General features: G+C 40.0%; 9 protein-coding genes across 17 annotated transcripts; 4 read left to right on the top strand and 5 right to left on the bottom strand.

The window, feature by feature from the left end:
• Window positions 1–2,021: 2,021 nt before the first annotated feature.
• On the top strand, window positions 2,022–6,667 carry LOC113148426 (fucosyltransferase 7 (alpha (1,3) fucosyltransferase)). Its single transcript, XM_026340133.1, has 3 exons — window positions 2,022–2,452; window positions 3,682–3,795; window positions 4,629–6,667. The coding sequence occupies exons 2-3, from the start codon at window positions 3,793–3,795 to the stop codon at window positions 5,709–5,711; spliced, it is 1,086 nt and encodes a 361-aa protein (XP_026195918.1). The 5' UTR covers window positions 2,022–2,452; window positions 3,682–3,792; the 3' UTR covers window positions 5,712–6,667.
• An 86-nt stretch (window positions 6,668–6,753) lies between these two features.
• On the bottom strand, window positions 6,754–10,704 carry pou5f3 (POU domain, class 5, transcription factor 3). Of its 2 annotated transcripts, none has more exons than XM_026340132.1 (6): window positions 10,674–10,704; window positions 9,631–10,427; window positions 9,353–9,464; window positions 8,843–8,973; window positions 8,470–8,634; window positions 6,754–8,381 (listed from the first exon to the last, which is right to left on the bottom strand). In XM_026340132.1, the coding sequence occupies exons 2-6, from the start codon at window positions 10,387–10,389 to the stop codon at window positions 8,121–8,123; spliced, it is 1,428 nt and encodes a 475-aa protein (XP_026195917.1). In that variant the 5' UTR covers window positions 10,390–10,427; window positions 10,674–10,704; the 3' UTR covers window positions 6,754–8,120. The 2 variants fall into 2 exon arrangements, with proteins under 2 accessions (XP_026195917.1, XP_026195916.1); XM_026340131.1 differs by having other exon boundaries at window positions 10,669–10,702.
• A 3,533-nt stretch (window positions 10,705–14,237) lies between these two features.
• On the bottom strand, window positions 14,238–31,097 carry npdc1a (neural proliferation, differentiation and control, 1a). 2 transcript variants are annotated; one of them, XM_026339218.1, is made up of 9 exons: window positions 30,830–31,097; window positions 23,256–23,405; window positions 16,999–17,112; window positions 16,675–16,899; window positions 16,317–16,383; window positions 16,038–16,128; window positions 15,782–15,861; window positions 15,553–15,652; window positions 14,238–15,451 (listed from the first exon to the last, which is right to left on the bottom strand). In XM_026339218.1, the coding sequence occupies exons 1-9, from the start codon at window positions 30,957–30,959 to the stop codon at window positions 15,380–15,382; spliced, it is 1,029 nt and encodes a 342-aa protein (XP_026195003.1). In that variant the 5' UTR covers window positions 30,960–31,097; the 3' UTR covers window positions 14,238–15,379. The 2 variants fall into 2 exon arrangements, with proteins under 2 accessions (XP_026195003.1, XP_026195004.1); XM_026339219.1 differs by having other exon boundaries at window positions 16,675–16,896.
• A 1,627-nt stretch (window positions 31,098–32,724) lies between these two features.
• On the bottom strand, window positions 32,725–44,887 carry si:ch211-282j22.3 (ER degradation-enhancing alpha-mannosidase-like protein 3). 2 transcript variants are annotated; one of them, XM_026339216.1, is made up of 21 exons: window positions 44,585–44,887; window positions 43,967–44,480; window positions 43,770–43,815; window positions 42,743–42,843; window positions 42,188–42,227; window positions 41,919–42,031; window positions 39,655–39,808; window positions 39,350–39,484; window positions 39,024–39,129; window positions 38,773–38,870; window positions 38,547–38,672; window positions 37,841–37,924; window positions 37,354–37,437; window positions 37,098–37,222; window positions 36,760–36,925; window positions 36,364–36,521; window positions 36,147–36,264; window positions 35,702–35,869; window positions 35,222–35,387; window positions 34,896–35,087; window positions 32,725–34,621 (listed from the first exon to the last, which is right to left on the bottom strand). In XM_026339216.1, the coding sequence occupies exons 2-21, from the start codon at window positions 44,059–44,061 to the stop codon at window positions 34,347–34,349; spliced, it is 2,550 nt and encodes an 849-aa protein (XP_026195001.1). In that variant the 5' UTR covers window positions 44,062–44,480; window positions 44,585–44,887; the 3' UTR covers window positions 32,725–34,346. The 2 variants fall into 2 exon arrangements, with proteins under 2 accessions (XP_026195001.1, XP_026195000.1); XM_026339215.1 differs by having other exon boundaries at window positions 43,967–44,887.
• Window positions 44,888–45,976: 1,089 nt separating this feature from the next.
• Window positions 45,977–50,105, top strand: anxa3b (annexin A3b). Its single transcript, XM_026340330.1, has 14 exons — window positions 45,977–46,237; window positions 46,556–46,591; window positions 46,683–46,730; window positions 46,912–46,999; window positions 47,114–47,208; window positions 47,329–47,442; window positions 47,627–47,717; window positions 47,845–47,924; window positions 48,138–48,194; window positions 48,399–48,492; window positions 48,713–48,808; window positions 48,931–48,989; window positions 49,331–49,453; window positions 49,603–50,105. Exons 2-14 carry the CDS (start codon window positions 46,580–46,582, stop codon window positions 49,660–49,662), a joined length of 1,017 nt encoding a protein of 338 aa, XP_026196115.1. The 5' UTR covers window positions 45,977–46,237; window positions 46,556–46,579; the 3' UTR covers window positions 49,663–50,105.
• On the bottom strand, window positions 50,024–58,927 carry rcl1 (RNA terminal phosphate cyclase-like 1). The gene is made up of 9 exons (XM_026340328.1): window positions 58,479–58,927; window positions 57,917–57,988; window positions 57,372–57,547; window positions 56,002–56,076; window positions 55,756–55,880; window positions 55,188–55,313; window positions 54,910–55,066; window positions 51,205–51,308; window positions 50,024–50,251 (listed from the first exon to the last, which is right to left on the bottom strand). Exons 1-9 carry the CDS (start codon window positions 58,606–58,608, stop codon window positions 50,098–50,100), a joined length of 1,119 nt encoding a protein of 372 aa, XP_026196113.1. The 5' UTR covers window positions 58,609–58,927; the 3' UTR covers window positions 50,024–50,097.
• A 600-nt stretch (window positions 58,928–59,527) lies between these two features.
• On the top strand, window positions 59,528–67,391 carry ak3 (adenylate kinase 3). Its single transcript, XM_026340331.1, has 5 exons — window positions 59,528–59,675; window positions 60,971–61,090; window positions 61,209–61,381; window positions 63,197–63,315; window positions 66,161–67,391. Exons 1-5 carry the CDS (start codon window positions 59,528–59,530, stop codon window positions 66,267–66,269), a joined length of 669 nt encoding a protein of 222 aa, XP_026196116.1. The 3' UTR covers window positions 66,270–67,391.
• A 421-nt stretch (window positions 67,392–67,812) lies between these two features.
• On the bottom strand, window positions 67,813–75,502 carry cdc37l1 (cell division cycle 37-like 1). The gene is made up of 7 exons (XM_026340329.1): window positions 75,183–75,502; window positions 73,877–74,176; window positions 73,657–73,750; window positions 72,649–72,764; window positions 72,121–72,243; window positions 71,752–71,925; window positions 67,813–70,440 (listed from the first exon to the last, which is right to left on the bottom strand). Exons 1-7 carry the CDS (start codon window positions 75,285–75,287, stop codon window positions 70,324–70,326), a joined length of 1,029 nt encoding a protein of 342 aa, XP_026196114.1. The 5' UTR covers window positions 75,288–75,502; the 3' UTR covers window positions 67,813–70,323.
• Window positions 75,503–77,056: 1,554 nt separating this feature from the next.
• Window positions 77,057–113,396, top strand: exd3 (exonuclease 3'-5' domain containing 3). 6 transcript variants are annotated; one of them, XM_026339747.1, is made up of 21 exons: window positions 77,057–77,172; window positions 78,121–78,195; window positions 81,356–81,420; window positions 82,198–82,359; window positions 82,747–82,932; window positions 83,046–83,099; window positions 83,911–84,050; window positions 84,142–84,248; window positions 84,334–84,407; window positions 85,581–85,619; window positions 86,217–86,383; window positions 86,667–86,820; window positions 86,927–87,125; window positions 87,209–87,318; window positions 88,004–88,187; window positions 88,357–88,532; window positions 89,156–89,374; window positions 89,544–89,597; window positions 89,740–89,871; window positions 112,168–112,234; window positions 112,357–113,396. In XM_026339747.1, exons 2-21 carry the CDS (start codon window positions 78,153–78,155, stop codon window positions 112,695–112,697), a joined length of 2,673 nt encoding a protein of 890 aa, XP_026195532.1. In that variant the 5' UTR covers window positions 77,057–77,172; window positions 78,121–78,152; the 3' UTR covers window positions 112,698–113,396. The 6 variants fall into 6 exon arrangements, with proteins under 6 accessions (XP_026195532.1, XP_026195533.1, XP_026195534.1 ...); XM_026339749.1 differs by having other exon boundaries at window positions 77,085–77,172; window positions 78,121–78,807; XM_026339750.1 differs by lacking the exon at window positions 77,057–77,172 and adding an exon at window positions 78,745–78,807.
• The last annotated feature ends 2,477 nt before the right edge of the window (window positions 113,397–115,873 follow it).

Here is a 115,873-nt window from a genome sequence, read left to right as displayed (position 1 = left end):
GAACAGGCCTGTTCAACACCAAACACAGAAAACTACAGTATTTCTTTATGGCTCTTGCTCCGTGTATGAGGCATGACCATGTTCAAAGAGCAAAGGACCTTTCCAATTATGCATATTGTATTAGACACATTTGAAGCTTGTGAGTTTATGTCATCAGTCCAATTAAAGATTCACTTTCATCTCAGTACAACTACAATACCTGCCCTCACCTCACTCCCTCTCTTCTGTCTATGGAGTGCCCTCTACCAGTTCCCTGTGTTAACCTCAGTTTGATGTGTTTATTTTTACTGTGTTCAACATGTATGACGTGTGCCAAAAGAAGCAGTTTTACAGTGAACAATGCTATTTCTGTATTTGGACAGAGAAGGGACAAACCCTCCAAGTCAAGGTTGACATCCGGAGAAAGATTGAAACCACCCAGATCAGTGTCATTCTGAACGAGGAAGCATAGCAGAGGATACTATAAGGGTGTGATTGTCAGTTAAAAATGACTTTGTGCTGTGGAATCCACAAGGTTAATTAAAATAATTTAGCATTTATTAGTACACTAAACGCTGGAATGTGTTCCTCTCTCTATGATTGCCCTTGCCCCACAAGAAACAGGCAGTGGTTCCTAACCTGTTTTAACTTATCCTTAACTTAACCTAACCAGAGAAAAACCAAATGCTAGTGGTTTTAACAATTTGGAAAAGAACGAGATAAAAAAATATTAGATTAAATATGTCCATTGGGTGTGTACTGGAGAAAGTACAATGATAACTAAGTCATTATGATAACTCTGAGTGAGTGAGTGAGTGAGTGAGTGAATGAGTGAGGGAGGGAGTGAATGAGTGAGGGAGGGAGTGAGTAATAACTATGAGTAAAATTCAGAATAAAGAAAATAGAGAGAGATTTTGTGTTTAAGACATTCAATTTACTGTACATAGTAAATTAACAATTGCACAGTATATATATATATATATATATATATATATATATATATATATATATATATATATATATATATATATATATATGACGTGTAATAAAATAAAATACTGCCCTAGACATAACCCACTTTTGCCAAACCACAAGCTAGAAACTCCAAGTTCAGTCTTATTCTATAGGAGGCTGCCCTCTTGTGGTCTTTTAGTACAATTCACATCAGATCACACTACAAAGAAAACACTCAGGTTCAAACAGCTGTAATCAGTGGAACAAACACATTTAAAGGCATAAAAAGCCCCTTTAAAAATTGATGTTTAATGTGGTTTCAGAGATATTCAAAAAAACAACACCATCGTCATTACAAGTTTCCACAGAGCAAAAACCTCATGTGGAGTCATTTTAAACCTGCAGCATAATCCTTCATCTAAAGAAACGGTTTTGTTTGCCACTTTCCACTGCTGATAAATCTGCATATTCTTTCTTTAGGTTTAACAAGGCTGACACCAATGGCACCTGCCTGTTGGGAGTAAAATGTGATAATTAAACACAAGCATATGATATTTTAACACAAATATACACCAAAACGTAGTTTGGAGAATTTTCCCCTTTGTGGACAGACTTCTAATTCAAGTTGAAGTACTTGGTACACGACCTAAGATTTACATTGCAGAATATTTCCCTGGCCATCAACAGCTCAACTGAGTTTCTTATTCACTAAACTCTGTTTTTCAGCAATTTCTTAGTTAGTAGCAGTGACCAATAGCAAATGTTGTAGGCTACACACGAGTGAAACAGAACTTTTTAAAGGTGAAAAACATTTATCACAAACTCATTTCACATTTGTGCTGTAAATGATGCAAAGTAACTTTGAACTGTGAAAAATCTAATGTCTAATCGTTTATTTCTAGTAATTTGTAAAAAGTAAAAGGACCCCTGGTACTGATTTTTTTGCTGTGTGTCAGAAATAGCACTGCAGTCATGTGTGAGAAATGAGAATTTGTAAATATGAGATTTACTACGGGCGTCAAAGAATTAACATAGTGTAGAAATACACTATGGTCATTTCTCAAAACCATTAACCTGAAAAACGCCTGGTCAGTGTATATACCACATTACTATTTTAGATCTTGTAACTACTGAGGACTCACTGGTGTGTGATCACCCTTGTGTAATCCCATCTTCTTTTTAGAACATACTCAGCACTTCCTCTTTTTTTTTTGCTATTGCACACATGTAGTAAACATCTCATTATTCTCTGTTCTGCTTGCAGAGTGTTGAAATCTAGATAAACAAGCCAAATAAGTGTTGCATTTACAAAAAAAAGCAGGAATTGAAAAGGGTGTGACTGATAGAGAAGGTGGGAGCGCATAACACACACTCGACTATCTTTCGGGCAGTCTCTATAAAAGGAGATGCATCTTTGGTTTTCAAGTTAACCATCGCGTTTCTACGAGCAGCGACCGAAATCAGTATCAGTATCAGTGGTGACCGAGGATGGAGCACAGACCACTTAACTCATGAACAGGTTAGAGGAGGAAGCTTGAGGTTTTCTCTGTTTATTTTTTTTTTCTCTCTAGTCGTTGTGGTGTAACTTCTTTTCACAATTTACTTTTGGATTTTTGATTCCTTTAAGTCAAAGCCGATAGCTTCTGCTGTGATTAAGTTATTTTATTCATTCTAGGTTGTAAGTAATTTGTTGTGACCTTAGCACATTCTAACGTTCTGCAACAGCCAGTAAGAAGAACGGCACCTCTGCCAACATAAATCTTTCACCACATCCTGTTCAGCATCTTATCTTCAAGTCTCAGCTTTTCATGCACACTTAAAAATGATAGTTTGTTTGCAGATGCTACTTTTTAATTTATAGTAAATTACTGAATGTTGCTGTTAGAAGAAAAGATTGAAGCCTCAAAACAAGCAGAATGGAAATTTCATTTCATGCTGCAGTCTGCTCTTTGTGTGTGCCCATCGTTCAGATAGCATGCATGACAGCAGCAGGCTGTATCATGCCTGAGAGCGCACAAGTGTGGTATCGATGCAAATGCGGACATCAATGACAGCTTGCAATCTTATGGAAGATTTGTTCAGCTTCTTAGCTTGCTGCCACATGTGTAGGGCAGCAAATCAGTAATTTATTAGGAAAAAATGCAACTGAAACTGAATTTGCATCTCGATATCACTCAGTGATTTTACACAGGAAAAGGGCATACCTGAATGCACAGCAACATGTTTCCCTTCAACCTGACTGAACACTTGGATAAAAGTGAGTTAAGTTCAAGTGAGACTAGAAGGTCCTATTAAAACAAAAGACACACACAGGGTTCATTTTGACATGACAATAAAGGGTTGTTTACTGCTCATTTTCTGGGATTTTCTCACAACCTAGAGCAGAAGAAGTAGAAAATATGTGCAATTCATATTTGTAATTGTATTTTTTGTAAGGTGTGCTCACTTTTCCTCTTTCAGGTTTTGTAGTGCCCTCAGCTTCAGGCCATTTTGGCTTCTCAGATCCCGCATGAGGTTTTATTAGTTCCTTATTCCGATTCCTTTGTCTTACACAAAGTGAAACCTGATGATTTCAAGTCTCTTTTACAATTGTGTTTCCTGTAGAAGCACTATTTCATGTTTCATACCGTAATTTACCAAGAGACAAGCTTGTTAAGCAAACAACTGTAAAACAAGAGAGAGATTTTGTTCTGTGCTTTAACTGCATGATATTCATCAATTCTTTTCTTTCTTTTTTTTTCCTTATAGAAAAAAAAAGGCTGAGTTCCTCTTAAGTTGTTGTGAAGCACAGACATGCCACTGATTTGACTGGGCAGTGGTGACACCTCTTTACACTGACAGGCTGCGTTGAACTTGCTGATGGTGAGTCCTTTGTGAACGAGTAGTGTGTTTTTCTTTTTTAATAACATTTATAACATCCCTTAGTGTGTATGAACTGCATGTAAAATCAATTCCATGTGTACTTTAAGTGATTCTCTTGCTTTTCTAGTGTCTTTTCTCTTGTTTATCTGTTAATCTATAGCTGGTTGACCAAATAGGAGGCAGGAAGAAAACAAGCTTAAAAAAATGTTCTCAGTAACACTGAAATTGATTTGGCTACTGTATCTGCTTCACACACACAAGCAAAAATAACCACACCCCATGAGTCCCCATTTAAAGCATCATTTTACTTTTCCTGTTTACTGTATGTATGTCGGAAACAGGTCGTGCTCATCAGCTGTGCTGTTACTGCCTGTGCACACCTTTAATATTAGTATTAGCATTTTGGAGGAGGAGTAGGTGGCAAAGAAGAATCTTTGGACATTATTATGTTTCATAAGAGACAAGATAGTAACAGATCCACAGCCCATACTCAAAATTCTAATTTAAATTATGTAAATGTAAATGTGTAAAATGAAAAGCAATTAGTAGTTTTGGAGGACAAATAATCCCTGTGTGTAGACAGATCAGAAAATGATGGGGGAGAGACATACAATAAAGATCTGTTTAAAGGCTGGACTGAGCCTGGAGATTTCAGGAGACAGGGTTATGGTCGGCTACAAAGTCGGGGCATACATAGAGTAGTTTGATATAAAAGGTTTTTGCACTGCTGTTCAAGCAAAAACATTAATATGGTTATTTAACATCTGCTTAAGAGAAAAGCTAACGGCACAAATCCCTTCATGATTCTACTTCTTAATTCTCATTTGTGACAGGGGGGTAATAATACTAAAAAGTCTGCAGTCCGTTCAGTGAAGAAGTTCTTCCTCCTCTCCTTTCTCTGTGTTTTACCGCTGTGTCTTCTCAGTGAATGGTTAAGAGGATTCCCGGCAGCCATTCATTTCTCCACCTTTAGTAACAACTGTCGCAGTAGAAACGTGACCATCCTGCTGTGGTACTGGCCCTTCAACAGGCCATACAGCCTGCAGGGTGATGTGTGCTGGAACCTCTACCGCATCGCTCACTGTAGATTGGTGGACCAACGCTCCTTATTTTCCTCAGCCGACGTGGTCGTGTTCCACAACAAAGAGCTGATAATGGGCCGCCAGAAGTTGCCCTTGGATCTTCCAAGGCCACAGGGCCAGAGGTGGGCTTGGATGTCTTTGGAGGCCCCTGCTTACAGTGGGAACTTGGGGCGGTATGCAAATGTCTTCAACATGACCATAACCTACAGGAAGGATGCCGATATCACTGTACCCTACGGTGAGCTGCTATTGAAGGAGGCCAAAGGTCAACTGCTGGAAGATGTTTCTGTGAATAAGGAGTCTCTGGCCTGTTGGGTGGTCAGTAACTACAGGAGCCAGCATAAGAGAAGCCAAGTGTACAAAGAGCTCAATGCTACAGTCCCTGTAGAGGTTTACGGGCGCTGGACTAAGAAACCGCTCCCCTCTAGCGCGCTCTTACGTACTATATCACGCTGCTACTTCTATTTGGCTTTTGAGAATTCAGTTGCTAGAGAGTATATCACAGAGAAGCTGTGGAGGAATGCTTACCAAGGTGGGGCTGTGCCCGTTGTCTTGGGACCACCGTTGAGCGATTACAAAGCTGTAGCTCCACCTAATTCTTTCATCCATGTCGATGAATTTGCATCAGTAAACGAGTTAGGAAAGTATCTACAGCAATTGGCACAGGATAAGAAACGCTACACTGAATACTTTACCTGGACGCAAAAGTGGAAAGTGAAACTGTATACTGACTGGAGAGAGAGACTATGCAAGATCTGCTTACAGTACAACACTTTACCTCAGCAGAAGGTTTACTCAGACCTAAACGCCTGGGTCAATGCCAATAACACTTGAGCTTGCAGTTATGTTTAATCATTAACAAACTACGTTTAACATGAGAACATTTAACTCATTTTTTAATTAACCATTCATGTTGTTGCTACTGTGTCAAAAGAAAATGTCGATATGATCAAGAAGATGAAAAGATGTTAGGTAATGAGAGAGAAACCTGGTTTTACTGAAGAAGATTTAATGAATTGCTTCAATGAGAGTCTGGGAAACTTTGTCCAAAAAAGCGGTTGAAACATGAATATGCATACAACTATTACATGTTTATATAGGTTTTGAGGAGTGAACCCATAGCACTTTATCAAACACCCAATCTACAGGGTTAAAAGACTGTTGTGACACTTTGGTAAATACACTTGAGTTAAATGAGAAAGTTGATCCCACTCCCATACATACATCTAACTGAACACTGTAGCTTTCCAGCAGCCGGGGGCCAGATTGCGATACCTTTGGACAAAGCCTACTCGAGCTTTATGCCAACATAGTCTAAACAGCTGCCTCTTGTGTAGCTTCACGAGGACAGATTTAAGAGTGGCATCAATCCTAGAATATAAGATTGCATTTGCAAATTATTTCCTTTAAACTCAGGGTTAGTCCACAAAGTACTGATACACACAGACCCATAATGTGATATGAGTTCAAGTCTTGAACAGATGTACTGTAAACAGGGCAACAAGTCTTTCAACTTGAATGCCCCATAAAAGGTTTTGTCACTACCCTCTCATACAAGGCACAGGAAATAGCACATCGTATGATAGCTGACGTCTTTTTTTGTAAGGCTGTACTGTTTTGAAATGTAGATACTGATGCAATGATATTAAAAACGTGCATTTAAAATGTATTTTCTGTACTGTTTAACTTTGAGGATCTGCAGATTATTACACATTTGTTTTGTTACACTGAGTCTTAATTTGTGTCTTCTTATCAAACTAATAAAATTGTTTACTTCAGAAAACGATTGTCAGTATCACTGCAAGGATTACCATTAACATGTAAACAAATCAACATACTAGTATGTAAAACACAGGGACCAGATACTACGGTCTGCGTGGTTTAATCACGTTTAGTTGTAAATCAACATTGGCCAGGTGTAGCACTACAAATACATGACCACAGAAATTATTTTTACTTTGGGTGAGACATGTGCAAACCTTTACTGGGGGAAGCCAGTAGTTTGCATATACAAAGCGCGGGTGGGGGGAGTCAGGTATACTTGATAAAAAAGGTACACAATAAACGGTTTAGGTTCAATGTAACCACCTCTTCAATAAATTATAATTCATTTACAGTCTGTTCAGAAAACACGTTGAGGTTGAGTAACAGTTGTGGCTGCTCTCTTACACAAAAACAAGTCAGTGATTTCATTTAAGGCAAAACAAACTTTCCATTAATACTGAAATAACCAATTTGGCTCCTGCTATTAATTTCACAGTCACTTGGGACTTTCTTCACAACCCTTCAAATGACTTATGGTCATCAAAGTAAGAAAATTACTAAAATGAGAACTCCAATTTTACTTAGTGTTATTCAACAAAATCATTTACAATAAAAATCATAAAGGAGGTATTGGAATACAGTTTGCCTGTTGCTGCATCAACTATAGTTGATAAAGTCAGCAGACACTTCACCTGAGACATTAGAAAATAGTGTGCAATAGGCAGCTAAGACACTCGAGTAAAAACTTAAGTCACATCCCCTCACAAATATTTGAATCTCAACATCCCCGTCAACACTAAAAACATGCCCATGTTGCCTGTCAGTGTTGGATCCACAACTATAGGACAACATTTGAGTTCTGTATACAAATGTAACAAAAAAGAAACACTACAAAAGCAACTTTGTGCAAAGACAATAGAAGACTCGTCCTACATCGATTTGCATTTTTCACCTGAGTGACATTGCAGACAAATTTTGAAACTGCTCTTATCAGATGGGACACAGAGGTATTGCACAAATGCTGACCCAGCTGTTGAAGATGAATTCTGCTGACTCATTCCTGTTACCACACAGAAGTGAAAATCTACCCACACAACATTTAGCGTAAACTGAAGCAATACACATATTTACACCATCATTTCATGACTGCACTATACTGTAGCACCAAGTCTTACTTTGTTGTTAATCTCAATGACTAAAGACTATGGAATAACTTACTATTTATGATATAAAAAAAAAAAAAAAAAAAAATGGAAAGGCACATTTAAGACAAAGTTTGTGGTTAGAGAATGAAAATCACAGTTTGCTTAGTTTCACCACCAGGACAAGAAACCACTTCTTCGCCGCTAAAGTCACCAAAAGAGCCTGCTCACCCTGGATTGTCTTTTCTGGGACCAATTAAAAATGGTGGTTGACTGGGTTTAGAGGCTCGACTCCAGCTCGAGTTGGGTGGGTCTGGTAGGGACTACCCGAGCATGTTCATCCAGTCAGGTGACCAACCAGCCCGGGGTGCAGGGCTTGTTTCAGGACATCAGGCCGATGAAGCGGGGGCATGTACAGTGTTGGAGGAGGGGCTCCAGGGTAGCTGGAGGCTGGGTAGCCCTGACTGGGAATAGGGGAGGGGGCCATGTTCAGAGGTGAAGGACTCTGCTCGTAGTACTGGCCTTCACACTCCTCATCCAATGGCAAGGCAAGGCGCTTTCCTTTCTGTCTTCGGTTGCAGAACCAAACACGCACCACCTGCCAAGTACAGAATGCGTTTACTCAAAATACAACCAGACCCAATTAAAAAAGCCAAACAAACTCCCCTTTAAGAATTTACGCTTACATCTCTCTCCAAGCCGAGGTCGTCTGAGATGTGTGTGATCTCCTGGGTGTTGGGCTTGGGACATTTGATAAAGTAGGACTCCAGAGCAGAGCGCACTGCTCCCTCCAAGCTGGTCCTCCTCTTCCTCTTTCTGGTGTCAACAAATACTCGCTCAATCTTGTACATCTGGAAAAAGAAAAGCATCATGCAAGCAGTGAAGATTATCAGTCATCCAGGTGGAGTTATCTGGAGGTTGAGTCACAGCAGCTGGTCTTTCTTCTTTTTAGGTCCCAACAGGAAGGACGTCCATTTGCCATCACTCAACTTTCAGTTATTAGTAAGAGTTTGTGTGGTTTTTAAAGTAGATGGTAGATGTTATGAGTTGCATACTTACATCCTGGGGATTTTCTGAGGTCTCTGCTTCATTCAGCCATCTCTGAAGAAGGGGCTTCAGCTTACACATGTTCTTGAAGCTCAGCTGCAGGGCCTCAAAGCGGCAAATTGTTGTCTGGCTGAACATTTTACCTACATGCACAAAAATAATAATAAGTACAGTAATAAGTAAGTAATCATGAGGCAATAAACGCAATCAATGAAAGATTGATTCAGAGAGTTGATACAAAGTGTTTGTTCTAAGTTTAAATAGGATACCTGCCAAACATGGGTAGACGTTATAGGCCTGATTAGTAGCTTTTCATTAGTGCTGATCTACTCACTTCCACATAGAAAGTCTACTTTGACTCCCATACAGTGTTTACACTGTAGCTCCCAGAGTGATCATGACAACACAGCAATCCAGATGACTACGAGGACTCTAGATGCCATCGGTGTTAAATCCACATTATTTAACAAGACTGAAAACAATCTATATCAGCCAGTATCCCTCAATGGGAAACCAACTTACCATATAGGTTACCCAGGGCAAGACCAACATCAGCTTGAGTAAAACCCAAGGTGATGCGTTTGTGTTTCAGCTCCTTTGCAAACTGCTCCAGTTCTTCAGTAGAAAGGTTCTCCTGCAGGAGAGGAAAACTGGTCAGACTAAAGATCAACACTAAAACTAAACTTTAGAGTGCCTTTAGTGTGCATCCTTGGACAGATTGCCAACTTGCAATGGCAAATCTATTCACAAGAGGAAAAACTATTCTGTTCAAAGTGCAGGTCAGGTTGAGTGAGTCTCACCTCCTCAGAGTCGCTGCACCCACCGCTGGATGACCCGCTGCTCCGCGTGGATGAGGCCGGATTCTGCGCCTGGGGCCCGGTGGGAGGCTGGATTGTGTTCACGCTGAAAAACGCATTCCCTGGAAGGCCATTGCTTGGCGGGGAAGGAGACATAGACGGTGAAGATGCAGAGGGTGTTGAGGGATTTTGATTATTGCTGCCAGGCGGGGTGATATGGCTGATCCCGGGCCAGAAAGACTGGTTCCAGGCCGCAGAGTAAAAGACTCCTTGGGGCATGGCGGCGGAGGTCGGTGGTGTCGTGTACTGTTGGACCTTAATCTCCGTTGAGTAGTCATCTGCGGTGTCCTTTTCAGTCTTTATATCGGGCAGTTTTATTTGCTCTCGGGTCTCAGCTATAGGGGGACTAAGGTTTGTAGGCTGGGTAGCTGCTGTTACTCCAGGTACCTGGCCGGTGTACTCAGGCGCAGCGAAAGGATACCAGTGCTTGGGCTGCCCAAAGTCTCCAGCCTGCAGGTCACATCCTCTGTAGTCACTGGTGACGGGTGGGAAAGGGAAAAATGTCTGCGCAGAGGCTGATGTGATGCCGCCATACGCGGCTTTGTTGTAGAGGAGAGTCGGGTCTGGCAGGACGCCGTGAGGAAGCTGGAGTGACGCAGCGCTGCCCAGACCTTCCTGACCCAAAAGCTGGGTGCACGGATTGGCACGGCTGAAGTCATAAGGCCTGCTCTGGCACTCTGGACTCTGAGATCTTTCAGACATCTTCCAAACGACGAGATGGCCTCTTAACAAGCGCGCATCTAAAATTGAAAGTTAAAAAAAGTGGTCAGTGACTGCTCATCCGTTTCAAGTTTACGCACAAACCAAGGATGTAGAACCGAGAAGAGGTTCCCAAAAATTAAACCAGAGCGTGTCCAAGAAAAGTCCGTTTTGGGAAATCGGTGCACGATTGTAAGCATAGAGCCTCTTTGGTGCAGCATAACCACGGATACACTCACGGCCTAGTCCATAAGACCTGTCTTCTACTGCAACTCCACTCACCTTACCTTGAAGCTCAAATGCTCCTGTACTGTCCGATCTCCACAGGTTTTCCTAATCACAACTGAGGGTGTTGCGGAGCACCTTATCTCTTCGGCCATTGGCTGGCGCAGACAATTGCGCACAGCTGATGGTGAGTTTGTGAATGACCTTGATTCTTCCAAAGCTGTGGGCGTGTTTTCGTTTCAACTTTCAGGCATTTTGCTGCGGAACAACTATGTTTTCTGCGTTTAAAGTAGATTAAAACCCCATTATGTGCAATGCAAATCATTAATTAGGAACATATTCATAATTTAACGGGTAAAAAAACATTTTTACATTGCTAAATAGGCACGAGTCACCACTCCTGTAAATACATATTGTAACACTATAATCTGATCACCTAGTGGAGCTGGCTTTGTTTAAACTATTCCCCCTTTAAGAAGATGTCTTTGCTTTGCTTTGAATTTAAAATTCCTGAAAGACCTGAAGGAACTTTAACCAATAACATGTAAACTAAATCAAATAAATGTACATTATAAGATTGAATGGCCCAATAACCTGAATGTATCACGACACATTTCATTTGAAACAAACATAGGAGAATTTATAGCAGATTTGACATCTTCTAATTAGGTTGTGGTGATTTTAGGGTTAGATAACATGATGTACGCAGAAAGAACTGTACATGATGGATGGTGGCAGATAAAGATGTTTAAGGCTTAATGAACTGCCTTGAATTTGTGCATCATGTCTTTATAGCTGACCAGTTTTAGTTTTCAATATAAAAAAGAGTTGTTGAATAAGAATCTGCACATACTGGTGATGCTCAGATTCTTTTACATTACATTATAGTTGTTTTCACTTTTTAAAAGTAAAACTATGTTTAGTTCCTCGTGCTATTAGTGGTGTATAACAATATAAAAGTAGATTTCATGTCAGTGTTCCAAATGATTCAGTGTAAATGTCACTACACTTTTGGACTGAACATCATTCAGGTGAACGTCTCCCATTCAGCCTTGATCGGTGTTCAAAAGCCTGGATGGCCGGAGCGTCAGTACAGATGCGCTCCCCCAGCGCGAGTCGTTGGCCACAGATTGCGGCAGGAAGACGCACTGCGGGAAGGGAGAGGGGGTGCCATTGTACGACGTGGCCCCGGGGCACCCCGTGGATTTCAGATCCCGAGTTGCGATGGTCGACCATTAGCTCCTTTTCAGATTGGAACAATAAGTCTCAACCCTTTGATTCCGCCCCACACCCACCTCCTCCTCCTCCTGTCCGCAGCGATAAACACTAGGCTGAAACTCTGGTCTGCAGCTCCAGAGGTTCACTGATACCATGTCATTCAGTCTGATATGACCTAAATCAACCAGTGTCTGGTCTGCAGTTCGACTATTTCTTGTATGGATTTAATTCTCCCTATAGCTTGAATAAAGTTAGTGCTCCCCTTTGGCATCTTGAAGTGGTGCCTGACTGGTCTACTGGAAATTTCTGGATGCAGCCTGAAGGTTTCTGTCAGGCAGGAGTTATATGTCTCTCCCGCTCTTTGTGCCCTACTAGATGCATAGTCATGTAGGTCTAGAACTAGAGGGAGACCCCAAGAGCCCGGTCAATAGCTTAAAAGACACCAGTCCCCAGCTACACAAGCATTGTCCTGGGCCATGGACTTGGGAGGATCATTGTCATGCAAAAGACAGACAGCAAGACAGATAGTTGACTTTTAGGTATGGCTTCAGAGAGAAAGGGACAGCAGAGCACAGAGCTCTCAGGGTGTCCAAAGAAAGAAGGGAGGGGGGTCAGTGTTGAATAGCTCGATACAGTGAGGAGGAGATGTGTGAGGGGAGTATCTAGGGATTTAGTTGAACCCCCCCCCCCCCCATGACTCAGATCTTGTCTTTGGTTCCTTTTAAGTGGCCTCTTTCAGACACTTCAGAAGTCTGCTCGCTGCTTGCAGAGCAGGTTCAGTCAAAAAGAGGAAAGGAGAAAGTTACAAAGACAAGAGCCTGTTGATACAGCACAGTGTGAATGTGTTGCACATTGCATCCTGAATAAAGCATGTCTCTGTTATCAACTTGAAGAAACCACAAAGAGGTTTTAGGTTTTAATTCAGCCTATATTTATCCACCTGTCCACCCGAGTTTCTTCATCTAAACATGTTAACAAAAGTGTAGTGTGTGAAATGCTAAATTGAAGGGGGTTGCTGTTGTCATTATTGCGTCTGTTCCTGTTTTATGAAAGCTGTATCTGCTCTGATTAATAAGCATATTGGAGCTTTTCGTGATAACATTGCTGTGACTTTGTGATAAAGATGGTTCAAACTATTACATGTTTACAGAACCTCCATCTCCTGTTCCACCCAGTTTTGCATCTCTCTCTCTCTCTTTTTCTTGACATTATGTATACCACACTGTAAATCTTCATTTGAGGATTGTATAGGTTTACTCATGTCTATACACAGAAATTACACATTGAACTAGCTGCACTCATCACCTCAAGACGAAACAGTGTCAGTTTCCCAGTAGTTCATGACGTTGCAAAATAACTTCTGAGAAGTTCTATTCAAATGACTAAGTGCAAATCTAAAACTAAGTGTAAATCTAAAACTTTAAGACAAGTTGAAAAGACCTTTTTACCACATTATAATTTAGTGTTGTGTCTCTTAGAACACAACTAGATGTCATTGTATTTCTTAATTGTTATGACTTTTAAGTGGACAAAATGATGGATGAACTTCAAATATGATGGACATAAATCTCGGTCAGTAGTCACTGACTGAGATCAAGTTATAATGCTTGAATTTAAATACTGCCCCACCTGTTGAGCAGCACAATCGTCTCCCACAAACAAGTCTGATGGCTTTTTGATTTTCTTCCTTAACGGCTCTGCCATTGACACCCACCTCCACAGACCCTCCACCCACCCAGGTCTTCATCTGAGGGCCAATGGCTGCCTTCCTCCCTCTGTACACCAGCACAAAGGACTTTAATGGCCCTTGGTGGAGACAAGTTTCTCAATGGGGACAGAATACTACCCATCCCCTCCCCAACACACACAGACATACTCTCACATACACAAAACCCACATGGAGGTACACGGAGGCTTTCTATCTGACCCTACCCCCAGCACACACACGTTCTGGGTTTAGTCATTTATATCCTGAAAGTCTGTGGCAGTTGAGATGCAGAGAGATGGCACCAAATGTGTAAAACTGCAAGATGAAAGACGCATGTGCTATGACAAAGGTCATCAGCAGGGAAATACAGTTTCTTTTACTTACCCAGTAAGACGAAATACAGAATATATTTCAAGGCATTTAATGTCCTGTAGATGTTCAGTATCCCCTTTTATAATATCATATATTGTGCTTCAGCTGTTCATTTGAACTGCACTGTTTACACCAAGTATATGTGCACCAAATTGACTTCCAGCAACTACCATGAATATAATTTCTATGTATCAACACCATCTTTTGCAGTTCTGCAGTAGTATAATGCAACCTAGATAAGCACTAACATCAGTCTTTGACCATTTTTATTCTTAGGTCTTATTCTTATTGAGCACAATAGTAACTGTACACAGAAAAGACAAAACAATTTTCACATGTGGTAAAAAGTTTTAATTCCACTCATTGCTCTGCATGTACAAATATATATATAAAAAGTGAACACTTTCACTCTTAGTACATTTTGCAGCACAAGGACAGAGGACAGAGGGACAATACAATAGACAGTTACATTTACCACCTACACATCCATCAATATAGTTTGTCTCCAAAAAATCATTCAAGTGCTCACAAGTCACTTTTTGCTGTAATCTCTCCTCCAGGATGCATACATACAGGAGGAAGAATAACTGATCAAAGCATTGCCATGATTCACACACAATATAGTCAAACCATGCAAATAGACATGATCAAGTACTTCATTTTCATACATATATATTAATATTCTATAATCTATTCTTCTTATTTGCAGCTTATATGACAAGAAATAAAATTAGCAACATCAATGCTAAACGTGTGTTAAAGATGTTTTACAGAGGTATAACATATATATGATTTGAAATATTTCCTGGGTATCTGTTAGGAATGTGGGAGGATGCCTGTTTTTCCAACTTGTATGATTGAATTGCTGTGTTGCACACATGGTTACTAATGTATCACATTCTTTGGAAATAGCTGCAGAAATGTAGGAAAATACCAAAGGTACATGAGGAGAAAAACGTAATAAAGGGAGAAATTCTAGCAACCTTATGTTAAAAGAGAGCATTGCTCCAAAACAGGAACAGAAATAAATTAACGAGGAACCCAACATACATTTGTAGTATTAAAAGCTCTACGGTGGCAGCTATGATAAAGGGTATACAAGAAAACAATCACTTTAATCACCTTGTCCTCTGCCAGGATCCTCCATTTCTACACATGCAGTGTGAGAGTAAGTGGTTTCTTCTAGAGGAAGGGATTGTATGCCTCTGTGTGTGTGTCTTTCTATAGTTGTGTGGACAAATTTTAGTTCAAACCATCTTAGTGAAGGCAATTTGGGCACTTCTTACAGCTTCAAAGAGCGGTTTGAGGACTAAGACTTGATTTAAGGTTAAAGGGTAAGGTTGGAGTTAGACATTTAGTTTAGGATATGATAGGAGAAGGGACTATTGTCCTCACAGCTACTGAAAGACCAGTGTGTGTGTGTGTGTGCGCATGTGTGTGTGTGTGTGTGTGTGTGTGTGTGTGGAGGATTCACTTCTGATTCCCTTGATAATGTACAGTCGAGTCATCAAAGAGAGGGTTCTTCACTTCCATCTCCCCCGTCTGTCAAGGAGGGAAAAAATGAATCTCACTTAAATACACACATCAAAAATTAGTTTTGTATGTGTGTGTTTGTGAATGTGTGTGTGTGTGTGTCTACCAACCGGTGCAAGTCCAGGGCACTCGTATACTGTGAAGTCTCCTCCTACTTCTTCCTCATCTGATGTGACCTCGGAGTCGAGGACTTTCTGTTCAGGTTTGTGACTGAAGAAGAAGAAACAAGGCGGAGGTGGTAACATGGACAGAGGATGTGGTTAAAAAAGTGCTGCATATAGACGGGAGTGGTTGGCAAAGGGTAAAGGAAGTGAGTGGAGTTAGAAAAAAACGACATACTTTCCCATTGAAAGCATCTGCTGTTTCTGATGCTGATAGTGATACATTTGAGCGCTTTGGGCCAAAGTCTTATCTCCCATCTGAGGATGAAACAGAGAAAGAAAGTGTGAACTAAAAAAAAAAACCAAAAAAAAAACAAAACAAAATTGCTTGTTGGTCCATGCACCAAGAGATGAGAATTATCTTGTGGTTAAGACAGAAAGGTTAAAAAAAGAACAGAGCTAGTGGTTAGGTAAATAAAGAGGTGTGAGCTTACTGAGCTCCCAGTGGTTGTGGCAGCGGGCGCACTCGCCCCGCCAAAAGCAGGGTAGTCAACCTTCTGAGCCAGGCGCGATTCTCTCTGCAACCTGTAAAGAACATATGAATACTTTTTTTAACCTCTGGTAGTAACACATCTTTAACTGAAGCTCACGGCCTGTGATATATGAACAGAAAATGGACGTGTCACTGTGTTTTTGTATATCCAACGTCCAAATACATTTGATAATAAACTTAAAATTAATTTAAAACGATCTCAAACTCTTTTATGACTTACTTGACGTAACAGACAGTTGCCACGATAACTGCCACAGTGCCCACCGCAACACACAGTGAGATCAGAACTGTAGAGTGATAAAAAAAGACAGGGCAACAGCATGTTGAGAGGTAAATACTGTAATGAGTGATTACCCCTACATGGACATTTATTATGGGTGCAGAACAGAATTATATTTCCATTTTCTTGGTCGTTATAAATTAATTAGTTATGGCATGGATAAAATGATGTGAAACATAAAATCTACAGACACACCTTACAAGAAATGATATCATTAGTATCATGTATCCACACCCTGGGTTCCCTATTATCAACTTTCACATTCTGTGTGCAGCAAAGCCCTAGTGGTAACACTCACTGACGATAATTCTGTCATTTTTGGGTATCGGGATTCCTATAGGACCCGCTTTGCCATCAACCCCCGTGGTCCTGGCCTTTGGAGTCGGTGTAGGGAGGGCTGACACCTCAGGCTGGGACACTGTAGTGGTGGCACGCAGGGAATCAGATGAGGAACGATCCTGGCTTTTCTGTTTGGGTTTGGAGACACCTGTCTTGCTTTGTGTAATAGAGGTGATGTCCACTGCTGGAGAGCGAGAAAGACATGAAGAAATAACAGTCAATAAGAGAACATGTAGTGACACAAAAATATGATTTTAACACGCTTGAAGTAGTCGTTTCTTACCCTGAGATTTGGATTGCTTTGGTCCTGAATTGATCTCTGACACTTCCTGTTTTTCGATGACAGAGTGAAGATAATCTATCTCTGCGTCCAGGTCGGTGTACAGTGTTCCTCTACCTAAAAGACAAATGAGATTTAAAGTTTCACCAATTATCTGGCTCCAAAAGTGAAAGTAGAAAAGTGTAAGCTCAAAATCATCATCAAAATAAGGACGCAGCAGGAACATGCACTACAGTTGCATAACTGTTGCCATGTGGGACTATTGTGTGTAATTGAGAATGCTTCCTTATAGCTTAGCATGAACGCCTGCTGTCCCCATCACAGGTCTTTTTCAGAGCCTCCCCTCTGAAGTGATGACAGGGAGTGTGCCCATGTGTCTTGTTTGTTTGTGAACTGGTTAAAAAAGGAGACAATACTAAACTGTTACTAACAGCCCTTAAGGCCAGACAGTGAGTCACATTCCTGCCATACACCCGTGGTCTCCAGGACGACCAGAGTCGATAGTGTGTGTGTGTGTGTGTGTGGCCGGAGGAGGAAGCACTGCAGGGGGCAGCAGCAATCAGCCTAACCTTTGCTTTGCTGGGCTTGAGTTGCTACCTTCACAATAGATCTCATAGCTCACTGCTAATGGAAGGTAATCAAAGTGCTGTTTCCCTCTATAAAGTATAAAGTTACCCTGCAATATATCAAATATCAAATTATAGATAACTGCACTCATAACTGGAGGAGGCAACGAGCCACAGGGAAAGCAGGTGAGATTACTAAAAGTGCCAAAAAGCTGAATTTGGTTGCTATTTTACAAGCTCACAGCTGAGAGCATGACATCATCTATCATTCTGGACCAGAACTTACTCGGTGTCGCTTTGTGTGACACAGATATAAAAAAAATGAAAATTACGCCAGTGAACCTTTCTAAACAAACATGTTATTACACATTATTATAACCGCCTATATCGCATTAATGATTACGGTGCCACTTTCACTCCAGAAGGCCGGCCATCTGGCTGAGCTAATGCGTGTGATGTGACATGCCAGCACTTTCACTGCCTGCTTTGTTGCTTTCTTACCCCCCTCCACTAATGGCCATTTAGTGCCCCCCATGGCAGGTGTCTGTGGAGGCGGGATGCACCATCTGTACTTTGCAGGTGGTTCAGAGCTCATGCGCTGAGCGGGAACGTGTGGTAATACAGGCCTACATTTTTTTACTGAAGACTAGATTCAAAATGAGAATGATCTGCAAAGAATTGTTGGGAATGGATGCATTTATTTACTTATAGGGAATTCCTCGTCTAGGCCACAGTTGATAATCTATCTAAAAAGTGGCCACTGTGTGTATGTGTGTGGTTTCTCACACACTGACTAAGCACGCACACCTCTCCTTGTGTAAGAGAGTGTTGACACCGGCTTGATAATGACCCATAACCTCTTGAGAGGCTCCCGGGGGGCAGTCGGGTACAACAAACAAACACTAAAAAACTCAACAGGGATTGTGGGTCACACACATTTGTGCTGTTCTCTTTCCCCCCTTAAAAACCAATCATGTTTCTTCTTCCTCCAAACAAGGAACACACAGGAACACACAGATTACTTTCCTGCCCCCGTTTTGTCTTGTTTAGAAACTCTAAATCTAACTGATTTCACCAATTCAGACCTCAGGTCTAAACAAGCCTAACGCTTTCACACAGGACTTCCTGACAGAACGAACCCATTAAGGTAAAAATACTGGACATTACAAGGCAAAGAGATCCTTAGCTGCATCTGTCTAAAGTTATGAAAATAGGACTGAAACTCTTTTACATTTTGTATAATCCATTAATTAGTCTGTGAAATATATGGAAATTCAATTTCAATTTTTTATCAGTCTGTTATATGACTGATAGTCTTTTAAAGTAAGATAATATTAAGCAAAGTACTTTCCAATATCCTCCGTCTCTCAGTTATCATTTCCTCATTCCTGTTCATAGATTGATTTACACTGAGTGTGTCCTGCTGCCCTCAAGTGGTCATACACAGGGAGACGAGGAGGTGGGAGGAGCAGATGGTGGGTTTACAGGTTCAATCTGAATCATTCATTATCAAATTCCCAGAAAGTCTCTTGGCTGACTTGACAGCTAACAAAATGCAAAAAAGGGCCCTGCTAGATTCAGCTCTTTCATGAGCTCTTTCCTGCGCATTTGTCTTCCTGACAGTAAAGAAGCAGAAAGGTCACTTTAATATTTAGTATGGTCATAGACTGACGGAGTGGCAAACAGTTAAAATGTATTTTTGCACATAAATCGTAAAGTTGGAAAGGTAGTGTGCCTTATAATTCTGTCAGTGAGTCACCGTCTGACCTGCTATAAAAGTGACTGAGTAGCTTTGGGTAAATATGGGAAAACTGACCTGCAGTGTCCCAACCCTCAATAAACCATGGCACCTCTCTTAACCATTGTTTTAAACATGAATGCACCTATTGATGGAAACAACATTTGATAGTCTGAATCTTTTTTTAGCTAATAGAAATAGTCAGTAGCCACCATCAGTTTCTGCTAATAAACAGACAACAGCTTCTTAGTTTCTAGAAATGTTATCCAATTCATCCAGTAATTAAAATATACCTATAATATTAATAAGCATACCGATACAAGAAACTGCAATTTCCTGGTTTTATTTCATTAATCATCTTTCTTTCTGTCTTTTGCTCATTTTCACTTACTCATTTAAGGAAAGAAACGCAGCTGTAACAGTGTCAGACAGCAGATACAGATACTGTAAACGTCAAGTGTGATACTCTAGGCCAATGCCTACTAAAGTATCACGGACAACAACCTAAATGTTCAACAGCTAGATGGAGCAGCTGGAGAGTTACAATATGTGACTGTTTCTAAAACTCTGTCTATAATACACAGTATGCTAGGACTATTTCACTTATTTGTTTTGATATGGTTAGTGGGAAATGGTGTGACTGTCGTCAACAACCATACACATACACTAATATGAATAGATGACAACATATGCCTCATTAGCAGTTCATTCTGGGACTGAACATGTTCATTCTATGATTGCTGAACTAAAATATGTCTCACGTTAGTGATCTAGTCTCATGTTACCAAAGTAAACTGCTGCAGGATATTTGTTCATGTTGCGTGTCACCCTAACTTCAAAGAAACAACAGTCAAATTGTCTTGGTCTTTTTGCTGTTGATAGTTTGTTGATTGCTCTATTATACACTAAATATAATGGAAACATAATGGATACATAAGCATATTCAGTTAGAAGAATAGAATCATACACAGTCAAATACAGTTATATGTTTGAATTTAAGAGAGAGAGCTTCTGAAGGACAGAACGACGGTCCAGGTAAAGCCCAGGGTTACATGGACAGTGCCCTACCTTTAGCACATATACAATTTACCTGCATATTTAGTACAGAACGCATACCATTCACAGACTCTTTGTGCTTCTTCTGAACAAATGACAAGGCTTCAGGGCATATTGTATGTTTACCAATGGCAGCACACGCCTCTATGTCAAATATAAGCTAGGCCTGCTTACAATAAAAAAGCGGTGTCTGTGTCACCGCTTCACCTGCTGCACACTCTCATTTCAGTAAAACGATAGTCGTATGATTTCTCTGATAATCAATTGTTTGCTTAAAATAAAAATTATCAACGGGATGAAAAATGTAGTGGTCATCCAAACCTTGATATTTGATTAGTCCTAGTAAACAGAGACCCAAACCCGAACCAAACCATGTACCCCAATAGTAGTGGGGAAAGCAGCAGCTGTACACACTGCTACTTCCAGGATTCGGAGGATTACTGCAGTATCCTGGATCAACTCGACAGCTCAGCTTCAATCTTTTCTGCTCCAAGGCCACACTGTGACGCAGGTGCGTCCTGTCATTCTTGTACAAACAGCGTTATGGTGTGTCAAAATCCGAGCGGCTTATCTAAATTACTGTCAGTATCTAGAGCTGCTAATTCTTTCAAAAAACATGTACTGTGAAAAAAAAAAAAAAAAATGACGCATTACACCGTTGTGATTATTCAGTGGAGAAGGAAAAAGCTGAACATTCAAACCTAGTGCAGAAGCAGTGAGTCAGCTTGATGAGGTGGAGATTTGCTTTTGTACAAATAAACTTAGAGAATGAATTGAAGAGCAGATGGGTACGTTTTCTTTATGTGTATTAGACAGATTAAAAACAATAAGAGAGATGCAAAACAGACTGATAATGGATAATTTAGTTGTTGCTGGTGTAAAATTCAACACAATTTCAGTTTTACAAATGTGCATCTTTCAGAAAAGAAATCTAACTCTTTTGGTCAGGAGGCTAAAAGTGACTATCTGGAAATATCCTGTACCGCATGTCAGTTGGAAAGAAGAAGAAACAGACTCTCTGTCAAGATTTTCAAGTTTTAGTGAGTGTGTGGACCCTTTACCCAGTTTGTCGAGAGAATGAATTTCCTATTTGTGTAATCTGGTTGATCCTCTTTAGTATACTAGTTTAAGCGTTGCTGCTGCTCTATTACTTTACCTGTTGGACTGGAGTTATAGGCTGACTTTCTATATTATTATTATTATTATTGATGTCTAGGGTCAGGTGATGATATGTGTCCTGTTCTTGTTTTATTGCTTGTTATAAATACATTCTTATTTTTTGACTAAACTGAAACTGAGTGATTCTTTAAGTGTAATTTGCTGCCAAACTACCACGCTGCAGCTCTTTGTTGTGTTCTCATGCACTAAGAGATGGTGCATTGACCCCGACAAACCAACTCAACTAAATTTGGTATATTTATGTAAGTGAAATTGGAGTAATTTCATCAGTTCATTTCAGCAGAGCGTGTGTGAGTGTGTACACGCATGTGAGCATGTCAGTGTGAAAAAGAGACAATCTGTCTCCTGTGCAGATCAGCGTGTTGCGTGGTCTCTCAGGGGTTTATGTAATAGGGAGCTTAGCCGAGGCCTTCAATGTGCTAGATTCACAACACTATATACACACACAGAGAATCAGTCAAATGAGTGTACTGCAAATGTAGATGTGTCCATACAGCTCTTCAATATCACACTCATCTGTTTCTCATGTTTACTTCTGTCTCTGATGCTGTCACCAAGTCTTTGAGGTACATTTGTACTGAATCCTCCCCTCTGCCAGACCCATCTAAATTATTAATTCTGCAGAGAACACACACATGCCAACCAACAGATGTAAATGCACACACACACACACACACACACACACACACACACACACACACACACACACACACACACACACACACACGTGGAGGCAGAGGCAAACCAGCGCAAGAGAGGTAGAAAGAGCGAGCTAGAGATGCATGTTATCAAAGTGATTAAAGCTAGCAGTGTGCAGGGGTGGTGTGTGTGTGTGTGTGTGTGTGTGTGTGTGTGTGTGTGTGTGTGTGTGCATGTGTTGCAGACACAGCAGTAGCAGGGACAGATTAAAAACACAGACATTCGGACAGCGCCACAGCTGTAGCGATAAGAATGGTAGAAAGATGGAGAGTGAGGACCACGGTAGAAACTGGAGGAGATCAAGCAAAGATTGATAAGCTGAAGAAGGCAAAAGACCAAATCAATAGGTATTTCAGAAATATTGAAATATTAACTAAAAGAGAGGAATGTGGATTGAACGTGTGGTGAAGGAAAACACAGAACTGACTGTGACACATAAACTTTGCTGATTCAAAAACAACCAGGGAGAAGCAATTGTTGCTGCTTTCATTTAAACTTTATGCAGGTTGTCTAACGAGACCTGAGGGTACGATCAGAAGTGCCATAGCCTGGTTTTTCATCCGTCTTTAATTTGCTCTCGTGTTTTAACTATGCAAGCAACAACTGTTATAAAGTATTAACAGTTAGAAGACAGACGTGTGTCCAGGACTTAAATAACCTCTCTCTGCAAAAGGAAACATATTTTGAATCATATAAAAGTGTTTTCCAAATCTAAATTCATTCATGTTTGGAAAACACAAAAACCAGGCACTAAAACACTGGAATGAAATTATCATGTGGTGAAGAATAAAACAATCCATCTATCCATCCATTTTTTAAATCAACTGTCCACTCAAGGGTCACGGGAGTGCTGGAGAATATCCCAGCTGTCATTGGGCGAGAGTCGCAGTACATGCTGGACAATATACGACTAATACGGTGCTAATATCAAACATATTTTATGCATAAATATTATCCTCACATGCTCTAACGAAGACAGAGAGCTTATAGGTATGGGTTTGTGTGTGCATCATTCTTCCTACCATTTGAATTGTGCCTTTTCCTTGCCACGCAGCGTCCTTCCTCATTCTCCTCCAGTCGGGGGAAGCAGGGGCCACAGTGAGAGGAGCCAGGGTAGCAGAAGTGCCGCCCCTCTTTGGCACAGTCAATAGGGAGAGGGCACCTACTGGCAGCTAAGGAGAGAGTGTAACAACACTTTCATTAGTATCTTAACATTTGTGGCGTAAAGTAGAAATCCTTCTTTTAATAACACACTTAAAAACCAGTCTTTGTGTGGAATGAAGAATAAAAAAGTGACACTTCCTTCTACAGTGGCTCAATTCAAAAATAAGAAAAGAATGACACCACAGCTTGAGTCACTTGTAGAAAATGTTTTTAAGCTTCAACCTCATTAAACCTTTTATAAGGGTGAGGTGTGAAAGATATGACAGGAATGCGTGAACTGTAAAAAAGGTACATTTTGAATCATTTTCGGTATTTTGCAATGTAGTGAGCTCCACCTGTTTGTCAAACCACGTCAGGTTAAACCAAAGTAAAGAGTAATCTCCAGCTGCTCTCTCACAGATCTGCCTGCAATCAGGTTAGATAATCACCTGACCTCATTTCTGCTGGTTTAACAGAACAGCAGCGCCCAAACTCTGTAGTTAGATATATAGACTACCACACACACACACACACAAACACACACACACACACACACACACACAAACACACACACACACACACTGCTTGACATACACACAAAGGAAGAAGTGGGTCACTGATCCACAGCAGGTGTGTTTGGTAGCTGAGGGCTGGTGGAGCACCGGGACGCTATCAGAGCGCATAATGAGCCCAGCAGTGCTGCACGGAGGGCCGGCTAAAGGTGAACAGCACGGTGGGTGATGATTCTGGCAAATCAGACATGGGGAGATTTAAATGGGGAAGAAAGTGAATGAGCCCAGTGTTTTTTGTGATATAATGGATCTCAAAGGTCACGGATGTTCAAGTCTAAGAGGTGACAGAACAGTGTATGATGCAGATGAAGCAGCCAATGAGATAGCAGATTTTTAACTACACTTTATTTTCTATTCTGTGTGCTTATTTTCTAATCTTTATATATAGACTTGGTTTCTTTTGAGTCATTTCAATATGAAAATGCAGATTTCACTTTTTACATACACAACAACACAATCAGTTACAATAAAAGCATCCCAACAGGAATATTGAAAGCTCAGTTAAAAAAAACCAAACAATAACAACACATCAGTGTGTGAACCCCATAGACCAACACACACACATTGCACACACTGTAAATCCACACAAACACACACAAGTCTACACGTCCTCACTACTGCAGTACAGGGAGATGGATACATACATTCCACATCCACAAAATGACGCACGTGCAACCTGAGAAGCTTTGTTTTTCTCTCTGTTCGTGTCGAAAATGCATAAAGAGCAGGAGGCTGGTGATGGGAAATAATGAGCATTTGAAATTTGGGTTCAACCATCTACATCTCAGAGCAGATGGTTTATTCACTGATTTGTCTCTGAGGAGAAAAACTGATATTTTACTTAGTGCCACAAAACTAACGTGCTTGTACACAATCGCCTGTGTGTGTTTGCTGGTTGTTTAAGGTCACGCAGCTTGGAAACAGCTCTGTCACCTCTCGCTGCCTTATTATTCCACATTCCTGCAAGTGCAACCTGCTCATGTGCCGAGCACCCCTCTCTTTCATGATTACATTCAAGATTGTTCTCCCCCTTAATTGTTTTCTCTCCACCTGCCACGTGGCGTCTTTGTCATCTCCTTCCAGATATCAAACCTTGGTCTGCTGTTTTCGTACTTTCTCATTGATTTCCATCAACCACTTGACATTGGAGAAAAACTAGGCATCATTGGATACCTTGATGTGTCCTTGACTATGCACAGTTTTCGAATTATTTTTCAGGCACGTGTCCAACTGCACAAAACTTCATCCAGAAAGAAGCCTTTTTTAACTGTCCCTTTAGTTAGACACACGGCTGTAATTACATACACTGGTTTATTATAATGCACTATGTAATGGTTGTTTTATTGATTTGTGCCCAAACACTTGGACAAATCATCTCAGTCAGGGGCATCACAAGAGCTTTTAATCAATTATTTGAACAGCTGAGTCCAAAACCTACTGTTTCTAACTGCTCTCATTAATGTTTATACCTATCTCGTACCTTTTTACTCTGCTTTTTACTTTTACACTCTTTGTCAGGGTGGGCAGGGTTACGCAGGTGTATATGTAATCACTGTCTCATAAAGCGCTTTCATTTCCATAGACATTTACGAACAAATGAGATGAGAAAATGCTCAAATGTGCTATCACATCATTCATTGAACACATTATGTTTATAAAATATTACATATAGGAATATAGCTGCACTCTCTATTATAATAATGCAGCCAACAACTCAACACCTCTGCTCAGTACTTCATCTGTTATTCGTCACATGGAAAGTTAATGGGTGGAAGCTCTTGCAATCATGTGAATTGCAGATAATTATTCTCCTCACACACAAGTAGCCATGCATACACAAATACACACCCAGAAGAAAATCGGTATGTGTTTCATTATCAATGTGTGAAGCAGGGCAACGGTGAGAAAAAGCAAAACGAGTGTGAAAACCTGGGGAAAGCTTCCACCAGCTGTTGTCAGAGAAAAAAATGGCAGAATTAGAGTGCCCAACTCGTGCATCGTTTGTTTTTGATGCACTAGTTGGTCAAAAACAAGTAGACTTAATGGCACCTTTTCTGTAAAGAGCTAAACAAACAGAAAAGACATGATGATGACCTTTTTACCCACATGACCTAACATCAGCAGCTCAATCGAAAAGATACAAAACAAGAGAAGGGCAGGGATTCTCAAAAAACCACAGGGGGACACCCAAAAGAGCAGACATGTTCCCACACTACATCGGGTCGCCCGATACTGGTGACGATAGTCGTGGTGTGAAAAAAACCATTATATAACTCAGGGACTAAGAAACTCGTTTTCGTTAAAATGACTTCGCTAACCATCTGCTGCTGCTGTTGCCAGGCTGTGCTCAGCAGCAGCAGCGGCGCTGCCGGGAAGAACCGGGAGAGGCAAACAGAGGCATTTTCACACAACCTGTTAAACACCTACACCCCCACACACGCACATATACACACTTGTGGGCAAGTGCATAGTTTTGTGTCACTTGTGCTCCTTCAGGCTGTTCTACAAATACGACAAATGCCACTTAATGTGCAATCGCGTGTGTGTGTGTCTGTGTGGGAGTCTTAGAAAGGAAACAGGAAATGGGTAGACCAGGAGGGTCATGCTCTCCCATTGTGTGAGTTTCCTGACCATCTGATAGCAGGAAGTAAGCACAAACACTCCAAGTCAAGTGGAAACATTAAAGAGCTCTGCTGAGCGCTCTTCACTTGATATATAACTACAGCGTTTATTTCCACACGGACAAAGTGCACACATCTGCTCCTGCGTGTTTGTACATCCATATCTGTGTGTAACTACGTTGTTATGCTCTTGTTTATCCATCATGCCTCACTCTCAAATCACAAAAACAAACAAGTGCGCACAGTCTCTTCCCGTCGCTGTACCACACCCACTGGCAACAGCTGGGATGTGATGATATCCTACAGTATATAAGGCACGGCTGATGTTAATTAGTCGTAGTAAGAGACCTTTTTCCCCACACTATTCAATCAGGGGTCTCATTCTAACTGGACTCTGAACCAGACTCAAATACCAGAAAGAAAAAGAAAAGAGCAGAAGGAAACTACTATTTGTCTTTAACCACTCAGTGGAAGCAGTTGCCAGATCAACCTAAAAAAAAAAGACATAGTCAGAAAGTCGTGAGACTGAATCAGTTGAGTAAATACATGGAAAGTGTCTACTTATCAGTTTCAGGTCGCTGCTACGTTTCCCACCACTATCTGACACGTTGACTTTTACATGAAACCTTTTCTTTTTTTATACGATCAGTGGAAAATGGAGCATGACTCTGCACCTGTTTGGCAGGTTCATTAGCACATGTGCAAGAACTCACACACACAGAGTCACATCTTAATGCTAAGGCAGGAAATATACTGGTAGAGTAAGATGAAGGTAAAAGGAAGTGAACCAAAAAAAAACGACAGACAGAATATCTTTCTCAAGAACAGGTTTTTGTTTCTCTCCCTGTCTCTCTCTCGTTGTACTAACCTCTGTCATGTCAGACCATGATGAGTCTAACCCACTGCACAGGGGATAATTACTGGGTCATTTTCATTAGACTGGAGCAGAGCAGCACACCCACAGCAAACAGAACAAAGGTTAAATGGATTTATACAATGGCAGCATGTGCTGTTGGTGGCAAATGAAAGCTCTTTGATTTTGTGTTCTCTCTCCTTTTATTATGGTTATCAGGCTTGCTGGCCTTTAGATGAGTCTGTTAGAACGGTCTGTGATGTCACAATTCAGATTTTTAGGTAAGGTAAGTGGAAAGGGGGTCTTGCTTAAGGACCTTACTGGACGGCAGGGCGCCAGTCTTACAACTACACTATCCAGCCGACAGACATCATTAGCAAATAATGTTTTGAACTATGTCATCAAAATCCCCTGCTTACTGTATATATAAAAAATAAGATTTCCATAAAAGCATTTCGGAAGATGTGTCAGCACTGATACTCGTATGACGAAATATTATTACCATATTGTTGGTGTTTCTATTTAAATCAGGTAACGTGGGAGCTGTCAGACTTGGTGAGGATGTGGCTTCACACCCCCCACTTTGTGCATCCAAAACTGCTGAAACAGTAAATGAGCTATATCATATTTTGCCGCTTTTTCAGCACAAAATAGGTTTGAAAAAAAAAAACAACGGGACTAAAACTGAAAGAGCAGAGTGTGATTCATTGCTGCTGAAACTGCGCTGACTCTGGTTTGCTTAGATGTCTGTAACTGAAATGTAACTTGATTAACTGTGGCCTTCTCATTTCCTGCAGAGGTCTGTTTGCCAACAGCACCCAACCATTTCTCAGACCTCCAAGTCCAGACCACAATGGGGAAGATCAATAATATCAATAATTACTACCAGCGGTTGCATAATATCATGATGTTTACTAGTATAAACGGTAATGGGTGGTAATGTCCCCTTCCTCTCAGTGGTGAATCACTTGCATGTCAAATCCCATTGAGGACCACAGAAGACATACGCCAGGTTCATCTGAAACAAGACCGTTTGTCAGCCTTAAACTGTGATTATGCATGTGAACGTGCATATGAACTTATGTTACTAATGTAATGTGTCCCTGTGTACTGCAAGTAGCAGTAAACTAACCCTACAATCTGCATCAGAAAATTAAAGCTTCAGTGAAACAATTTCCTTGTTCCTCATTCCAAGCTGATTTCTGCTGCTGATGTTTCCTGAAATCTGCTCTTAAGCACAAAGCTCATCAACTTGATTCACTCTATTGAAATGTATTGATTTCCCATCCAAGCCTTTTGGAAATAATATATATTAACTGAAAACTAATATACTTAAGCAACACTTAATCTCCAGTCATAAGAGGAAATAGATTATTACGTATGAACTCAGTCATCAACTCAGTGGTGTGGAAGAAGTTAAGGTTAGGAGCCAGGGAATTAACCTCGTCAGTGTCATCACAACTACAGAAAGCCCGTTGTATGTGTGTGAAAGAGAGAGTGTGACACCAAAGACACAAATCGTTAAAGCTTATTCCGGATGGCAGAGAAGGCCAGAGGCACAGGCCCTCTGAATAATAGTCACACCAATTCTATGTGGGCTCGGTGAATGACAAACCTGGCATTTAAACGTGGCAGCACAACAATGATCAGGCTGGATTACACAATTGGGAACATGTTTCTACAGTGACATGCTAAAATTAGAGAAGAAAGAACCAAGTGTTGCTGTAAAGGCACAGTGCCCCGCTGATTCTTAACTGTACAACAAATCCTGTATATTAGGGTCATTAATTCTGTATCTCGGCCTGCTGACTAGACGTTCAATTAGACAGGAGCGTTTTTTTGGATTTCATCCATTCAAAGATGTTCTGTGAAAGCTCGCCGGCATATTTACGTATGACGATGTGTCGACGTTTGCTGAATCGACCACCTGATGTCACATTCCAGCCAAATCACCCTGAAAACTGACCCACTGCAACGTGGTTCTGTAGACGTCTCCAATATATTTAACAATCTTCTATGAGGTGGAGTGAATTTGACTCCTACAATGGTCCTGAGCAGCGTAATTGTTTTGTGTTATCCATAGAAAGACAAATATGGCTCATGCACTGACACATATTGTTATAAACAAGCTGCATTCGATTGTAAGAGGTGTCGCATCATCACGCATCACACCAGTGAAGTTGTTTGACTGCCGATGACAGCCAACATGTTATTCTTCACTTAAACTTTACTTTAGTTAAACAAGAGACACACTGGACGCTTGAGACAGCTTTATCTCCACCTCGTCCAAAAGGAAATAAATCACCTCTGACTGTGGAAACTTTTCTACAGAACATCTGATGATATTTACTTCGGTAGAACTTAGACACCTATAAAGAGTACAGGGGGAAATTACTGGGCTATTTTAATTTATTCTGCGGGGGGGTGGGATGTATCACATCCTCTTTGTTGTGCATGAGCAAGATGAAGTCACACACACCTACAGTGTCACACATTTACTTCAGTGGGTCAGAATGAGCTGTGGGACGACTGTGCAGAGCGTGGCAGTAAGATTTCGGCGTGCAGGGGTGCTTGTCGTGTGTGTCCCTCAGACAAAGTCTACAGATTACATGGCAGAGTCCAGCTGGTGCTTCTCCCAAAGCATTTCAGCGTTAAATGCAGAGAAGCAGATTATCTCCCCTGCACACAACAACAGCAACCATGACCGTGTTGAGCTCCATCTCACACACACACACACACACACACACACACACAGAGACAGACAGGCATCACACTGCACACAAATATGTTTCCAATAATCAAACAGTGCTCAAAACAATTCCCAGAATATTATTGGATTATTTCCTGGTGGCATAAATGTTTGTCACAGCTTACATAAGTTACGTTTAAAGCAAACATCTGCTCGCTTTACTCCATTTTCTATTTGGATTATGGGTCTGCTGCCCACATAGAGAACCAACATAGGTAGACTACTGTTTTTAAAAATGTAAGAAGCAGCCAAGATTTAAAGTCTGCCTTGTCAATTATTTTGTTTTTAAACACTTTTTAACAGGCTGGTTTGTGTTTAACCTGTCTGCAAACAGTCCCCTGACCTAATCTCAGGTTCAAAAACTAACCAGCTGCTTTGTCAGTAACAGAAAAAACAACAGCAAGGGTCAAATACAAAAAAAACATGCGTGTCTCTGTTTTTCAAATCTTCCCTCATGACATAAAAGTCTCCATCCTCTGTTTGTCAGGAGCTCAGCAGTTGTTAAAGACGCCCCAGGAACAGTCACTGATCCTGACATACCTGAAAATGAGCTTAGGATCATTTGTCTGCTGTTGTCTGCTCTGTGCGTGCGCGTGTGCGTGTGTGTGTGTGTGTGTGTGTGTGTGTGCGTGTGTGCGTGTGCGCGGAGCCTGTTTACCTGGGAAGCCAGCACTGACGGGGACGACGTAGAGCACAACCGCGGCGAGCAGCAGCGGCATCGGCGGAGAAGAGGCCCGGCGCTCGCTTCGGTGCCGCGGGCCACGCAGCAGCAGCAGCAGCAGCAGCATCCTTGGGGTCTTCTAGGCTTTTGTCATTCCCCCATCACTTTTCTTTTTCTTTTTTCTTTCAGCGCCAGAGACACGCAGCGGTCGAGTAGAGCGGACAGGTAGCGCCACGGTGCAGCGTGTGCACACTGCGCACTGTAATCCGTGGCAGAGCTAAAGATAGCGGCGCTTCACAGGAGAGCGCCGCTGCCTTCACGGTCCCCTCGTAAACTCGAAAACGACCCACTCCGACTCAACAACCTAGCAGACAGATGTGCGCCCCTGCAGTGACACGGTTTAGACTCTTTCTTTATTTATTTCTACTTCCACTATTATTTACCACCTAAAGGGCTGTGCTATGCTTTTCTATTATATGCTACACTTTGTTATGGAGCTGCAATAAGATAAATATATTCAAAATACGCATATTGTATCTTTTTTTGTATTTCTACCACTAGAATAAAACAAAATAAAGAATACAATTTGTGGGAAAAAAAAGTCAGAATCTTTTTTTTTTTTTACATTACTTTACTCTTTGTCTTTTAATTTTGATTTACCATTTCTTGTTTCCCCATCATAACAAACTTTTATTCATTTTTTTTCTTTTTTGTTGTCTTCTATAGTAATCATCAAGAAACCAACATTTCTAGTTGTTCTGTGTAACGGCACTTTTTCCCCACGGCACCTGAAGGCACCGGTTTACTTTCAGATTAGAAACGGGACACAACCCCAACCACAGGAGGACGTGATGACGCGGGAAGCCAGTTTATATTGGATCATATGATGTGTTCAGTTACATGGAGAAATTGATTTGATACTGATGAGTTTAGCCTTGTCAACCACTAATTCTTTTATTTTCTATATAGCGTGTCTAATACACTAATGGACATAATGATTGAGAGAAAAATAAAGGATTTGTCTAATTTGTATCAGAATGTGCAGTAAATCTGGAATCACTTGAAGGGGTATGAATGCCCTGCAGATTATTTGTTTCCACTGTAGTACATTTCACCAATTAACTCCACTCCATGTCCAACAAGAGCGACATTCAGTGACCAGCACACAAACAAAAGCTTTGGCTGACAACAGATACGATTTAAGTTAATTTGATTGTCAGTTGTCTATTGATGACTAACAATAGCACACTTGTGCTTACAAATAACACAGTGTAGCACATTGTGTCATGTTATGATGAAATTTAAAGGACTTTTCTAGTGTGATGTTTTGCCATTGCTATTGTCAGTCTCACCAACGTCATCATCCTTGTCATTGTGCTGTGCTTGTTCCCATCCTGTACAAAAGGTTTCAAGGTCTGTCTCGTCACTTACAGGCCATTTTATTAGGTACACCTGTACAATTGAGTGCAATCGAGTGCAGCAGCTCAGTTCTTGTGTTTTTGAGTGTGTGTCTTTGATAATGTTGAATTGAAATATGTAAACTAATTACTAAGTCATATTCTAAAATAGCATGCAGTAAAATAAAGCTTTGAGTGACTAATAACTAAGGAAATTATTTTCATCTTTCATAGACTCTAGTCATTATGCAGAATTAAGACTGTCCTGTTGTATACAATGAGTCACATTTCCAGAAACAAAAGAGGAAAAGGGGTTTGTATTTACTGATACGACTGCGTCATCTCACAGTCAGGAGGAGAGAGCGCATGTGAAACAGAAACAGGAGCCATGTCATGCACCTCTTTTGGCACATTTTGAGTTTCAGCCACTGGTCAACAATAATCTTTAAAAAAATAAAAAAAATTAAAAATTAAAAAAAAAAGATGACCACAAAATTAAATAGAATGAACAATAATAAGATATCTGTACTATTTGTCCATGGTCCTTCTCTGTGTGTGAACAGTAACATACACAATCCTGAGGTATACAGGTTGGCAGCGCCTCTTGCAAAGGCTAAATAAACATACCATTATAACAATAATGTCATGTGTGATTAAGAATCAGCAGCAAAAAGCTCACATTATGTGTGTGACAAACACAAAAACATGCAATTATTAATAGTAAGAAGTGAATAAACAGATTCATGAGTTATGCATCCTTCTGAATCTTTGTGTGTAATAATTAAAAATAATGATCAGGATAAAATGGGCCTCTTTTAGTAGGTTACTGTAGTTGTGTGTATATTCTAACAAAACTTTTGACCATCACTAAATAATACACTATTTTCTGTTTTGAAACCAGCCCCGTAATTTGTCATTGTACATTGTATAAACAATAAACATAGGATGGTTAAGGACTTTTGCAATTAAAAATACTTGTTGCAACACACAAATATACAAATGCAAATAAAGCCTAAATGGTTATTTGTGTATTAATCTGCCATGGACGAACATACCCGTGTTACAAAGTGCATAGCAGTCTGGGACTACAGACCACCCTGTGATGCTGCATCTGGAAATAATCACTGTTACTGTAGAGTTAGGCTGCAAGAAAACCAGCTTTGGTCATTTTTGCAATGATTAGGCTGTATGAAACTATAAATAACTGTGTGATTGATTTCAGTTTGTAATTAAATAATCCCAACTGAAGTTCTAATGCTTCATATTGTTAATCCTACAGATGTGTTATGCTTGCAAGCATGCAGTTCACTGCATGGCTTTGAAAAGACTAATATGAAAGCAGTGGTGTTTGAGTTGGAAATATTATCATCATTACACATCTTGCAAACACACAGATATTGTAGCAAAAAATGAAATGCAGAACACACACAAAAATTTCATTAAATGAGTCAAAACGCATTCACTCTTGAAATTCCCTGAAGTTGAGTATTAGTTCAAAATAAAATAAACTTTCCACATTGGCCCATAGCTCGTCTCCTTCATCGACCTATGTTGCATCACTGAAAAGTCATGGTATCGAACATTAGCTACTGGCCAGGTGATCTTTTATTCACCATAACTAAAAATTAAACAGTACTTACTGACGTGGAAAGGTGCAATACAGACTAAAAACAAACTGCATTGCAGAAAAACATAGCTGAACAAAATTGTTTTCTTATTTATTCCTCCTAAAATGTCACTAAAATGATCACCTTCTACATGCCTACAACAGCAACACTATAGGCTAGGTTTAGGAAGCACCTGTCCAGCCAGCTCACCCTACAGTTTTTAGCATTACACGACCTAGTTGAGTCTAATGAGATCACAAACTCCCCATTTCTAGCACTAAGATCTCCACTTTGACTGTCTGTCCTATTAATATAGAATCGTTTAGGTTTGCAAGTGAAAACAGTTCGTGAGTGTGAACATCACAATGCTTCACTCTCCCATCCCAGGTGTACACATGCAGGCTGGGTCAGTTAGGGCTCCATGTAGGGCAGTGAGGAGCTCTGAGGCACATGCCATTCAGAACATGATGAGGGATCAGTGTCTGGAAGCTGGGGAGCTTCAGGATCAGGTCAAGGATTTGTGTCTGGTCCACGGTTAGAGTTTGGGGTTTGAGATGAATCTGCTGAACACAGTTTAGTTCTTTCATTTTCTGTTGCCTTCCTGCACGACTGCTGCTGTGATTTTTCCTCTCGTCTGAGCTCTTCCTCCTCCTCTTCCTTAAGAAGCACTTGATCTTTCTCTAAGACAAACTCCAGAGTGGGTCCTCTAGGTGCTCCTTCATCCAGCCCCCCCTCTTCTGACAAGCGCAGTTTAATGTTCACGCCAACAGTGTTTTCAGTTTTATCTGGAAAGACAATAAAATACAACATCAGAAACATGTATGAATCTCATTAAAATGTCAAAGGCACTGTATAAAAGACATTGACATTTTCAAGAAGTCTTACAAAAGGAACAAGGAAATGTCACATGCCACCATCGGGATCAGTTAATCCACAGACTCAATTTTCTTGAATCTTTTGAGCCTTGGCTCATGGACAATGTGTCATCTGGTTTTGTTGTTTGAAAGCACCACAACATTACCAGTGTTAGCCTTTCATCTATCTTTCCATTGTCCTCACCATGTCCCAGCTGCCTCTCTTTGGGTAGCAGCAGCACATCCACATTGTGATGTTCCTCCAGGGCAGCAGTGAGTACAGCACCCTCACGGCTGAATAGGAAAACCAAAGGCAGGGTGATGTCCTCAGTGGAGTCGCCATCTCCAACCATTTGGAATAGAGGAGTTTCCTCACTGTTACTGCCTTCACGGTGGTCTGCCAAAGAGAATAAAGGAGGAGTTAGAACTGTTTACTCTTTGTCAACTTCAGCATTGATATTATTTGGCATTTTTTCCAAACTTAGCACACTGACCGTTGCATTGTACTTCAGCAAAAATAATAATCCTCACCTATAAAGATGGCTCCTATGGCTCCAGCCTCTTGCAGCTGACGAGCCTTTACAGCAAACATACAGTCACCACGCAGTGCCAGGGCGATATGGCCTTTAAGCTCCACTGTATTATCGATCGGCCCACAGGCAGTATAGGGCAAAGCCTTCACAATGCTTCCCTTCACCTGTGGCAGAAGAGTTTAAGGGTATTTTAAGATTTTGTGTTACTTGGAATTAAAGACAAGCACAAGTGAAGTGAAACAGGTAACATTTGAACATCCATCCATCCCTTTTTTATTTAACCGCTTGTCAACTCAAGGGTCACAGGAGTGATGGAGCCTATCCCAGCTGTCATCGGGCAAGAGGCATGTATGTCTGCCCTGGACAGGTCAACAGTCCGTCACAGGGCAGACATACAGAGACAGACAACCTTTCGCACTCACATTCACACCTATGTGCAAGTTAGAGTCACTGCATTACTGTCACATTAGAGGCTCACCCCATGCTCCTGTTTGGAGAGGTCCATTCCAAACTTGGCAGGTCCCGCAGTGAGCACGGTCCTACCCAGAAATGGGGGGGATATGAGCTGCACAACATGAGGCACTACCTCCTCCTCCGGTGTCTGGCTTACCTCTGCCACAAGTTTCACACGGTACACTCCATGTTCCTAAACAAATTAATATTTAGAAAACATGATTCAAACAATGCTTATTAATCATTTCAATTTATTTTACCCATCTACCTTCATAATAACATGTATATCCTGATATATATTGATCTTTGTAATTATATACAGTTCTATGATTGCTAATTTGAATGACTGGATAGTATATACTACTTAAACCTGCTAAAAAGGTATTGAAAGATCAGTTTTATGTGTTAACTCAATTTTTATAGGATGTGGGACAATGTTGGAGCCTAGTGTAAATAAGTAACTAAAATACCTTCTGACTTCCAGATTCTCCCGCAATGATCTCATTCAGTGGCGTGAGAGAAATGCCCATGCTTTTCAAAAACTCCACTGGTTCCATGCCATTATCATGGAGCGGTAGTTCAATCTCCCTTTAAAGGACAAACACAATCAAATTACAAGTTAAAATAATCACTGCTAACGTGTTTCATCAATGATTTCATTCTAAAGTTCTAAGTGACTGGACACACCTGATAGGTAAGGGGTGGAAGGCTCGTCCCACCCCTGTGAGGTACTTGTAGCTGTCCCGGATGGTTTTGGCAAATGAAGGGTTGTTGGGGAACAGTGTCTCTGTACTGGGGCAAGAGTGCGTGAACAAATCTTCTTGTTGAGCAACAGGAACTGCCTCCTGAAGCAAATGACCCAAAATATTATTTTATGTATTATACATTATTGTCATTTCACATTTTAAAGCATCAATTTAGATTTGGAATTTTTTTAATTGTGTAAATACACAACTTTGTGAATATATATAATAATAATATGTAATTTATATAATAATATAAATTATGTCAACTTTATGTAGCTTATATTTGGCATACTTGTTTGAAGCATCAGCTTGTATCAGACAAAGCCACAGAACTCACTGTATTGTTGCCTTGACACGGCAGCTGGGTGGTGGAAAGAGAGACAGGGAGAAGGTGAGCCTCTGTGGTGAAGATGTAATCGTCGATATCAATCGGCACCTGGCTCTTCTCGGAAAATAGCAGGTACAGGTATTTAAACATCTCTGCCAGAAAGAAAGAGTCCATCCTACGCAAATTAACACATACAGAGACACAAAAGAGGTTATCACACATCTATAAGAAAGGCTTTGATGTTCCATTATACTAGTCCTTCCATAAATAAAGACAGACTGCAGACCACACCTTCACTGGAAACCAGGGGTAAACATGTTTGCATCACTATTTCTGCGGCACAGTACCTGTCTTCATGTGTCCCAGTGCGGACATCTTGCACAGCAGCAAACCCACAAGGCACCCTGGCATAGGCATTGAGCTTGTCCACAATAGACTGTCCCACTCTGAGGTAGTATGGGTCGCCAGTGGCCTGCACAGGTCAAAATATAACTTAGTTTGTGTATCTTTGTGAATATGGTACAAAGGTGGAGTAGTTAGATGGTTTAGAATTTAACCTTCCAGTCTTAAAAGAATGTTTTCGTTATTCTCCTACTGTCAGACCTTATAGAGGTAGTAGGTGCTTTCTGCAAACTCTGGTCTCAGTAAATGTTGGCCCCAGTGAACTCTGAACTCTGTAGTAAAAGCCTGCAGGGAAAGCAAGAAAATAAAGTGACAATGGCTTATTGAGTCCTTTCATTATAAAATTTAATATATTATATTATTTTTATCTACATGGGATTTGATACAGCTGGTGCATATCTACAGTACATTTTATAGTGATATACTACACACCAACTTCGGTATACATATGTCCATATTGTGACTGAGAGATATGACATAAAGAAAATACACACTTCTGTCTTTGTTGTATTTGACTTTCAAATCAGATTAATCATTTGGTTTCCTCAAATGTTCAAAAAATAATGTGTAGCAAATATTCTTTCAAAAATTTCTGCTAAACATGATATAAGATTTTATATTATTATATTATAGATTTTCTTCCAACTAAATGTGTTTGAAAGGGAAAAAAAGAACAGAGATCGTTTACCTCTGGAAGAAACTTGTGCTGTTTGGTGACTTGGTAAAGCATCTCATGTGTCTCAATAGCTGGTTTCAGATCTCCTCTTAAAACCTGTGTAAAAACAAAAAAACAGCAATTTCTATAATTAAATAAAACCACTAGCTCTTGTTAAGGCATCTTTGTTATCATCTTCTGATGGTCGTAAATGTGATTAGGGATGCACCAATCTGATATTAATATCAGATACCTGCCCCAACCTTGCCTAAATATCAAGATCGGGTATTGGATAATAGGGTTGCTATTATAACTCCAAATCTACATTAGTGAGGTGTCCCATATCATGCATTAGCAGCATGTGCAGTATGCTGGTAGACTCGACTGATGAAGATGACATATTTTACACTTGCTACCCTGACAAGTTTGACAGCTACTTGCAATATCTGCTAAGGAAATAGTGGTGGTAGCTCCAAGTTGTCGCCAATGCACAATTATGTATAATTTCAATAATAAATACTATTCAGTACATTTTTCTATGTGCTAATTTGTTAGATTTTGTGTTACAAAGTTAAGAAAGCAATGTTTAAGTCAAAGCCTTCAGTGTCTTCCACAAGGCAAGATATACAGTTTATTAATTCAACAATCATACTGGATCGGTATAAAGACTGAGAAAGTCAGATTGATGCATCCTTAAATATGATAAATGAAATGTAAATCTTAAGACAGGCTCCCTGACCTGTAAGCCAGGAAAAAAAGCCAGGAGAGAGTCCATCCAACTCCGCACGCTCACAGTGGGGTTGTGCATGTGGACGTTGAGCAACAGTGGTGGCTGACTGATGTACTTCATAATGGCACTGTAGTGCTGTGACGAACATCATGAAAAATAGATTCACACTAACAGTTACTGTATCTAAACAGTACACTTCCATAATATGATGTGGATACAATGATGAAGGACTTACAATGTTGAACCTCTCCAGAAAAACATTATCGCCTAAAAGAATGTAAGCCTTCATCAGATATTCATAGTAGGAGTCGATACCAGCACCAACACCACTGTCTGCAAACACAGAGGTAAGAATTCAATTCAGTCAAATTCTATACACATTTCTGAAATATCACTTTTTTTTTTATGTGAGAACATGTGGTTCTAGTGTTCATCTTTTATCTAGAACAAAGTTTTGATGACTTTGCAGTATTATAACTGCTTTACCCCTGCGGATCCATTCTCCATTATGGATATTGATGACAGTCCCCACCAGGTCACTTCCTCTCTGTCTCCGTTCCCAGAGGACATCCAAAGCCTTCCTAGCATGTTCCTGTGAAACAATAAATATTACATTCTTATAATGTTTCTGGTAGAAAAAGTATATTAAAATGTATGCATATTTTAATCGTTTTAATCAATGACATCAGCCTTAGCCAGCTATAATTTATGAAACAAATACTGTAGAGTATTCTTATATATTACTGCAGTAACTTCACATTAAGTGTACATTAAAAGAAGCCTAAAAGGCTAAAGTCAAAGGGGTGCAATACCTCAAATATAGAATCTCCTGACAGTCTGCTGAGAGCAGCAAACTCCAGGATCATTGTTCCTGCACAGGCTGTGCAGGTGTCTGATTCAGTGCCTGTGCGTGAAAGTGGGTTCAGAACTCCATACCGCAGGTTTACCTGTCAAACCAAAAAAAGAGAAATGTATCTCAGCAGTTCACCAAGCTATAATTATTTTTAATTTATTACTAAAATCAGAAATGCTTATTGTTCTTGATTATTTCTTATATAATCCATATTATGGATTTAACATATGATCCTTTGACATTTAACAATGCAATACACAGTACCTTAGGATAGGGAAGGCCACTTGTGGTGTTGAAGGCAGGTAGTAAGCGATGGCCCAGGTCTTTAGCCATGTGTAGGAGCTCATCGCGATACCACTGCATCCTGTCCCCACGCTGACGGAGCAAGTCAGCCATCACATGGGCCCCCAAAAGTCCTCTGGGGATAATTAGAGAGAGGAAGAATGAATGATTTTCATTTAAAAATACATAAGTTTAATCATTTTATACAGCAGGATATTGTGGTGTAGTAACAGTAATTACTTTACAAAACAAATCCAATAATAATAATTTATTTCTTTTATGAACAACACCAGCTTTTTTTTTTTTTTTTTTTTAGAAAAATATGAATCTGTTTTTTGTTACTTTTATAGCACTGAAACTGCACTTATTTAAGTGACCAATGATTTGTTCCTCTCTGCCAACCCTAGTCACAGTTCTGTTTTAATCCTACTTCATATAGGTTCTAAGTTTGACACTGGTGACCAATCAAAGTCAAACATCAGAATCAAGGAAACAGTTTACAAAAATGTCTGTACAGCATCGCTGGTCTCACCACCCTCTTGAATACCTTTTACTTTCATTCTCATTGATACTCTTTTATTACACATCACTCCTGACACTTTTCTCCACCCATTCCATCCTGCTGGCACACACCTCTTCACCTCTTTTTCACACTCTCCATTGCTCTAAAACATTGAAGTCCAACACCTTCTTTACCTCTGCTCCCTGTAACCTCACCGTTCCACTTGGTTACCTCTCATTCACACACATTTATTCTGTCTTCCTGCGGCTAATCTTCATTCTTCTGCTTTCCAGAGCACACCTTCACCTCTCTAGATTTTCCTCTACCTGCTTCCTGCTCTCGCCACAGATCACAATGTCATCTGTGAACATCATAGTTTGTGGAGATTCCCGTCTAACCTCAATTGTCACCCTGTCCATCACCAGAGCAAACAAGAAGGGGCTTAGAGCCGATCCTTGATGCAGACCCACCTTGAACTGCCCTGTCACACCTCATCACTGTCTTACAGCTCTCATACATGTCCAGCACTACTCTAACATACTTTTCTGCTACTCCAGACTTTCTCATCAATACCCCAGCTCCTTTCTTGGCACCCTGTCATACACTGGACCTAGATCTACAAAGACGCAATGCAGCTTCCTTTGTATCTCTGTACTTCTCCATCACAATCGTCAGAGCAAATACTGCAGCTGTTGTACTGTTTCTAGGCATGAAACCATATTGCTGCTCACAAATGCTCACCTCTGCCCTTAGCCTAGCTTGCACTATTCTTTTCCACAACTTCACTAGATGGCTTATCAGCTTTATTCCTCTGTAGCTCCCTTGTTCTTACAAATTGGCACCAGTACACTTCCATTCCTTAGGCATCCTTTTACTCTCCAAGATCTTGTTAAACAAACTAGTCAGAAACTCCACTGCCATCTCTCCTAGATACTTCCAGACCAACTGCCTTTCCACTCTTCATCCTCTTTAATCAACCTCTTCAATTTTGCTAATCTTTGCTACTTCCTGCTTCACAACAGTAACCTCTACTACATTTAGTTTCCTTTTATTTTCCTCATTCATCAACTCTTCAAAGTACTCCTTCAAACTTCCCATCACACTCCTGACACCTGTCAATACATTTCCATCTCTATCTTTAATCACTCTAACCTGCTCCACAACCTTCCTATCGCCATCTCTTTGCCTCGCCAACCCATACAAATCTTTCTTCCCATCCACACCATGGTAAAAACAACTTGAAGCCTGAGCCTAAGCTTTTATCCTTGCTACTTTTCCATTACTGCTACTTTTTTTCATTACTTTTAGTCTTCTGAACACACAGTATGTCCACCCTCCTTCTCTGCATCATGTCAACCAACTCTCTATCCTTCCCTGTCATAGTGCTAACATTCAAAGTCCCCTCTGTTAGTCCTTCACTCTTGCCTTTCCTCTTCTCTCTGTACCTACGAACACGCCTTCCTCCTCTCCTTTCGAACAACAGTTTCCACCAGCACCCTGTAGGTCAACAGCACTGGTGGCATTCATTGTTAACCCAGGCTGCGAACGAACAAGTATGGATATCGTGTTGATGATTTGCATGTTGGGGTTGGCAAATGTTTCACCTTAGATGCCCTTCCTGACACAACCCTCTGTATTTATTTAGACTTGGGACTGGCACAAGATGACACTGCATTGTGCCCCCTTGTGGTTGCATTATATACTATATACAAACATAAATAAATAAATGACAGATCTTTCATACCCTAAAACTCTTATGTTGGTCTCAAACACAGACACCACCACATCGTTGTCCAAACGTACATCCCTCACAGCCCTCCTCACCCCGTCCTCAAATTCATCAAGCTTGTTCAGGACCTGCTCATGCACAAACAAACAGGATCAAATTAATCTTTTTCTATCTAGAGAGAATTTCCAAAACCAATGCATAATGGTGAGAAAAAAGACTTATATATATATATATATAAAAAAAATATTTTAATTCTTGCAAACAGTACAAATGTAAGTACTCACCACCAGAGTATCAAGAGTGTCAATCAGTGTAAGAGAAAACCTGAAGAGAGGAAGAGAAGGTGAGAGAAATATTGTGATAAAAGCCTCTGTGGAGAGCACAGTGGAGCTGCCCCACTTTGCCACCAATGCAGTTCTATTTGCAATGTATTCAACCGTAACAACCACGTACACAAATTGATGTATTGTATATTGTTGATTTAGTGCCTTCTTGTAAAATGCATTTATTTATATGGTCATACAATATACAGTGTTTCTGAAAATCTAGGAGAGATTGCAGTGGAGTTTCTGACTAGTTTGTTTAACAAGATCTTGGAGAGTAAGAGGATGCCTAAGGAATGGAAGTGTACTGGTGCCAATTTGTAAGAACAAGGGAACTACAGAATAATAAAGCTATATATTATGGATATTAGATTTTAAAAAGACACATATCACTGATGCCAACTAATGGATTCAAAACACATGGTTTGTTTGCCTGAGGGAATTAAACTGCTGTGGCTGTATTCATCTCACGGGATCGTGAGAGGAGCTTCATATATTAGTAAATAATGATCTTACTTCCCCAAGGAGTCATCTATGTCGCCTCTGTTGGGCTCCTGGCCACGGATTCGCCCTCTGCAACTTAGAGGCATCAGCTCATCTGCTGGATAGGCATATTTCTGCAATAAAAACAACAGTGACTATCTTCTGGCTTGATTTAACATTATATGATTACTGTATGATTAGCATTAGCAAGAACAGCTTGATTTCCCACTCACTATTATATTTTCAAATTTTACTACTAGCTATTCTAACTATTCTGGGATTAATAGATAGGGTAGATTTCAATTTCATGTCCAAGATTTCAATTAGTAACTACTGGCTTACATGAATTACTTAGGACTCTGGATGTTGAGGACAACAACTGACAACTGACTAACATACAAAAAAGTTACATAAATAAAAAAAACAAAAAAAACATGTAAATTCAAACTAATGATAATACATAGTTATTAGATGATTACTAGATGCACTACTTGACTAATATTGGGATAATCTCACTTCTGTGTCTACTCTGTGCAGCCAACACTTGTGACTGTTACAAGCACTTCCATCTGCCATACTCTGTCTTCCTAACATTTGTTCCTAACTGCAATCATCGTTTTTCCACTACACTTGTCTGTGCAAGCCTAAATGAGCCCAAATCTTAGAGAAATGTATTACAGTTTCCACTTATGCCATTATTGTCATTTTATCCTCCCAGTCAAGTCCACTTATGTACTTATACAGACAGAGTTTACATTTAAAATTCTGAATAACTATAATTGTATAATTGATTAAATGTCTCACTCATGGTAGACATCTTTATTATCACTCAAAACAATACTTATTACTCTCAAAACCAGGCTAACAGTGCAGCAGTAATCTAAACCTTGTATGTTTGCTTTGCAACACTGCCATATCAGATCCAAATGCACTGAGGATTCAGCATTAATGCTGACGAAGTGCTCCCGAGTTTTGACTTTTTCACATTTTCTTTACTTTCCCCTATACTAATGTAAATGTAGAGGTAATAACAATTCTTACGTCAAAGTTCAAACCTTACCATGTAACTCCCATATGCGTGATCAAACATCTCAATAATCTGGTCCCTGCAAAACAAAAAAAAAAAAAAAAAAAAACAACCAAAGCAAAAATTCATTAAACATCTAAAATTTCTCATAATTGTTTTCACTTCACAAAACTTCACAATTACCAATTCAAAAACACATAAATAGTGTTTATATGTCTGCCATTCATCACCTGATTACAGTCTTCTCCTCTGGTGTCATGTTGTGACTCTCCTGGCATTGTACCCAGCCAAGAAGACTGGTGATAAATATGGTCTTAAGCATCATCCCAGCGTCCGAAACGTACACCAGCTCCCAGCAAACTTTATTTCTTCTTCTTCATATGTACTCTTGCTTCGGGTTAAGTTTTAAAAAGGACAAACAAACTCCTGTCCTTTGTCCAGCGTCCACAGAAAATCAAACAGTCCAACAGACACAGCTGTTGTCCTTCAAAGCCCCATTATTCCTCATTTTGATAGAGAGTCGGCTACAGAGTTCTGGCTAACGTCGACATATGTTAGCTACCTCCCAGTCCCATTTCCATATTTTCACAGTGATTATCCTGTAGTTGATCCAGTCTTGTTAGGAGCGCCACATAGGCTACCTACAGAGCCCGTCAGCTGACCACTATCCATGTACATCCATGTAAACAGTTGAGATAGCAGGCTACAGCTGAGCCGCGATTAACAATAACAGCTGGCGATATCCTCAAATGAAATTAGAGACTTCAGTGAAAAGCTGGGTAACTCAGGGCAACTTCAGATTAATAATTAAAATGTGAAGAAATATGAAAAAACGTTAAGGTAGTTACCAGATATATGGCAAAGTGAAATGATGCGGCTAATCGTCGTCAGTGCTGGGAGAACCCGGTTGCTAGCCGGCTAATAAGTTGCTATTTCGCCGTTAAGCTAACCTTAGTTAACTAGTTAGTTAGCTAGCAAGTGTACCTACGTCCAACGTTAGCTACACAAGGTTAGCTAACGTTTAGCCCAAACAACAACTTCGTCTAAAAACGAACGGTTCACTTGAGATGTAAACTGTCTGCCATACAGTTAAATGATCGATGACACGTCCCCAGACATGAGTACGACCAAACGAGCCCCTGTCGTCGAGAGCGGAGCTGTCAAAGTAGAGCCGCGGTGGCATCTGTGCCCTAACTTTAGCATTTCAGGTAAGGGTACGGTAACATCGAGTCTCAGCTTTATCAAGTCACTAGCTTAAAATGGTTATCTGTAGGATTATAGAAGCTTTTGTAATATCATATTGTGTTTAGGGTGACAGTAGGACATAGATATTTATCCAGGCAGGGCGAAAGACATCCTTGCAGCTCACACTGAGGGCAAATCATGCCTCACCACTGAGACCGACGTGCGTCAGGAGGTGGGTGGAGTCGATGAGGTGTAGTTTGTGTACATCATCCTTTAAACCACATTTATTACTACTATGAACTGTTCTTCTCTCCGATGATGGAAAAAACACAAACTGGCCTTTAATTCCGTGGTATTTCACATGGGTAACTAAGGCACGATGAGCATTTTAAAGTTTAGAATATATTTCGACCAATTCATATAAACACTGATTGATTGTAGTTGAAGATATACTTGCAAGTTCAGATGGGCAAGATTTATTTGTCTACATCTTTACACCCAATATTATATTGTATATTCAACAAGAGCGCAGAGAAACCAAAACATTTGATTGCCCATAAAAAATATATGCAGGTATGAAACAAGATAACAATGATCTCATAAGTCACATGAACTGTTTCTGGTTCTTTGCGCACTTTAGGTCCAGTCAGCCACAAGATGTCGCAATCGCCTCTTTCCCGTTAGTTCACTTTCCTATCTCATGAATCTGGATTTTATGTATTTAAAATGAACATATGGACACTTAACCTCATCAGAAGTCTGTTACCCTGTGCAGTCCAGATGTGTAATACACTCCTTTTATCTTAAATAATCCCTGAATCGTTTGCGTAATTGCAGAATGTCCTATAATAATGTCCCTACAATGCATTGATGATTCAAGTTTAGTTCTGGGTTTAGCCTAAGCAGCCCTATGTTGATCAAGGAACTGAAGTTACTTAAAACGATGAGATAAGTCGTATTGCAAACAAACATTTATCTATTTATCCTGCATCCTGTTTTCCTCTGACTCATAGTTTGTGCCCCAGCCCACAGAGTCTCATGATGTTTAATCTGTTGAGAAATACTCTACAGCGGATGACGTGACTCTGTAGTGATGAATAGCAATATAATATAAAACCCAACTTGCAAGTCAAAGCCTATAGTCTAGCAGTATTGCTACTATGTCCAAATGAGGAAGGGTTTAGAAAATCGTCTCCATGATTCAGCTTCCCGCAGCTATTAATGGGCGTTGCCTTTTCAACTTCTCTGAAAAGGTGTGGCGATTTTAGCGTTTTGTGAAATTCCTCCTCTGACATCAAACCTGTCCCTTCTCTCAGGTAAGAAAACACAATATTCAGATGCGCGATCGCTGTTTTTTTTGTGTGTGTGTGTGTGTGTGTGTTTTGTGCCATCATTTGTTTGGTGCCGTGCTGATCGGGGAAAACAGGCCTGTAGTACGAACTACAGCCGCCCATGAAGTGAAGTGTTACTGGTTTCCATCTCTGAAGCTCTGTTCTGTTACAGCCTACGTGTCCACTCGACTTATTTACTCAGCCTGTTATGAGAGAAGTTATTGTGTCAGAGCCATTCAGATGAAGTGGTGTAGGGGATTAGTTGTGAACAAGTTGATCATTTGTGTTTTGTCTCTGTAACAGGCTGTTTTTATTCTCTATACGACCATGTCTGCTTGGGTGAGTAGTGCAAGCCGTGACTGAAAACATCAACTGGATTTATTCTTTACATATGACAAATTGTAAGTGTGTTTGTTGACTCCTGTTGTAGACTGACCTAGAGCTGCTCTTAGACACTGCGTCTTCATCCACTGTGGCAGTAAGTTGGACATATTGTTACTTTTTAGTGTGCAGGATCAGAGATCATTATTATTATTATTACTATTATTATTATTATTATTATTATTATTATTATTATTATTATCTACTGGGTAAATGGATAGTGATAGTTTACAGTGTAAAATGTTTAACAGTGAAGCATGTCTCTCTATTTTCATCAGTCCAACACAAGAGGATCTGTGAAGGACAAGGCCAATTTCAAAGTGGACGAAGATGTGTCTGCACTAAGGAAGGCCATAGAGGGCATTGGTAAGCTAATAAATGACCATCACCGGAGCACACGTTTGCCATGTACCCAAATTATGCAAATAGCACATGTGGTGGAGTGTAAATACTAAGCTTGCGCTGTCTTCTCCTTCACAGGTACAACAGAAAAGACAATAATTGAGGTGTTGACCCAAAGAAGTAATGCTCAACGCCAGCTCATTGCTAAGGCTTATGAGAAAGCCACAGGAAGGGTAACATACATTTTCAATAAGAACTCTGAGTATCGGAACACATTTGTGGACCAACGTTAGACAGATGATGATGGGGACAGATCAGCTTGTACTAATCACTTCTATTAACTCTCACTTCAGACATTAGTAGCCGACCTGGAGGGCGACACCCATGGAGATTTTGAGGACCTATTAGTAGCCTTGGTAACACCTCCTGGAGTTTACGACTGTCGTGAAGTCATCAAAGCCATTAAAGTGAGATTGTGTCCAGTTCACTTCAAGATGTATGCATGACGCTGATAGTTTCACAGAGCATATAGTATAGTAATTGTTAAATACTCTTTTACAAACTAATTGTACAATGCTATTTGTTATCTTTATTTTGTCTGTTTGCACACACCTTTTTTCACCTGTGTATATGATAATCTGTGTCATTCAGGGTGCAGGGACCACAGAGAGCACCCTAACAGAAATATTCGCCTCAAGATCCAACAAACAGATGAAAGCAATGTCTGAAGCATACCTGGCAGGTTAGTATTTACCACAGTATATTTGTAATTTCATTTAATAAATAGTAACTCACATGGTGGTGAAACATTTAGCAGATGTTCTTGATACAACACGCCTGATGATTTTGAAATTCTTTGTTCATCCCAGAAACGGGAAGATCGATGATTTATGATTTGAAGTCAGAGGTATCTGGAGATTATGGCAAAGCGCTGCTCATCTTGGCTGAGGTAGTGTATGTTGTGCCATCAGAAAGCATTTTCAACATATGTGATTGAAATGCAAAGTCTGAAGATCTGGTAATCTCTGGAAAAGATATAAACTGTTAGGTTGGATGATAAATTGTGACAAAGATTATAAAACGGCATTTGAATGACAGCCACAATTCTAAGCAATCACAATATGACTTTATTATCACAAAGTTCTTCTGTTTGTTCTCACAGGGGAAGAGAGATGAGAACACCAATGTGGATGCTGCCAAAGCTAAAGTAGATGCTAAGGTATATTGACACTAGGATTTAGTTTTCATATGTCACATTTTTAGCATGACCTCACACATTCAAGAGCGTTGATGCATCAATCACGTCACCTGCAAGTCAGCACCTGCTCACTCTTCCCACGTTAAATTGTAAAAATCCTCCTTTGTATCATCTTTTTTTTTAATGCCCATGTTAATTTTGATCCTACGTTTTTATTCCATCAAGGCTCTGTATGAAGCAGGAGAGAACAAGTGGGGTACAGACGAGGACAAATTTATTGACATCTTGTGCCACAGGAGTATTCCCCAGCTTCGCCAGAGTGGGTTGCCAGTTTCAATTTCTGTAGATACTAATGTAATAAGAAACAAGATTAAGAGTCTAGTAAAAATTCATAAAAAGTAAAAAAGCAGTAACAGAACCCTAAATGTCACATTATCATACTCAGAGTAATTCTGCTTGTGTGGTTATATACAAGTTCATAAAAAAAATCTATGTTATGGCTTCAACACGTTGTATTGAAGTCTGTGTTGTTTTTTCAGCTCTGATAGAATACAAGAACATCTGCAAGAAGACTCTGCAGGAGAGCATAGAGAGTGAGATGTCTGGAAACCTGGAGAAGCTACTTGTTGCAGTTGGTGAGGAAAACACACCATCACCTGACTTTCACTTTTTCGCCCTAGATAAGTTCTTCACTTTAGATCTGAGATTGACATATTTGGCTGAAAACCTACATTTGTTAATATGTGTTTCTGTTCAGTTAAGTGTGTGAAGAGCACTCCTGTGTACTTCGCCGAGAGGCTTTATGAGAGCATGAAGGTAAGCGGTCGAGTCATCATCTCTAGTGTGACTGCTATTCAAACTCAAAGCCTGCGTGTAGTCCAGCAGCTCCACAACAAATATCCACATATTGTTTGGATACACGTGCCCTTTTACAGTCAAAGCAGACAACTATATTGTCAGCAGTGGTGTGGAAAGGAATGTCAAGCCACTGTTTCATTGTTGCTGCTTTGGCTAAATGTTTAACACTGGCTGCAAACTGTCAGTGGGCTACAAAGCAAATCACCAAAAATGTGCAACCATAGACGTAGAAGCTTCCAATATTGCAGGATAATGTATGTGGACAAGCAATCAGTGTTTTTTTTTCTAACTTTATCCAGGGTTTGGGGACCACAGAGTCTGTTGTGACCAGGATCCTGGTCTGTCGCTCTGAGATTGATCTGATGGACATCAGAGCTGAATATAAAAAGCTGTATGGATGTTCCCTCTACTCCTACTTAGAGGTCAGGACACACACTCACAGACATGTCATTGTTCAACAGTTTACATGTTTTGATATGTTGAACATCAGTTTTGTTAGATTAATAGGTTTTGTTTTACATATTAAGACACAGATCTAAACTTCTGCTTTTCTCTCTTTATATTGATGTAGTCTGATGTGTCTGGTAGTTACGGTAACGCCCTCAAGCATCTCTGTGGCCAAGATGACTAACTCCTCCCAACTCCAGTGATGATAAACGCATTGTCAACTGCAGCTCAACCAATAGCAGAGGGAAGGAACCGTATCTGAAGATTATTAGTCACTGAGCTTTTCGTAAACATATATTTGCTTGAACTTAACCCTAACAACAACTCTGATCATGTAGAAAACTGTGGATGATGAAGTTTGATACTCACGTGTATGTTTCTGTTTAGTCTCTAGATACATAAAATGATATAGCTTGATAAAAAATGTGTTATTAACTGCTACTATTAAGTGCACATTTCAAGTATTTATTGTATATTGTAACACAAATAGCCTGTATCTTGGCAACAAACACCAGAAACATAACTTTCACATTTCATAAAAAAAGTTGTATTCAATTTTTTATTACTAGAGAGTAACGACTTACAAAATGACACCATGACATTTAAATAAAAAAAATATTTATTTAAGGGTTTTGTTTATGTTGCTGTAACCGACTCCTACGCAGGTCATCAGGACCTTGTCTCCCCCTTTCCTTTCATCTTCAGACGGCTTCTGAACCTCAATCTTGAATAGGATCTGGAAGAAATCTCTTATGTGTCTGAGGAACTCGATCCTGGAGGGTCACCAGCGGGAGAGAGGGGAGAAAGTTAAAATTGGAGAAAATAAAATAAAATAAAAACAAGTACACATCACTGAGGTGGAAAGACTGTTGTCATCAAGAAAGTGTATTGTGATGGCACTGCCAATCTTCAGTTATCATAGTACTGTACTTGAGAGGGACACAGCACCGGTACCATGATAACTGAAAATGGACAGTTCATAGTTCTCTTCACCGCTGAAGATGCTGAAATTAACTTTGTGTTCCACTGTTTTATGTTTTTTTTTTCTCTCCTTTCCCGTTAAACATTTAAAACAGTTAATATTTTTGTAGTTAAGACATTTTTACTGTAAATACCTCCTTTCATTACACATTCACCAAGAACGTGAACCCACAACAGGCCATTAGTGAAAATGTACATGAATAAATACCTAAAATAGCCTTTATCAAAGTAATATACAATAATAAAAATATATTAAACTGAAAATAAGTCATCACTTAATACATGCTTCATAGGCACTGTAACTACAGCTTGTTATTTACTGCCTGCTGCATTTGAATTTTATCTTGTTTTTCCATATGCACAATAATTCTGATGCATAATCAGCAGCTCATTTGCATTTTCTCCTGACTTTGTCCAACAGTCTTTATCAACTGTGCTTATGGCAAGAGCCTCTTGTTCAGCCTACTTTGCTTGTCCAGGTATTTTTCACTGTGTGTAACAAACTGCTGCCGGCAGTATCACCTATGTCGTTATTTGTCCAGTGTTTGTCCTACAGCGGGCAGGAAGCTGGGATTTTTAGTCACTTGAGGGAGAACAGCAGAAGAGAGGTGGACTAGTAGAACAATAACTACATTTAAAGTCAGTGTGGTGAAAGTTCATCTGGATATTAACTGATGAATAAGCCAAGGCTCTGTTTGTAAAGGTTACCTATGTGTGTGTGACTTATTGAATGACAGTGGCTTACGTGTATGGAGAGAGGGGTCCGAGCAGGACCTTTGACACGTCCTGTTGGCCAAGGGTCATGAAGAGCAGCGCCAAGCTCTGATTGGATGAATCCACAGAACCACCCTGAAACACAGAAAGAGGAGGGGCGATGCGTTTCAGCAACAAAAAACACACAGAATTACGTCATAAAGGTGGGGATGTTTAGACAGAACTGTGCAACCCTTTAACAGAGGTATTGATTGTTTCAGGTCCAGAGACCTCTGCACCTGACCACGAGAGGCGGCTGTGGGTTACACGTGTTTCATCTGGACACAAATTTAGGGCATGATGTCTCAAATGCAAACCTAGATCATCTTATCAAATTAAATAAAATAGTTTTGTCATGGTTTACAGTCCGGTTGGAAGATTATAATACTTTGCTGTAAATTAAATTAAGTACATGAGTTTTATTTTACTCTCTTTGGTTATAGGGCGCAGCTCAGGCTTTACTTGTTTCTCTTCTTTTCCATGTTTCTCCTGATTTTTCTGACCCTCCTGGCCTCTTGAATGTTTCCCTTTTTCTCCTAAGTATGGGATATTTAGATTACAGACAGCCCACAATCTGTATCCAAGTGAACACATGCCATCGCAATTACTCAACAGTTAAGTGCATCCCAACACGTATGACATGGCCCATACAAGACCAGACACAACCAAAGCCACTTTTTTTAAAAACTAAATTGTTTTAAAATAGGTGCTTACATACAATTTTAGTAAGACTATGACCATTTAAGATTCTGTAACAAGACGATGTAGAAATGTGCATCAGTTTAGCCGCTGCAACACAGGATCAGTTTCTTGTACTGTGCGTCCATTTCCAAGTTGCATTGAGCTCGGTCATGCAGCATTATGGCATCGTGACAGCCTGTCAGCAGGAATATGGTTTAGTTAGATAATCATATCACTGGGACCACAGCAAAACATTGGCGACATTGTCTCACTGTTGATGAGGCAGAGATTTTGCTAACTGCATTCCAAGTGGATCAGATTAAAAGGTCAAACTTGGAATAGTATGAAAATTAATTCAAACAAATACCTAATGAATTTAACACAACTATCTCCTGTTTAAATAAACCATTAGAACACCAATGTGTAACCTTATAGAGAAAACTTTGAGTTTCCCCTGTTCCAACATAGTACACTGAAGGTTGTAACATTGTACTAATCATGCTTAATATGCCTTCTGTAAAAACAGTGATCATTAAAAGCTATTAAATTAATCAATTTTAAAATTATTAATTAGAAGTTTCATTAAGCTCTGTTGCATTTGTGTAAAACTTTATATAATAATAAAAACCATAATATCATCATTATCAACAACAATAATAAAGCGTCATATTTTTGCACGCTACCTTTTTTGTGTTGCTGCTCCTGCTCATCTTCCATTTATCGAGAACATACTTTTCTACTTTTAATAAGCAGCCTCTTTCCATTACAAACTAACGAGCATAACACATTAGCACCATTTTTAACAGCTAGTATCAGGCTCTGTCATCCAGAGGAAGCAGAAACTTCAGATGTCCCAAAAGGCCAGCCACCACCAGCAAGCCACAAGGCTTTATGGAAAAGTCCCTTGAATTCTTCGAGCAAATGGCAAACCCCTTTTTCAACAGTCAAATAAAAATATGTGGAGGCAGACACAGTCAAGCGGGTTCTAGAGTCAACTTCCAAATGTTGCCACATGTTTTCCATTTGTTAACTCAACAGTAAAACAATAAAACGACACAAAACATACAAAAACAGCAACAGGTTAAGTTCAACACAATTTGTAGGAGGTCAACAGTCTGACAGGTTCTAGATTTAGTGAGAACACTAATACTTGTTTAACTAATTCTTTAGTTTAAAAAAGAAAAAATCAAGTTTTAGCTACTGAAAGATTTTGTTTTTCATTGGGCCTCTGTAGCAGATTCTAAAAAACTCTCACAACCACAGTGTAACTTCTAGTATGGCCTACTTCATACTAATTTACTAAATTAAATAATAATAAAAGATAGCGGACACTACCGTGGAAAGATTCTGCAGATGACAAACTCCTTCTCTGAACACAATCCCACACACAGCCAGGTTAGTCGTTTCACAAAAAACACAAGTTGATTTAATGTCAAAAACTGGCATTTCTAAGGGTTCACCACTTACATCAGCTCCTGCCCGATGATGCTTCCAAAAACAAAATGTCCATCGTGTAGCTTTGATTTACTACAAGAACTACTGATTAACCATAAAACAAATAGAAGCACACATACAGAGCACCTCTGCCCGTTAGTGTGAATTCAGCACATTTATTTTCCTTTCTCCATTTTCAAAAATTAACTACTCTGACAAAAGAGTCACACATCCACTCCAGTGTTATCCTTTCTCCTCTCAGCTGTAGAGATCATCTTGTCCTGCTACAGTCCGGTATTAAAATGAGCAATTATTCAAATGTTACATTTTCAAAAATGGCCGGTGAATCTACCTGCTCCAGAAGCTCTTTTTAAAAAAGAAACATTTTCAGTGGGTTTAAACGCGTTGGTTACTCCACCACCCTGCAAGGCTGCTAAACAGAAACGTTAGCTGTGCTCTATTGCTTGAGGTTAAGAGGGTGGATCCAACAATATTGTCCTTTCAGTGTTAATCATCACTACCCTGAACAGATAACTGGACTCACATGGGACTCAATGAGAGGCAGAGCCATCTGGAAGCAAACTGAAGTCACGAAGTCACTGGATCGACAGTGTAGAAATTGTGATGAAGTGGGTTCTTTTTCCTGTCATTGTGTAAGTTTATAGTCACAGCTAAGTTATTTGCCTGGCAGCTACAATAAGAAGTCACACACTAACAGGTAGAAAGACAGGCATACATTAAATGTGACTGTGATAATGTAGTGCTGCTACTAAAAGGTACTGTGTATTTATTCATTTGTTATTTTTAGCTATTAATTTTGCTGAATAAAGAAAACACATACACACACACAAACAAGAAATGTAGCAGGAACAGGCAAAATATCTAAACATCTCCACTGAATTCCAGACTGGGGTTGAAGGTGATTATCCGAGAAGGTCGGTAAACAAGGGCCGTGAATGTCATTGTTACAAGAAGAGATAGGGATGTGTTCGGACTGTGTATGTCAGGTATTCCCCAAGAATACTGAATTGGGCAGTGTTCATTCTCCAGCTGCTGTGTGAAAGGTAACCACCACCTGATATCCAATTTCAATAATAATTGAGATTGTCCACCGCAGTTATCAATTCACAAAAAACAAAAACCTGCTTTAGAATAATATAATATTGCTTGTTTTCAGCATATAATGCCTTCTCGGCACACAAGACTACTAAAGAAATACATCCCTACATAACTATTAATACATTACTATGGGAATCTATTCTGTAAACCATTATCAGACATGTTGGAAAGATAGCCACTATACCAACTTGAATTATGCAAATTAAACAGGACGTTTCGTATTTTGAATGGCAGTTACTTTCTAGATCAGTTAGGTGATGAATGAACCCTTAATTGCAAACTCAGACCAAATGAAGGAGAAAATCCTGTATACATTTTACACAGTGTACTCGCTGAACCTCTGCAGGCACTGTCAAAACACTAACTAGGTTATACTTCTAATTTACTAATCAAATTTCCCAAATTGATCAGTATGTGTGATAAATGTATACATTCTATATGTGCGGGTCTTGGCAACGCTTACCCGATGTATCTCCTCCAAGAGCAGCTGGGCACAATTCCTACCGAGGTCCTCTGGCAGGACAGGATCTCCCTGCCCCTGGGGCGTGGACGACATCTCAGCACCAAGAAAGCAGCCATTCAGTGTCTCAGCCACCAGAGTCAGACCAAAACCCGGAGACCTGTAGTTAATCAACATAAATTATGATGAGTCTCTGACTGAATAATCAGTAATAGACACAGAGAAACATACACAAAATGGGTAAAACATACTACTTAATAAATGAATGTTGAGATACTCACTTGCCCGAATTGGCTCCTTTCATGTGATCAGTGTGGATGTAGATATCTGGAAGAAAATGGTTGAGGACACCCCTGGCTGACTCCACTAGCCTGTTGGTCATCTGAGGAGAAACTCGCACCGAATAACTGGATTTAAACTGTCAAGGACCTCTCATGTGGAATTCTGTGGTTTTATTGTGTTGTCGAGAAAATGGATCATCGACACTCACAAATGATAGATAGATAGATACAGATAGACAGACAGGCAGATACTTCATTAATCCCAGAAGGGAAGTTCTGTTGTTGCAGTAGTCACTACACAGTGAAACATATATTACACACACAGAAGACAATACATGACAAAAATAACACAATAAAAAAATACAGATCTAAACACATGTAACATAACAAGACAGGAACATGTGTTAAACTAAGATGTAACAACACAAAAAAATATATTCAGCAACTACATAAATATTTAGTAAAAATGAATGAAATGTGTCCTGTTCCAGTGAAGATTTCTTTGTACTTAAACAACTGTATAACTTCTACCACAGTGTAAAAAGGCCATAAACGTAAACAAGGATACGCCACTCCTCTGATCCGCTTGATCTTTCCTGGGTCAGTCAACTGCACTGGCATCATGGTCCTGCGGACAGGACATGTGAAGACTACCTCTCCTCCTCCGCCAGGTGCCATTCCCCTCTTAACCACCTGAGGGCACAGCAGAAACATGATAATGAACTGCTGTCAAGTAGCAGCAACACATCAGAAAGAGCCCCACATCACCACAAATTATAACATGCTTTTTGAAAGGCCACCATTATATCTTCACCTTGAGATCAAAGCCTTCTCCATCAATGCCGAACTTCCTCGTCAGCGGGAGGGCTGTGGACTTCAGCAGGTCAACCTGCAGAAGTCAAACAGTTTTAAATTATGAAACAGGTGTGTGTGTGTGTGTGTGTGTGTGTGTGTGTGTGTGTATGTATATATATATATATATATATATATATATATATATAAAGGGCTGAAATTGTAAAACTATGTCATGGCAACAACATTTTACGGACCATTTCATATCACAGCGGCAAGCAGAGACGCTGCTTAGTTTCCATGACAACACCTCTCTCCAATATCTCCAGTCTTCACATTTGTTACTGTTTCCTTGTTTTTGGTTTGTTGACGTTATACACGCGTTATTAAATGACACAGGGCACAGAGTAAAAAGAAGAAGCTGCTATTACAATCAGTCAAACTAAAGCCGTATTCAAACATGGCCTTTTCTACATTACCCAGAGGAGCTGTATGTGAGAACGGAAATGTCCGAGTCAGTCGGCCTAGACGTTAGACATTAACCAACCAGCTCCGTAGTAAAGTCCATTTAAACCTATGTGTGAATACGCCAGGTAACTGTCCAGAAAATTCACAGAGAGTGAGTGGGTGTTCTCTTCCAGTCAATCTGCTCAGCACAACATCAGAAAGTAAAGGTAATATTTACCATGCTTTCTGGTTTTGTATCACGCTGGGAATGTCTACATCGTGTATTGTGTCTAATCATGTGGCTGGCTCTGCTTCGATGTGCTGTAAACAAAACACTGAGACTTCGGCTGTGCACCTTTTGTTTCATGTTGCGCTTCCTGCACACACTCTACCCAGGGAATCTACCCACTACCAACCCCTTGCTGAGGCCAAACAGACCATTTCTATAAGTGAGAATGCATCCGACACAGACTATCTCCTGTTGTGTGTTACACTTCGAAACTGCGAAAAAACACACAACATTGTATGTTTCAACGCTTTGTTAAAAACCAAGCTTGGTTGAGCATCTTTGGGAAACTGTTGTTTGAACAGCCTGAGTACATAACAGCGCTACAGCGGGGTTTTGCTGTCTGGTTGAAGGACACCTCGACATGTGGCCAGCAGGAACTGAAAGTCGAACCACAGACCCTGGGGTTCACAGACCTCCAGCTGTGCTCTTCTCTGCAACACTGTAGATGTATGATGTCTGCACTAGAGGGCAGTGTCTGTCTCTGCACTTAACCACAAAACATAGTTCACATATTTCCTTGCACACGCATGCTTCAGCTCCACCCAGTGCGTTCATGAGCTGGGGGAGTTAAAAAAGACTGAATGTCAAAAAAAACAGAAAAGGGAGCTATTAAAAAGCATGTTAGAGCATGATCAAACTCATGTGTGTGCCCTCACCGTGGGGTCTACAGGGTCGTTCGTGACTCCTCTCAGCGTGGCTTTCAGAGAGGTCTTCATGAATGGAGCCAACATGAGCAAGGCCTCCAGATAGTATCCAACTGAGCGCTGTGTGTTACAGTCATGCTCTACCACGCCTCCACATAACAAGCCAGGCTGGTAGAATAACACCGTACCTTGTAAAAACAGAAACAGTGAGCAAGTTTGGAAATTGTTAGCTGTAATTACATAATACCAAAGTTTACAGTGAGTTTACAGCAATTCCATTTATCCCAAATAGTCCAGACAGAAAGAAAAGCTTAATTTAGTTTAAGTATTTAAAGTAACATCAGCAAGGCAAAGCACAAGAACAAAAATAATGTGCAAAAAGACTTAATATGTTCTGAATTCTCATTATCCCAGTGCATATCAAGGCCGGTCTGTTGGTGCTGCACAGTCAGAAATGCCAGCTCTCTGTTATCCCCTGACAGTAAACAGTTATTATACAAACCACAAAGTCTGTGACAAAGCCAACTCTGCAATCACACGCTTATTTCAACACTCACCTGTTTGGTTAATCTCTATTCGGGAGCCATTGGTCACTTTGTCTAGGAGTCTGATGAAGCTGGCTTCGCAATCTGGAGAGGCCACAGAAATAAATAAATTAATAAATATAAGAAATCATGAATCATTCTTAAAAAGACCCAGTTGTTTGCATAAAATAACTCTAATCTACCAAAACTTTTTAATATGCCAACAAGTGGGGTAAAGTAAATAAAAGCATTTGTTGTATATTTTCCACACAGGACCATAGAATACAGTGTTAATCAAGTAGAATACTTCAGGATCCTCTGATATCACATATACCCAGTGTTCACTTAAATAATAATGTGACGTTAAGACAGATCTCTAAGCACTTGTTCTTTTTTTTAGTTTTGACAGCTAAAATAACGGCATCAATTTGCGCAGTAAGATCACACTGCATTTATCTCACTTTTACATTACTATCCCATCTATTCCCCCACCTCTGACGCCTTGTGTTTAATCTCACTCCCAACTGCGTAACAGCTAGCTCGTTAGCCACCGAGCTAACTGCGACGCCACATGCACAGTGAAGCTGCAACTCACCGCGGAGCCCCGGGTTGTCATCTTTGGACCGTATGTTTTTGATTTTAACACGCTTCCCACTGAGTGTGGCTAAAACCAACCGCTGTCTGAAGAAATTGCAGCCGTCATATACGAGTCCGTGGCTTGCCATGTTATTGTTTCTGCTTGGCGTCAGTGGAAATCCACGTGTGTTTGTCCAGGAAGACGCTGGTAGGAGGTGACGTTACGGCGAAGCTGGAGGGTCAAAAAGGCTTGTGTAAGCGTAGATGGCAGCGGTGTGCCACTAGATGCCACCCATGGATTTATGAAAAGATTCCTGATAATACATGATCCCAGCACACCATCATCCACTAAAACGACACGGGCACGGCAGGTAAATAGCATTGCACCTTAAAGGCACAAAACGTGTGCAAATATAGGGAACTAGCTAAATGCGCACGCTTATCTCGATTATACGTGCTTATTAAAACTGAAAAACCTAAATTCAATCCAGTAATATCATGCAAACATGATTCATTTCCCCACTGCTGGTGCTTATACGGCACAGCCTGCCAATCTGCAGGTCTGTTAGCTGCAGGGATCTAGGCTCGGACGGGATTAATCACCACAACATTGCCAACAAGCTTTTTTTTCCCTGCCTGTAGACCAATTACATAACATTGTTATAAATAAATACATATCCGCTGAGCCGAAACCAGACACAGATGATGAAGTTTCCCCGACACGCTGCAGAGACGAGCTCACTTTGCTCAGTGGATGTCGTGTCCTCAGATGACCCCGCGGGGTCGCGTTTCTCGTCTGCGTCTTCGTCTTCCTCCTCCTCCTCCTCCTCCTCCTCCGTCTCCTCCTCTTCCTTCTGTTTTTCTGCTCTGATCGGGGAAATAAAAACCAAAGGTCCAGTCAGAGACTAGAGTGGCTTTTGAAGACGCGCCCACTCTTGGTTACGTTTTACTTCTTGGGAAAGAAAGTATACCTGCTCCGACCCAGTTAGGACTGAGCATCCAGGGCGGGTTTCATGGGAAGCAAAGGACACATCGGTGGCTAGAAACTCTGTTTTTATTCGTCTAGAGATGGTTCTCCAAAGGATTTTCCGTGCTGTTATTATGGGACCTCCGGGTTCTGGGAAAGGAACTGTATCGGGGCGCATAACCAAAACTTTTGGACTGAAACACATTTCAAGTGGGGACATTTTGAGATCCAACATCGACGCTAAAACCGGTAAGACACCAGCTCCCGATCGAAAATCCACACTCTGTATATCTAACTGTGATCTACAAACTGCTCTGGGTGGTTTTAAAAGCCAGTAGGCTGCAGATCCTGATCATTTCAAGTGTGCGTAAACCTGTTAAAAACGAGTTGGATCGTGGTTCTCTGCAGGATAGCCACTGATAAAAGCATCTTCGCCATCAAAAAGATCAGTTAACGTTACAGTGTGACCAACAAAAAAAAAAAAAAAAACGCTGCAACTAACGTTTGTTTTCTGCACCACCGTGATAAGAGCACCACTCCTGGCAGCTCCACTTCTTATCTAGCTGCCACATGCCACAGAGGAGCAGGACAGAGCAGGCGACTTGGTGACGAGTTGAGCAAAAGGCAAACTGGTCAGCAAGGTTACAGAGCAGGTTCTTCTCTGTTTATACTAGAAACACTTGAACCGACTTCACCTGAGCTTTGGAAAGCAGCCAGCACTCCTCAATATCACCTTGGATGATGTTAATGAGATGTGCAAAGGAAAGTAGAGCTAGGCGCCTTTCTCCACTGGGAGGGGGATTACAGGTGAAGAGGTGTGTTTTTACAGCTGGATGACAGCAGTAATTCAGGGTTAAAGTCAGGCGTGGAGTCTCCTGCACTAACGACTACTATCTTATTTGTTATACATGCACACGTTTTTCCTTTTCACACCTTTTCATACCTTCATACTTTATACATACATGTTCCAAGTTGCTCAGTTTAATAAACTCCTTGTATTGTTGGCAGCTCTACTGCAGCAGCTGGCAGTCAGAGCAGTTTTTCTTATCGACTTTCCATGTAGGCTTAACAGTCCTTGGGTTTGAAACGGTGACCTTCCACGTCCTGTGACTCCTTTAATAACCTCATTATCCCTGTTAAAAAAAAATGTTTTATTTTACTGTGAGCAACTATAAACTATATCACAGTATCAGTGTTAAAATAATTTGTCTACTATTAAGCAAATCTATTGTCCTCAATAAACGTGAAGTTATGACACCATGTTGTGGTGTCTACTACTGTACTTTCCTTTTTCACGTCTATTGAAAAATGCTTGGCAGCACATTTGTTTTTATTATTATGGAGACAATGTGCAAGTAACTAAAAATGCAAACGCTAATATTTCTGTAGAGCAAACCCACCTGCTAATGTTTTACTAATGTTTGTAAGAACCACTGATTTTCCTAATGTAATTACGTTAGCCTTCAAAAAAGCGAGATTATGAAAGGAGGAGATAAACTGATTAGCATCCTGTCTCTGTGTTCTTTTTTATGTGTTTGTGTCAGAGCTCGGTCTGTTGATGAAAGCCTGTATTGATCAGGGTCAGCTGGTACCTGACGGCGTCATGTCTCGTCTTATCCTGAGTGATCTGAGAGCACTGGGCCCGAACAGCTGGCTGCTTGATGGTAAGAGCACTACTCATTTCTGCTGCGACACGATTATGCCATTTGATCTGCATCCTGTTCACGACATTTATTGTTCCTCGTGACTGTATCTCTCTCCACCTATCTGTGTCTCTATCAGGTTTCCCTCGCACCATATCCCAGGCAGAGTCTTTGGATGATGCCTATAATGTGGATACAGCCATCAACCTCAATGTACCCCTTGAAATTATCAAACAGAGACTGACGTCTCGCTGGACTCACCTTCCCAGCGGCAGAGTCTACAACATAGATTTCAACCCTCCTAAAGTCCCTGTAAATATGCATCCTTTTCTTACTATTCCACCTTTCCCCTCCCTATTAATGGTTCAGAGATACTGTGTGTCTGCTGAGAGTGACTGCATAGTCACTGTTGTCCTTGACGTTGACCACATTCTGTACTCTGTACTTGTGGGAAAATCTGCTGCTCAGCCGCTGTTTGTCTGAGATTACTGAATAGCTTCAGGTGTTTCCAAAGCCCTTGTTAGAAGCTCTAAGGTGCAAAAGCCTGTATGAGGTTAACATAAACAATCTGAGGGAAAGGAGAGAATTACATGTAGGATAAGAGGATGTTTAGACACCATGCTAATGAGAAAAACATTATCATGCAGCGTAAACAAGGAGAGAGAAAATAAAGTGGGCAGAAATGAGATGCGAACAAGCAAACTGCAAAAACGGGAAAGACAGGAGCGTAAAACAACAGGCCCCTTGTGTGCTGTAAAAAGCCAAGAAGGGATCTTTGCTCTAATGCTCTGCAGTTACCCACTAGTAAACAGAGATGCTGGTAGATAGTCGTGATCTTGCAAAATTTTCTGTAAAGACGCAGGAAGATTGGGAGAAATGCAAAAGGAACTCACAAGTTGACAAAGTAACGTTTTGGTCATGTAGATGGATTTTATTTTATCAGCATGGTTTTTGTGCATGTTGCATCTGTTTCCATGACTACACACAGAGCTCTCAGACAACTGTTGGAAAATACAGTAAAGAAATTGTTCTTCATTGACTCAATAGCTCAATTATATATGATAGAGCAATGCTGTTCAGTGTATTGATTACAACGGCAATAATGAGATTTTATATCGTTAATTTCAGTTTTGTGTAAAGTTACATTTGTGCACAAATGTAGTTAGATCATTCATAGCTAACGTGCCCGTGGTCAGGTGTTCTTTGTCTGGAAGTGATTTGCAGCACATTCCTGCCCAGTTCGGAGGAGCAACAACACATTTTCAGTTAATCATTGGCCGTTCGAAGTGCTGTTTGAAACAGGACAATGTCACAGACATAAAAACTGCAATAAAATCAATCAGGTCAATGGTTTGTGTGCCAACGCCAATAGCACTTCTGTTTTCTAGTTGTTTGAACACAACAGTGTTTTAATGCTACTCCCCCTCAGCACAGAAGTGCTCTTAAGGTATTATTGTGTATTCTCTCAAGCAAGATGAAGATACAGTGATATTCCAGGAACACTGAATGCACATTTTATAACTCGTAGGGGTGTAAGAATATTAATACACTTGAGTATGGTTCATTTTCAGTTGTGTTTAAACCCCCAATCCACTACATGGCAGTGTTGTACATGATGTGAGTTTGTGTTTTTTTTCACTTATAAATGATGCATATAGTGTATTAAAAGAAAATCCCTTTGCTTACACCATCACAGTATATGAGTTTAAATTGTAACCCCTGCATCACGATGCATATTGTATCGCCAGATTCTTGCCAATACACAGCCCTTACATCTTGATGAAATGTTTAAGAAGTAGACTGATGCTCTGTGGGGATGCAGCTATTCAGTGCTTACCTTGGGGTTCAAAAGATCACAATGTGCGTGCACCTTACAGCTTGTGGTGCATGTTTCTGCTAAGTGAGTGTCAAGATATTTAGACAAAAGCCTAAATGACTTGAGTGCCATTATGGGGTTAATATGTTTGGTTCTTAGTAAATGTTTGTCTTTTATAAAAGTCTAGATGGCAAAGTAGCTGCAAAAGTAGTGATATACTAATAAGTATAAATACCTAAAGTACTGTAACAGCTTGATGTATAGTTTTTATTAAGCAGCATATTCAGTGTTTCATTATGTGTTTTCTGCAGGGTTTCGATGATGTGACAGGTGAGCCTCTGGTCCAGAGGGACGATGACACACCAGAGACAGTTACACGGAGACTGAATGCATATAAAACCCAGACAGAGCCTGTCTTAGAGTACTACAGGTAATTTAGAGCATCTCACATTAAGTGCAGTATTTGCCCACCTGCTTATATGTGTCAATTTATTACATCACTAGAACTCAGCTCATTACAGTTATCTATTTTGCATCAGAGATATTAGCAACAGCTTCAACAGTTTCTTAAATTGGTAAGTTTGGGGCTTACTTGTATCACTAAAGGACAGTCAGAGACCATACAAAATAAAACTGTATACAGAATTATATACTGTAGAAAACCCCACTTGAGCGGCACTAGGCGACAGTGGAGAGGAAAAATTCCCTTTAGAGGAAAAAACCTTCCAGCAGAACAAGTATCAGGGTGGGCGGCCATCTGCCTCGACTAGTTAGGGTGAGTGGAAAGAGGAGAGAGAAAAGAACAGCAGGCAACAAAAAACAACAAGTAGTAAGAACACTGGGCAAGTTGGTAGGACCAGTAACTGCATTCTGATCTGTAGAAAAGTACAGAGAGGGAGACAGAGAGGAGGAAGCACAACTCAGGAGAGAGAAGACAAAGTTATTGACGTGCAATGGTAGCATTTGAATGGATAGAGAAGAGAAGAGGAGCCCAGTGTGTCAGTTGAGGTCCCCCAGCAGACTAATCTATTGCAGAACAACTAAGAGATGGTTCAGAGTCACCTGAGCCAACTCTAACTATAAACTTTATAATAAAGGAAGGTTTTAACTCTAGTCTTAAATGTGGAGAGGGTGTCTGCCTCCTGAACCTGAACTGATAGCTCGTTCCACAGGGGAGGAGCAGTCAGAACCCTGGCTGCAGAAATTTGGATTAACTGGAGGCTTTTTAAAGAAGTTATTGGGACATCCTATTAATAATGAATTACAATAGTCCAGTCTGGAAGTAACAAATGCATGGATTGGTTTTTCAGCATCACTTTGAGACAACATGCTCCTAATTTATCCAATATTCCTCAGGTGAAAGAAGGCAGTTCTAGAGATTTCTTTTATATATGATATAAAGGAGATATCCTGGTAAAAGATAACTCAGAGATTCCTCACACTATTACTTGAGGTCAATGTTATGTAATCTAGGGTAAGAATATGTTTAGACATCATGTCTTTAAGTTTTTTAAGTCCAAAATAAATATCGTCTGTCTTGTCTGAATTTAGGAGTAGAAAATTAGAGGACATCCAGGACTTGATGTCTTTTAAGCATGCTTTTGATTAATGGTTTCTTTTGGTTTCATAGATAAATATAGCTGGGTATCATCTGCATAGCGGATCTACGGGGAAGAAGCAGTGTGGTCTTACAAATGATTTTAGAGCTGTTGTACATGCAAAACCATCGATGGAAGTTGTAGGGAGGATCTGATCATTTTTTTTCTCTAATAGTTATGAATTTATTAGTAAAGAAATTTATGAAGTCATTATCACTGAGAGTTAAGGGGATACTAGGCTCAACAGAGCTATGACTCTTTGTCAGCCTGTCTACAGTGCTGAAAAAAAACCTGGGGTTGTTCTTATTTGCCTTTATTAATAAGGAATAATATATGGTTAATTTAAATTAGTGGAAGGCCACCTCCTTTCATATTTCTACAGATTAGATTAGTCTGCTTTGAACTACGAATTTGCTTTCTAGAGAGTAGAGGTGCACCATCCAAAGAGCAGCAGGAGCGTCACAAACCTTCATGTCACTCAGAAGCAGGTTTTCTTCAAGAATATCTTCTCTTCTCTCCTTGGCTACATTCATTCTTCCTTCACTTCTAACCAGTCCCCTTGTCCCTCATGTTGAGCAGAAGCCCAGCATGATGCCGTCACCCCCATTGTGACCCTAGTTATGAGCAGTGCCTAGTGTTCACAACACATGTGCTGTGCTTGGAGCTATGCCCAAAGCTGCTCCATGCAGACTGTCACATGCTTTTTACTCAAGAGTCTAGCTACTCTACTGTTGAGGAAATACTTCAAAATAATCTCTTAATCTTTTTTTTAGCATACAGCATTTTGTTTTGTAGAACGAAAAACGCTGTGCAATATGCTGCTCCATCGCTTTTTCTGTCAGGAAGTGAGCAAATCCATATAGAAAGGATATCTCCATGGCATAGGTTCCTGTAGTACTTCACATCTTATACAAACAAGTAATCTCGGCAGGTCCTCAGCTCCCTGTCTTTGTCCTAGAATCACAGAGGTGTAGAAATGTAAATTAGCAGTTTAAACAAAAGGCAGCAGTACAAAGGTTTATAGTACAGCAGAACACAATAGAGCCTCTTCATCAAGGCTACAACAAAAGGAAAGAAAACAAAGTAATGTTTAAGTAAATCCTTCACTCTACCACAAAGGCCCGACTGATGAACTTTTAGTGATGGTGGTCGTCATTCGACTAGGTTCCCTCATCCCTGCAGAGGACTTCTTAAGCTCTGTTAATTAGACTGTTGGCTTCTTAATCACCTCCCTGATCAAAGCCCCTCTTGCTCAGTTTCTGAATCTGTCCTGACATCTAATGTCTCGGTCAGATGAGTTCTTAGTGAAACTTCTTCTATGAGACAATCATTAAAGCCACCATGCAGCTTCAGAAATGGCTTTATACCCCCTGTGTATTGCCACAGTTTACAGAGTGCACACGGAGAGTTGGTTGTTATTGACCTGATGTGCAGTATGAACTGTGGGAACATGCAGAGAGGCATACAGCTTTCTAAAAACTTTAAATCTTAAATAAATCTACTAGTTGCCTGCATGTCTGGCGTATTGCTTAAAAAGTACATTCCAAGAGGACAAGTTGCGTGAAAACGGCAGTCTGTGTTTATCAGAATAATACCCTAACATAAAACAAAGACATAGCAATAACAGTTGAAATAGCAGCTACAAAAACTGATTTCTCTATTTCTTTGTCCCTCCAGGAGTAAAGGTATACTAGAGACATTCTCTGGGACAGAAACCAACAAGATCTGGCCGCACATCGAGGCTTTCCTCCATAGAAGACTCTCTGTCAACCAGAAAGTTGCATAGGAAGCCCGAACAGAAGGACAAAGGAAGGGTTTAAGTTTACCAGCAGAAACCACTCTACACATCATCCAATCAAAGTGCCACTTGAAGTGAAAGAAGAGCCCTCCATGTGGTATTATATTCTAAATGTTCAAAATGAGGAGCAGGAGCTATAGTTTATGATGGGCAGCAATAGTAGGACTACAGATGTTGGGAAAACTCCCTCTTTGTCCACTTATTGCACTAGTGCTGCACTGATTCCACAAAGCTGCAGGATTTAGCGTGGTAAACTCTCAGGATGTGCACATAAAGTCCTTCAAATGTTAACGTACCTCTTATACAGCGTGCCTTTAGAAAGCCAGGGGACACCACTGAATCAAGCTCTTTAACAGTGAATATCAAGGTTGCGTTCACAAGACATGATATATAGTTAAGACATGAAGATAGGAATAGTTGTTATGGCATGTCCAACCAACAAACCAACAATAGAAGCATAAGAGTTACATAGAAATTTTAACTTTTAGCTTTTCTAATTGCTAATCATGAATTTTTAACTTATTATGACTGGTTTTTATGCAGTGGCTAACTGCCCTAAAGGGAAATTTTCTACAAATGACTGTAAATTCACTTTTCCACACAAGTGCCTTTTACCACTATAAAGACGCCACCAATACGATAGCTCAGTGAATGTAGTTTTAAAATTAAAACCGTTTAAACTGTTGTTGTGTACGAGCCACCTGCAATCCTACTAGTGTTGCCTCTTATATATGCCACATTGTTTCCATTTTAACCATGTATCCTGTAACGTTACCGAAAAAACCTGATTGAAAAATGTTTTAACTTAAAATATTTCATGCACAGTGTGTACTTTGTTCATTTTGTTAGATGTGACAGCATTCGTTTGAGGTTGATTTGCAGTTCTTTTGTTTTAGCACTTTGGTCATGAGCATGTTTCACTGTGTTAAAAGCCACACAAGTGCTAACGTCACCCGCAATGTATTGTAGATTTAGGCAGTGAATGTTTCCTGCATTGTACATCTAAGCTGTTCTTTCTCATCAATAGCGCCTACATCACCTGCAATGAGACTTGACAATCTGATTTTCTTTTTCCTTTAATTGATAAAATCAGCTCATTTTCAAATGTCAGTGGGGTCAATTTGTTCATTTACAACAGGTCTACAAAGATTTGTAGCAGTTCACACTGAGACACAAACATTAAGCATTTGAGTTGCTTATAGCAGCAAGAGAAGACACATCCTACTATAGCCTACTGCAATTGAGGAAGTGTGACTTAATACGTTCTTAAAGCATACTGAAAAAAACATTTGCACCACCTCTTGCACTGTAAACTGTTATGGTTAGTTTCAGAAACACATGATTTATGGCAGGAAGTCATGACACCAGAGACACTGGTCACAGGTTCAAATCAGTTTAAGTTCAACAGTTACTTTGCATAGTACTCACCGTAGATGAAAAACAAACAAACAAAAGAAACCCAGACATTTAGTAAATTCTAGATCTTCACTGCAGACAAAACATGTTCCTATTTCTGTTTACATTATTTTAACATCTGTGTAGAGCAGATGTAAATCTGTGAAATAGTGAGTGAAAGGTGAGGAGATGGTAGTAGCACTGCAGATTCAATGATGTGTCACACAGCAGATTTAAGTTACAGACACACGAACAAGAAGGGGACAGTTAATTAAAAGTCTAATGAATCCGGCAGAGCTCCCTTCCACACTAACAAAAAAGGAAGAACACAGTAAAATGGCAAGTGTGACACGGGAATAATCGCAGTTTGACCCACAAACAAATCTAAAGCGTACGTGCATGAAGTTTTAAACATTCCACCTTTAATTGTTCTGTTTTGAAAAGAGGAAGATAAAGTGCAGGACACATTCAGATGCAGAGAGCTCAATTCTGCCTACAAATATAAAGTAAAAGAACAACTGTGAAGAGCTCAGCCCTTATTTGCTCCCCTCTATAGTGGTGCCATGCACAGGAGTAGATCCCAGAGTGGAGACCTTTAATCACACACAGAATTTACATAAGGAAAATGGTTTAGGATACTGAATAAAAAAAAAGTAAGCTGGTTTTACCCAAGCTTACCCCTGAAGCAGAGAGGAGTAAACTCAATCTTTATTCAGACCAATCAGGTCTTCTAGAAATTAAAATTTGAACAAGGAATATGAATCACCTATTACTCAAGGCTGAGCTATACCATCTGTGCTCTGGTTAATACGTGTGTACATGTGATGAAATAAACACCAAGGTAATATTATTTAACTGATGAGTAATTACATCTTGTATTACCATGCCTCTTGCTCCAAGACAGTATCCGAAATTGGATAATTAACATCTTGAATGAAACAAAAATGTTCCTTAGTGTATTTCTGGGCATCAATAGTGTCTTTTCATGCATTATTCTAATTACATTGCCTCAAACATAATCCTGCAGACACATCCTATAAAGCATGCACCATTGTCTTTATTTGTTTTTGCCTTTTATCAAGCAGCTTAAACAAATAAGCAACATTTTCTTTTAGTGAATGACAATACGAGCCAATACATAAGTGCACAAGAACACTCACTTTTCAGAATACAATATATTATTATTTTCTGTTGCTGTAATTGTAAAATTGTTGTAGTTGGAAATTAAAGTTATTTTGGAGCTGTTCTGTACTATGATTCACTGTAGACACATATATATATATATAGAAGGCCAGTTCACACTAAGTTTGTCTGCACAGTTAAACTACCTAGATATAATCTGTATGCCAAAGGTGCATGTTAATTGCAGATAGACACTACTTAGACATGACTTCTGAAGCCTCACCAGACAGCACAAGGAATACTTTTCAGAAAACCTTAAACCATTCTCGTCTTACCTTTCCACCTGTGAAGCTGTAACATGCTGACCTTTATGTAGTTCCTGTTGTGCATCTGAAAATACAGTGCTTGCGAGATAACCTCAACCTCACAACAAAGCAGGAGCTCATCATTGCCTGCATGAACTGCAACAATGACTCAACGACACAAAAGTAAAAAAAATCGTCAAAAATCTTTTTCATTTATTTATGTGGAGACAGCTACTGAACCTGAGGGGACTATAAGCCTGAATGCTGCAAGAGCCAAGGCCCACAGGATAAATTTGACCCAAGCACGTAAGCACTTTTAATTCTGGATTGTAATTTTATTCTCACCCCTCAAATCAAAGCCTGCCGGAGCACAAACCTGGGTGACCCAAATGTCACACTCAGTCCATTTACCACATTCAAAGTGCTCTTTGCAGAGTAGCATAAAGCTAGCATTTTCACCTGTAGTGACAAATTTCATAGCGAAAAAAAGTACCAGTCATCACAGCCTCACCTGCAGATAACCTATTCAAAAACATGATCTGAAATTCCTTACCAGGTTTATTTTATTTATTTTTTTGTATTAATTGACAGATCACACCTTAAGAGCTGTCACCATACCGTATCACTTTTACAGTAGTTACTGTATACTAGACATGCAGCAACATGATCAGAAATGTAACCTGGAAACACGCAGTCTCAAATTCTGTAAACCTTTCAGCATTGCCTAACCTTATTGTACCACAGGAGATACAATGCACATGATCCGTCAGTCTCACTTCTCTCAATCTCAACATAATTCAACAATTAAAAATACTTCTTAAATGTTTACTAATCCACCATACGATTCACCTGCCCTTTGCTCTGTAAATGTATAGGTTTAGAATTCTTTGTGTTGTCTGGATTTCATTTCATTTTCAGACCCCCACCGCCCCAGTTCGGTTTGCTAGTCAGTGAAGATGATTTGTTGCAGGATGAATAAAAACAACCAGAATGAAGGATAATGAGCGATCTGTAAAACCAGTGTTATGGCATGACGCATTTAGCTGGCAAAGGCACTGCAGGAAACAACTCGCCAGAGGCCAACTACAGTGACATACTGACAGCAGGCGGATAATGTCTGTTTATTCCTGCCCTGCATTGGCTTGAAACTCTGATTCTTCCTAAATGGTGAGATGATGGGACTGAAGAGCGAGTGGGTAAGGGTGGGGATCCTGTATTGCCTACGTGGTCTCCATCATGCGTATATCATCGGTTTCTGTAGTGTCCTCCTTTGTCCAACTCCCTGTGCTTGTCCACAACCCAGCTTCTAAACAACGCATCATAGGGTATTCTGCCACCTGGTGGAGGGAGACAAAGACAGAATAAGAAACAATCTCAAGTAAAATTCTAAATCGTTACAAATAAATAGAGCTACAAAGACAGACACTGGGGTATTAACCAACCACTGCCTAGTTAGAAGATTATAATGGTTATTTACTAAATTGTGCTTCTTCAACATTCAAGTACAAATCTGAGCCAATACAAAAATTCATATGTTGTATTCTCAAATCTTCCTTTGCTGAGATTTTTCCAGGAAAGGAAACAAGTCTATTCTTGTAAACAGCATGTCATGCACATATGCTCCTCTAATCACTTGTCAGAGGCGGACTGTGAGGTGAAGAGAGAGGGGAAGAAAAGAGCCCCTGTTGAAACTGCCTCAGTTTCAACAGGCTTGATCACAATCTGGGGTAGTCGATATTTCTCTGTGCAAGGGGTGGGGGAGATTGGGTTTATTTCCTCTTCCCTTTTGAGCAGACATTTGGCAGCTAGTCAAGCTGTGGGGCCAACTAAGGGGAGGAGAGGCCTCCATTCTCTCTCACTTACAAAAGGTTTTCAAGCCACAAAGATCTGGTTTAGTAAGAAAGCCAGTGTAATATGCAATTTGGTTTACAATGTCATATATAAAGAATCTTCATTTGTATGAAGCAGGGTTTTGGCTGAGTTGGTAGAGCAAAATAATTAATTCAGAAGAGGGATTTTCGTGATACCCGAGCTGTTGACCTGAATATTAAGGGTGAATGACAAAGAAATCCGAGGTGATGGCATTTGATTTGAGACAGTAAGTCTACATATATCTTGACTAGAGTATAAGAGTCACTGGAGGATCTCAATGGCAATTACCTGCCTAATATGGTCAGTAATCATTTTCCAAAGGATAAAACAAAATGACCAAAATCCAAGAAACTGATCTGAATGGGCAACATGTTTGTTTCAAATTAAGGTCGATAACAAAAAGTCTATCTGCAAATACAGTACTTTAATCAAGTCTGGTCTCACTAATACCATCAGGAACAGGATGAACTCCACATCTTGGATCTTTTTTAAAGTCACCTAGTTACTGTTGCCACAAGTGCTAACTTGCAGTGTTTTATTCGGTTTTCCTGATTCTCATGAATCAAGAACAGGAATAAAAACAGCTGAGATAGCATGTCTTGAAAATTAGTGAAAACAGCTAGTTGCATATTACGTGACAGTGATTCACTAAAAATTGAACAGTAGTGCTGACATGAGCTTTTACCAGTTGAGAGGACTTATAACCATCAGCAAAATTATGCCACCTGCAGTAGCCTGTGTATTCTGCTGCACTGGGAAAAGAGAGGGAAACTTACTGGAGGTAAGGAGTCCAGGGCTTCTTTGGGCTCAAGTCTGCATTTTGTATCAGTGTTCTGTTGTTCAACGTTATTGGATGTATTATGTCTACACCTGTCTGAGTATTCTCTGACTCTATGTTTGAAGGCCTCAAGCTCCGTATAGAAGACTTCCAAGTAGACCTGTTGTCCCTCCTACAAAGCAACAACAACAATGATGAGAAAACACACCAAAAAAGAAAAAAAAGCAGCTTCATGCATGAGTAAAACAAATTCTACACACACACACCACATTTATGCACCCTTGATCACACTGTGTTGAAATTACTTAAAGATGGTGGTAGGTGTACATGTGGTACATAAAGTACTGATCAGATGTGTGCATCTCACTTTGGCTTTATGGAAGAACTGTCTGAAGCAGCCTCTGGGATCTTCCTGTGAGTTTGATGCCATCTCCAGGATGAACTGCATCACTACAGCTTGGTGCGCCACCTGCTCCATCAGCGCTTCTTTCTGTAGGACACATACAGCAGCAAGAGACTGATATCAAAGTTTCTGCATGTCATAACAATGCATCAATTTAAACCGTTTGAGCAGCAAACTTTACCCAAATATACATTCCAAATCAATTGCTTTATGATTACTCACTTCTAGTATTGATGCATTATGTACATTATTTATGTTAAAGCATGCTGCATCATGTTTACACTGATCCCTAGCTTGATGAAGTGAGAGAAATGAACTATACACTGGCCACAATAATAATTTGGGAAATTAGCTCATTAAGCTGCGCATATGCAGACAGCACTGTTAGCAGGATAAATTATTTGTTGATTTTGGTTTATTGAAGTATTGTTAATGGGTTTTTTAATAATAAAAATACAAAATAATACAAGCCTCATCTTATCAGTACGTTACCCCTTCTTGCTGTAGTCTTATACACCACAGAATTAAGTAATTAGCCGTTTCCTCACTAATGAGCTGAGGCATATCTGCAAGAAATCGCTGACTGTCGTCCCATCTCCGCAGCATACCTGGAAAACAGAAATAAAAACTTTTAGTTTATAAAAAAATGAATAAATAATGCCTGTGTGTCTACTGTTGCACAAACTTCAATTTCAGACTACAGTAGCTACATCTGCAATTTGCAAATGTTTTGAGAGACTGTTGCTGACTGTATTTACTGAGAGAACACTTTATTAGAACACCTGTATAGCTGCTTAGTTATGCAATTAACCAATCAGCTAATCCTCTAGCAACAGATACAGGTAAGATACAGGTTAATGTTAACTGCAAACACCACAATGAGGAAAGCATCCAAGAAAATTACTTTAACTGTGGCATGACTGCTGGTGTCAGGCAGGCATATTTCAGAAACTGCTGTTCTTCTGGGACTTTCATGTACAACTGTCTCTAGAGTTTGTTTAGAACACCAGACAGTAAGGAGTGGTTACTGGCCAGTAAAAGGCTTGCTGAGACTTGCTATATATAGTTGGTCATGACTATGTGCAGCACAACAAAACACCTGCCTGTAACACTAGAATAATCAATATACATCAAATAATACAATAATCAAATTTATTTTTGGTATTTACATTGTTGTAATTATGGACAGAAGGTGAAAAGGCTGACAACTGCTGCATGTTGTAAATTTCAAGATTTCCTCCACCTCAAATTTAAACAATTCTAAAATTGACAAGAACAATAAAGTTGCTGAAAACTGTGAGTAACCTGGCTTTTCTTAATTCAAGTGTAGTTGGAAAAGAAATCCTGCCTGTCAATCAACAGTCTTCAAGCAACAACATGCAATTGATATTTTGCTTACCATACATTGTATGAAAACTATTTGGTCACAGCCTGTTATGATATAAATCATGATTGTTAAATAATTCTAATTAGAGGTTTCAGATCTAGTGTGTCACTTACCAAAATGCCTGAGCTCTTGCTCATACTTCTGTAGAAATGTCTTGCATTTGTCCTGATCCATTTCGACATGTTGATTCTGGACATTAATGATACTCTGCAGAAGACATTGCTTAGTTGATTTTACATGGTCCACAGACAGTTTCACAGTCAAATGTGAAAGACAATAAAACAATGCAACTGTTTTCTTAAAATCTTCTAATGATAACGGGAGGTATGGCACCTTATCAAAAACATCCCAACTTCCGACAGCTCCGGGCAAGGGGCTGCGACTGGGTTCCTGACCTCCGAGCATGCTCTCCTTGCGTCGCCACTCTTCCTCAGTGTTTGTGAGTTCTGTGGGACAGGCCATACTGCGAGCACGTTCCTGCTCGAGGGACTCTGAGCTGTGAACCCCCAGTGAACAAAGCTGGTCCTGCGCTTCAGCCAGTCTCCAGCTGGAGACAATCGAGGCCTTCACACAACGCTGCTGGCTCTGGCATAGTGATGACATGGCACAGTCACAAAGCTGAGATGATGGTGACTGGCGTAAGGCAAATGGAGAGAAATTAGAGGAGTGCTTGATAAAAAAAAAAAGAAATGTTGCCAATATCACCACATTTGTATATGATCTGGTGGTGCTGCTTTGATTTGTTTAAAGACAATCCATCTACACTAAGATTTTATGAAACATACAACAAGGTTACAACAACTTCCAGAGGAGAAAGGGATAATTTTTAGTGGAGTAAGAGCAGCAATTTGTCTTACAGATAGTAGTCAATAGTAAGGGATTACATTTACATATTGTGTTACAAGGTAGCTTGACTTGACATTTTAATTGGAATGAGTGGAACCCACATTTTCTATTTTGGTCAAATAGATCCCATAAAATAGTTGTCTTTGCTGTCGCTACTCACTGTCAAGCACAAAGTAAATGTATTGGCTTTTAAGCCTTGACTACAACAACTGTGGTGTATCTGGTAAAGGGTGGGTGAGAGGGATAAAAATAAATGAATGCTTGTTTCCATCTTGTCCATGGATACCAAAACAGCCAAATGCCATTCTATTCCACAACAGGCATCACACACAGCTGTTAGTGTAATAGGGCCGATGTGTTTAGTTAATAGGAAAGTGAACTGCTGCTTCATGTCCTCTTGTGGCCTGTGATCTCACCACCCATCCCACACATGGTTGATCTCTTTCCGACGCTGGTTTCAGCAGCGTGCTTAGAAGATGATGACACTGGCAGTGAGCTGGGTACATTATAGCCACACGCTAAAGAAGGGCAGTGCCATCTTAATCTAGATTCAAAATACGTCTAACGCTAGTATACATCCCCAGCACTAGTGTTTTGCGGTAGAGACACGGAATAAAAATGTAAAGCCGTTCAAAAATAATCACTAGCCGATGTAGGTTGAACTCCAACGATCCCCAAACAGGCTTAACGCTAGCTAGTTAGCCTCCTCTTAATACCGTTAAGTTACCTCTGTGTTGCTAAATAGAGAAGACGTCTTCCAGCAACTACCCGGCCACTAGCTTGAACTAATTACCTGCTGTAGAGTATGAACTCCACTGTAGCCGGTGCCTGTAGAAGCGCTGTCACTGCGAGACTCTGGTTCGGGGTAAACTGGAGCTCCGGTGCCCCGCCACTCCATCACTGCTAAGCAACTAGCGTCAGCTGCTAGCTCTGCTGTGGGATCCGCTAGCTAATGCTAGCTGCGTCTGAATAATCAGATGTCTGTCAGAAATATAGATAATTAAAAAAAAAACACGCTGGGAAGTAAGCAGAACCGATTTGAGAACAAAATGCACCCGAGAAGCAACTTTAGCTCCTGCGCCCAACGTTAGCTCCAATAACAACATCCGCTGATTGTCGAGTGACCCGGTTCCACCTTTATAAGGTGACATGAAGAGCACGTGGTAAACAACTCTGACCACGTGACAGTGTCGCCAAACACCTCATCGGTCGGGGGTTCGATCCCCAGCTCATCCATACCCCCACCTCCAATACACACACAAACAAATACAGACATACACTGAAGGGACATCTGACTGGTTAATTATGATTAAGTAAAATAAATAATACAGTGTGACTGTTGGGTAATTAACACTTCCTACTTCCCCCAAAACTCTTCAAAATAAAAGCATAAAACGCTTAAATACCTATATTATATTTGGAGATTTTTGCTTGTGACTGCTTTGTTGATATTAGTTAATTAAAATATAAATAATAGAGACATTTTGACTGTTCAGTAATTATTACACATACTTCCTATAAATTATTTCAAAATAAAAGCATGAAACTAATTTACTTGCTTGAATTGCTAAATGAAATATTGAGATTTCTGCTTCTGTCTGGTTAATTAAGATTAGTTAATAAGATTATTTGACGGTTAAAGTAAATCATGCCTCCTTCCGCCAAATCCCTTCAAGATAAAAGAATTAAATGATGACCTAGTTGTTTAAGTAGCTAACCTTTCTGCAGATTGAGTGTCAGACAGCCATGGAGGCTACATTTGTAGTGTATGCTATTTTGTCATGTCTTGATACAGATTTTCTAAATAAGTCTACATTTACTAACACAGCTATGATGACGATGTTATTACGCCATTTATATTAATATGAGCTCACATTAATGGCCTTGCAACTTTCAAAAAGTCCTCATAACAACAAGAGTCCTGTCCTCACAATAAACCCTCATACCTAAAATCGAAAAGAAAAGCTTAAAGTGGCTTGATTATTCAAAGTATTAGCACCAGTAAGCAAAATGATAGTATATGACAGTGTGAAGTACGCTAGATTCTCAAACTAAAGCATATGAAATGTTAAAATTCCTGTTACTTTAATCATTGTTATTTGTCCTTCTTCTGTCACGTAGGGCTACTCCTACTTTTTGTTTTTCACTATCTCTACTTTTTTTTTTATTTCACCCTGCCTTTCTTTATTTCTCCTTCATTTTTCTTTTCACCTTCCTTGCACTTTATTTTCCTCTTTTTCTGCCATGTACATTTGGCCTCACCTCTGTCCATCAGTTTTATTTTTTGACAACTTTTTCTTATGGTCAACTTTTTGTCTTTGTGAACTTTTTTCACTTTTACAACTTTTTCCTCTTGTCAACTTTTTCTTTTTATCAACTTTGTTCGTCTGCTCCGCGTTAGTCGTCCAGCAGATGGCGGTAGTTCGTTGTGAACGTACATGAACGCGTCTCCTGAAAACGAAGCTCAGGAACTGGTTGCTGCTTATTTTGCCCTTCGTTTGGCATCACAGGCAGAATTATGCGTGAGTGAACATCTCGCTATAAATGCCACCATCCCCTGTCTGAGTCTATCTGTGAATATTTGTGTTCTCCGCTAAGAACTTTGACATTGCTCAGTAGCTACGGTTGGTAAATTATAACCGGATTCTAGTACAGATTGAGAGCAGGCGTGCCTGAAAGGTGTAACGCAGGGTAGGTTTTTCCCAATACACAGAGCCACACAACTTGAAGTAACTAGCTAGGTACTAACACTGGTGACAGTTACTGGAAGAAAGTAGTAAACGGTGAGTCCGGTCGCATTCATAACATAAAGTTACAACAGTGTAAAAAGTACCACCTGCTTTTACAGTAAAAAGAAAAATTAGTGAAGTGTGTATTGAAGAGCAACATGGGAACTTGACGCTGAGGTTTACGAGCTAGCTAGCTAGCTTAAAGAAAATTGACAGCCAGCTAACGCTAGTGTAATGGCTAAACTACAAACACATGTTGAGTCGTTTAGTTTGGCCTTACACCAGAAAGACTAAAGCAAATATTACAACAACAGGTACACAGACGTCATTGGAGTATTTGTTCGCTTTGACGGGACCAGGCAAGCTAGTGTTTGCTAATACCGTGTGAAATCAAGCAATGAGGAAGTGGCTTGTACCTCAGTTACCGCTAGATGGAGTTAGGGGTTAATAAAAACTCCTACCAGTTCATACTGTTGTATTTGTTCTCCATCCTCTGAAAATCTGCTGTTGCCGGGATAGTGTTGAATGCCAAAGTTTGCATCAAGAGCCTGCAGACATTCAGACAGGGAGAAACAACCAGACTTCAGGCCTAAGAAAACATCCTCAGCCTCAAATCAAGTCTACAGCTGGCTTCTTGGCCTTTCTCAGGCTGTTTTTCCCACAGATTTCTCTTTTTGAGTGCTTGAATGATATTAACAGCCAACACTGGATAATAATCGTTGGGTGCTGAACAGTTTTACTTTATGTGTGAACTGATTTTAGACCACTCTGTCATCATCACTTTTGACAACAAATGCATATGTTAACAAAGGGTATGGGTGTATGTTAGTTTAGTGCAGGGATTTGCCAACACCACTGTTCGCTTTCTTTAATTACATATGTTAATAGATATTAAATAAATCAAAATAACACTGGTTTTAGGTTGTGACAAAAATATATTTTGGTTGTTGTTTAGACTTCCCATTTCTAACACTGTGCATTTCTGTGGTGCTTAATCTATAGAGCAACAGCAGCACACCTTCCTGTGGACAGAAATGAACCATACTCCAGAGGCAGCGGGATTGTATAACAGTCTAAGTATAAAGTTTTCCTTCAGTTTTAATTGTCAAAACATAAATAACGGTTTAATCTTAGGTTGAGATGCAAACACTAAACGTACTTAAAAGGTCATTGACATATAATATCCGTAATATGTTATGTAAGTTTGAATTATACATTTCCCCAAATGTTATTGATTATTAATTAAGCTAATTTAGTGTAGCTGAAATGTACATGTATTCACATACATTTTATCTTTAACAGTATTATATCTTGGGACAAAACAATTCAGGGGAAAAGAAAATTTGCTAATTCTTATTATGATAAGATCAATATGTGATTATTTTAAGTTGAAACGGCTGCCAGACCTGATTTGGACTGTATTATTAATGTTGTCATTTAACAATTCAAATATACTTGGAAATTATCTCTCTTTCTTTTCTTTAAATTTTAAAGCCCAACTAGCCGTTTTCAGTGTCTGTGTGTTCCTATCTAACTACTAACATTGTAGCATCACTAATTTGTTAACATGTTTCTTGATAACGTTAGTTTGATCATGGGGTTCACAGCTTTTTTTTTGTGCTGTAGAGTAAATCTAGGTATGTTTCAGTTCACACTGGCATAGAGCTCTACTGGGTCAATTCTGGAGAGGTAATTAACATGCAAACACTGCTTTAATAAGAGTCTGATTTTGCAAGTGCTGGTAGCCTAGTACTCTCCTGACTTTCAAGATTCTGTAATGGCACCTGTTGAAAGGTTTTTTTCCCCCAGCACCTACAATAAGTTACAAAAGACAAGAAGTACTTGTAGAATAATGTGGCATCCTTCCAGTGGAGTTGAGCCACTTACACAACCTCTGCCAAGTTACACTGAAGTTGTTCTGGTGGCTGTAGTGACACCAAATGCCCCATTTAGACACTTGATCTTTGTGCTTCCTTTATTTTGGCAGCTGCCTGGCAACAGGCAGTTAGACCTGCCTGTGGATTTAATCTCTGTATAATTTTACTGAAATTTAAGTGTGACCTTTATTGTTTTGTAAGAGTGCGAGACTACAATAGTATCAGATTGCTTTAAAATCCACTTAATACAAATTCTGTGTTTTCTCAAATTTCAAATACTCAAACAGATAAAGAAAAGATAAAAAAAAAAAAACATTCCCACAGGTGAATGAGTTCATGTACTGTATGTGTGTCCATGTATTTATATGAAGTAATGGGGTTATTATGTTGTAATGAATGGTGAGCCTCCTGCTCTGTCGTTCATCTGCCATCCAAGACTATAAAGAAGCTCCATGCACCACATTCCTGAGACTGAAGTGAAGTGGGTTGTGCTGTTTATGTGAGTCCTTGTGCATGTGCTCATGTTCGTTAGTTGGATGAACGTACTGGAGTGGGCTTTATGACAGCAGAGAACCAAAGGGAATAGCAAAAGAAACTCAGATTTTTTAAATTAAGAACCTTTCAGTGGACAAGCTTTTACACTACAAATCCAGTCTGAATGATTGTTCACCGTTTTCTATAACATGCTGTCATGTTGCCGTCAAAGCTGTGGCATCATGGTGAGACAAGTGAAGGTTAATTTGTTGTGTGGAAATGTCGCACAAGTTTTTAAATGTGGCATCTTTTACAACAGTAAAACAGTGGAATGCATTTACAACGTTTAAAACTATTTTATAATTTAGAAAGTAACTCATGTTCATGTATACATGTGATTTGTACTAAATTAACCCAAACATGCAAAAGCATGGTATGACACATGGCATTTTAAGATTAAAAACACTAAACCAGGTCACAGTAAAAATAATTGTGTTTTGTTTTCGCAACATTATTAGGTTAGAATATTAGAAACAGACCAGAGGAACTTGCAAAAAAGAAGGGAAACAAAGAAATTTTTGATAAAAAGTGAGTGATTATCTTAAGTGTGAATTGAATGGGGACTGTGAGTTTGGTAAAGATAAGTTAAGGAATCAAAGAGAAGTGTAGTGCCTGAAAAAACAAGCTGAAGTAGAGACAGTGCAGCTGGGAGATTATATTAAGAAAGATTATCAGGCAGGTTAAGTTAATGTTTTCAGTATAATGTAATGAGGCAATGTGAAAGACACAAAGTGTCAGGCCAGGAGAGGTACAGTTGAGAAAGAGGCCAACATACAGAGAGGGAGAGACCTTATGGTGTGCTTTCCCAGGCTGTGCATCAGGAAGACTGTATTTTTTACACCATGACCACTGCAAAGCCTTTTCCTGGGGAAATCCGAGACAAAATCGAGAGAGGCTGCTGCAGGGAGGGAAAGGAGAACAGGAAAACTAGCCCTGGGAAGGAGGGAGGGTGGTAGGGTATAGTGAAGCCCACACAGCATGAGTGACAGAGAAAGAAGCTGAAGCGTTTTGGGACTCGCACAGATACATAGACACAAAACATGCAACACACATCTCGTCTTGTTTCTGAGCCCTTTTACCCACTGTGGCCTTACAAAAAATGCACCCCAAGACTTTCCTCTGGAGCATTTTGGCTGTAGATTCAACTGGAATGCAGAGCTAAAGCTAGTTCCTCTTCTATCCAACTAGCCTCAGCTGTTAATCTGATGTTATGGTGGATCTGCTTTGCTTGTTAATGAAAAAATATTTGACGTTATGGCTGCTCAGTTATGCACTTTTAACAAACAATATTTCCAGTGTATTGCTTTACCTATTAGCTAATATTTAGGATGGACACAAAACAAGGCATTATAAGACAGTTTGGCCTTAAATCTACTGTTCATTTACATGAGAAGTTCTAAAGAGCATGGAAAATTGTAGTTTTCAGAATACTTTTCATGACCTACACAAAATTTGCATTTACACAGTAAGAGCTAATGGCCGTAAGTAGTGTGGAAGCTAGGTTTTGGGGAAGTTGATGTGCAACATTAATCATTAGAATGGGACAAAGTCAATTTCAGTAGAAATGTAAATAGTAAATATTGATTTTGATTTATCATAAAAAAGATTTATAAATTATGTATTTCAAGGTGTCAAGATTTAGACATGGAGGATGTGTATCTTTCAAATCTTATGTTTCCAAAATCGTATTTTTTTAATGTTCAGAAGCCTCAGAGTCAAAAACAAGTACTAAAAAAACAAATAGGTTTTAATGCTTGACAGTTTGAAAGAGGTCGAAGGTCACAGTGAAGCCCCACCTCATCTATGCATGTATTTGATCCCTCAAGGTCTTGACCCTGCTGTACTGAGAGACCAACTCTTTGAGCTATGGAACAGGAAAGATCTGCAGACGGTAAGAGTCACTTTCACAGCGTGTGTCAATTCCACGCACACAATATAGAGTGAGTGTGCTTACAAAGGTAGAGATGGAGTCTCTGTGTGTCTACAAGAAGCACTTGCACAGGAAGGAACATGAGAGAGAGCGCACTTGGATACCAGCATGTTTAAATGAAGTGTGTGTGTGTGTGTGTGTGTGTGTGTGTGTGTGTGTTGTGAGTGTGTGTTAATGAGGAAACCAGAGTGTCTGTCAGTAGGAAGGAAGGAATTTGTGTTGCACTGAATGAACTTGAGATCTGTGTGAGGAGGATATTGAGTGGATGACATCTGTTTTTCAAATTAAGATACAGTGCAAAGCATTCTCACACAGATCTTATTTTCTTGTGTAGGTCCCTACTAATGCCAGAGATTGCATTCTTTATCTTGGATCTAAATGCCCTAACTCTGTTTAAAAAAAACTCATTTGCCCTTTAGTCTGTGTTATCAGAAACTTTGACTCATCCACAGGTGAAGAATTAGTAGATAAAGGAAAACATAGCATTTAGATATTTGGATTCTTTACTCTAACATGACATTTTGAGAAATTTATTTCTTTATTTCATGTTATTTGAACTAGTGCAGGACATTCATTTTTATAGGCAAATTGCAAGTTTCTGTTCATGCTTAAGTAAATACTACGTGGCTGAAATGTGAACTGTTCACATACAATAGGTTTTGTATTTGAGTGAAGCCATCTTAAAAAAGTTTATAAAGATGATAAGGCTGTCAAGTTTTCCTCACTGTCTCCCTGCAGCTACATCTGGCATTCCTCCAGGGATTTTCAAAGCTATCTGAGCCGCTGGAGGGCTTATTAACAATCCTGGAGAGCTGTCCGGGCAAACAGAAGGGTCGGAGCCACACCCTTGGCCATCACATTCTCATGGAATACCAGACATGGATAAAGGAACATCCAAAGGTAGATGAGTTTCATTAAAGAAATATTTTTAAACTAAATAATGTACCACAGAGGTGTACACTTGCACTTCTCCAGCTACAGTCCAAAGTGCTTTACCTTTAACAGTTTAGTGCACACATCAAAATGCAACATTGAGAGGTCTAAACTAGAGGTTGGCAGATTGCCACAACCATATTAGGTAATACATATTATACAGATACATATAATGTTATATTACAGAAACATTATTGTCTTTCTAATTTATAACAGCGACAGCCAGCTCTCTGGAGAGCTACACTGACTCACCACTTACTTCTGAAAATCTATTTCAAGAATTCTTTCTCAGTATAAATCTAAATACATTTCTGCTTTTTTTTTGGTTCTGCATCATTTGTGTTTCTTCACAAGCTGAGTATAAGCTCACTCTCAGAGCAGCAGGCAGTGCCACTCCAGTGTCGGGCTCTGAGCTTATTAACAGATACGCAGTCCAACTTTGTAGAGAGTATCATAAACATCTACCAGCTCACTTCTCTGGATCCAGCCATACTCTCCATGCACATTTTGAGGTTGCAAGCCCTCAACTGCCACAAAGAGGTGAATAATTTTTTAATATTGGCTATTTGTCAAATCAGATTTATAATAAAAATTTAAAAGCAGGCACAAAAGATTGTTTTTCTATAGCTGCGCCTTTGTTCTATTTTTCGCAGGCAGCAATACTCAGCATAAAACTGAAGTTACAGAAGGAACTAAATATGGAAGAGGTGAGACAGATATTTTCAGCAGATATGCTCTGTGAAACATTTATTCATGTTTATGTATAAGCTGTGAGTATATACAGTGGCAAGAAAAAGTATAAATATATAAATATATATATATATATATATATATATATATATATAGTAGAACCTTCATCTAAGTCAAGAGTATTAACAAATATAAAGTGCTAAAATAATAACAAAAAATAAATTCTGGTCTTTCATGTTTTTATTGAGAACAACCATAAAAACCTCAGTGCCTGTGCTATTTGAGTCAGGTGTTAGCATACCTGGAAGAAATTATTTGTACTGACCTACTTCAACTTACAAAAAACATTCAAACTTTTTCAGTTTGCTCTGCACAAGAAGAATACGCTTATGTGAGCCATGCCTGATCTAAGATCAAGAATTGTTAATTTACATAAAGCTGGAAAGTGTTACAAAGTGATTTAGAAAGACTAGAAGACTTTAGAAACTCGGTCTACAGTCAACCACTTATTAAGTCCAAAGGTTCACATACTTTTTCCACTAGCACTATGAGGCTTTTATAGTTGTTCTCAATAAAGACATAAAGATTAGATTTTTTTTGTGTTATTATTTTAGGCACATGATATTTGTTATTACTCTTCACTTAGATGACGATCAGATCAGATTTTATGACAAATTAATGCAGAAAACTATGAAATTCCAAAGGGTTCACATAACTTGTCTTGTCACTGTAAGCACAATTTAGTTAGTGTTCAATTTAGAATTGTCCATCTTTACATCTCTAACCAACTTTCTAAACATCATCTTCTTGATTTTTTTTTTTCCCCAGATGTGTGTGCCGCTAATCTTGCAGGGTAAGCTCTCTTTGGCAGAGTCTTTTGTCACAGGTCACAGTCAACTAGAACAACAGCTGGTCGTACTTCTAGACTCCTGGTGCCACCCCAACTTCAGTGTAGAAGAAATAAGCAAGTATGTAGCATGTGTGAATGTGTGGGAATCTATACAGGTAACATTTTAGACTGTAGAAACTTACTGTGTATGGCTCTGTGTGTTTCCACAGGAGATTCCCTCGTCTTTCTCTGTCCAAACACTACATGGCCCAGATCCAGCCCAAAATGCTCACTAAACACATCTTACGACTTGTGGAGAAATTCAACATTAACCAAGGTGTGAGATTGGGCACATTAGTTGTCATTTTATGTATTTTATGTAAAGGTGCTGAAATGATTATGACCTTGTATTTTTGACACAGGACTGTGTCCCAATGCTCTGCACAAGCGAAGACTGGACTCTTTACGTTTCCTTATGTATAAGAGGTTTGTGGAGGTCAGTGGTGCAACAGCCGTTCAAATTAAAGTATACACAAGTATATATACTAAGTATAGATAAAATCTCTAACCACAAAATCTGTTGGCTGATTCCTTTATAATCTCATCTCTTTATCTATCTTCCAAAACTGTGAAAATCTAGTTCAGTTTTGCTTTCCTCGGTCCTAAGAAGATTAACTTGAATTCCAAATCCAAGTTTTAACTTTCGAAGTACTGCAGGATCTGACTGCACACAACATATCAGACCTTTTGATAATAACAGAAGCCATGGATTTCTTGGGAAAGGTTTTGTGGATATGACAAAATGTGAATGAAAGAGGAGCATGTGCTTGCCCTGAATAAGTGAGATGTGTATATAAGGAGAAAGAGAAGACTTTCACAAGAGGTCTCCAAGGGTTAAAGTAAGCATTGCTGGCTTGTACACATCTGTCTAGACGTGTATAGCCCATGGGTTTATGCTCAGATGCGCTAACACACTTATATTTGAATGTTATACTGTGATTTTATGCAGTGTTTTAACACAGTAAAGCAGTATTAGAAATTTTATTTTGTGATTCAGCAAAATAGGAACCAGAATTATTAATATAATTATGTACAACCTTTGGTTCTCTAGGGTCTAATTGCAGTCAACTTTAATTAGTGATCCCTTTTTTTTTTTTTTTTACTTTTTATACCAAAACAAGTTGCCAACAGAGTTTACTGGAATCTTGGTTGACTTGGATTGACTTGGATGAATTATAGATTTATTTGTAAAAGCATAAGCACAGAAGGCGTTTGAGGTTGGCTAATGAAAACTTTGAAGCAGGTCTGTGTAATAAATTGTGTAATGAAGTATAAACTCTTTTGACTTTATCTGTAAATACATTTTGCTTTCACATGAGTCTGCTCTCTGATTAGAATGAACACTGACAAACACTTGTGGTTTAGTGGTTGAACATGCTGAGCAAAGGGCTAAAAAACTCTGAATAATTATTTATAATTATAATTTCATTTATAATTATATTAAACACTGATGGCAGAACTGCTGGGAATAAATTTGAGTAATTATATTTGCACTGTAAAATTCTCATTATACCCTATGCTGTATTCAGCAACATCACATCATCTGAATCTACAAACAAGACAGAATTCATTTAAATTATATCTATCTTTCTGTCTGTTTTTCTTTTAGAAAAGCATGACAGAGGAGAACTGGAGTGATCATGTACAGGTACGTTTTGCTTGTAAGTAGGTATGCAGAATTCAATATTAAGAGATGTACTGCACTTAATTTATATTTGTACAAAGGGAGGTCGAAATGTTCATTTGCTTTAATAGAAATAAGAGAAAGTCCATAAGTCCATATAAGTTTTCTACTTCTCCACATATTTGCCTTTTTGCTTTTTCCCTTAAAGCTCTTGAAGCTTTATTTTGCTGATAAATTGTGATAAAACATGTAGAACACGAGTGTCTGTTTCTTTCTCTCAAAGAAATTCAATCTCAGGCGTTTACCACGTCCACTTCTACCTCCATTTCAGAGTACAGACTCCAAAGTAAAAAAAAAGTTTAAGAAAAAAGAAACAAGAATATATAAAAAAGAACACACTGTGCCAACATATGCATTATAGTAAGGTAGACTGTATAAAAAGAATGTCCATATCGCACTTAAAGGAAAATTATAATAATATATTGAATATGTTTTATTTCTAATAAAAGAAAATAGCATTTAAACTCCCTTTGTGCACATAAGATGTGCAAGATGTGTGAATTACTTTTTATTTTGTTTTTATTTATTTATTTATTTTATGTGTGTACTACTTGTGTATAGTATGTACTGTCAGACGATCTTGAGCTGCAGATCCACTTGGTGGAGATGTTGATGAAGTACTGTAGTCTTCAGAAAGCCGCGCAGTGGTCACTGAGATACAAAATTCCCAGAAATCGACTACCCTGTGTGGTATGGGAGACACAGCAGACTCTGCCCCCTGATCTACAGTGAGTTGGCCAGAATATACAAAAGGATTACACAGATTTTAATATGTACATGCTGTACTGCTTCATGTAAAGACACATAGGTTTGTCCCTGAAGTGCAACAAACAGCTAAAAATTTGAGTTAAAGCTGAGACCATGCTTGGAACAGAATGACTTTAATATGTTAAAACCAACATAAATGACACATATACATGTTTCACTGTTAAAAAAAAATGTTCATTTTTATTCTTATTTCCTTTTTTTGTCCTTTTGTTTGATGTACACACATTTCTCATCTCTGCTCAGACAGATAGGTTTGAGTGATTCAGCACAAAATGAAGAGTGGAAGCCATCCCAGTCTCACTGTGAGAAGTTCTACCAGGTACCACTGACCAAAGACAAGGTTCACTTTGTGGACACGCCAGAAGCTCTGCAGAGATGTAGAAACGTTGTTCTCAAGGTACTGACATGTAAAAGCAAAAACAAAGGTTTTAAGTCACCAGTGAAAATCTCAGGAGTGAGTGGTAGGCACTGGGTTTATTAATAAATCCTTACTCTTTCTCTAGGAAGGCAGTGTAGTAGGAGTTGACATGGAGTGGCAGCCCACATTTGGCTGTATCTCAGCTCAGCAGGTTGCTCTGATACAACTTGCAGTTCTTGACCAGGTTTTCTTATTGGACCTCAGCGCAAATGGATTCTGTCAACACCCAGATACTGTTAGCTTCATCCGCAGCTTTTTCTCTAACAAAAATGTCCTTAAACTGGGTAAGTGGCAGTCTTGATTACAGGTTAAATCTATTTCATCTCAGGTCTTTTTGTCTCACATTTCTCCTTTTATTACCATTCAGGTTATGGTATGGCAGGAGATCTCAAGTGTCTCTTGGCCACTTGGCACCAGTTTTTAGAGGAGCCACTGCAGATGGAGGGGGTGCTTGATCTTCTGAGTATACACCAAAAGGTAACATTATCTTGTCCTTCACATAACTTCATGCAAAGGAATTAGCAATTAGAGCATTGTGTTTCTTAATATTTAGGGGTGTATTGTTTTACTAAAAGCATTGATCTTTTTTTAATAAGTAGGGATGTTTAACCAAATATTATTTTATTTCAAGTTTCTCAGAGACTCAGGTCTCTGGTACTTTAAGCTGCCAAGCTAAGACTGATTTTTGACTACTTGCCCATTGTTTCCCATGCAACCAGATTTACTATATTAGAGGATTGTGATAAATGTGTTGTGTTATACTCAGTGCTGTTCTGGGATATATTTAGATGCTAGCCTGGGTACATTTTGCTGATGTGTCCCAGTAGTTTGCCTGAGATATATGAAGCTGAACTCAGAGTCTCCAAGGGGAAGAGGAATGTGGAAATGGCACCATGGGCCGGTAACTGATGATGTTGCTTCACCATCTGCTGGAGTAGACTGCATGTTGCAGGATGTGAGGAATGCAAGACATATTTTTCAAAAGCACAAGGAATGTCCGGTTCAAACAGGATGTTGTGGCAGGACATAAGATGGGAGGGACTGTTTAAAAGTTCAACAATATATTGCCTGGAGCCTGGCACTGTCACAAATTTCACATCATTTAAAGTTAATAAAGGTGCTAAAATTGCAATAACTTTGATGCTTTGATCTGTTTATACAGATCCAGCGTGGTAAGGTCAGCAGAACTCATAATGGCCCCAAAGAGGTACTGGTTGGAGAGGACTCTGCAGAGAAAGGCCTGAGTCTACTAGTACAACAGGTCCTGGGAAGGCCACTGGACAAGACAGAGCAGATGTCCAACTGGGAGAAACGACCACTGCGCATCAGCCAAATTAGATATGCAGGTAAGCTATTGTGTGTATAGACACACAATGACAGGGAGACAGATGGCCGCTGTTCTATTCACTATAGAATATCGCAGATTATTTTGTTATCCCTTGACAAACGGCAAACCAATAAATTCAACCCTATTCCTCTCCTTTTTTCCCCTCTTGTTTCTTAACCTCCTTCTAGTGGCAGATGCCTACTGTTTGCTGGATGTGTACTCTGTGCTCTCCAGAAACCCAGCATACTTTGGGCTTCCAGCTGATCTGAGGAGCATCTCGTCAAGCCATTCAGAAAAGAGTGGAGATAAGAAGAAGGAGAAACCAAGCCAAGCCAAGCAGTCAAAACAAGCCCTTGGCAGAGAGGTCAGGGGTCAATAGTTATTTTTCATTGCAATTGACATAATTGTCAAAGTTTATTTATTGTGACACTGTTGTTGACACCAGATGTTTATAATGTGACAGTTTCTACATGTCAACATGTCCATAGCTTTTTTTTTTTTACTTTCCAATTTTTCTACACAGATGTCAGACAGATGTTTTAAGAGACTGACAGGTTGAAATCAGGACAAGGTGCTTTCATTAAGAGATGAGAATATGTACAATCCAGAATCCATTTTCTACTTGACCTGTTCTTGACCTGACCAGACATGTCTGAAACTGAAGTATAATACTGTTTTCAGTTCATTCAAAAAAATTGTGTTCAAATATTTAAAATGTTACTAAATGAACAGTAAACTAAAGAAATATACCAGGGTTTCAAATGAATACGGAGAACCTCTAACTGAAGAACCTGGGTGTGAGCATCTAGCCTGCAAGGAGGGACAATCTGTGTTTGACCAAAACTATTCAGCAGTTCCTATCAGCTCCAGGGGTGCAGTTGTATAGCTCAACCTGTGCTTTGACCTATATGCACCGTGGTGCAAGTGAAAAGAAAGTCCCCCTGTGGGGATCAGTTAAGTATCACATTATCATCTCTGTCCATTTAGGAATGTCAGGGGGCTCAAAGGGTCAGTCCCCCTCACCCTGACACAGAGAAAGGCCTCCTGTGTGGTGAGAAACCCTCTGAAGACTCCAGCATTCTGCACCCCCAACAGTTGCGGGTGGTGTGTGACAACATGTTACAGGGACTGGGGAGGTACCTGCGCTGTTTAGGAGTAGATGTTGTCATGTTGGAGAACACTGATGATCACAGAATAGCAGCAAAGGTGAGCTAGTAGTATGAAATAATCTGAGAATTCAGTACAGGGAAAATTGATGGTTATTGAAAAAGTACAACAAATGTAGTCCATATTGTAGATAACCAGTTATACAAGTAGAGCCTGTACAGTATTTTATGTGTTTTTCTGTATTTTATGTGTATTGCTTTTGTGTCAGTTAGCACAAGCAGAAGGCCGTGTCATACTCACATGTGGGCAACCATATCAAAGTGTAAGTACTAATGAATCAACTCAGAAACAGATGAAAAATATACAAACCTGTGATGAATTCTCTGTGTATGGCTGCATACTCGTGTGTGTGTGTGTTTCTCATTTACTAACTGTGTGTTTGCTCCATCTTCCCATATTTATAGTTGCGGTCCCAGGTGGGTGAGGGCCGCTGTTTGTCCCTAGACTGTTCAGAAAAGGCCAGAGACCAGGCTGTTCGAGTGCTCAGACACTTCAACGTCCAGCCCACTCCCAGTGATATATTCAGCCGCTGTCAGGTAGGGAAGTTCTGTGTGTTCTGACTAAAATGAAACATAAATACAATTACACAATAATACCACTGACTACCACTATTTTTTGATGAATGTAAGTATTTGTGACTATTATACAGAAGAAAGTTCACAGAAAAAGGAAAAAGCTTGAGTTTCCAAATCAGTGAGAAGTACAAGCAGTGTGAATACCCATGCAATATTTCTGTGGTTTTAAAATACTGCTGAACTGGTTAAGTTCCTGAATTATAAGAACAAAGCTTCTTGTGGCTTTCAAGTATTGTGTAATACTGAATAAAAGCGGAATTAATAAATATATGACTAAGGAAAATGAGGAAGAATTCCTTAAAACTCCATTGTACTTTTCTGAGAAAAAGTACATTGTGTTGTTTGTGAAAGGTTTGAGGATTCTGTGTTAACATCTTGTTAAAAGATGAATATGATTGAGAGATGAATTGGTAGGCAGCTTGGCATTGCGTTGGCAAGAATGGGTGTGTTGTACCAGATTATTTTGGAGACAGAAAGAGTGAGACTATAGATGAAAGCACCAAAAGCGGGCTCGCCTTTAATGACATGATGAAAAGTTTGGATATTTGAAGGTAGCCAGTTGATGCTGTTTGGGTATCTACTTAGATTTCTTCCTGGGTACCTCTGTGTGGAGCTATTCTGGCCATATCCAACTGGGAGGAGACCCTGGAGCAGACCCAGGACATGCTAGAGAAATTACATTTCCCATCTGGCCTGGGAATGCCTGGGGGGCCCCCCAGGGGCTGCAGTGGCTGGGAAGAAGGATGTCTGGGTCAGAGTCCCGAAGGACTCCAGTTTTGCAAACTTGCAAAGCGCTGTACAGGACCTGACCCATTACCTGCACTTTCCTCTAAATAAAATCCACACTGAACCTAATCTGTTCAAACACAAACAGCACAACAGTATTATGATGGTGGTTTTAATGTTGTGGTTGACAGGGGTCAACATGGGCGCACTGACCAGTCTGCGGCTACACAGCAAGCTGTGATGCATTATGTGTTCTGGCATCTGCCAACAGCCAACATTGGAATTTTTTCTTCTTATACCGATGCTTGTCCAGCACAATATCAAAACTAGGTCATTTCACTGTTGTGGTTGTTTTTGTAGTCACTCAATTTAAAACTTATCCAGGTTGTAGACTGTAGATAGGATATAGAGGATGATATAATCTCAATTAGACTGATAATTGGATGTGATAAAATTGCACTGGTTAAAGAAGCTGTGTTATTTTTGCTTTGCCTTTCATCCATCCATCTTTCTTTCATCTGTCTGGATTTAGTAAGTCTTTATTCATAAAAGAAAGTGTAGATGTTGCCTTTCCACCTGGCCGTTTTACCCCTACCCACAATTTAATATGTCTGTTTTTTTTTACCTGTTTCAGGTGATTTTAGCAGGTTATCCACTGCATGAGGGTTATAATATAGAGGAATAGACGGATGAATGAGAAAATAATTCAAAAAGGGGAGTGGAATAAAATGTGAGTCATTACCTAACAAATGTGTCACCACACATAAGGGTAATTTAACCACTTCATTGTTCAATTTCCTATTTGGTCATGTTTATGTAGCCTGACAAAGCTGTTTGTTAGACAGTTGCTATCAATAACTATTGGATTTACGGTACTTGACAAGTAGATATCTCCATGGGTGGCTGTTTAGGGAAAACTGCATGAGCTATGACGGCTGTGTTTGTGTTTGTGTGTGGCGGCAGAGATGGTGATTGGGAGGACAGTTTTTTTTTTTTTTTTTTTTTTTTTTACTTGGGTGTTCTGGCCTGCTAGTAGGGGGGCCCAAATGTGTCAAGACACACCACTAAGTGCATTTATCTCTCAAAACCTGGACCACCTTGATGCTACATCCTGCCCTGATGATATGATGACGTACCAAAAAGATCTGAAACCACCAGTGACCAAATGGTAATCCATTTACCTCCCCCGTTTATTGGTTGCTGCTGAAGTTGCTTCAAGGGGCAGTCCTCTTTCATATATTGTAGCCAATGAAAGACCAAATGTAGCCTCTAAAATCATAGACTGGGACAGAACACCTGAGATAACATTTCTCCTAGGATGTGTTTTTTTACAACCTCAATCTGTTACTGCCTTTGCCTTTTCAATGAAACTTTTATAGTCTTCTGAAATCTAACATTATTGTCTTCTATATCAACATTATTATCTTAAAATATAAATTCTAAAGTTTAAGACCTACAAAATGAGCACCTTATTTTAAGAAATGAGGTTATAAAATATGATGTGCAGTTAATTTAATTGACTAAAGCTTGACTAAATAATTCATTTACTCAACTGGTCAAAGTAGTTGGTGTCAAATTAAGGTTGGTCTGATTTGTTTTTAGAGGTGTGTACGTGTGAGTGAGCGGGTGAGTGAGAGAGTTTCCCCCTGGGGCCTGCTGCATGGCCCACCCAGGCGAAGTTAACCCCTTTGTTATCTGATTGTAAAGCTCTCTGATTAGCAATGGATGGGTTAGTTTCTCTCCTTTTGTCTCTCTATGTTTCTCCCTGCTGCACTACACCACTGATGAATGTCGCGAGTGGGGAAAAAAAAAAAACAGATAGAAAAGAGATTAGGCTCAGGCTTGTATACGTGTGTGTGTGAAGACTATGCAGGGAAAGGGTTAATGTTTGTCTCTGTGTATCAATAGGCCACACAGATTTTAGAAGCACAGGAATGTGTGTCTACACCATGAAGACTTCAAGAGGGTAGGGGAGATGTAGAAGGGCTTCGTGTGTATGTGTGTCCTTGTCTGAAAAAAACTCGATGTGGCGTTATTAGTTTGAAATTTTCTATATGGTGTTTGATGGATTTATCTGCAAGTCATCATCATTACAGCTCTGAGGAAGCATAGTTGGAAAAACTTGATTGATTAAAATTATTAAAGAAAACACTTGGTGTAGTGGTTGGCACTGTTGCCTCACAACAAGAAGAAGCCAGGTTTGAACCCATGGGTTGGCCGGGTGCTTTTCTTTGTGGAGTTTGTCAGTTGCATATTCTGATGAACCTGTCCCTGATTTTGCAGTCAGGTTTATGCCATTTTTGTGTTTAAAGGATAGAAACGATGAACTAGTTTGACTGTTAAAAACATTGCTGTTTAAATAAGATGGAAGAATGAAAATATTTATCTGTGAAATAAATATAGTTTACTTAAAATAGGAACACATTTATTTTGTCTTCACAAACACAATTTCTAAAATAAACACAACATATTTATACCTTTACATATTTTTTAGATTTAAATGCCTCAAAATATACTAGTAAAGTTAGATTTTATTGCGTCAATATGTTGATATGTGTCTGTGTTGAACCGTCTTTAAATTTCCTGGGTGGATTTGTGCGATAGACCTGCAGGAGGGTGGAGTTGCTGATTCGTCCAGTGTGTTTCCACATGAGTTACTATGAGTAACTACATGGCATCCCTTCTACTAATATCTACTGCATCTATACTTTTTTTTATACACAAACACACACTGACAAACACACTTCTGTTTAGTTGCTCAGTTCCGTCAGATGTCCCATACTGGCCTTTTATAGACATTTTGAGATAGCACAGATTTCCTGAGAGAGAGAGACATGAAACCAACACACAATCTCACACCTAGACAGTGATACACATACACACTTGGCCAACCCAAAACTGGCAAACACGTTTTGACACACGCACGCAGTCACTTCAGCACCTTTACACACATGCTCACACAGCACTCACTCAGTCACAGATTCACACACTCAAACTCAGTCATAGACACTGTTGCAGCAGAAATGCTGGTTCCCACGCACCAGACTACTGGGGAAGTGAAAACAAGAGCAACAGGAACTGCCACACCGTGAGAGGGAGGGGTGGGAGAGACGAGAAGTTTAGGGAGAGGAAAAGGGGAGGGAAGGAGGGAGAGAAGTGAGAACAGGAGTGATGGCAGCAAGGTAAAAAAAGACTGAAAAGGGGAACAGCAGAAGTGATTCACATAGGGAGACATAAAAATAACTGAATAACTGATGTAATATTACAAAGATTGTGTGAGATGTGAGAAAACAAATTGTGTACAAGAAAGAGTAGTGTTTAAGGAAGGATGGGAGGAAGAGAGAGAGTATTAAAAAGGTGGTACTGAAGGAAGAAGACGAGGGGAGGAGGAGGGCATGGCGATAGACTTGTTGTCTATGCTTTGATCTACTAAGAGAGCCGCTGGCTAAGAAACGAGAGGAATGTGAGAAGTTGAGACACGTTTAAAGTTACCCTTCACTGGCTGCGTGTGTATATCTGTGTGTATATTGAATGGAAAAATAAAAAAAAATGGTTAGTCAGCGTCAGGATGTGCGTAACAGAAGATACTTTTTATAGTCATGTTTGGTTTAATTATATTCACCAATCATTTTTAGATGTACAGGAACACAAACTAAAAATATGCTCTGTGTCAGACATGACTCTAAAACCCAATCACACATTTTCTGCAGGAATTGTGGGTGTTCTTTAAGTGAGTTTGTCACCTCTGTGCGTATATCGTTCTTCATGGAGGCGAAGCAGTAGTCAAATCTGTGTGTGCTGCCAGTTTCCCACTCTCCCTCCCCTCCTTAGAGATGAGAGGGGAGCGACATCGAGAGAGGGGAGGAGGAGACGATGGGGAGGGGGCATTCCATAGGCACGCCAAGACATTCCGAGGGAAACCATCCCAAATATTTCCCACTGTGTGTGGCGAGGGCTCCAGGTCTCTTGTTACTTGCGCACAGACACACATACAATTTGAGAAGGTGCTAAAAGTGAACACACACACTTGGAGAAGGTGTTCCTCATACATAACATAGTTCACTCTTTCTGGTTTACACACTTGCAGACCGTGCAGTTATGACGACTGATGGGCAGTCTGTACTTAGTCTCTGGGGCGATTTGCTCTCCGTCATTTGGTCTGTGCATTAGGGAACCAGATCGGGAAGGTCCATCGTGATAGTTCTGACACTCCAGTGTGAGAGTTTATGAATGAGTGAGCCAAGACATGACCACAAATATTAGGCTTTAATTGAGCTGCTCACAGAGAAGGCTTTACTGTGGAAATTACTTCTTTACAGGAAAGAAATTTTAGTTCACTGACTCACTGAATGAAACACTTCTGTGTTTTGCAGTAGAACACACTGTGTCACATTGCCAACAAATTAGTTTTTGCATGCAGCTTGATCAGTTTAACTTTAACAACAAACATGTATCGCATTAGATCATTGTAAAAGCATGTCATGAGAATAATTAGCTGAATTAACACCCAGAATTTAACAAGAAAACACTGTTCGCCCCCGGTAATATTTTTTTGTATTTCTGTTTTATCTATTAGAAAAAGATTTGAGTTAGGATGGTGTACAGTCCCTGTGCAGCCAAACAATTGCAGAATGTAAATTTTCCGGTGTAGAAAATTCACATTTGAACTGCAGTAGTAGGTGTTACACGTACTTGGTCTTCTTTTATATCCCAACTGTGGTTTAGTTGATGAGAACGAGGGGGATGTGTAAAGATTCCACAGAAAAGTCTGCAGCCTGTAACCTGTGAAATATGTCTTTAGTGTCCCTGACTCCGTTTTGAAGTTGATTCTCATGGCTGTCTTACCAGACACAATAGCAGATACACAGTCACACAGGGATAGATAAGGACGGAGATGAGCCATCACTCAACAAGCTTCTGGTCTTTAAGAAATCATGCCTGCTCGTTTTTCCCACAGTGAAGTTGGCCCCAGGATAGCATAGCAATGCAATGACACCTGTATGTACGGGTGCACGCTTGATAAGTATCTCTGTGTGTGTAACTATCAATTCACACACAAACATTCAGATAAATCTTGCTGAGGTTTCTCTTGGCACTCGTGTGGCTGAAGAACATGTTTATTAGTTCATTTTTCACTTATTTGTGGCTTATTTTGTATTTGAATATAGTTGATTATGTGGTACAGGTGGTGTCTAGCCGTGTTTATCTGAACAGTGTCTTTTCCAGTTTGGTCACCAACCACATAGAGCAAACCTTTGAAAAGTTATAAAGAAATCTCACTGAGGTTGGAAAGTTTTCAATATTTATTGAAAGTGGTGTTTCTCTTTCTCTCCTCATGTTTCCACTTTTCCTTGCATTTCTTCTCTCATCACCTTATCCTGTACTTTATTTAATCCCTCGTGCTTGTCTTTCCACTGATTCTCCCCCTTCTTACCCTTTTCTTAGCCTGTAATTTTGTACAATACACATCTGTTCACTCAAACACAACTTCAAAAAGCAGTAAATGAGGTATGGTATGAAAATAATACCTTGCTTCCATGCAGCATAAATGGGAAACAAAAAGATACGATTTAACTGCCTCCCTCTTTCCATATGCGTTCCCTTTGCTGGTACTGAGCATCATATTATGTTCTTATGTTATTTTTTTGCATACATACCACAATGAATATATGCCCTTTTTCTCAAGGGCCCAGTTGTCTGTGAATATGCGAGTTAGAGTAACACATTATTGTTTAAAAACTCCTACAAATCCCTTTTCAGCAGAGCTTTATCTTCTATAATCCCTGCTCTCCAGTTTCCCCTCTTTTACTCCCCACCATTACTTTCTTGCTCGCTCTCTGTATCTGTTTCTCTTTCTCACCCTTTGCTTGCCCTTCTTACTCTCCATCACCCCTGCTCTCTCTCACCCACTGTTCTCACCCAGCCTCCCTTCTCCACTCCACTCCCAGTCTCCCTCTCCGTTTCAGATTAGCCAAGGCGAGGAATCCGGTGCAGCCGGCAGCTGGAATGTCCTGTTTGTCTTGCTCTGTGTGTGTGTGTGTGTGTGTGTGTGTGTGTGTGTGTGTGTGTGTGTGTGTGTGTGTGTGTGTGTGTGTGTCTGTGTGTGTGTGTGTGTCTGTGTGTCTGTGTGGCTATAATTATGAGGACCAGCGTGAATTTTTAACCTTTGGAGTGAGGACATTTTTACAAGAAGGCCATTTAAAGATTAGGGTTAACATTTTGTGGTTAATACTAGGTTTTAGGGTTAGGTTTAGGGTTAAGTTTAGGGTGAGGCAGTTAGTTGTGATGGTTAGGCTTAGGGTAAGGCAGCACGCGTGATAAATAAAGAAAATTGAAACGGGGTAGATTAAAATGGCCTTCACGACAGTACGGGGCTAGGGAATGCATTATGTCAATGAGTGTCCTCACAATGACTGCCATACAAAAATGTGTATGTGTGCGTGTGTGTGAAGTTGGTGAGGCTGGTGCTGCTTTTTGATGTGTTCCATTGTCTGAGAGCCAAGCTGCTTCCTGCCCCTGCTTTCCCCAAAAGCCTGAGAGAAACCGGAGGAGGAAAAAGCAAAGGGAGAGAAATAGCAAGAAAACTTGTGATGCAGAGTGGGAAGCAAGAAGGTGGAGTAACAAGGAGAAAATAGCAGGGGGAGATGAGGAAAGAGGACTAGAAAGAGAGAGATGAGGCAGGAAGTGATGGAGAGGTGGAAAAGGGAGGAGACAGAGAGGGAGGAAGAGAGGTGAGAAGGAAGGAGGGAGAGCTTCAATAGGGCTTTTCCTCCAAACACCAATACAATGAACTAGTGCGTAATTTCCCATGTCTCCCACACCCACACACACACACACCAACACAAAGCCAAGTTTCTCACAGATGATACCGTTTTGTTTTCTATATTCAGGTGGTTATACTCGGGTCTTTCTCTCATTTGTTTCTCATGCTAACTATCAGTTTACATTTATATTTAGCCATTTGGCAGACGCTTTTATGCAAAGCGACTTACAGGTTTCTCAGTTTCTGAGATCTGTGTGTGGTTCAGCTCTATGGAGTGCACAGGCAATGTTGATATGTGAGAATGGACAATTATAGGGATAATGAGCAGAAGTGTGATAAAGATATTAAAAGAGATGCAGGAGAAGGTGAAGGTATCTCTGAAGAGTGAGAAATGGAAAAACACTTGCAAAGTAATAAAATGCCAGGGCGAGAAAATAGCTCAGAATGCCATTTGGGTGTATGTTGTTGTGTATGTAGTACATTTCCCTGCGAAAATGTAGACGTGCATAAATCATTCAACATGTGTTATTGTGTATGTGTGTGCGCAAGTTGCTGGCCAGTGGAGGGGTTTTGACGGGGCAGAGCATTCCTGCTGGGTGGTGATGTCATGAGAACTAGCTCTCTGCTTGCAGACAGACAGCCCTGTTTATGTTCCCCTCCAGAGGAGAAACCTCACTTTGTGTGTGTGTGAGCATGAATGTGTGTGTGTGTCTCTGTCTGACTGACTGCGTTATTGGCTCATGGGGGAGGTGGGGAAGCCGAGAGGCACTCGAGAGGGTCTACTTTCCCCTGACGCTCAGGGGAGAGGGAACCACTTACTGATGCCTTCCTCTCTAACATACACACAGAAAGAGGAAGTTTCTCATGTTTTGCAGAACACAGTAGCTACACAGCCAGACTGTGCTGCTGTGAGTGATTGCCCTCTGCTTCTAAATAGTCTCCTAAGGGAGGCAGAATTCTTTGCTCTATAATAACAAAGCTTGGGTCAGCTAATGACAGCAGTACCACACACAAAGCATTAAAATGCATTATTGGTCACTGTGTTGTATAACTAGAAGGTGACTTGTGCATGTATATAGGTGTGTTCGACAGGATAAAACATAATCTGGGCATGCTAAGGCCTTAACTAGACGAAACCAGTTGCAAAAGTAGGTCAACATTTTTACTGACTAGAACTTTGAAAATATTTATAAAGAATTATATTCAATTTGATCTCCCTTCAGAGGCTGTGTCCATACAAATACAGTTGTACTTTGAGTTACACAAAAATAATCCTCTTATTTGTAAAATGGAAACTCAATAGGTAACTTTACAAAAATGTTTGAGCACTAACCCTAACAACTGTGTTTCCCTCTCCCAGATACTGCTGGTATGACTGTCTTTGTGTCTGTGGTCATGGTATAATGGTTTCCCTTGCGATAGTGAAATGTGATCTTCGGTCTTTGCAGCTTAGAGAATCATAGATCATTCTCCCACACTCAACATGCAGTTCAACATAGCAAACCATCCAAGCTTATTTTGCCTCCACTGCACACAACTAGGATGATAAAGAACTTCTGTCAGCAATGCTAATATCTGGCAGTGAGAAATAGCTGAAAGGTTGTAGGGTTATTATCAGCAACTCTCTGGCACATGGTCCCACTTCAGTAGATCAGGTAACCCCCTATGTTTTTCAGGCAGACATTCTTTTTCACATGTGATATTGCAAATGAGCTCTTTTGGCAGAAGCCCAATTTTATTACCTTCTATCTAGAGTGTTTTTTTCCATACTGTGATTTGATTGCTGTGACTCCCAGGAGATAAAATAACATGATTGTAGGTTTGAGGCCGGGAATATGAGGGTTACATCAGATTTTTTGGCGACAAACAACTTAACAAGCTGACATGGAACCAGTTTTCTGTTTACTGATTAAAACTGCTTATTACCCTAGTTGTCATTCTGCACAATTTATTGTGAAGTTTAAATTTTTTGTCTAGCTGAAAGACATGACCAAACTACTTCACAATGCCCAACTCAGGGCTGCAGACAATTACAGTCTCTGAGGTTTATGACTATATACAATACATGGTGACATTTCACATGTTAAGGACACCAGTAAAAACAGCATTTCATACTATGATGACATGCGCTTACAGCAGCCTCGTCTCTGACATGAAGGAGTTCTAGAAAGCAAATCATGTTATCCTCCCCTGCTATGTTGTGCTAATGTTAGGTTACTAACTACATAATTTTAGCTACCTTTCAGCTCATGATTGCGGTCTCTCTGCGTGATGAATGTGTGTGGTCTGTTGTCTGTGCTTAAAGTCACATAAGAGTAGGGGTATTGAAACTTTGTGGTTGTATGTGTCTTCCTGTCTCCTGTTTATAGAGTGTCAGCACTGTTAAGATGAAAAACATCTCTGATGTAATTCAGTTGGAGTTATAAAAAAGGTAGACAACTCCACTCCAACTCCTTTGGTGAAATTATAATGTGTAGCACTAAAAATCCCTGAATGTTTATATGACAAGAAATCTACACGTGTGTTTTTTTTTTTTTCTTTCTTTCTTTTTACACCCATGTATGTGCAAATTTGTGTGTGTGTGTTTCCGAGAATGAGTTGTGTCAACAATTAAATTTAAACCTCATGGAGACAGAGATAATAGATGGTAACCCCCCACACAGTTTGTGGTTTCATAACTCAACCACTCAACTTTGTGTGTGTTGTGTTTGGAAGTTGAAGAAGTTGATCCAGTGATGTATTTCTTATGTTTGTTTTTTAGTTGTCTCTCGTGCAAAACTGTGAATATTATTGTGATTTTGTTTTAAGCATTGATTTTTACATTTCTAAACATTCATCAGATCTTTGCATGTTTGACTTGCATTTCTGTTTGCAACTTGCACATGCATGTGTAGATCTTGGGAATGTGATGCAGCGGTTCTTCCCAAAGCCTGTAGTTTGCATGATGTGATGCTATCAAGAAGTTAGAAGTGTGTTTGCTTTGGGAGCCCCAGGCTTGGTCGGGCACCCACACAAACGCACACACATTTTCTCTGTTCTGTCCTGCCTTTCTCCCCAGTTACTCACTCACACAGTCAGATTAAAGTGAAAGTCCTTGTGGGGTGGGAAGACACCCCCCCTCTTTTCCCCCAGGGAGCAAAGAGGTAGAAGGCTGAAGAGGTCAGGCTGCTTGTGCTGGGAAAGGCCTAAAAGAGCAAAGAGAGCAGTGTAAATGGATAGAGAGGATAGATGGATTGATAGAAATCAGGAGAGAAAGAAGCAAGGACAGAGAACAGAGAGGCAATATAAGACAAACAATATAACATAAGGAGAGGGAAAAAATGCCATTGCCAAAATGCATCGGAGATAGATGTAAAGGATCAGTATCAACAGAATAAAGAGAAAAAGAATAAAAAGAAATAGATGATTGATGGAGAGATGCTGTATTACTACTGTAATGCTGTGAGGGAAAGATAAGAAGAGATAGAATAGTAAGTGAGTAAAATCCTGTTTCCTGTTAAAATCCTGCTACTGAGAGAGATGCTGGATATAAATGGAATGGAAAATTTAACACAAGTAGGTAAAAAAAAAAAATGATGATGATGATGATGATGCACAACTTGCGTCTTTTGCCTTTCCTCCACCTCTTTCTGGCAAAAGAAAACCAGTGTATAATGTTTCTCATAGGAATCCCATCCTATCATTTAACTAAGTCTGTGTGTTTGCATACATAGATTCTTGAGTGTATTCCCTGGAAACCACCATCATTGGTTATGGACCAATACAAATGTGCCAAACAATAAGTATAAGCAGTTGTGATGTTGTCATTGGAGGAAATGACATGAATGAACAAGACATGAATTTTCTGTACATGAAGACCCATCAACAAGGATCGGGTTAAAGATAAAATAAGTAATTTGCTGTTTTTTAAATAAGGGTAAAAAATATAATATAATATAATATAATATAATATAATAAGGTAAAGATTCAACCAGCGCAAAACACAATATGGAGAGCAGCCATGAAGACAAGAAAGTCAATATATTATGACATATTACAGTGAAGAAATTTCAGTGCCTCAGCACTTGAGCCTTGTATTGTTTTTGAATGCCAACCATTCCAGTCATCTCATTCCTGAAGTTATGTAAACTTTCAGTCTAAATGGTCGTTTTTGCACATGAGAGGTGTGTGGTTGCGGGTGCGACTGGGTGTGTGATAATGTAGTATTAGTCTGCTATATGGGTGTGGGTGTTTGTGGTCACGGGCGGGGCCTTTTTGCGTGGGGCACTGCAATCTAGAAACTCTAAGACAGTTAAACATATGCATTTATGTGAGAAGGAAAGCTTCCAGCATGTCCCACCAACTCAAACCAAAGCTGCATCTATTAATGAATTAGTGTAGCAACTCAAGCCCCCCAGCGTCCCCCTTATGTTACCGGTGGATAGCAGAGGTGACTGGAGTGGCTGAGTACCTGTCTGTCTAGATGATCCCATGGACCTCCTACACACACATACAGGCCTCCTTGGATGCAGGGAGCCCTTTCTTTCTTTCTTTCCCTCCATTTTCCTGCTGTCTATTTTGGTCAACTGGTGGCCTGTTCCCACAGTGCTGCTGTTCCCATGGTTATCACCGCGGAGATAGCGAATGGGGGTTGGGGTGGTGGTGGTGGGCTTGACAGAGAGCGAGAGAGACAGCTTTGCTCTGTTGGAAAAGATAGGGGGACTCTGTGGCTGTGAACGAGGCAGGGGTGGGTGGGTGTGTGCCGGGGGGGGGTGAATGAAGGGTATGGGGTCGAGTGTGTGTATGTGTGTGAGTGCGTGTGATGTGAAGCTCCCATGAGCATCACAGGTGGCCCATGCGGATTTAGCCAATATGGTCTTTCGTTAGATAGATTAATTTTAATTCGGTCTGTCAGTAGGTGATGTGATATGTTCATTATCCTTAAAATTGTATTTGAAGGTATTTAGGCATGCAGATACTTATATGATTTTATTATAGGGTCAGCGTTATCTTAGATGTGTCCTACCGCATGTGAAATTTCTGTGGGTAGATGCTATTTCCTGGCATCAAAAACTAAGGTGGGGTGCAAAAAGAGAGGTGGCAAAGGAAGTGGAGGAGAAGGTTAGGAGCCGGGAGCTGGTCTGGAAGGGGGGCAAGTGAGCGAGGGAGGGAGGGGTATGGGTGGGAGTGCGGGGCTCAGAAAGAGGGACGGATTCAGTTCCCACACTTCTAATTACTGTGTCACTAGAGACTGAAAGGGGACTGCCCCTGGCCCTAGGGAATTTGCTGGGGCTGGTCGCAGTGAGGGAGCTGCAGCGGAGGGAGGGAAGGGGACAGAGGAGGGGAGGGAGGGACGGAAGGAAGAATGGAATTAAAGAGGGTGTATGACACAGGAACTCTCTCCATCGTCCCTTCCTCTGGGTTCACCTTGTTGAATTCACACTAGAGGTGAATCCCTTCACCACAAGTGCCCTCCCCTCCACTGCCCGAATACCCCAACCTCTCACCTCCGACCCACTTCTCCTTAACTCTCCCTTACCCTCCTCCACCTCAGTTCTCTCTTTCCCTCCAGTCTTTGTTCACCATCATGTACTGCTTCCTTTTAACCCATACCCTCCCTTTTTTACCTCCCCCTCTACCTCTCTGCTTTTCTAATGCTGTGTTCCTCTCCCGTGTCGCCTGTTGACATGAACAAGGCTCCCAGAGACGCTTTGAAATGAGTTTGAACTCACACACACACACGCACACACTCTTATCCGGCACCATTATTGCCACTTAACCCTAAGACCTTTCCCTCTTTTATTTGCCTTTATCTCACCCTCTCATAGCCCATCCACTGTGAGTTGTGTCCTGATAATATATGTAATGACTCTCAGAGAGACATAAATGTGTGTCTGACTCCACAAGTGTCCTGAGTTTGATAACGGTTTGCTTCCCTGACGATTGCGTTACTATCTTGCACAGCATCTCTCTCCATTGTCTCATGGACCCGTTGGTCATTTGTGGTTCCAGTAAAATCACATCTGATTCCTGCTTGCTCTCCTTTGTTCTGAGATCAGCACCAGCTTGTTGGGTGGAGACAGACGTTTGTATTCTTAATGATCTCCTTTACTGCTTAGCTGATGTAATGACTCTGTGGAAGTTTATCAAGTGCTGATCTGGGCTTAAATACTTTAGCAAAATAATTTTAAAAAAAAATCCTGAAACTGGTTCAGTTGTTACAAATGATAGTCATGAAAGACTAATATTTTTTGCTGCGTAGTTGTGTTGTCGTCACAAAGTAACAGCAAAAGATTTTAATGAGACCGACAAGCAGAAACTACATGGACAACTGTATTTTTTCACATTGTGTGTGTTGGCTACTATGAGCAGTGCCACAAATAAAGATGTTGAACACATAATGATCCATGGTAGAGAGAATTGCATATTTAAAATAAAGAATAATAATAGAATAGAATAGAATAGAATAGAATAGAATAGAATAATAAAGCGCAGTCTTAATGGTATTAATCATGTCTTCATTGATTTCAGCATGGAAGTTCAGTCTTGACCTTTGAGAACAGTATAGTGTAAATAGAAGCAGGAGGTGGCATTTAGTCCTAAGGCTGGTACATATCCAAAAATGGACATAGACAGTGTAAAAATACACTGTGTGATTTCTACAGTGATTGTCTGCTAGACCCTCATGTACAGTACATGGGAAGATGACCAAACTCATTTCACACAGACCCTCATGGCCACAATTATTACATGTAAGATGATGCTATAAATGCCCAGGCAGTGGTGGAAAATACATCAGTTAAGTACAATTATACAGCATTTCTTCTTTACTGGAGTATTTACATTTTCTGCTACTTCATTCATAGACTTCACTACATTTCATTTAAATGTACTTAAATAATAAATAATACTTTTACTCCATTACATGTCGTATGTAACTGTATAACTGTTAAAGCTTTAGTTACGTTTCAGAATTTAACATTCACAGAACTCCAAGCTATACAAAACATTAATTAAAACAGATAAAGTTAAAGTAAGCTTTTAAAGACTCAGTGTCTTGTCCAGGGACACTTTAACAAATGGCTGTTTGTATGTCATGTAAACACTGGACAAAATGTAAAACTGTACCATCCCATATGAATTGGATCTGGTCTGCATATTATCTGCGAGTTTCAAATATTACCACTACTGCCAGAGAAATCATGAGACTAGAAAGCAGTAAAGTAAGTGTGTTAAAGAGATGTCACAGAACAATGCAGCAGATCAGGTTGACAAAGAAAACTTGGAGACTAACCAAGACTTATAAAAGTACTCATTTACTTCCAAGTACACAGAACTTAGTGCAGGATAGGAGTGAGGATTGACTAACTTGGTCCAGTGTTGAGACATTGACCGATAAATCACAAGGGAATCAAACTTGTTTAAACAATGTGTCAGTCTTTGCCACAGAAAGTCTCTTAATTCTTCTCCATCGTCTCACTTTGTGGTCTTTTCTTAAATCCTGTTGTGACAGTGCGCAGTCCATTGCCATGTGTTTGTTGCTAAGGAACTCCCACATCTGGTTACACAAGCATTCGACTTTCAAGCTTCCAGACACACAGGCTGGCATGTAAAATGATTTGCTGGTATACCACCCCTATGCGGCCACCTCACCTGTAGAGTTGCTTCCTCTCTGTTCTACCGCAGAGCTTCAGGAGAGCACAAACCAGAGAAGCGGCATCAGCAGCCACCACTGTCAATATTTACAGTCCTGGATGAATCAGTGTGCATTTCAATAACATTCTCTGCGTGCCTTCGTGCCTCTACATCAGGAAGACATGAGAAAAAAGGAAAAGTGAGAGAAGGCGTGTGGAGGGAGGCTGGAGGGTGAAATATGCACCAGCAATGATAAATGTTGAGCAAAGGAATCTGCGGGTGGCTCTCCCATGACGGGGCTTTCTGTCTGTGTTTGTGTGTGCACAGATGTAGTTCAGGTTGATGGATTCAGGTCGGGTGGGTGGAATTTCAGTTGGAGCGTGTGGGTGTAGTGACAGTTTGAGAATTGTTAGCGCATGTTGAGGAAAGCTGTAGATGTCGTTACAACATCGAGTTGAATGGGTGCAGTGAAGGCTTGGGAAAAATGACAGCTTTAGACGGCAGCTTTAGTGTGTAAGCATGTCTAAACGTCGCATAGACAAACTTCACATGCAGTCAAGTAGGAGTTTTGACACATTTAAGTGGGTTGTGTGACAATAATCCAGGCTGCTGTTTTGTTTCATTTATAATTCTACAGGCAAGCAAAATTATTTTTCAAGATAAGATCAGTGTGTTTAAGTGCTGCTACTGTTCCTAAAGTTGCAACATCTTTTGTTTTTTTCTGAAAAAAGCAAACACATTTTTTGCGTACTGTTCATGTTAATGATGAAACATTATTTTCATGAAAAATATTTAGCACAACAACACATATAATGCATAATCAACTCCTATCCAACATTTTCTACTAGCATTATCTTTGGTTGTTCACTGTGTTGCTGTTTATTGAGCAAGGGTCAAAGCAAGGCTATAGATATTATATTGTATTGTATTATGAGGCGGGATTTGTACTAACTGCGTTAGTACATGTGTGAATGTGGAGTGAAATTTAAACAGCTGTTTAACCTTTTGGTCACTGTACTATTACAATATATTAATGAGAATCTACACATCTAAAGTATGTGGCATGTTTGTAGGTATTTTTAAGCATAAGGATCCGCCTTTTTCTTCCTCAATTATTTGACTCACAATTTAATTTACAAAATGGTAAAACTGTGTAAAACCATTTATTTTAATGATAAAGGTAAAGACTTCCTAAAAGACAAACAAGGAAAACTAATATTATATATATAAAAGAACTACTGTGCATTTGTTGGTATTAACTGTAAATTTATATACCATCAGTCAGCTAATTAATTATTGGACCACCTTGGTTTGGCTGTTATGCTCTTAATAACCCAGCGTTTTGTGTTCTTATCCATCATGTTTACATGTAAACTTGCGAAGCACAGAACAGCTTTTAGTTGGGATACCCCAACACAGACATGTGCATTAACTAATACCACAGTTGGAAAACACAGTGGTGTTGAATGTGGCACATTTCCCCTCTAACTGGCAGACTGTTGAGTCTGGTTGTTTTAATTTTAACCCATAATGAAAAAAGCAACATATCAATAGAGGCCGGTTGGTGGCTTAATCCAGCTTTTTATGTTTTTAAGATGAGCTGTTTTTATCCCTCTTCAAAACCCATTGCTCAACGGACCTTTTCAACACGTTGTTTTCCTGAGCTGTTTGGATTAAACCGGCCCCAGTTATCTGGCATCTGAAGACGAGGGGGGGGCACTTGGATAAAGAGAAAAAGAAAGGGGTTAGAGGTGAGAGACAACCAGAGAGAAAAAGAGAGGGAGACTGAAGGGAATACTAGAAGGGGGTGGATGGAGCTTCAAGCAAGACGTACAACAAGAGAGAGAAGACGTAGGTTCAGCCGGAGAGAGGGAGAGATAGAGGTTGAGGTTGAAGGTTGAGTGGGTAAAAAACACAATGAACTGACTGTGCCAAGCTAAAGGAAAGCATTAGTGTTATTTGTGTGATGACTAGACTGTTATCTGTAAGACTCTGGACTATTATCTTCTTCATTACCCCTTTTAGTGGGGACCAATAAAGAGGGACTAAAGGAGCAAAGGAGGGAGGGAAGAAAAGGCAGTAATGCTGAGGCCAAGTGGAGGGTGAGAGAATGGCTGCAAAAATGGTCAGAAGGGTAAAACAAAGTTAACAAGAGAAAGAAACAAGAAGCTCCAGAGGATGAGGGAGAAGAAATTAATGCATGAATTAGATGAGTTTCTGTACACATTCTGAAAGGGAGCAACAAGTCATGATGGTGATTCATTTGAAACCAGAAATACTTCAAAACAATAGATTTATGCAGACACTAGATGCCATGTTTACTCCTGTTCATTGGCAAATCATTGATTCAGACACTTTTTTGGATCTGTGCATGTGTACAGAGGCAGGAGGTTTATCCACAATAACACATTCATGACTCACTGAAATTATAGTACAATCGAAACTGTTTAAATTGTCACAAATACCAGGTAATGCACTTAACACATATAATTAGTCAAGTTGAAAGATGTTGATTGTTTAACCAAAACACAATGATTTTATAGTTTGCAACACTAATATATATGTATTTTATTTTTAATATGAACTCCCTGTACATCATTATTATTTTAACAATTACATTATTTTTTCTTGATGCATTGATATTCCTCCCTCTAAACAAATTGTCTGATCAGTCCTACCAGAGGCTTCTAGCTTTAAATGACAGCTGCAGAGAAGTGGGCAGCCATTTAGTTCATGGTCCACTCAGTGCTATTGTCTATGCAACTTTTGCAACAGGCTTTTGGATAGTTAATTCTGCAGTCTTTTGTAGCTAACACTTGAATGTTGGCATAAAGGTTACAATATGTCATATTACCAACATGAAACAGTTTAGCAAACACCTCAAAGATACAGTACTCTCTTCATAATAGTAACATATTTAACTAAATAAAAGAAGCACATGTGTCTTGGCTTATTTAAAATTATGTTCAGAGATTTTGTAAGATTGTCTGTACGCATAATACCATCCATGTTGCTTTAGTGCACAGCATGCTGTACTACAAGCACAAAATAAACTTACTAGGAAGCTGATGCTGTCAACTGCAACTTGATTTGGACCCATGGGAAAATCAGGATGGAAATAATATGGCTTTTATAATTTGTGTTTCATGCAGGTGAAATGAGTGGGTGCAATATGAGTCAGGGCTGGGTGTGCGAGTGCGAGAGGTGCATGTGTGTTTTGAACATCTTTTGCAAGCCTGTGTGGTATGTGCGAGCACAAATGTTTGTACATGTGTGCGAGTGAGGTGAGTCAGAGGAAGGTGTGCATGATGTCAAGCCCAGACAGGCTCTGCTGTGGTCCAAGTTCAGGTTGCTGTCAGGTGGCAGTGGTTAATTAACAGAGCTAGTAATTACCTCACTCTGTTGGGCTGAGACACTGGCCAGTTACCCTCAGGATACTGTGGGAAAGTACATTTAGTAGGTCACGGCAGTAATTCCTGTTCCTGCTGCAACACAAAACTGACCCCTACTCTAGTGTAGAATGATGAAGATGAAGAATGTGTTTTAAAAGACACTTTTACTTTGCTTTATTCTAATTTAAAATTGTTGGTAAAGTTGTTACCATAATATATTGACTTGATTTGTGCCTTCAGATATGACAAATAATTTTTATTTAGTTCAATATTATAGATTTTTATTATGCTGTCATTGACCATAAACTAGTTTGCTACACATGTACAGCCTACAACCCTAGGTTTAGTTTATTACATGGAGTCAGTCTTAAATCATCAGCAAAATAATTTTTAGTGAGTATGCTAAAAAATTATCATTATCATTAAACAGACACTGTTTTACTTTTTTATCAGTTAAGAAAACTGATGATTCATTCAAGACTGTTGATTTTCCCTGTCACCTTTTTAGTTATGGGTATGACACTGCAGACTGACACCAGGTTTCCAGAGAAGATAACAACATGATTTTAATGATTAGCACTCCAATTGTGTCAGCTTTTTTGATGCAGGAGTGCTGAAAGAACTAAGATGTTTCCACTTTTCCATGTCTTTCTTCCTTCTGTCAGCCTTTTTATGCAGTTTGCATCCATCTCGCATCTAGTTAGCATGACCTTGGAGCTGTGTGGGAAAATGCTTTTGGTCCCTTAGCTTCTCCTTACTCATCATTTCTATGGCACTATAAGGCTGACTTTTCCATTTTCGCATGCAATCCCACTAACAGTGGATCTACAGTACATCATTGCACAGTGACAACAAAAATTGTTACATCTGCTCAGCAGAATGACAGGGAAACAGCTATGGCAGAACGTCCTCGACATGGGACAGTGAGTTAAAACAACGCATCTCTGGTGTTGTATGTTTTATTTTCTTTCCTTGGAATGGATACTGTAGTTTCTAGGATAAAAAAGCATTTATACTGTATATATGTGTAAGACCGCAGGAAGCTTGAACAGTGGAATTAAGTATTTTTAACCTGTACTTGAAATTCACAGACGGTGAAAAGAACATTTTCAAAGGGGAATGATGGTGCAGTTCTTGTTCTACTGCTGCTTCTCTTTCCAGTTCCCATGCTGTCCTCTTACCTGCCTTACCACAATTTGAATCAAATCACCAGTGCCCAATTGGTTGCTCGAACCATGTGACCTACATCGCCCCTAAAAGCACCGCCTTTTGAGATTGGTCGAAGATTTTCCCATGGGAGCTGCTTCCAGAGCCAGTGCAGTGTGTGTTTGAGCATTTTAGGGAAAAATCTCCGACCCACCCCCCCTCCCTCTCTTTCCTACCTCCTCTCCACTATCCCCCTTTCCCTCTTCTTTTTTCCACCACCTCCCATCCTTTGAAACACAGTATCACACTTTAGATAGCCTTTGTTGTCACGGCAAGGAGCATTCTTTCTCTGGCACGGCCACACGGAGTGTGAGAATGCAGGAGGTTCCCTGAAAAGCATAGAAAGAACAAAGGGCAAACATAGTTAAATAATGCAGCAGTGTAGCAACTAGCTAATTCTTTAAGGACATAAATCAGAATGAAAGTAATTCTATTTGCTGATTGAATTTTTTGTGGGCTTTTGATTTTAAGGTTGCTCAACTAAACAATTTTGTGAGTGAAAACCTACTTGACAGTTAAGGTGTTGCTGATTTTACTGCCTTAAGTTGCGAGAAACCTGGTGAGAAAACCTGTATCCTCACTGCAATTTGATTAGTACATTTAGTGCTTTGGGGAGAACGTTATGCGAGCAGACATGCACCCAAAGGGCACGTTTAAAACACAGTAATATGTCCGTGTGGGCAGATTGCAGGCATCAGTTGTATAAAAACTAAGATTCCTGCTGTCCAGCCTGCACAGTCTGAAGCCGCACCATGCACTTGTGCATACAAGCCAAATTTGATTTGGTTTGACAGTACTGTCAGTCTACTGCTTTCTGTCTCGCTTCACATGCAGGAACTGCAGTGAAGGCACCTCTATACCTTTGCACTTCTAGTGCTCTCTGTTATAACTGCGTGCCTAAAAGTGTTGCTGTGGAAAAATCAAGTCTTCACGGCCTGCACAAAGTCAGAAACAGAAAAAAAAAAATGTCACCAGAATCATCTGGTCCTGCCCAGTTTCCACTCTTAGATGAAGGCACAGGGCTACCATCTGTATTTATTCAAATATAAGTCCTCACCAACTTGACCAAGCTCATTTTGTCATATATATTTGCGTGAGAAGCTCAAATCTGCTCTGTCTGTAAATATATGAATATCCTTATGATGCGTGTTATTTCACTGTGAAATATGTCACATAATTTCTAAATGCGTGTCATTATACCTTCCAAATGATTCATTTGTCCGGATTGGTTGATCTCTGCTGGATTTTGCATTTTAACTTGTGGCTAATTGTATTAATTAGAGTTAGAATTATTTTGATCTGCCTTGCGTGTGTATGAGACAGTGTGCGTGTGTGCCTGCCTGTCCATGGCTCAGCCTTGAGAGTTCAGAGCAGGTTCTGGCTTGCTCAACTCTGGGAAACTTTGAGCTGAGCAAATAGCTGGGTCTGTTTTCCTGGCTGCCGCCACGCTTGTATGTGTGAGCCATGTGTATGTGCTGTGAGCATTTGTATGCATGCGGTTTATGTGCACTGTAGTGAAGTTGTGTGAATTGTAAAGTGTTATGTGTCTTGTGGTGAATTTTTGTGGACACATGTTCTGTTGTGTTGCATGTTTGGGTGTGTGTGTGTGTGTGTGTGTGTGTGTGTGTGTGTGTGTGTGTGTGTGTGTGTGTGTGTGTGTGTGTGTGTGTGTGTTTAATGCAGAATACAAAGAGGAGACAGAATGTACTGAGTGAAAGATGGGCTTCTTTCTCACAGAGTTGAGACAGGAGATGACACCTCTGCTATTCCCACACCTCCACTGTCTAGCTGCTTTCTCTTGTGCTTACCTCAGTTATCACAGAGGCAAACACAGCTCTACATGTGCACACAGGGGAGAGGACATATAGTGCTTTTGTGTAGGATGGGTGTAATTTTCAGATTTGCAGGCATCATTAAAACCTTTTCTGGGTAAAGATAGACAAACTAATGTTCTGTGAGCAAGTCAAGGATCTTAGTTTGATTTACAGCACATCTCTAAGTGGAATGCTGTTTGCTGGGTGGAGCTCAGGTGTGTTGACAAGGCTTTTAGCACTAACATGCTGTCAGGATGGCTTACAGACGAGTGTGTGTGCATGTTGGGGGCCGGCAAACAAGAGGTCACTAATGTCCTACCGGAGAGACATTTACCATGGAGAACGACAGGACAGCATGGACATGTGAATGTTCCTAAAGTGTAAACGCTGTGTCTGCTCTCACACACTGATCTGATCTGTAACACTTAGACCCTTTCACACCTAAGCAACTACCTGGGAAAAATGTTGGTTTGCCATCAGTGTCAATGGGTCAACACAAGTTATCAAGCTCTGCAGCCTTGGCTTAGTCCTGGTTTTCGCACAGGAGAATACAGAGGCCATAACACTGCATTTAAATACTGCAGCTGTCTCAATAATAGCTACAACTAAATGACTACGTTATGGGGAAAATCCCTTGAAGACCAACTAAAAAATAGGGGTTTCTTCTCAAGAGAAATGAGTGAAGGCTCCAAAAACATTTGTTTTATCTCTGCAGCTGATGTCTATTTTCATGTTTGTCTAGGCATGTAACAGTGATCAGTATGTGGCCGTGCCCAGGGAGGACATGATCAGGATGCTTAAACAGAAAGGTCAGTTTGCCTAGAATGTCACAATATATGGAGGATCTACAAATGTGTCTTTCCTCTTGCTGGTAACTTGTCTGAACGTTTCTGTTGAAGTAGTGTTGACTTTCATGGTGCTTTGCCTGTAGGATTCCTGCAGGACCAGGAAAACACTGACCCCACACTACACACACCTCATCCCCAGGATGAAGAGAAACTTGGTGACATCCTGACCTCCAGCATGAGCACTGAACTCCCCAGGTATGCCCTCCAGTGTCGCTGGGCCCCCCTTTCAGGCTTGGATCCTGACACCCTGACCTTTCCCGGGGGGGCGCCCATACAGCTCCACACTGTTCCTCCTACCCTCCTGCCGAGGATATCGCTCTTCTATGTCTGCACCAGATGTGGCAAGGTGTTCTGGGAAGGCTCCCACTTTGGCCGTGTCCTCTCCATGTTTCAGGAGGTTTTACACATAACAAGCAAAGACTGAATCAGCTGCAAAGCACTGAATCATGTAAAGCTCATACTGTTTACTTAATGCATAAAAAGACATCCACAATATTAAGACAGTCCCTCAGATGTCATTAAATTCAATTAAATAGCATCATCTGTTTTTTCCCATTCTAATTAGTGTGATAAAATAATAAGAGGCATGAAGATTGTATGTTAGCTGAGTTAACACATTTTTTTTACACATTAATCAGTGGACTGCCCTCACAGATCAGACGTCCTGTTACTCATCTGCTATTAAAATTACACAGGAAGAAAACATTAATGTGGCAGTTATGTAACCTTATTATTCTGTCATACCAGACCTATTATTCAGTGTTGAACAGAATTGAACCTGTTGTGTTTAACAGCTCAACGCTCTAATCTAATTTCAGTGAACCAAAGACAGACCATTCTCTAATACTGTATCTACATCTGCATCTTTTTGTTGATGGTTGTATTCATGGTTATCTCAAGTTGTGGTGCACTTACATGCTATGGTGAAGTGCATGAATTTGTCACGTTAGTCAAGTTTCGTTTGTTCAATTTGACACGTGGCAACATCTTGTTTTGTTTTTTAAAACTCATGTTCCCTGTTCTTCTTTTATGATTCTGTGGTACAGTTTGTTTTCTCTGTGATTACATGTATAGAAATTTTAATTATTGTATGTGTTAATAAAACCGATTTTGATTTCCTTTATATCTGTGTACTAATATTTTTATTTTTTGATGTTGCAGAATTCACAAAGGAGAAGGTGAATGATTAGGATTCAAATTAATGATGTGATTTTTTTGGGTTAACCATTTCAGTTAAATCAGCAGTCGCACGCTGCACTCGATACATGTGACATACACACATGAACCATCAACGCACAAAGATCAGATCAGAGTAGAAAAACAACTGAAATGAGCTTTAACGGCCGCAGTCTGCACTGTAGCTTCACTGATGTTTGTCAGGTGTAACACGACAGTTTGGGGGTTTCCTGCCCTAAGGCTCGAGAGCAGATGGGTCAAAGAGTAACCCAACACATACCCTGCCTGAATCCCTTCATATTTTCTCACACTTTCTCTTCTAACTCTCCTCTCCTCTCTTCACACACACACCGGATTTGTATGATTACAGAAGAAGGGTTTTCCCAAAAGCGTTTTAAGAGACCTCCTGTGGAAAATTCTACAATTAAAGGTTTTCTGGTATTTTTCTGCACAGAGAGTTTAAACTTCTTCGAATTTCTTTTTTTAAGCTCCTAACATATGAGAAGCCTTAACCATAGCACCATGTGCACTTTCGTTTATTAATCACTTGCTCTAAGAGATAAGGTTATTTCCAAAAGACAGGTCTTGGGAACTGGTGTGAATCACTGAGTTGATTTTGTTTTTTACTGACTGTGTCTGAATCACAGCTGCTGCAGTGGGAAGCCAGAGATTTGAAAGTGAAAGTGAAAACATCTCCTCCAGATTATTGTTGTTGCTTTTACAAAAAAAAAAAATATATATTTTTTTAACTTGCAGTTATCTGTAAGGACGTTTACAGTGCTGTCCTTTATGAAGAACAGTGTTACAGTAGTGATTGTGTCTCCAGATGTGAACTTCTGGATGAGCTGCTGTGTCCAACAGCAGCTTCATCTAACATCTCATCAAGCAGTGTCCTGTGAAGTTATGTCTATTAATTATTTCAGCTCATAAGATATTTTATATGTTGGGTTTCAGTTTTGTTCGCATTTGAATTTACAGTTCACAGATGTGGAACCAGGTTTGCTTCGTCCTGGTGCATTAAATAGCTAGTGTAAAACAAGCATCATGCAGGGGGATAATAAACACCTGAACTTTATTCCCTTTATAACTGATACATTACCAGTGAATTACTTGTAAACCGATGAAGCCTTTATACAGCGGGCCTTATTTAAAAGGGGACACCAGAAGAGCTGGTGTTTATAGTGACAGCAAAGGTGATTTTCATTCACTGCTAATTGATCATGGTTAGGGAGGTATTTCCAGCTGTACTAAATGATCATGAATCAGACGTGCAGGTGGCGCAGAAAGGGTGGAGATAAACCTGAAGGATCAGCAGGAGGTCTGCGGGATATGATCCAGAAACAGATCACTGAGTAACCTGTGTGTGGAGCTGCCTATAATGGATCATGACTCGTTTTTTTTTTGTTTTTTGTTTTTTTGCTCAAACATCCAGGAATGCAAAAGGAAAAAAAAAAAAAGAAGCTTGGCACGTTGCCCCGCGGTTTTAAAGCAGACTGTATAATAACTACAGTAACATTAAGCTACCCTGAAGTATTTTTATTGCCATGAATGTAGTCCACGCTGAAATAAGCCCCTCTCTGTGAGTCTCGTCCCGTCCTTGTCCGGGTGGTCGCAGCCCCTGCCTCTGTGCAGAGCGAGAGCTTTCTGCTGCAGCACCGTGTTATTTGATCCTTGCTCTTTCTTTGCTGGGAAGAAAAGCTCGCCTGTTTCCCACGCTCTGAGGACACGTGGTGCCCGGAATGAATTGGACTCAGAGGCCCCTCCCTCCTGGAAAACGTCACCTCCCTCCCTCTCTCTCTCTCTCTCTCTCTCTCTTTGCTTTTTGGCTCACATGTGAAAGAACTTTGCCAAATCGTCATGATAACACAATCAGCACTTTTACATGCCTGTTTTACATTAGTGTCCCTCTTCTCTTCTCCTCCACGGCGACATGTACGCATGTTTACCCGTCCCGGACCCAGCACTGGACTGGAGGCTCCTCCTGACAAGTCTGGCACCGGCTGCTCCGGGTCTCTGCGCCCCGTTCACAGCAACACAACAGTGCGCGCACGACTCTGGGTTATTTCACTGTCGCTTTCAAAAACAAAAAACAACAACACACAGCAAAACAATAGAACCAGAATAGACTTGTATTATCACTGTGTGACCACTCTACATCTTGAAGTCTGGGGAGAATTTGCGCAGCCTCTGTGCCCAGGTGACCCTCCAGGCAAAACTGCACTTTATTCTCAGTCAAGGCAAACTAAAACATTTTTGGAGGCCGATTACTGCAAGTTAGGACTGTGATTGGCATGCGCTTTTACGCACGCATGGAATGACCTGGACCTGTGCATCAAAGAGAAATCAAGAGGCTGTCGTTCTTTTACCTCTGCTTGAACATGCATACCCTGCTCTATACAGCTGTCTCAACGATTGTATCTGATC

This window comes from Anabas testudineus, chromosome 22 (genome assembly GCF_900324465.2).
Source record: "Anabas testudineus chromosome 22, fAnaTes1.2, whole genome shotgun sequence".
NCBI lineage: Eukaryota > Metazoa > Chordata > Actinopteri > Anabantiformes > Anabantidae > Anabas > Anabas testudineus.
This window is presented reverse-complemented; position numbering and strand designations above follow the sequence as displayed.

Bases quoted from the DNA above. Each gene is read 5' to 3' on its own strand.
- pou5f3 (XM_026340132.1), bottom strand. From the start codon at position 10,389: ATGTCTGAAAGATCTCAGAGTCCAGAGTGCCAGAGCAGGCCTTATGAC. The intron at 9,465-9,630 runs GTGAGACTCACT...CCTCTCCTGCAG, and splicing joins GGTGCAGCGACTCTGAGGAG to GAGAACCTTTCTACTGAAGA. The intron at 8,382-8,469 runs GTAAGCGTAAAT...TGTACTTGGCAG, and splicing joins ACCTCGGCTTGGAGAGAGAT to GTGGTGCGTGTTTGGTTCTG.
- npdc1a (XM_026339218.1), bottom strand. From the start codon at position 30,959: ATGCTGCTGCTGCTGCTGCTGCTGCGTGGCCCGCGGCACCGAAGCGAG. The intron at 16,900-16,998 runs GTAAGAAACGAC...CTCGCTCTCCAG, and splicing joins AAAGCAATCCAAATCTCAGG to CAGTGGACATCACCTCTATT. The intron at 16,384-16,674 runs GTGAGTGTTACC...ATCACTCTACAG, and splicing joins AAATGACAGAATTATCGTCA to TTCTGATCTCACTGTGTGTT.
- si:ch211-282j22.3 (XM_026339215.1), bottom strand. From the start codon at position 44,061: ATGATGCTTAAGACCATATTTATCACCAGTCTTCTTGGCTGGGTACAA. The intron at 39,485-39,654 runs GTACTGTGTATT...TTGGTTTGACAG, and splicing joins GTGGCCTTCCCTATCCTAAG to GTAAACCTGCGGTATGGAGT. The intron at 37,925-38,546 runs GTCAGGGAGCCT...GTTTTTACACAG, and splicing joins CTTTTTTTCCTGGCTTACAG to GTTTTAAGAGGAGATCTGAA.
- anxa3b (XM_026340330.1), top strand. The intron at 46,731-46,911 runs GTAAGTTGGACA...TATTTTCATCAG, and splicing joins CGTCTTCATCCACTGTGGCA to TCCAACACAAGAGGATCTGT. The intron at 48,809-48,930 runs GTGAGGAAAACA...GTTTCTGTTCAG, and splicing joins GAAGCTACTTGTTGCAGTTG to TTAAGTGTGTGAAGAGCACT.
- rcl1 (XM_026340328.1), bottom strand. From the start codon at position 58,608: ATGGCAAGCCACGGACTCGTATATGACGGCTGCAATTTCTTCAGACAG. The intron at 57,548-57,916 runs GTGAGTGTTGAA...TGTTTTTACAAG, and splicing joins AATAGAGATTAACCAAACAG to GTACGGTGTTATTCTACCAG. The intron at 55,314-55,755 runs GTATCCTTGTTT...GTTTAAATCCAG, and splicing joins AAGCGGATCAGAGGAGTGGC to TTATTCGGTGCGAGTTTCTC.
- ak3 (XM_026340331.1), top strand. From the start codon at position 59,528: ATGGTTCTCCAAAGGATTTTCCGTGCTGTTATTATGGGACCTCCGGGT. The intron at 61,091-61,208 runs GTAAGAGCACTA...TGTCTCTATCAG, and splicing joins GAACAGCTGGCTGCTTGATG to GTTTCCCTCGCACCATATCC. The intron at 63,316-66,160 runs GTAATTTAGAGC...TTGTCCCTCCAG, and splicing joins CCTGTCTTAGAGTACTACAG to GAGTAAAGGTATACTAGAGA.
- cdc37l1 (XM_026340329.1), bottom strand. From the start codon at position 75,287: ATGGAGTGGCGGGGCACCGGAGCTCCAGTTTACCCCGAACCAGAGTCT. The intron at 72,244-72,648 runs GTAACGTACTGA...TGTGTCCTACAG, and splicing joins TAAGACTACAGCAAGAAGGG to AAAGAAGCGCTGATGGAGCA. The intron at 71,926-72,120 runs GTGAGATGCACA...GTTGCTTTGTAG, and splicing joins AGTTCTTCCATAAAGCCAAA to GAGGGACAACAGGTCTACTT.
- exd3 (XM_026339745.1), top strand. From the start codon at position 81,280: ATGCTTGACAGTTTGAAAGAGGTCGAAGGTCACAGTGAAGCCCCACCT. The intron at 87,126-87,208 runs GTAAGTGGCAGT...ATTACCATTCAG, and splicing joins CAAAAATGTCCTTAAACTGG to GTTATGGTATGGCAGGAGAT. The intron at 88,533-89,155 runs GTCAGGGGTCAA...CTGTCCATTTAG, and splicing joins AACAAGCCCTTGGCAGAGAG to GAATGTCAGGGGGCTCAAAG.